At 35.6% G+C, this 144,179-nt stretch overlaps 7 long non-coding RNA genes and 3 pseudogenes across 14 annotated transcripts in view; 3 read left to right on the top strand and 7 right to left on the bottom strand.

Moving 5' to 3' along the window:
- Nucleotides 1-2,802: 2,802 nt before the first annotated feature.
- LOC117923677 lies at nt 2,803-5,640 on the bottom strand. Of its 2 annotated transcripts, none has more exons than XR_004652661.1 (4): nt 5,014-5,640; nt 4,731-4,940; nt 3,580-3,689; nt 2,803-2,907 (listed from the first exon to the last, which is right to left on the bottom strand). It is a non-coding gene; the product is annotated as an uncharacterized LOC117923677 (long non-coding RNA). The 2 variants fall into 2 exon arrangements; XR_004652662.1 differs by having other exon boundaries at nt 4,770-4,940.
- A 3,873-nt stretch (nt 5,641-9,513) lies between these two features.
- Nucleotides 9,514-15,621, bottom strand: LOC117923030 (annotated as a pseudogene).
- A 3,743-nt stretch (nt 15,622-19,364) lies between these two features.
- LOC117923676 lies at nt 19,365-30,083 on the bottom strand. 6 transcript variants are annotated; one of them, XR_004652659.1, is made up of 15 exons: nt 29,958-30,083; nt 29,280-29,343; nt 28,960-29,002; nt 28,608-28,671; nt 27,255-27,318; nt 26,583-26,645; nt 25,906-26,300; nt 25,586-25,628; nt 25,234-25,297; nt 24,913-24,955; nt 24,562-24,625; nt 24,239-24,281; nt 23,214-23,277; nt 22,892-22,934; nt 21,894-21,926 (listed from the first exon to the last, which is right to left on the bottom strand). It is a non-coding gene; the product is annotated as an uncharacterized LOC117923676 (long non-coding RNA). The 6 variants fall into 6 exon arrangements; XR_004652655.1 differs by lacking the exons at nt 21,894-21,926; nt 22,892-22,934; nt 23,214-23,277 and adding exons at nt 19,365-19,553; nt 20,511-20,574; XR_004652657.1 differs by lacking the exons at nt 21,894-21,926; nt 22,892-22,934; nt 23,214-23,277 and adding exons at nt 19,865-19,896; nt 20,511-20,574.
- A 24,733-nt stretch (nt 30,084-54,816) lies between these two features.
- On the top strand, nt 54,817-65,356 carry LOC117922914. 2 transcript variants are annotated; one of them, XR_004652580.1, is made up of 6 exons: nt 54,817-55,018; nt 56,033-56,121; nt 56,266-57,955; nt 58,322-60,508; nt 62,497-62,768; nt 63,437-65,356. It is a non-coding gene; the product is annotated as an uncharacterized LOC117922914 (long non-coding RNA). The 2 variants fall into 2 exon arrangements; XR_004652579.1 differs by having other exon boundaries at nt 56,266-60,508.
- Nucleotides 65,357-92,025: 26,669 nt separating this feature from the next.
- LOC117922852 lies at nt 92,026-113,117 on the top strand (annotated as a pseudogene).
- On the top strand, nt 96,313-97,799 carry LOC117922854. Its single transcript, XR_004652566.1, has 3 exons — nt 96,313-96,995; nt 97,101-97,428; nt 97,519-97,799. It is a non-coding gene; the product is annotated as an uncharacterized LOC117922854 (long non-coding RNA).
- On the bottom strand, nt 103,217-124,392 carry LOC117923029 (annotated as a pseudogene).
- Nucleotides 124,393-136,597: 12,205 nt separating this feature from the next.
- On the bottom strand, nt 136,598-139,895 carry LOC117922855. The gene is made up of 8 exons (XR_004652567.1): nt 139,784-139,895; nt 139,198-139,470; nt 139,074-139,116; nt 138,721-138,785; nt 138,490-138,541; nt 138,366-138,408; nt 138,013-138,076; nt 136,598-137,703 (listed from the first exon to the last, which is right to left on the bottom strand). It is a non-coding gene; the product is annotated as an uncharacterized LOC117922855 (long non-coding RNA).
- Nucleotides 139,896-142,074: 2,179 nt separating this feature from the next.
- LOC117922858 lies at nt 142,075-143,471 on the bottom strand. Its single transcript, XR_004652569.1, has 2 exons — nt 143,317-143,471; nt 142,075-142,675 (listed from the first exon to the last, which is right to left on the bottom strand). It is a non-coding gene; the product is annotated as an uncharacterized LOC117922858 (long non-coding RNA).
- The window catches only part of LOC117922856, a 1,093-nt gene continuing 385 nt past the window's right edge, over nt 143,472-144,179 (bottom strand). Inside the window, exon 3 of the long non-coding RNA XR_004652568.1 lies at nt 143,472-144,065. This is a non-coding gene — a long non-coding RNA (uncharacterized LOC117922856). The remainder of the gene's footprint in view (nt 144,066-144,179) is intronic.

The following is a 144,179-nucleotide window of genomic DNA, read 5'->3' as shown; positions in this document are numbered from 1 at the left end:
TGTTGTTGTCCCTACCAATTTAGTCATACTATAAGCCTGTAATACAAAACTAAGTCCTTAGATGTTACCAAAGTAATCAAAATGGCACTGCAGCTAAACATTTACTTAGTTATTATTTATTACTTGTTACTTAGCATAATCAAGCTTACTAACATAGTAAATGTTAAACGCTAAGTTATGACAAAGTAAATCAGTTACTATTAAATTACTGGTAAACATACTTCATATTTTATACTAAGCTATTAGAGAGCAATATGTAAAAATTAAAAAAATCAATAGACTAAGCATACGCTTGGTAAATCAACTTAATGACTTAAAGTAAATATTAAGAAATAAGTTTTAAGTCAACAAATTCAACAAAATTTAAATTAAAGTCATTTTAAGTCAATAAGTTTTAATTTTACCAAGCACCATGTAAATTGAATCAAATCCTAAAACAAACAAATAAGGAATAAAAATAAAAATAGAGACAATAAAATAATTAAATAATGTATTTCAATATATACATTAACAAAATGGAGAAAAAAAAATCAACTATAATCTTACAACCTCAAACTCTAATGTATTTCAAGTCCTTCATCTAACACAATGTGTTTTTTTACCGCTAATGTGGCTATCTAGAGTCATAATTAGCTAATAATTAGTGTTTGAGTTGCATTTAGAATTTGAGAAGTTTTGTTATTGGAAATTTCTCCTTAAAAGAAGTTTCTACATTTTTAAACTTTCTAATTTCTTAAACATTTTTTTCTGAAGTTTCTATTTGAGTTTACTTAAAAATCTAGAAGTCTTCTTTATTAGAAACTCTTATTACAAGAAGTTTTTATAAAGTTAAGTTTCTAATTTTAGACAAAAAGTTACTATTTTATTTTAATCTTATTATTTAGAGGTTTAGGTGTTTTAGGAAATAAATAAGAGTCATAACAAGTTGCTATATTGGTTAGGTTTCTTTTTTCATAGTTTTATTCAGGTTTTAAGGTTTTCTAAAGCTTACAAATAAGGGTAATCAATGTAAAACTGAATTAATGAATGACCAATGATTTATAATTCTTGCATACCCTACAAATTTTAATGGTGAGACTCCATTATTTTTCTTCTAAGACACTAATGTTTCCATCTTTTATCCTTTATTTTACTTTTCCTATCTTTTATTTTACTTTTCCCCATTACCATAATTTTTATTATTCATTTTCCTTCTTAAATCCTAAAAGATTGAAATCCTAGTCCACCTATTTGATTGTGTACAACCATCCTACGATTGTCCTACATCACAATTATACAATTACTTGATTGGAGTTGACATAGAGTATTTTCAACCAACTTTACTAAGGGGTTGGATTTAGTTATACAACAACTTGATCGGTAGTCAAGTTAGGGTGTCCAACTCAATTATACACTACTAGTCTACCACATTATTTTAGCATGTCAAGTTTGCTAGAAGCTTATTTTCAACTCGAAACTAAGAGCCATTAAGAATTACTTCTTGTTTTTAGCTTTAGCTAGAAGTTTAAGTGAAATCGAAGTTATTATTTTGAAGAAGCAAAATTGATATTATAAAAACTTCCATTAAATATGAAAAAGCTCCTACATTAGTAAGAAATTGGCTTCTATAAAATACAACATTTTCCTCGATTTCATACTGAGCTATTTTTTAAGTCAAAAAACTCTTTAATAAAACTACCCAAATATGCTTGAAAGCTCATATTATTCAGCTTAAAAAGGAAATCTTGACTTCTCAAAAGCCAATCCAATGGGGAACTATGTAATACAAGATGCTACTTTGCACTAACTAACTAAGCCTTCGAGAAGTAGGAGCTCAAATTCGAAAATATTCCCATAATTTCCAAACTTACAAATTATCCTTATGCTAGAATAGCTAATAGAGTTCCCAAGTATGTCCCACTTTTGTTCCATGCCAAATTAAGTTTGATTTTCATTTCTTTAGCCTTATAAGGGTTGAGATTTGTTCATTTGGTGAATGACTAATTGATGCTAAACTTAGTAAAACAATGGAGATCAACAAAAATATCTACATCTTCCATCTTTTCCACTTTTTGTTTAGGTTATAAAGATTGTATCTAACCAATAAAATTTGACACAAAATACCCAAGCTATTCTTCTGATGGTTGCTAGAATTTTGATGGTACGTGATTTATTCATTAATCATAAATTTAAAAGAACTCAAGTTAAATATGAAATGACTGGTGTAAATCAATAAATTAAATAAAATAAAACACAGGAAAAGAAACTTGTCAGTTGACAGACCTTGTTTTAGGTTAATATAAAAGGTGAATTTCTTAGATATGAAGTATTCTCTGGGCAGGAAGCCTAAGTGCACAACATTTAAGCCTCACTTTTAGAGTTGTGAATCTGAAAGGAAATATTTTAACAGATGATTCTTAAGCCTTTTTCCTTAGGCCCTTCTGTGAGTTGAACTATATGCAGTTTGCCTGTAAGCCCCAAAAGGCTAAAATAATGGCTGTTCTAATTTAGTCAGCAGGGGAATTAATTTTCTGTATTCATCAGGACACTACCTCTATGATTGACAAGCAAATAGAGAAGGATCCAAATTGTGTGATCTCCTAGTAGTAAATTTACAGAAACCAAAAACTGGCGTACATAATCTAGGCCATAAAAGAATAGAACCAGGCTGTTCAAAATAGTTTTATAGTAAACCAGAAATATGATCAACATTCTGTTGGGAAAAACTATTCAAGGTTCTTACAACAACTAAGAGATCAAAATGCTTTGAAATAGTAGCGTCCTAAGATGTAAATTGATAGGCAAAACAAAGAGAAATACCTTGTAGGTCCAAGGATATGTAGACAAGTCCATTATTCCATTATTTAAACCCTTAATCTTTACACTTGTTAACCCTGCTCCAACCCATTCATAAAATGGTCCAGCATTCTACAAACAACACAAAAATAAAAATAAAAACAAAAAATAAAAAATCAGTTAGTGATAAAGAGCATATGAAAGGAACTTCAAACCAGTTCAAGTCATGTTGTAGTCCACAATACATTCCCATAAGCAAGTAGGTTTGTAATTAATAAAATGCATATTCATTCTGACTTGCATATCCTAGGTGCAAAAGTTCAACAACAGCAACAATAAAAAAAACAACAGCTAGTCTCATAAAAGGCAAGAAGTTCTTTTGCATATGCCCTACATCCAACTTATGAATGTAAATGAGAGACATAAAGCAATCAATTGACTAATGCAATAACTATAAAAATGGTGTTTGACATTTTAAAAACCCCCGGTATATCTCATGACGAGTAAATGTCATCATCCAGGAAATGAAAATTAGCCCTGAAATAATAAAAAAGTACAAAAAGATGTCAAACAAAGCAATTGCAAACTAGCTAGTTGCAATGAACATTTTATCCGAAGGACTTGTGAAGGTTAAAACACCACATAGGAGAAGGCAATGTATGTCTGCACTGTGTTTCTTTTCCAATAGAAGCATATAGCCCATTGCACCATAAAAAGTTAGTGTGAGGCAATCAAAACAAACAACCAGATCCTTCCAGCAAGTGTCAAGCACTTAAGTAAATAAAATAAAGGAGGGCAACTTACTTGTAGGCCAACAGTCATGCTCAAAAGAGCAATCTCATTTTGTCCTGACTTGAGAGAAATGGGAGACTCAAATTTGAAGGGTGAACGTGATCCATTTCCAGATGCACTACCTGAATATTAGAAAATATAATAGATAACCAATGATAAATTATTTAGATGATTGAAATATATTTTGGAACTTAATAAATCATTGACATAATATTCATATGAAAGTTAAAAATGAAGAGATATCAATAAAGGTACCAATTGATATCTATATGGGACACAGCATGAAAAATTTGAATAAATATTAGGGTAATATATAATGACACTAATCTATATGGGAGATATTGACAGATATTGAAGGCTAAGATAGCATGCACTCAGAATAATGCACTACTATGTACCAAAATTTCTTCACTTTAATATGAAAGAGAAAAATATCAATGGAACGGCATTTTCTTATTGAGTAAAGAATACCTAATAAATAACCAGTTATTAGGATTTAGGGCAGAGATCAATAATAAAGCTGGATGGTAATAATATGTTCTATTCCTAAACAAAATTCAATTTAACTAACCACTAAGAGATCAGGTCTCTTTATAGGAAAATCATAAATATATTGACATTAAGAGGCATTGATTAATTAATCATCAAGCAACTTTACTTCAAAGTAGTTTGAAATTAATATTATATGTTTTCATTTTACAACAGAAATACTGCAAGCATGAAGTAAGAAATAAGGGTTTAAGAATAGGAGTGAGATAAATAAGGGCTTTGAAGAATTCAAATGATCAAAATGCAAACAAATCAAATCCAAGCAATTCAATTCTCAATTGCAACACCCACAACAGCAAGATTCTCTAACATAAATCAAGATGAATCAAGTCAAACACGAAGAATTCAATCCCAATTGCAACAGCCAAAACAGATCAAGATTAATATGCATAAACCTCAATTCTTTATCGGAACACTCATCAGATCAATATTAATCCACACAAATCCAGAACAGTCAAATCAAATCCAAGCAATTCGATTCCCAATTGCAACACCCACAACAACAAGATTCTCTAACATAATTGAAGAAGAATCAAATCGAACACAAAGAATTCAATCCAATTGCAACAGCTAAAACAGAAAGACTCGGTAAAATAAATCACCAACAATTATACCTCACGCAAACATTCTCTATTCTCAAAGCAAAAACTCACAAGAGCAAGCCCAGGCCTCCGAACGCCGATCCTCATTTCTGACCGCAACTGATCGAGTCAGTCCCGCTCTCCAAACCTCCTTAACAAACTTTCCTACCCGAACTTCAACGATGTCCCAGACTTAATTCCGTCAAGAAACGACCACTCCTGCTCTATCACGCCGATTTTGTTCTGCATGATCATCAGAACAACTATAAACAAAGCATAAAAAATTTAAAAAAAAAAAACACGTCAAGAATCTCACATAGAGCGCCTCGGTGAGCTCGGGCCCCCAGAATCCCCTGCGGCCGGGCATTGCGTTGATGGCCGGGACGAACGCGAGGGTTTGTCCTGACGGGCAAAGGGCCGCCGTTGGGTAGGATCCCTAGATCAGGAGGGTCGTCAGCCGGAGGAAACATCTCTTATCACAGCTTGAGTTTGGAAACGATACGGTGGTAGGGCTTTTTCTTGGAAATGACGTGAGATTTTCTCGGTAAAATGCGAGAAACAGATACGAAACAAAGCAGTAACAATAAAAGAACACGTCAAGAATCCCACGTAGAGCGCCTCGGTGAGCTCGGACCCCCCGAATCCCCTGCGGCCGGGCATTGCGTCGATGGCCAGAACGAACGCGAGGGTTAGGTTTAGAGTTAGGGTTTCTCCTGACGGGCAGAGGGCCGCGGTTGGGTGGGATCCCTAGATCGGGAGGGTCGTCAGCCGGAGGAAACATCTCTTATCACAGCTTGAGGTTGGAAACCATACGGTGGTAGGGCTTTTTCTTGGAAATGACGTGAGATTTTCTCGGGAAAATGCGAGAAACTGATAGGAAAGCATGGAGTGAGGCTGTCTCTCAAATCTCCTTTATATGCGATTCGTTTTCCAGTTTTCTTGAGCGTTTCTTGGAGGTTGTGCAGAACAGCGCCTACTACTAATCGTCCGCATGAGAGCTAAGCTAACTTCACTTCTGAGTTCTGACAATAAATTTACATTTTTACCCTTGGACAATTACCATAAAGGCACAATGGCCAAAAAGTTCCTAAATTTGCATTAAAATCATACACATTTGTGAGCCAAAATTATCCAAGGTTTTAAAAAAATCATATACCATAAACAGGTGAGAAGACTATCATTTTAATACACGTGATCAAATACATTTCTTTTATTTATTATTATTTATATTATAGCTAATAACTATGACAAAATTGTTATCTTTTATTTTTATTATTAGTTAGTACTATGAAATTTTAGTATAATTTTTATTTTTTTGGTTTTTTTATACAATTGTGATAAATTTTCAAAACTTGAAGAAAGAAAAAAAATGAAATTAACAAATAAATAAGATAAAAAATGATATTTGATGAAATTTTAAATTAATTGTGGTTAAGGACATTTAACTCAACCTCAAGAGAGGTGAGTGAAATTCAATTTATAAAATAAATTTACTTTTTAGTTTTATTTAAAATTTATAACATTATTTTTATCTAAATTTTTTGTGGTATTTGAAATGCAATTATTTTTTATGTTGTAAAAATTAAATTTACATTTATAGGAATTCAGTTTGATTTTAAAAAATCTATAAGATTTTATTTTTATGTTTTTGAAATTTGATGATATAATACATAAGATGTTTTTATGGGAAATTTGAGTGGGACATTACTAGATCTACCTTACCCTATCTAACTATATATAATTTGGCTTTTTATTTTTTTATTTTTTGGAATTTGATGGGATAATACATAAGCATCCTAGGTATGTTTGTTTTGAAAATCTTTTCAAAATTATTGACTAAATTACTTGGGTTTTAGGTATAAAAAGGATTTGAAAATCTTATATAGGTGTGTTAAATATAAAATTATAAGAAAATCTATACATGTCATTGTTTCCTCTTGTTCAAAAACTTTAAAAATTATGATCAAGTTTGAAAAATCTTGAACGTTTATTTAGAAAGAAAAAACAAATATTAATAAGTAACTAAGTTATCAAACCTCCACATGGTTTTAAGGTGATTTATTAAGGAGCATAGAGAAGTGTTGCATCGTGGATATGATAAATACATATAGGTGTTGGTCATTATAAAAATTGCAAGAAGAATTCAAGTAAAAAAAAATTAAGTATTATTATTTTAAGGTTGAAAGTGTTTTTTAATAACATCGTTAAACTAACTTTAAATCTCAATAATCAACCAAAATAAAATAATAATTAACTCAAATATAATAAGACCAAAAGTTTTAAATTTAAGATATTCCAATTAGGTATAGAAAACATGAACTCTACGTATTCGCAGTTCCTCGATCAAAAATATAGGTGATATATTAACATATTAAGTTATCATTTGCTAACCTCCATTATCACCCCGATTAAGGATTCTCCATATAAAATGGAATTTGTAGAAGAATTTTAAAATTAAACTCAATTTTGATTTATATGACTAATTCTTTAGATTGAAGAGATTGTTTTGTATTCTTACCAATTTGTAGTTTGTTTGCATTAGATATGAGGAGTTTTATAAGAAAACATGCAATATTAAAGCATCAAAAGGCTAGAACTTGAAACTAGCTTAAGATGCTATAGCAAAAAAATCGATGATATTGGTAGAATTATTGGTTCAAATATCACATATGGGGAAAATGAAAAAATGGATGGGAAGTTGGTACACCTAGTTTTTTGATTGAAAATATGGGAGAAAAAAAATCAAATCTTTTGTTTAAAAAAAAAAAAAAGGAAAATTTAGGGATCACAAAAGATCTAACTACCAATATAACATATCACCAAATATTTATCATTTATTAGTGATTTTTTGAAGAAAAAAAAAACCAACATTATCCTTTATTTTAAATTTTTAAGATAAAGTTATTGACAAATAACTAAAATATACAAAAAAAAAATTATAAAAGATCAGTTTTAATATTTTTATAAAATATAAGTTTTACATAAAAATTAATTTAATAAGATAAATTATAAATACAATTTTCAATAATTTTAATAATTTAAATAAAGTTACAAAAAAAAATTGTCGGTAGACTTTTAAAATGAACTTTCAAATAAAATTATATAACATCCTATTTAAAATTTTGAATGATTTAATTTTGTCTTCAAAATATAATAAAAAATTTTCAATAAAATTAATAATTTTGTTGAGATATTTTAATTTTTTAAATAAATGAATATAAATATATTGAATTTTGTGTGTAGCTTATTTTGGCTTCTAAGCTAAATAATGTATTGCACGATGAGGCTAGATTTCTAGTTAAAAATTGACAGCTCCACTCTCCATCATCTCCCTGTCATTAGATTGAAGTAAATCCCCATCTCCAGCCACCCCCTCCTCTCTCCCTTGTACTTGTCCACATCTACTCCACATTCTGATTATGAGTCTTTCAAATAAACAGTTTTGACAACATCTCTAACCCATCCTCATTCCCCATTTAACCTTCATCGGACTAAATTTAAGGCTGTAAGAAAGAGGAGTGCAACCTTGAACACAACATAAGTAGCATAAGTGGTATTTGGGGACAACATAAGTTTTGTTCTTCATGATATGGTGTGGTTTGGAATAGGATGGTTTTTATCAAAGATTCAATAATATTATAGTTGGGTTTCAATGATGTGTAATAAAGTGGAAATGGATCATTTAATATGAGGTGAAAATTAGTTTTAAGTGTATGAAAGAAATATTTTTACTAAAAGCTTGAAATATTCACTACTTTAAAAGAATAATTTTCATGAATTTAAATTTAAATATAACCTCTAATGAACTAAACCACTCCTTATCATAAATTTTAATGAAAGGTATTTTTATCAAAAAAAGAAAAATATAGCATTTTTTTTTTTTTAAAAGGTCAAGGTTATTTTTTGCAAAATGGGATCATATTTTGACCTTTTTATCCCTCCATGAGATGTGGTAATTGTATTTACTAAAAATGGTTTTTAAATTAAGTGGAGCTAAGTTTTGGGGAAAAAAAATAGGGGAAAGAAAAGGATTAACTTCAATTATTCAATAAGTAATAGTGATTAAGTAATTACAATAATTTAAGTTAAATTAAATAAATACATGAAAAGTTTGCCACAAAAATTAAAGGTTTATTTTTATTTTTTCAAGTATACAACATATAATAATTTGGTAGGTGACTGCAATCAAAATAGGGGAACACAAGTAATAATTTATAGGTAAATGGACTCAAATTGCTGGGAAAAAAAAATTTCTTTATTATAGGAGAAAAATGTTGTTTATGATAGGAAAAAACATACTTATATGGTCATTTTGATTCAAAATATATGCATATGGGCAATTACAACAGGCAACAATAGTAGAAAATGGACAATTTTAATACTAAAACCTAAGTATTCAACAGTACTAATAATAGCTTAAAAGTAACATATACAACTCATTTGGAATTATTAAATTGTCCAATTCACACGCTTCAAAGAGATATAGCCATGTTAATGATGCCCTATGACAGAACAATGGTTGCATCTTCTTGCAACTTTTCCTCCTCCAAGAATCCAGAAATTCAATCAAGTGAAACCTTTGTCTGAGCCATCATCGAGACCAAGTCGCTGTGAGCTTACCACACCTAACAAGATTGAAGAACCAAAGGTGATGGCAGTAACAAAAATTGGGCAAGCTCATAAAATGAATGTAACAAAAACCAGCGAGCAGAGAGCTTTTCGGAGCCACTGGAGCTTATTCTGAAGGTTTGCTCTTAAGAGTTAAGCAACTCATGGCCCATCCAAGTAAGCTAGCATTTCTTGGCATTGATGAGGTTTACAACCCCATGGATTCCTCCAACTTCTAGATTTGGTTCAAGCAAGAAGATCCAAGTTAACATGACATATGGAGCAATCCTAACACAATGGACAGGAAATCCGATGTGGAATTTTAAAGGTCCTCCATATTTCAATGTTTTCATGGCACGATCCAAAGAACTGGTGTACGAATACTTCCCATTGGCATCAGGTTGCATCCTATGTATTTGAGTTTTAACATAATCAAAGGGTAAACTAAATGCTGAAGCAAAAAACCCGAAACAACATTGGGTCCCATTGCAGTACTAGTTTCACCCAAACCAAGGAAATCCTTGAAAAACTCAACACTTTGATCATAGGATGCAAGCATCTCCATGTTCAATGCCATTGCTCGCACTACAATAAGACCTGTGCCTTGCCAAAGTGCTAGAATCCATTTATCCGCAACAATATAGTCCATGGAAAGCATTTTTGTAATTCTGGCATCGAGCAGCAGGTAAAGTGGCATCAGCTTGCATAGGAATGAGTGATGAATCTGGAGGACTACCAACAATTGCTCCACTAGCTCCAGCAGTCACGCCATAAAAAGCTTTCTGATACGGAGGTAATGGTTTTCCATCATTAGCAGCAACAACTTTATTAGTCAGGACCTTGAACGATCCAAGTCTTGTAGTTGTATATTTAGCTTGCCTAAGCAACCCAGCAGACAGTCCCTTGTGGTAAGCTTTATTATTCACCTTGTTTCAGTTCACTTCTTTGGAAGTAGCTGCTTCTACACTGGCATCTATGTCACTTTACATTCTACATAATTCACTCATGTACAACCAAACTTGTATTCACACAGAAGCAAAACAATATAGTCGATATTACCTACATGATTACTAAAGGGGTGTTTGATAAAAGAACTCATCACTAAAAAGTGAAAAAATAGATACATTATACTTTTTAAGTCCTTTCAATAACACAAATTAAACCAATTAATATTAAAAAAAAAACCACCAAATAACTATTTAATTTGTCTATTAAAAATACCTGACAAATCTCTTAAAGCAAAACACCATAAGCGAATTCTAAAAGATTATCTTTATTATTCTACTTTTTTCCTTTTCTATAAAGTAAAGATTTTTATCATCTAACTACAATTTATCCTTTTTTGAATTAAAACATTTTTATTATTAATTTTTTGATATAGTAAAATTCACATTCTGAATTAGAAATGTACTCTCTCAAGAAAACTTGGTCAACAACCCTTTTTCCACTACCAAGTTCTTTTGCTTAATGTTCCCCCTGAACTTAAACTCTACTGGTTTTCAGATCCAACCTTGTGGATCAACTTTTCAAATGCCCAAGTGTTTTTGCTTTGGCGCACCCTCTAAACTTGATACACTGCTAAACATCAAAGTTGAATAATAAAATATAATAAACACAAATAAATTTCTTGAAAGAATGCATTAGATAAAAATCTAAGGGTGTCTCCAATTGATAATATATGGAACAAGCATATCCTAACCACCGAAGCCTAATAAGACCTACCTAACTGCATGATAGGAAGTGTAGCTTCCAAAGTTACGTGTTGAAAGTTTCACGTATAAACATGTGGCTCGTTAAGAAGATTTAATTGTTGGAATAATAATAATAAAAAAAGTCTCAAATAAACAAACAAAATAAAAGATTATAAAATATAATGAGTGGGGCCTTAAGGCCTCACTCAAATGGTTGGGATGAGAATAGGAAGTTCAAGGTTTTATTAAAAGAGGGGAAATTGTTTTTCTATAGAAAAAAGAAAAAAAAAAACAGAAAAACAAAAACAAAATGGCATCTTTAACCAGATTTTGAGAAATGAAGTTACACTTGAGCTTGTTTGTTCAACTTTGTTTCCATGCTTACAAGCTTAACTTAAAAGATGATTTGATGGGATTTTACTTAAGAAATATGAGTTTGTTATGCATTTCCTATTGTTATCACCAATAAGGTTGTCATTTTTCCGCTAATGCAGTGGCCAGGTACTCAACTTCAAAACATAAATTTCGGAGTTCATTCCAAGTCCTACTAATTAAAATCATATTAACAATCTTCTATAAAATGAACTAACATTTTAGAGAGTACTGATCATTTTTTTAATCTTCTCAAAATCTGAATCAATATTTCCTAGGAACATCTAAAAAAAGTTGTGCTTGTCCAAGACTCATATTTTTCATTAATTTAAATTCCATAAGAAGAATTGTCATGCTCTTCTATGCTTAACTTAATCATGGCAATCAATAATACTGAAGGGCCTCAAACATGAGCTGAATCTATTTAAAAGGTACAAGTTACACTCCAAAAGGAAGAGCAACTGGTAATAGGACGTTAATCCAAGATGCATCCTTCCTCTAAAAAATTGAATATTACAAGATTTAGCACCAACCTATCTGACAAGAATTGATTGTACTCACTCGAACATATTCACTGCTTCAGTGCTTCAGGCTTTTGCTATAAACTCACAGTAATCACATTTAGCATAAACTAATTATTAGTTGATAATGTAAAAAACACAAAATTCAGCTATTGAATCCATTAAAAAGTGAATTTCAAGCATAATTAATCTACAAAATGATGAAATAATCAAGAAACAACAGTGCTATTTTGTTATTGCATTCTAATGAGCTAATGCATGAAAACACATTCAACTCCAAACATTAGCTATGCCACAAACATATTTTATGATATATCTTCAATTATTTGCTCAATAATCACCACACCAAAAAATGAAGACTGTTCATTGATGAAAAATTAATAGAATGCACTGGTTAGAACATAATTTAATCAATCAACATTGTCCACTATATGCATACATAAACAAGTAAAATTGGGTATAAAAACTCCTCCCAAAACCAAATGAGAACTCTAATATTCATCATTAAGCATACTCACTGGTGAACTCCTCTAATGAGCCCACATTTTACCATAGAAAAAATTGTTCTTGAAGATAAGTCTTGAGTGTCAAGTTCGTGGACTTCAGTAGTACAGATATTGCTCATACATATAAAGTGGAGGTTCTCCATTTGGCATTACCTATTTCCATGGTAAGTGAAACCCCACTGAACTATCCAAGTCCTTAATAGTTCTTAAATTAAGATTAAAATTGTCCATTTGAAGATATAGGCACATTAATCTATAGCAACCAATGAATCAAAGTTAATTCAAATCTTCCAAATTAGTCAACATAACTCATAAATCATAACCTTCGTGTAAAAAAAATGAAAATTACCACCAAAAGCTACATGCTATCCACAAGGTCAAAATGACAAACTAGAGGAACCAACAATTCAAGTAAATGCACAAATGAAGACTCATTTATATCTTCCATCTCAGAATTGCTTTTAACTCAAACAAACTTTTGAATTTATTTTCAAGATGTCTACAATATCGTACAATCGCTGGAACAATTTTGGAAACATCATAAATAGATCAAATCGAATTTTCTTTTTAGAGATGCAGTAAATTGAACAAGCTAACAATAAAAGGTTTTTGAAAAATGATTTTATGTAGGGGTTTCACCAATTCCTCAATTGATATACACAAATCTAGCCTAGAATTATCCCATTTATTTGGGACAACAAGCTTGGATTCATAATCCTTTCAAAATCAGAATTTTTATTGAAAACTGAGAAAAATGAAAACCTTAAGAAAATGAGATTTCGATTCTAAGGACTTTAAATGGGTTTTTGAAATACATTTTAATGAGGAACATTTTGAGAAAAGGTTTAAGGAAAGGAATTATTTGTAAACAACAATACACAAGGATCAAACATAGGCAACCCAACGGAAAATAGAATTTCAAAGTAAAATTTTTAACAACCAACCAAACCAATATGGTGAGTAGGGGCCAACCTTCATGAGTTTCCAATGGCCTTAGAAAAATCAAATTAAACTAAGGATCATTAAAGCAAGGGGCAAAGTATTTTAGATTAAACAAACTAACAAGATGTTGATTCATGAACTAACCACTAGGATTCTAAAAGCATGTAAACTGAAATAAGGCCAAGAAAGAACTAACATAAGACTAATGAAACACATAAGCATGGGAATATAATTATGTAAATATAGAAACATGAACATACAAAACTTTCTAATTAAACACATGAACTAATTAAGGATTAATTAAAAACTAAAATTAGCAATTCTAGAACATGGGCAAGACAACACAAGAATTAACTAAAATATTGAATAGCATATGAGCTAAACTATGATCAATCAAGAATTAAAACTAACAAGCTTAAACACATGGAAATGGTAACATGAGATCAATTAAAATAAATTAACTAGAATTCTGAAAAACACTCAAACTAAATATGATGAATAAAAAAAACTAAAGTTTAACAAACTTGAAAATATGAAAACAATAATGTGTGATTAACTAAATTGATTAACTAAAATTCCACAAAACTCAAACTAAATATTGATGGATCAAAATTAAAATTAGCGAACTTGAAAGCATCCACAATAACACAAGGTTAACTAAATTAATTAAATATAATTCTAAGCATACAAAATTAATATTGATTCACGAATTAAAAACAATAAACTTGGAACATGAAAATAATAGCATGAAATCAAACAAACTAATACTAAAATTCTAAAAAAAACACGTAAGCTACATAAGATGGATCATCACTAGAATTAACCATTTTCTAAAACAAGAATACCATAATATGGGATCAATCAATAATTAGACAATCAACAAACTGAAAATTATAAACTGAATTATGAAATCCTAAAAAATATTGAATAACTAACAACTAAGAATTATAAAATGAATAGTGAGATCATAAAAGTTTAAGTTGTCACTTCTCATTGGCTTATTAACTTTAGAACTCAAAACATCACATTTATCAACTTTAAAGTACTAACATGCACATGCACATGCACATAACCACACATATCATACTCCTTGGATTTATTAATTTAAAAACCTAAAACACTAACATTCACTTTACCAGGCCACACATCATATTGCTTTGATTTATTAATTTTAAAAGCCTAAAACACTAGTATTCACATGCACATGGCACACACATCATATTCTTTCATCTATTAATTTAGAAACCTAATCACTAATATTTACATGCACATGACACACATCATATTGCTTTGATTTTTTACATTAAAAAAAAACCTAAATACTTACATGAAATATTGAATTTTAGTAACTAAAAAAAACAAAACTAAAACATGAGAGAAAGTAGGTCAATGGAAAAACTAAAAAGGTAGATCAATGGAAAAACTAACCTATGTGGGCTGTTGCTATATCAAAGTGGTAGCCTTGATTTACTGCAATGGTGCGCTGCTTGTGTGGAGACCTCTTGTGTTGTGAGTGGGCTCCAAATTTTTATTGTCGTGATGGATGCCTTCTTCCACCTGCGTGCCCTCAAACGGTGTCAATCCCCACACCAAAAATCTGTTGAATCCTCATTTGAAAGTCCCTAGAATGCCCCATTCAAAATCACCAGCTTGTGCATCCTCTAAAGGCTCCCCCACCCTGAAAACATGTTCTCCATGTCCCTAAATATCCACTGAATGTGGTTCAAAAATACACCCCAAATTCCCCTGGAACCGTATGCAGAATCTCCTTGAGACGTGGCTTGAATATTATCTTTCCAAAAAACATATTATCCATGTCCTAAAATATGAACTGTATGTAGTTCAAAAACCAGACCAAATTCACTAGAACCGCACTCAGAATCTCCCCTCGACTAGCTTTCCAAAATCCTTCAATCTTCCTTGGCCAAATATCTCATTCCTAAATGAACTAAAAGTTCCAATGGGAGATTCTATGAAGATGTTTTGTGACAATCAAGTTGCCATAAGTATCGTTAAGAACCAAGTTTATCATGATCGACCAAAGCATGTGGAAATAAATCATTTCATTAAGGAGAAGATAGAAGAAGGGACGATTTCATTGCTTTACACTCCAACAATTCTCCAAACAGCAGACATTCTTACCAATGCGCTTTTTAGAACCAACTTTGAGGACTTGAGATCCAAGGTAGGAATGATCAACATTTACAATCCAGCTTGAGGGGAAGTGTGGAAATCCGGAAGGTATAGCTGTGCATACAACTGTACTGTATACATATACTGCCATTTGTATGGCTAGTTATTATGGCTGCTATACCGCATATAGTCGTTTCCTATTCTAATTTTATTTCCTAATTTTATGAAAGACTTTCTCCTAAAGTCAAGGATTAGATTTCTTTTTTAAGGCAAGATGACCTCAACTATTCATGTATAAATATTGATGCAATAATCAATCTGAATAGAGAGAAAAAAATAAAAAGAATTTTTTAAAAATAAAAAATAAAAAGATTTTTTTTTTTTTTTTTTAAATTCTCTCAAATTTGTTCATATATAATCAATCAATATCAATCAAGAATGACAAATAGAATCAATAATCACATATATTGGGCCCCCCTAAGGCCCATATTTATTTGCATGAATTAATTCCAAAAAATCCGTTTTTCTAATAATCATGGAGGACGGATCATAGAAATATGGATGAATTCCATTATTTTCAAAATAGGAGAATGTATTTTTATGAAAATAGAGAAAGACAAAGAAATTATTTAAAAACCAAGATAAATAAGAAAATGCATGTCAGAAGAAAATTTGACAGCAAATAAATTTATTACAAACAGATTTTATTAATTTGAAGATGTTTAAGGATGAAATTTAAAATCTAGGAATATTTCAGTTGAAAATGGATTTGAAATTTTAATTCAAAATTATACATTCCCAAAGAAAGAAGCATCTGGAAGAGAAGAGTTTGCATGTGGGACCTCTCAACACAAGTGGCATGTGTGGGGCAAACGGATTTGGAGAGTTGTCTTTTGTCACCATTTTCTTGTAGCTATCTTGCTGAGAAATCACTCTCAGAGATGTGGTACTGGAGTGGAACCCACAAGCCAATATCTAGTGTAGTCAATAACCAGCTTGAAAAAATTTAGAGTCACTTCCCACTTCATCTCCAGTAGAGCCAACATGTAGGAAGTGATGGACATCCCAACAAAATGTGATAAGAACATGAATACCTTGGTCAAATTATATCTTATTGCTGAACCTGAATTGTGATGACCAGAGAACGATTGTTGTCTAGAACTTGGAGAGTTTCTCATCTGATGGAGCCAAACTGAAGACATCCTCCTCTATACATCCTTCTTCAGCCTTAAAGGTACCCCTCAATTTGCCATTGATCTGAACCAGCTGGACGATGATGAGGTCTTTTGCGTGAGCAGGATACGCCTTAGGAAAAGTCTCGTAGGTGAAGGAGCTTTTGTGTCCAAGGAAAAACCAAAACTCCACAACCGTGAGGGGTGCATTGGATAAGTTGCATTAGAGTATGGACATCTTGTCTGTTTCAACATCTCAAGGGCCATAACCTATGCTATCCCAGTCTTCGCTTCTCCAGCACCAAGGAACAAAAATTTATGATCAGCCAAAGTACCACCAGATAGCTTCAGTGCGGCAAGAAGCCCTGCAAGAACCACATATGTTGTTCCTATCACCATTGCAGACAAAATGAGTTGTGTCGTATCTTGCAAGCAACTCAAAAGCATTACGGTTTGCAGAATCTTCAAACTGTATAACTTTTTCTCCATAGTTCTGCTTGACAGCGGACATGAACTTATGCAGAAATTCAGAGTATTCCTTCCCAGGAAGAATGTCCAGCAGTAAACAATTAAGAAACAACCAGCTTCATGTTGAATAACCCTATTATGATACTTCAGACTGAAAGTATGTCTAACTTTATCAAAAACCAAGCTGCATGTTTCTTTCTATAGAACCAAGAGTTGTATCCATCTTGTTAGAACCTGAAACTGAAATGTCCAGATTTTATGCCAAAGTAGATTCCAAGGTGCGCTAGGCTTTTCTGGTTTCTACGGAGTAACTCTGGTGCGGTTCATCAGAGCTCAAATTATCATTCTCAAGCTGATGGCCAGCTTTTTTATTTTCGGGAACTACTTCTGTGCTTGACAAAGCTGCTTGATCTTCTTGAACTTGATCACTTGTAGTGTTGCTTGAGAAACAAGCTTGATCTTCTAGGACTTTTGCATTTGGTACATTGCCTGAGATAGAAACTTCCATCTCTCCATTAGTTTTAGTCTCCTGCTTCGCTAGATATTCAACAACCAGACTAGAGGTGGCCGCATTAGTTTGTTCAGAAGACATATTTACTGATGTGGCAGAAGGGGATGGAGTAAACTGCACACTCGGTGCTACAGGTTTTGCAGAACTAGTTCGTGACATACCTGGTACAACAACTAGATAGGTGGAAAATGATGTAGTTGGCAGGCCAGCACACTTGTAGTGTACATTAGGATGAGCTCCCCACAAAATCCTTGTTTTGCATCTTCTTTTCAGCGATCCCCATCAGGATTTTCAAATGTGAGTAGAGGATGCTTTTGCAATATAATCTTTTACTTAATTTTCTGCCATAAACCAAGAAAAGTGTATTTTCACTGCTACTGCTTGCACTGCTGCCACTGCTGAGAGAGACAACTTCTATACACCTCCCACATCAACTCCACAAGATTCTTACCCACATAACTGAAGTTTCTGAAAGTTCATGCTTGCTCAAATGAATTCGTTGGAAGGGAACTTTGAGTATATGTCCAGATGAATAACCACCCTACATTCTTTGGAACCCCTTGGAAAACATTGCTCAAAGGATGGAATAGATTCAAAGTCAATAGCCACAGGATCATCTGTGTGCTTCCTTTTTAACCTGTACAAGATGGGTGTCTCTAGCAGTGGCCTTCACTTCAAAATACATCAAAATGGGTGTTTTTTGAACCTTGCTGCTCAATAATTTGAATATTCCAGTCCTTAACTGATTGAGAATCAAAAAGTAAATTTGAGTTTGCTTCTGAAGCATGATTATCTGTAGGTAATCCAACATCTGAATTATCACTGCAAAAGGCCTCATAATCATAAAGATCACTGCCAGCATAACCATTGCTTTCACTCAGTTTGCCACTGAGTGCACATTCAAGATCATCTTCAGTGTCATGATCAACTTCATTTTCTGCGTCATGGTAACCATTGTCTCTCATGTCTATATTTTCATCATCTATTGAATCTTCACTCCCATTGTTTTCAATCCAAGAATCTATTGGAATAGAGCACCTGTGTAGATTGTCATCATAAAAAATGTTCCCATACTCCTCCAAAAGAGTAGTAATGATGGCTTGAGTATTATTAGAGTAGCAAGAAGTTGAGCAGAGATCACTATTCATGTCAAAGTCATCCTCCAACTATGCTTTGTCAAGCACCAACTCTCAAAAGATTCCAATGCCCTGAACCTCCAACAGAAGTCTTTCATTTAAGGACATGCTTTTGTACTGAAATTCTGAACAAGCAATGCTAAGCATTAAATCCTTCTGAAAATGAGCCACTTGAGCTACCATCATCCACCTCTGCATGCGATATACTCGTCAAGGAGGATTCTAATAGGTCTCCCATAATCAATTCAAAGCTTAAGAAGGCAAGCAATTGCAGTGCCAGTGGTCGTTCTTCCTCTCTGTTGTCCTTTGAGGGATCATCTTCATTACTAAGGCTTATTTCCAATCAAAATTAAAGTACAACGAGAAATTTGAGAGAATAGGGAATACGGAGGAAACTTAACCCAAACCTATTTCCAATCAAACTTCTCTTGCCCCCGATACAACTTGAAATTCCACTCTTACGCCTACAGAAGTTATAGAAAAGAGCAGAGATGAAATGTAACAACGAGAATCAGAAAATTACAACTTAAGACACAATTTCATTAAAAGCAAATCATATTATTCTGATACGAAACCAAAGAAACGAGCATTACAAAACGCAACATGAAGCTCAGAAACCAACAAATAAATCAAAGGATTGAAAATTAAATCTCTAATACATATTTGCAGTCAACAAAACAACACCCAAAGACAAAACAGAAGAATGAAGAACAGTGCGAAATGGAGGATCATAGGAAGACGAAATAAACATACTACAGAGGTATCTCCGACGAATTTTCTCTTGAACCCGGGAAACCTGAAAAATTCCACCCTTTCGTTTATAGATGGTAATGAAAGGAGTAGAGATAAAATGTAAAAAAACAAGAAGAAAATTACCTCTTAATGAACAATGTCGTTCAATGGAATTAAAATAGAAAACGGAACATCAACATTAGAAAAAAGCAAAGAAATCAATATATTGAAAATTAATTTTCCTACTACACACATATATTCGACATATAACACCCAAACATAAAAGAGAAAATTAAAGTACAGCGAGAAATTTGAGAGAATAGGGAATATGGAGGAAACTTACCCAAGACCTATTTCCAATCAAACTTCTCTATCCCCCGATACACCTTGAAATTCCACTCTTACGCCTACAGAAGGTATAGAAAAGAGCAGAGATGAAATGTAACAACGAGAATCAGAAAATTACAACTTAAGACACAATTTCATTAAAAGCAAATCATATTATTCTGATACGAAACGAAACAAACGAGCATTACAAAACGTAACATGAAGCTCGGAAACCAACATATAAATCAAAGGATTAAAAATTAAATCTCTAATACATATTTGCAGTCAACAAACAATACCCAAAGATAAAACAAAAGAATGAAGAACTATGCGAAATGGAGCATAATAGGGAATAAGAAATAAACATACTAAAGAGGTATCTCCGACGAATTTACTCTTGAACCCGGGAAACCTGAAAAATTCCACCCTTTCGTTTATAGATAGTAATGAAAGGAGTAGAGATCAAATGTAAAAAAACAAGAAGAAGAAAATTACCTCTTAATGAACAAAGTCGTTCAATGGAATTAAAATAGAAAACGGAACACCAACATTAGAAAAAAGCAAATAAATCAATATATTGAAAATTAATTTTCCTACTACACACATACATTCGACATATAACACCCAAACATAAAAGAGAAAATTAACGTACAGCGAGAAATTTGAGAGAATAGGGAATACGGAGGAAACTTACCCAAGACCTATTTCCAATCAAACTTCTCTTGTCCCCGATACACCTTGAAATTCCACTCTTACGCCTACAGAAGGTATAGAAAAGAGCAGAGATGAAATGTAACAACGAGAATCGGAAAATTACAACTTAAGACACAATTTCATTAAAAGCAAATCATATTATTCTGATATGAAACGAAAGAAACCAGCATTACAAAACGCAGCATGAATCTCAGAAACCAACAAATAAATCAAAGGATTGAAAATTAAATCTCTAATACATATTTGCAGTCAACAAACAATACCCAAAGATAAAACAAAAGAACGAAGAACTATGCGAAATGGACGATAATAGGGAATAAGAAATAAACATACTAAAGAGGTATCTCCGATGAATTTACACTTGAACCCGGGAAACCTGAAAAATTCCACCCTTTCGTTTATAGAGGGTAATGAAAGGAGTAGAGATCAAATGTAAAAAAACAAGAAGAAGAAAATTACCTCTTAATGAACAATGTCGTTCAATGGAATTAAAATAGAAAACGGAACATCAACATTAGAAAAAAGCAAAGAAATCAATATATTGAAAATTAATTTTCCTACTACACACATATATTCGACATATAACACCCAAACATAAAAGAGAAAATTAAAGTACAGCGAGAAATTTGAGAGAATAGGGAATACGGAGGAAACTTACCCAAGACCTATTTCCAATACAACTTCACTTGTTCCTGATACACCTTGAAATTCCACTCTTACGCCTACAGAAGGTATAGAAAAGAGCAAAGATGAAACGTAACAACGAGAATCAGAAAATTACAATTTATGGCACAATCTCATTAAAAGGAAATAATATTATTCAGATACGAAACGAAAGAAACGAGCATTACAAAACGCAACATAAAGCTAAGAAACCCCAAATTAAATCAAAGGATTGAAAATTAATTCTCTAATACATATTTGCAGTCAACAAACAACACCCAAAGATAAAACAGAAGAATGAAGAACAATGTGAAATGGAGGATAATAGGGAATACGAAATAAACATATTACAGAGGGATCTCCGACGAATTTTCTCTTGAACCCGGGAAACCTGAAAAATTCCACCCTTTCGTTTATAGATGCTAATGAAAGGAGTAGAGATCAAATGTAAAAAACAAGAAGAAGAAAATTACCTCTTAATGAACAATGTCGTTCAATGGAATTAAAATAGAAAACGGAACATCAACATTAGAAAAAAGCAAAGAAATCAATATATTGAAAATTAATTTTCCTACTACACATATATTCGACATATAACACCCAAACATAAAAGAGAAAATTAAAGTACAGCGAGAAATTTGAGAGAATAGGGAATACGGAGGAAACTTACCCAAGACCTATTTCCAATCAAACTTCTCTCTCCCCGATACACCTTGAAATTCCACTCTTACGCCTACAGAAGGTATAGAAAAGAGCAGAGATGAAATGTAACAACGAGAATCAGAAAATTACAACTTAAGACACAATTTCATTAAAAGCAAATCATATTATTCTGATACGAAACGAAAGAAACCAACATTACAAAACGCAGCATGAATCTCAGAAACCAACAAATAAATCAAAGGATTGAAAATTAAATCTCTAATACATATTTGCAGTCAACAAACAATACCCAAAGATAAAACAAAAGAACGAAGAACTATGCGAAATGGAGGATAATAGGGAATAAGAAATAAACATACTAAAGAGGTATCTCTGACGAATTTACACTTGAACCCGGGAAACCTGAAAAATTCCACCCTTTCGTTTATAGATGGTAAAGAAAGGAGTAGAGATCAAATGTAAAAAACAAGAAGAAGAAAATTACCTCTTAATGAACAATGTCGTTCAATGGAATTCAAATAGAAAACGGAACATCAACATTAGAAAAAAGCAAAGAAATCAATATATTGAAAATTAATTTTCCTACTACACACATATATTCGACATATAACACCCAAACATAAAAGAGAAAATTAAAGTACAGCGAGAAATTTGAGAGAATAGGGAATACGGAGGAAACTTACCCAAGACCTATTTCCAATCAAACTTCTCTTGTTCCTGATACACCTTGAAATTCCACTCTTACGCCTACAGAAGGTATAGAAAAGAGCAAAGATGAAACGTAACAACGAGAATCAGAAAATTACAACTTAAGACACAATTTCATTAAATGCAAATCACATTATTCTGATACGAAACGAAAGAAACGAGCATTACAAAACGCAACATGAAGCTCAGAAACCAACAAATAAATCAAAGGATTGAAAATTAAATCTCTAATACATATTTGCAGTCAACAAACGACACCCAAAGGCAAAACAGAAGAATGAAGAACAGTGCGAAATGGAGGATCATAGGAAGACGAAATAAACATACTACAGAGGTATCTCCGACGAATTTTCTCTTGAACCCGGGAAACCTGAAAAATTCCACCCTTTCGTTTATAGATGCTAATGAAAGGAGTAGAGATCAAATGTAAAAAAACAAGAAGAAAATTACCTCTTAATGAACAATGTCGTTCAATGGAATTAAAATAGAAAACGGAACATCAACATTAGAAAAAAGCAAAGAAATCAATATATTGAAAATTCACTGTCCTACAAAACACATACATTCGACATATAACACCCAAACACAAAAGAGAAAATTAAAGTACAGCGAGAAATTTGAGAGAATAGGGAATACGGAGGAAACTTACCCAAGACCTATTTCCAATCAAACTTCTCTTGTCCCTGATACACCTTGAAATTCCACTCTTACGCCTACATAAGGTATAGAAAGGAGCAAAGATGAAACGTAACAACAAGAATCAGAAAATTACAACTTAAGACACAATTTCATTAAATGCAAATCACATTATTCTGATACGAAACGAAAGAAACGAGCATTACAAAACGCAACATGAAGCTCAGAAACCAACAAATAAATCAAAGGATTGAAAATTAAATCTCTAATACATATTTGCAGTCAACAAACAACACCCAAAGGCAAAACAGAAGAATGAAGAACAGTGCGAAATGGAGGATCATAGGAAGATGAAATAAACATACTACAGAGGTATCTCCGACGAATTTTCTCTTGAACCCGGGAAACCTGAAAAATTCCACTCTTTCGTTTATAGATGGTAATGAAAGGAGTAGAGATCAAATGTAAAAAACAAGAAGAAAATTACCTCTTAATGAACAATGTCGTTCAATGGAATTAAAATAGAAAACGAACATCAACATTAGAAATAAGCAAAGAAATCAATATATTGAAAATTCATTGTCCTACAAAACACATACATTCGACATATAACACCCAAACACAAAGGAGAAAATTAAAGTACAGCGAAAATTTTGAGACAATAGGGCATACGGAGGAAACTTACCCAAGACCTATTTCCAATCAAACTTCCCTTGTCCCCGCTACACCTTGAAATTCCACTTTTACGCCTACAGAAGTTATAGAAAAGAGCAGAGATGAAACGTAACAACGAGAATCAGAAAATTACAACTTAAGACACAATTTCATTAAAAGCAAATCATATTATTCTGATACGAAACCAAAGAAACGAGCATTACAAAACGCAACATGAAGCTCAGAAACCAACAAATAAATCAAAGGATTAAAAATTAAATCTCTAATACATATTTGCAGTCAACAAACAATACCCAAAGATAAAACAAAAGAATGAAGAACTATGCGAAATGGAGGATAATAGGGAATAAGAAATAAACATACTACAGAGGTATCTCCGACGAATCTTCTCTTGAACCCGGGAAACCTGAAAAATTCCACCCTTTCGTTTATAGATGGTAATGAAAGGAGTAGAGATCAAATGTAAAAAACAAGAAGAAGAAAATTACCTCTTAATGAACAATGTCGTTCAATGGAATTAAATAGAAAACGGAACATCAACATTAGAAAAAAGCAAAGAAATCAATATATTGAAAATTAATTTTCCTACTACACACATACATTCGACATATAACACCCAAACATAAAAGAGAAAATTAAAGTACAGCGAGAAATTTGAGAGAATAGGGAATACGGAGGAAACTTACCCAAGACCTATTTCCAATCAAACTTCTCTCTTCCCCGATACACCTTGAAATTCCACTCTTACGCCTACAGAAGGTATAGAAAAGAGCAGAGATGAACGTAACAACGAGAATCAGAAAATTACAACTTAAGACACAATTTCATTAAAAGCAAATCATATTATTCTGATACGAAACGAAAGAAACGAGCATTACAAAATGCAACATGAAGCTCAGAAACCAACAAATAAATCAAAGGATTGAAAATTAAATCTCTAATACATATTTGCAGTCAACAAACAACACCCAAAGACAAAACAGAAGAATGAAGAACAGTGCGAAATGGAGGATCATAGGAAAACGAAATAAACATACTACAGAGGTATCTCCGACGAATCTTCTCTTGAACCCGGGAAACCTGAAAAATTCCACCCTTTCGTTTATAGATGGTAGTGAAAGGAGTAGAGATCAAATGTAAAAAACAAGAAGAAGAAAATTACCTCTTAATGAACAATGTCGTTCAATGGAATTAAAATAGAAAACGGAACATCAACATTAGAAAAAAGCAAAGAAATCAATATATTGAAAATTAATTTTCCTACAACACATACATTCGACATATAACACCCAAACACAAAGAGAAAATTAAAGTACAGCGAAAAATTTGAGAGAATAGGGAATACGGAGGAAACTTACCCAAGACCTATTTCCAATCAAACTTCTCTTGTCCCCGATACACCTTGAAATTCCACTCTTACGCCTACAGAAGGTATAGAAAAGAGCAGAGATGAAATGTAACAACGAGAATCAGAAAATTACAACTTAAGACACAATTTCATTAAAAGCAAATCATATTATTCTGATACGAAACGAAAGAAACGAGCATTACAAAACGCAACATGAAGCTCAGAAACCAACAAATAAATCAAAGGATTGAAAATTAAATCTCTAATACATATTTGCAGTCAACAAACAACACCCAAAGACAAAACAGAAGAATGAAGAACAGTGCGAAATGGAGGATCATAGGAAGACGAAATAAACATACTACAGAGGTATCTCCGACGAATCTTCTCTTGAACCCGGGAAACCTGAAAAATTCCACCCTTTCGTTTATAGATGTAATGAAAGGAGTAGAGATCAAATGTAAAAAACAAGAAGAAAATTACCTCTTAATGAACAATGTCGTTCAATGGAATTAAAATAGAAAACGGAACATCAACATTAGAAAAAAGCAAAGAAATCAATATATTGAAAATTAATTTTCCTACAACACACATACATTCGACATATAACACCCAAACACAAAAGAGAAAATTAAAGTACAGCGAGAAATTTGAGAGAATAGGGAATACGGAGGAAACTTACCCAAGACCTATTTCCAATCAAACTTCTCTTGTCCCCGATACACCTTGAAATTCCACTCTTACGCCTACAGAAGGTATAGAAAAGAGCAGAGATCAAATGTAACAACGAGAATCAGAAAATTACAACTTAAGACACAATTTCATTAAAAGCAAATCATATTATTCTGATACGAAACGAAAGAAACGAGCATTACAAAACGCAACATGAAGCTCAGAAACCAACAAATAAATCAAAGGATTGAAAATTAAATCTCTAATACATATTTGCAGTCAACAAACAACACCCAAAGACAAAACAGAAGAATGAAGAACAGTGCGAAATGGAGGATCATAGGAAGACGAAATAAACATACTACAGAGGTATCTCCGACGAATCTTCTCTTGAACCCGGGAAACCTGAAAAATTCCACCCTTTCGTTTATAGATGGTAGTGAAAGGAGTAGAGATCAAATGTAAAAAAACAAGAAGAAGAAAATTACCTCTTAATGAACAATGTCGTTCAATGGAATTAAAATAGAAAACGGAACATCAACATTAGAAAAAAGCAAAGAAATCAATATATTGAAAATTAATTTTCCTACTACACACATATATTCGACATATAACACCCAAACATAAAAGAGAAAATTAAAGTACAGCGAGAAATTTGAGAGAATAGGGAATACGGAGGAAACTTACCCAAGACCTATTTCCAATCAAACTTCTCTGTCCCCGATACACCTTGAAATTCCACTCTTACGCCTACAGAAGGTATAGAAAAGAGCAGAGATGAAACGTAACAACGAGAATCAGAAAATTACAACTTAAGACACAATTTCATTAAAGGCAAATCGCATTATTCTGATACGAAACGAAAGAAACGAGCATTACAAAACGCAACATGAATCTCAGAAACCAACAAATAAATCAAAGGATTGAAAATTAAATCTCTGATACATATTTGCAGTCAACAATAACACCCAAAGACAAAACAGAAGAATGAAGAACAGTGCGAAATGGAGTATCTTAGGAAGACGAAATAAACATACTACAGAGGTATCTCCGACGAATTTTCTCTTGAACCCGGGAAACCTAAAAAATTCCACCCTTTTGTTTATAGATGCTAATGAAAGGAGTAGAGATCAAATGTAAAAAAACAAGAAGAAAATTACCTCTTAATGAACAATGTCGTTCAATGGAATTAAAATAGAAAACCGAACACCAACATTAGAAAAAAGCAAAAAAATCAATATATTGAAAATTCACTGTCCTACAAAACACATACATTCGACATATAACACCCAAACACAAAGGAGAAAATTAAAGTACAGGGAAAAATTTGAGACAATAGGGCATACGGAGGAAACTTACCCAAGACCTATTTCCAATCAAACTTCTCTTGTCCCCGATACACCTTGAAATTCCACTCTTACGCCTACAGAAGGTATAGAAAAGAGCAGAGATGAAATGTAACAACGAGAATCAAAAATTACAACTTAAGACACAATTTAATTAAAAGCAAATCATATTATTCTGATACGAAACCAAAGAAACGAGCATTACAAAACGCAACATGAAGCTCAGAAACCAACAAATAAATCAAAGGATTGAAAATTAAATCTCTAATACATATTTGCAGTCAACAAACAATACCCAAAGATAAAACAAAAGAATGAAGAACTATGCGAAATGGAGGATAATAGGAATAAGAAATAAACATACTACAGAGGTATCTCCGACGAATTTACTCTTGAACCCGGGAAACCGGAAAAATTCCACACTTTCGTTTATAGATGGTAGTGAAAGGAGTAGAGATCAAATGTAAAAAAACAAGAAGAAGAAAATTACCTCTTAATAAACAATGTCGTTCAATGGAATTATAATAGAAAACGGAACAGCAACATTAGAAAAAAGCAAAGAAATCAATATATTGAAAATTAATTTCCCTACTACACACATATATTCGACATATAACACCTAAACATAAAAGAGAAAATTAAAGTACAGCGAGAAATTTGAGAGAATAGGGAATACGGAGAAAACATACCCAAGACCTATTTGCAATCAAACTTCTCTATCCCCCGATAAACCTTGAAATTCCACTCTTACGCCTACAGAACGTATAGAAAAGAGCAGAGATGAAATGTAACAACGAGAATCAGAAAATTACAACTTAAGATACAATTTCATTAAAAGCAAATCATATTATTCTTATACGAAACCAAAGAAACGAGCATTACAAAACGCAATATGAAGCTCAGAAACCAACAAATAAATCAAAGGATTGAAAATTAAATCTCTAATACATATTTGCAGTCAACAAATAATACCCAAAGATAAAACAAAAGAATGAAGAACTATGCGAAATGGAGGATAATAGGGAATAAGAAATAAACATACTACAGAGGTATCTCCGACGAATCTTCTCTTGTCCCCAGGAAACCTGAAAAATTCCACCCTTACGTATAAAGATGGTAGTGAAAGGAGTAGAGATCAAATGTAAAAATCAAGAAGAAGAAAATTACCTCTTGATGAACAATGTCGTTCAATGGAATTAAAATAGAAAACAGAACATCAACATTAGAAAAAAGCAAAGAAATCAATATATTAAAAATTAATTTTCCAACTACACACATATATTCGACATATGACACCCAAACATAAAAGAGAAAATTAAAGTACAGCGAGAAATTTGAGAGAATAGGGAATACGGAGGAAACTTACCCAAGACCTATTTCCAATCAAACTTCTCTTGTCCCCGATACACCTTGAAATTCCACTCTTACGCCTACAGAAGGTATAGAAAAGAGCAGAGATGAAACGTAAAACCGAGAATCAGAAAACTACAACTTAAGACACAATTTCATTAAAAGCAAATCATATTATTCTGATACGAAACGAAAGAAACGAGCATTACAAAACGCAACATGAAGCTCAGAAACCAACAAATAAATCAAAGGATTGAAAATTAAATCTCTAATACATATTTGCAATCAACAAACAACACCCAAAGACAAAACAGAAGAATGAAGAACAGTGCGAAATGGAGGATCATAGGAAGACGAAATAAACATACTACAGAGGTATCTCCGACGAATCTTCTCTTGAACCCGGGAAACCTGAAAAATTCACCCTTACGTTTATAGATGGTAGTGAAAGGAGTAGAGATCAAATAAAAAACGAGACGAAGAAAATTACCTCTTAATGAACAATGTCGTTCAATGAATTAAAATAGACAACGGAACATCAACATTAGAAGAAAACAAAGAAATCAATATATTGAAAATTAATTTTCCTACTACACACATACATTCGACATATAACACCCAAACACAAAAGAGAAAATTAACGTACAGCGAGAAATTTGAGAGAATAGGGAATACGGAGGAAACTTACCCAAGACCTATTTCCAATCAAACTTCTCTTGTCCCCGATACACCTTGAAATTCCACTCTTACGCCTACAGAAGGTATAGAAAAGAGCAGAGATGAAATGTAACAACGAGAATCAGAAAATTACAACTTAAGACACAATTTCATTAAAAGCAAATCATATTATTCTGATACGAAACCAAAGAAACGAGCATTACAAAACGCAACATGAAGCTCAGAAACCAACAAATAAATCAAAGGATTCAAAATTAAATCTCTAATACATATTTGCAGTCAACAAACAATACCCAAAGATAAAACAAAAGAATGAAGAACTATGCGAAATGGAGGATAATAGGGAATAAGAAATAAACATACTACAGAGGTATCTCCGACGAATTTACTCTTGAACCCGGGAAACCGGAAAAATTCCACACTTTCGTTTATAGATGGTCATGAAAGGAGTAGAGATCAAATGTAAAAAAACAAGAAGAAGAAAATTACCTCTTAATAAACAATGTCGTTCAATGGAATTATAATAGAAAACGGAGCAGCAACATTAGAAAAAAGCAAAGAAATCAATATATTGAAAATTAATTTCCCTACTACACACATATATTCGACATATAACACCTAAACATAAAAGAGAAAATTAAAGTACAGCGAGAAATTTGAGAGAATAGGGAATACGGAGGAAACTTACCCAAGACCTATTTCCAATCAAACTTCTCTTGTCCCCGATACACCTTGAAATTCCACTCTTACGCCTACAGAAGGTATAGAAAAGAGCAGAGATGAAACGTAACAACGAGAATCAGAAAATTACAACTTAAGATACAATTTCATTAAAAGCAAATCATATTATTCTGATACGAAACCAAAGAAACGAGCATTACAAAACGCAACATGAAGCTTAGAAACCAACAAATAAATCAAAGGATTAAAAATTAAATGTCTAATACATATTTGCAGTCAACAACCAATACCCAAAGATAAAACAGAAGAATGAAGAACAATGCGAAATGGAGGATAATAGGGAATAAGAAATAAACATACTATAGATGTATCTCCGACGAATCTTCTCATGTCCCTGGGAAACCTGAAAAATTCCATCCTTACGTTTATAAGTGGTAGCGAAAGGAGTAGAGATCAAATGTAAAAACGAGAAGAAGAAAATTACCTCTTAAGGAACAATGTCGTTAAATGGAATTAAAATTATTTTCACATGAAACTAAAGAAATTTCTAATAGACAACAGAACATCAACATTAGAAGAACACAAAGAAATCAATATATTGAAAATTAATTTTCCTAGTACACACATACATTCGACATATAACACCCAAACATACAAGACAAAATTAAAGTACAACGAGAAATTTGAGAGAATAATAAGGAGAAAGAGAACAACTTACCAACCAACCAAAGTGAAAGAAGAGAACAACTTCATCCCACAGGGCAATAATTGAAACACTAATCACTAAGTATCTACTTGGAAATCACATTTTCTCGTCTGCCAAACAGCACGAGTGCTCAAGAGGTCCCCACCAAGTGGAAGCTAGGAGAGCAACTCACTGAGTGTGACGACCATTGCTCCCATGATCATTGTTGCCTCTCGTCATGCACATTGTCTAAACGGGTAGGCAACAATCCTTGTAGCACAACCTTGGCAGCAGACTTTTATACAGAATGGGCTGCTCCTTTGGTGTCTAGGTGGCAAATAGGTAGACATCCTAAGTACTGATAGTGGAACAATCACATGCAAACCCCTTTAATTTTTCCAAATAGACTTTCCTAGAAAAGGAATCATAGAAATCACAACAAAATTTGAGATGAGATTTCTTGCAACCTAGATGCCCACATGTGGAACAATGAAGAACTTTCTTCCATCGTGACCTCTTATCCAAACAAGGTATAGAATGGTACATAGGTTTAATAGCACCATTAAACAATATAGTTGGCCCATGGCATTTTCCATATGACCTATCCAGAATCTCACCTTCATCTTTCTTAAATCACTTGATATCACATACTACAGCTCGTGCTAGTTTACCATTGATAGATTCTCTCTCTAATTTTCATTTTCTCCAAATTTCAGGTCAGGCAAGCCACTAAATGTGAACTCTAATACTAAATGATGGTGAATTTAACCAAATTAAGGGACAAGTTAGAGTTTCCCCATACATGGTGAAGTCTATGAACAGGAAAAAACTCATTTTCGGATGGAGAGTCTAGGGACAAACACAAGGGTCAGAAGGTAGTGTAGTTGAAGATGGCCATGCATGGCCAATTATTTTTGCGTTTATTTTACGTGCAACATTAAATTCAATGTCTAGTGATCCTCCTTGCATTTACAATTCTTGTCAATGGTCTTCGGGCATCCAATCACCAAAGCCTCCTAGAGTTTTCTAGCAAGAAGGCAAGCAATTGTGCTTGACTCAACTCCAACAATGACAACAAACCCCATCCAAACCTATGTTCTCTAATTGGCTTTTGACCTTATTTCCAAATTACTCCGTTGACCATCAAAGACCTTCTTTCAAGACCCACCAGTCCAATTGGATTGTTCTCTTCCATATTTGGGTTCTCTTAAAGGAATTTCAAAGCATCTAATGTATTTAGGTGATCCAAAGGCCAAACAATGACACTTATATCTTAACCATCAAGAACTACAAGTCGATCATGTGATAGACAGGACCAATAAAAATCTTTGAATTCATCAACTAAGTTCTCGACAACATTCGGGGATTAGACTTTGGGGCAAAACCCAATAACAATATCCCTAAAACTGATCACAAATTTTAGCTTCTAAAAGTTATTCCCTTTTTCAGACACCCCTTTGTAACACAAGAATGCTATGCTGATAGTATCTAGGAACAGTCATGAATGATTGGCCATAATACTAAAGAGTTCGAATGATTTCCATGCATCTCCATTCATTGCAGCCTCGGATATGATTGCATTCCATCTTGAACGCGTTTCCTTTTTCATAAACATCAAACAGATTCTTCACTGGACTTATGAATCTATAACCACACACTAAAGCACAACCCTCTTCTCTCAATCACAATAGAGTACAAACTAGACAATCAAAGTAAACCCCAAAGGCATGACCAAAAATAAGGACACAGATGAAGATACCAAATATGGAGATGAATAATCTCAAAACAGAGTATGACCAAGAGAACAGATAAACAAAAGACTCATTAAATGGAAACCCATTTCATGCTTAAATCAATGGGTTCTGGGACCAGTGGCACATGAAAGATTCAACGCAAATATTGAAACAAGATCAATATTAAATTCTCATTTGCAAGAGCAAACAACATTTTAGACCCAAACCAAAAAAAAAAAAAAAAAAAGAGAATAACAAAACGGTATCATAGGTTCACCATCAATCAACAGAATACTCAGAATTGTGCAAGAAAGCAAAGCACAGTCATATGAAAATAAGAAAGGTACAAGTTTTCAATGGTGACCATACCTAGAAGAACCTCCCTTCAAGCAATAATCTCCTTAGCTTCTAGTACTCTTCCTTCTCTAAGCCCGGCCTCATCCCCCTTAGCTTTTCCTCTCTCTATGAAAGGTAAGCTTCTCTTTTTTATTCTCAATTCCAAAAAAAAAAAAACAAACAAACAAACCTCTAGACTATTGACCTTATTTTCTCTTAAAAAGTTTTGACCTTGATTCTCCTTTCCAAAACATGCAGCCTATTTCCTCATGCAAAATAGAAGAGAATAAATATAAGTTAGAAATCACATAATTGAGAAACAATAAAATAAATAATAATAATAATAAAACATAAGATAATAAAATAAAATTAATAAACAAACAAACAAATAAGTAAAACATACAAAAATAGAAATGTCATGTATGTAACAGAAAGAGACAAGATATTCAACGAATGAAATAGCAGTGACACACAGTAGATATACCCAGTAGTCACACATAGTAGTCACAGTCGCAGAGCAATTTGGACAGAAACAAAAAAATGGGTAGATAAAGAATTACATAAATAGCAGTGACAATCTTAAAATTCATCAGCAAGCTTTAGAAAACCTTAAAACCTGAATAAAACTATGAAAAAAGAAACCTAACCAATATAGTAACTTGTTATGACTCTTATTTATTTCCTAAACCTCTAAATAATAAGATTAAAATAAAATAATAACTTTTTGTCTAAAATTTGAAACTTAACTTTATAAAAACTTCTTGTAATAAGAGTTTCTAATGAAGAAGACTTCTAGATTTTTAAGTAAACTCAAATAGAAACTTCAGAAAAAAAAAATGTTTTAGAAAATAGAAAGTTTAGAAATGTAGAAACTTCTTTTCCAATAACAAAACTACTCAAATTCTAAATGCAACTCAAACACTAATTATTAACTAATTATGACTCTAGATAGTCGCATTAGCGGTAAAAAATCACATTTTGATGGAGGAAGGACTTGAAATACATAATAGTTTGAGGTTGTAAGCAAGATTAATATACATAAATCTTAATTCTTTATTGCAACACTCATCAAACCAAGATTAATCCACACAAATCTAGAACAGTCAAATCAAATCCAAGCAATTCGATTCCCAATTGCAACACCCACAACAACAAGATTCTCTAACATAATTCAAGAAGAATCAAATCAAACACAAAGAATATACAAATAATATGCAGTAAAGAAATTTATTGCTCACTTACTCCAGCCTTTTGAAGAGCACATCAAGACCAGACCACAAGACAATCACCGGCATAGAAATGACAGCTTCAATTCTAACCTCATCAGCTTCATCCTGGAGACCCAAATCCAACACTTCAAGAATGCTTTCAGTTTTTAAGCTAGGACCAATTTTGGACTGAACTTGGACCGAGAGACATTTTGTTCTCCAGGGAGGATTAGATTCAGTGAGCATAAAAGAATGGGTAAATGGAAGCTTTAGCAATATATTCACAAAATCTGCACCATCCCCATTATTTCTTAAAAGAGTATTCTCTGTGGATAGAGGACCTAAATCATAAAATATAATAATAAGATATAGCTGATGCAAGTCATAAGTGATGGCATGGCAGTAGATACAGGAAAGTGAAAAACTTCCAAAAGACGAAAATCTACAATCTAATTGCTAGGCAGATTACAAGCTAAATTCATGTTCACTAAGTTATAACCTGAAATGTTATGACTATTGTGTGTGTCCCTCTCAAAGAATATTCAATTAGTTGAACAAGGCAACACCTTGAAGAATTAAAAATATTTGTTGAATGCATAATGCATCAGCAATAAGTAAAGAAACAGTATATGGCTATTGCATGCATCTCTAATCAGTTATGCTCCCTTCATCATGATAAAAATTGAAATAATGATTAGAATGGTACTATTGCTATTAGATAAGGCATATACCTATGATCATAATGTTGGTATAATATACTAATATTTTTGCATAACAAGAAATGAAAAGGCCTGATTGATTGGCATATGTACCAATTTAGCATTGCTCTTATACGCTGCTTTCCTATTAGCATAATATGGGATGAATAGCCTTGCAAAATTATCTTATTTCTCACAATGCAGCATCCAAAAAAAATAAAGGAAGTCATTTTTATATTATTATTTAGAGAACTATAGAGATTATTGTCAACAAAGTATCAATCTTCTTAACAGGAGTCCTCAAAGCTGTTCCCCAAATTTACATCTCCTTAAACCCAAAGGAAGGCTTCATGAATATTTTGAAGAAGATTAGGTCCATTGCCTTACTTTGCAAAAGCAATACACAAAATGCAATATTCACCTTAAGACTTCCTCTAAAATGTAGGCAATACAATAATCCTATATATGCATTTTAGAAAAATCAAATCAGCAAACACTTAATTACAATTGGTAGCTCTACAAAATTAACAGGAAACAAACAATTAGGCATTGTTATGACTACCATTTTGAAAATAATTTTCTCATATTAGGAAGCAAATATTGTTATTCCAAAATGTATCACATAAATTAAGAGACAAACAAATACCACCAGGTTTGGTTACCGAGAAAATGGATGAATTCCCATTGAAATATCCAAAATGAGCATTATTAAAAATCAAAGAAACAAAAAGAGCATAGTTAAAAAATCAAAGAAACAGAGAAAAACAAACCATTAAGCATTGCTACCATTGCTGTCATTCCAAAATACGTCTCAAGAATCTCACATAGAGTGCCTCGGTGAGCTCGGACCCCCCGAATCCCCTGCGGCCAGGCATTGTGTCGACGGCCAGAACGAACGCGAGGGTTAGGTTTAGAGTTAGGGTTTCTCCTTACGGGCAGAGGGCCGCGGTTGGGTGGGATCCCTAGATCGGGAGGATCGTCAGCCGGAGGAAACATCTCTTATCACAGCTTGAGGTTCGAAACGATACGGTGGTAGGGCTTTTTCTTGGAAATGACGTGAGATTTTCTGGGTAAAATGCGAGAAACAGATGCGAAAGAAAGCAGGAAAAATAAAAGAACACGTCAAGAATCTCCCATAGAGCGCCTCGGTGAGCTCGGACCCCCCGAATCCCCTGCGGCCGGGCATTGCGTCGATGGCTGGAACGAACGCGAGGGTTAGGTTTAGAGTTAGGGTTTCTCCTGATGGGCAGAGGGCCGCGGTTGGGTGGGATCCCTAGATCGGGAGGGTCGTCAGCCGGAGAAAACATCTCTTATCATAGCTTGATGTTCGAAACGATACGGTGGTAGGGCTTTTTCTAGGAAATGACGTGAGATTTTCTCGGGAAAATGCGAGAAACTGATACGAAAGCATGAGTAGAATGAAAGTAGAGAGTAAGGTTGTCTCTGAAATCTCCTTTATATGTGATTCGTTTTCCAGTTTTAGTGAGCGTTTCTTGGACGTTGTGCTGAATAGAGCCTACTACTAACGTCCGCATGAGTGCCAACTTCACTTCCGACAATAAATTTACATTTTTACCCTGGATAATTACCATAAAGGCACGGTGGGAGGTGATAATGACCAAAAAAAATTCCTAAATTTGCATTAAAATCAGACACATTTGTGAGCCAAATTTATCCAAGGTTTTAAAAAAATATATATCATAAACAGGTGAGAAGACTATCATTTTAATACATAGGTAATCAAATACATTTCTTTTATTTATTATTATTTATATTATAGCTAATAATTATGATAAAATTGTTCTCTTTTATTTTTATTATTAGTTAGTACTATGAAATTTTAGTATAATTTTTATTTTTTTGTTTTTTTTTTACAATTGCGATAAATTTTCAAAACCTGAAGAAAGAAAAAAAAATGAAATTAACAAATAAATAGGCTAAGAAATGATATTTGATGAAATTTTAAATTAATTCTGGTTAAAGAAATTTAACTCAACCTCAAGAGAGGTGAGTGAAATTCACTTTATAAAGTAAATTTACTTTTTAGTTTTATTTAAAATTTATAACATTATTTTTATCTAATTTTTTGTGGTATTTGAAATGCAATTATTTTTTATGTTTTAAAAATTAAATTTACATTTATAGGAATTCGGTTTAATTTTAAAAAATCTATTACTATATATAAGATTTTATTTTTATTTTTTTGAAATTTGATGATATAATACATAAGATGTTTTAATGGGAAATTTGAGTGGGGATATTACTAGATCTACCATGCCCTGTCTAATTATATATAATTTGGCTTTTTATTTTTTTATTTTTTTTTGGAATTTGATGGGATAATACATAAGCATCCTAGGTATGTTTGTTTTGAAAATCTTTTCAAAATTATTGACTAAATTACTTTGGTTTTAGGTATAAAAAGGATTTGAAAATCTTATATAGGTGTGTTAAATAGAAAATTATAAGAAAATCTATACATGTCATTGTTTCCTCTTGTTCAAGTTTGAAAAATCTTGAACATTTATTTAGAAAGAAAAAACAAATATCAAGAAGTAACTGAGTTATCAAACCTCCATATGGTTTTAAGGTGGTTTATTAAGGAGTATAGGGAAGTGTTGCATCGTGGATATGATAAATACATATAGGTGTTGGTCATTATAAAAATTGCAAGAAGAATTCAAGTAAAAAAAAATTAAGTACTATTATTTTAAGGTTGAAAGTGTTTTTTAAAAACATGGTTAAACTAACTCTAAATCTCAATAATCAACCAAAATAATAATTGACTCAAATATAATAAGATCAAAAGTTTTAAATTTAAGATATTCCAATTAGGTATAGAAAACATGACAACTACCTATTCGCAGTTCCTCGATCAAGAATATAGGTGATATATTAACATGTTAAGTTATCATTTGCTAACCTCCATTATCACCCCAATTAAGAGTTCTCCATATAAAATGGAATTCGTAGAAGAATTTTAAAATTAAACTCAATTTTGACTTATATGACTAATTCTTTGGATTGAAGAGATTGTTTCATATTCTTACCAATTTATAGTTTGTTTGCATTAGATAGGGGGAGTTTTATTAGAAAATATGCAATGTTAAAGCATCAAAATGCTAGAACTTGAAACTAGCCTAAGATAGTATAGCAAAAAAATCAATGATATTGGTAGAATTATTGGTTCAAATATCACATATGGGGAAAATGAAAAAATGGATGAGAAGTCGGTACACCTAGTTTTTTGGCTGAAAATATGGAAGAAAAAAAAAATCAAGTCTTATGTTTAAAAAAAAAAAAGAAGGAAAATTTAGGGATCACAAAAGATCTAACTACCAATGTAACATATTACCAAATATTAATCATTTATTAGTGATTTTTTGAAAAAAAAAAAAAACCCCAACGTTATCCTTTATTTTAATTGTTTAAGATAAAGTTATTGACAAATGACTAAAATATAAAAAAAATTTTATAAAAGATCAGTTTTTAATATTTTTATAAAATATAAGTTTTACATAAAAAATAATTTGATAAGATAAATTATAAATACAATTTTCAATAATTTTAATAATTTAAATAAAGTTACAAAAAAAAAATTGTCGGGAGACTTTTAAAATGGACTTTCAAATAAAATTATATAACATCCTATTTAAAATTTTGAATGATTTAATTTTTGTCTTCAAAATATAATAAAAAATATTCAATAAAATTAATAATTTTGTTGAGATATTTTAATTTTTTAAATAAATGAATATAAATATATTGATTTTTTTAATAGTTTTAGTAAAACAAAATTTTGAATCATTTTAATTAGCTATATATATATATATATATATATATATATGTGTGTGTGTGTGTGTGTGTGTGTAGCTTATTTTGGCTTCTAAGCTAAATAATGTATTGCACAATCAAGCTTGACAGCTCCACCTCTCCATCATCTCCCTGTCATTAGATTGAAGTAAATCCTCATCTCCAGCCACCCCCTCCTCTCTCCTTTGTGCTTGTCCATGTCTACTCTACATTATGATTATGAGTCTTTCAAGTAAACAATTTTGACAACATCTCTTAACCATCCCCATTCCCCATTTGATCTTCATCGGAGCAAATTTAAGATTGTAAGAAAGAGGGGTGCAACCTTGAACACAACATAGTAGCATAAGTGGTATTTGGGGACAACATAAGTTTTTTTCTTCATGATATGGTGTGGTTTGGAATGGGATGGTTTTTATCAAAGATTCAATAATATTATAGTTGAGTTTGAATGATGTGTAATAAAGTGGAAATGGATCATTTAATATGAGGTGAAAATTAGTTTTAAGTGTATGAAAGAAATATTTTTACTAAAAGCTTGAAATATTCACTACTTTAAAAGAATAATTTTTATGGATTTGAATTTAAATATAACCTCTAATGAACTAAACCACTCCTTATCATAAATTTTAATGAAATGTATTTTTATCGAAAAAGAAAAATATAACATTTTTTTTTTATAAAAAAAGGTGAAGGTTATTTTTTGCAAAATGGGATCATATTTTGACCTTTTTATCCCTACATGAGATGTGGTAATTGTATTTTACTAAAAATGGTTTTTTAATTAAGTGGAGCTAAGTTTTGGGGAAAAAAATAGGGGAAAGAAAAGGATTAACTTCAATTATTCAATAAGTAGTAGTGATTAAGTAGTTACAATAATTTAAATATAACCTCTAATGAACTAAACCACTCCTCATCAGAAATTTTAATGAAATGTATTTTTATCGAAAAATAAAAATATAACATTTTTTTTTTCTAAAAAAGGTGAAGGTTATTTTTTGCAAAATGGGATCATATTTTGACCTTTTTATCCCTACATGAGATGTGGTAATTGTATTTTACTAAAAATGGTTTTTTAATTAAGTGGAGCTAAGTTTTGGGGAAAAAAATAGGGGAAAGAAAAGGATTAACTTCAATTATTCAATAAGTAGTAGTGATTAAGTAATTACAATAATTTAAGTTAAATTAAATAAATACATGAAAAGTTTGGCACAAAAATTAAGGTGATTGTAGTCAAAATAAGGGAACACAAGTAATAATTTATAGGTAAATGGACTCAAATTGCTGGAAAAAAAAATGCTCTTTATTATAGAAGAAAAGTGTTGTTTATGATAGGAAAAAACATACTTATATGGTCATTTTGATTCAAATATATATGGGCAATTACAATAGGCAACAATAGTAGAAAATGGACAATTTTAATACTAAAACCTAAGTATTCAACAGTACTAATAATAGCTCAAAAGTAACATATACAACTCATTCGGAATTATTAAACTGTTCAATTCACACGCTTCAAATAAGCTTAAATTGATGCCAAGTTTGATGCAAAGAGATATAGCCATGTTAATGATGCCTCGTGACAAAAGAATGGTTGCATCTTCTTGCAACTTTTCCTCCTCCAAGAATGCATAAATTCAATCAGGTGAAACCTTTGTCTGAACAGAGAAGAGGTAGATGCAAATTGAATAGTCAAACAAAGCCACATCTCATTATTTTTTCAATGGGCTTGGAGGCTAGTGGATAAACTAGAAGCAGATTCAAAACAAAAATACAGTCGATATCTCCAGATAGTGGAATGTCAAACAGAGCCTTACTGAATTCAAACAATGCTAAAAAGAATAGTTAATAAAGCAACAACAATAAGCATATAAACAAACTAGAAATCAATAAAACTCACATGTGGCCTCTGTTATCCACAACCAAGCAAACAAACAATGCCCAAGCAACAAGAGAAGGTGAAGAATAGTGATAGTAAAGATGAACAGGAAATCCATAACACCCATACATGGGAAAGCTCCTCTCCAAAAAAATATGTTGGGGCTTCTAGCTCCTCTCATTTTCTAGAAAACCTTCAAAATCCATGAGCTCACCTCTGGTTTTCTATCATTTCTCTAGTTTTCTTTCTCCTCAAGATTTTTCTCACCACTGTTTTTGTCTTTGCCCCTATAAAAAGAACTCCTCAATAGGAGAGTACTCTCTCGCTCTAGACAACCACTCTATTTCTTTACCACCCAAAAAAAAATGCTCTATGGCCCTCCTATCTCCCTCATAAAAAGGTCTCTCCATGCGGCAAAAAAACTAGAAAAAAAAAACCCACCCAAAACGTCCCCAAAAAGGAGCCCCACTACCCACTACAAGAGGCTATTTAGAGGCCAAAATAGCCTCTTAAAGAGAAATGGAAGGCTACCTTCCAAGCAGCCAAGGAGTCAAAAAAACCCTAAAGAGCCAAAGCTAGAAAAAAAAAAAACAAATAAACAAACTAAGCCTAATGAGCCTCCAATAATCAAGCTAGGATCCGAAATAACTCCATAAATGGTTTCTAAAATATGGCTCAAAAATCAGTAATGATTCGAGCAAACATGGACCAACAAGGGACGATGAATGATCAAGCAAGAAGAATCTTAAACGCGCAATAAAAATGAGTATAGGGTGAGAGGAAAATAGAAATGCAACAATATATGTTAAGGGACGAAACAGAGGATCTACATAATAATAATAATAATAATAATAATAATAATAATAATTATTATTATTATTATTATTATTATTATTATTATTATTATTATTATATAACAATATATAGAACTCTAAAAATTTAATTATGTCGTGCATTCTCATCCCTTAGCCCATCAACAGTCTTATGTGTGGCAGTGATTAAGTGAACAGTGGTCAGAAAGACCTTCAACAATGCTGGATTTGTCATTAATAACCTTGGCCAAAGGAACAAGACAATTGTTAGGGGCAGAGATGATCGCCTTCTCTGCACCAACCTTCAAGTGGGCAGCTAGCTGCCTTGTCCTTGTATATCCTTATAACCTGATATATCCATGGATTGAACTCTTAATGCACTTCATCAAGTATTGGGCCTTGCATCACAGTCAAGGGAACCTGACCTTCACATTTTATTGGGAATGTACGATTTGGACGGAAAACATATGCTCTAGATGCCTGAAAATCTTTATCAGTTCTATCATTTCTAGAACAATAACTATATGATTGTTCCGCAAGTGCTATAACCAAACTTCTGCTATTAATATAATAAGCAAGTTTTCCTTCATCTGTGGAATAAATTAACTTCAAACTTCATTGCCCAAATTCTATAGTACCATTTGTATTTCCTTCTGATGTCCGCACCTTTTAGATGGTTGAACTAGCACTTATCTCTTTTGCACTTGTCTTTGAGAAAATGTAGGAGCTGAAAGCAAGAGGTGACACAGATGTGAAAATGCAAGCCAATACTTAAGTGTGCCACTAAGGGATTTACCCAAATAAGCTTTGACATAGAAGTTTCTGGTGTGCCACAAGGGGACTTACCCAAATAAGCTTTGACATGAAAGTTTCTGGTGTTAAATGAGGCATTGACTAGAGCTGGAACTTGAGATTCAATTTCTTTTCCACTAGAATCATGAACAATAAGCCTTTAAGTGGAAACAGGTATTCGGACTACTTCCTTTCTCTTCCATGCAAGGGGATTGTATATGACAACAACCAAGCTTTTCCCATTAGAGAAAACAAATTTCGATGAAAGAAAGTAACTTATGTTAAGAAGAGGACACTACTAAAACTTTGTGATTGGGTTTGCTAGTCCAGTACTTAATCTCGATTCTGCCAAGAAAGCAAGTGAAGATGAAACCAACTCCTCAGCCTCAACATGGCTTATTGACAGTCTTTTAGCATAATCAACAGCCACATGTCGTCTTTGGGTACCACTAACTGCATCATGATGTTGAGTAATTGCCAAAGCATCAACCAATGCATCTGTATTGGGCCCTTAAGGAATTGAATTTACCCAAGATTAGACCTCACGAAAGCCTTTTTGTAGCATCCAAGCTTTGGTGGCTTTTCCGATCCAAATTCTTCAAATCTTTTTGTCTCAAAATCCATAAACAAGATAGAAATAGCAAAATTCCACCAAGAAGTGTGGAAGCAACAATAAGTGCTATAAGGATTCTCTTGTTCACATCTTAATGGTGCAATATTCTAACTTCTGGCATTCCCTCCTCTACTTCGTAGACAACCCATGATGGTGTGACAACAATGAGTGATCAACCCATGTGCACAGTCTTACTCCCACTGCAAAATTTGTAACATTATGATAGCAATCCAAGTGAGCACCAACCTTGCAATTTGAACAAACTGAAATTGGATCCAAAATTATCTCAGAGTGTCTACAAATGTCACATGATCTACCATGCTCTATAGAAAAATCTAAGTTAGATTGGCAAAGTTAGAAATTTTTTCTGATGAAACCCTTGAGGCAGCGACCCTTGAAAGTGTCTCATTTGCTCGTGGCATTAGCTAAGAGGAAAGCCTAGCTCCTCCACTAGAAGTGTTCACCTTCAACAGATTCTCCTGGTGAGAAGGTTCATCAATGGCATCTTTCCTAAACGATGAAATCCTAGAAGAAGCAATAGCAGCAAGTACAGTTGGTGCTTCTTTGTGCCTCATTTCTTTCCTTTCCTACTCCTTTGCATCTTTAAGCTCACAAAGATGTTGCTTAACAAGCACAAAGTCCTGCTTATGCTTCCTTGCCACTTCAATCTCCTGAAGTAGACTTTTCACAACTTTACGAATTAAATCATCACTAAGGTTCTTTCTTGCAATGACATTGCCAAGAAGCTTATTATGAAAATAAACAAGATCCCTACAACTTCGTCTTCTGGAGAAAGTTCTAAAGACCTTGTATTCCTAGTCTTAACCAATTGCTCTAAATTTTCTCCATTAGATTTACAAATCATTTCAGTGCATGTTGAATGTTGACTTTGGTGATTGTAAGGAACTCTAACATAAGAAGATGTTTTCATAGGAGAAATTTTTGGCCCCCTTGAACCTTCAACCTTACAAATCATGTTCTTTTAAAAAAAACCCACTCTCTGTTTCCCTCAGTTTCTGGTAGATAAGTGGGTGAATGCAAGAACCAAATACTGTTTCTTTGTTTATCATATTAGGAGCAACTAGATCCACAACTGAACTTACAAGATTTTCCTTGTTCAATTTCACTAATTATTATCATCAACACCATCCTACTCAATTCGACCACTTTTAGAAGGACTGTAGTTTGAAGGTTCACTACTTTCAAATTTAGGTGAATTCATTTCCAGAGAATCTTGAAACCCAACGGTCTTGGTAAAAAAGGCTTTTCAGTGGCATTAGGAAAAGATCATTTACTTGAATTTTCAAGTCCTTCACCAAAAAGTTGATGTGTGTTTACCTCATCCATTACTGTTCCATTGTCATTAAATGTTACTTCAGATGAGCATATTATTTTGTTATCCTTCAAAATCCTAATGTTGCTTTTGGTTCTTCTCCATGGGGGAACTGACTTCATAGAAATTGGTTCTGGAATATCAATCTCAAAGACAAGCACAACATCAGAGCCATCAATTTCTCAAATTTCATTATTTGATGAAATTGCAGATTCTATTTTGACTTTCAAATTTTTTTGGAAGGTACCCATGTAAGCATGATCCTTAATTCGTTTCACTATTTTGCATTACAAGTTAGAGACCAAGTGATCATCAGCAAGTGTTGCGGGCAATGAATTAGGTCAAACTCTAATATTCAGTGCTACATCTTTCACACTAACTTTTCCTTGGTCAATTAACTTCTTTGGGATCAGTGCAAGATTTATGGAGTTAGATGGGTTAACACCTTCACTATTAATTAGCTCTAGCATACGCATACCAATGAGTTTCTGTGCATCAGTACAACCTGATACAAACTCAGCATTTGATTTGGTATTTGGCAATCTTGTTCCTTGAAATTCACCATCACTCTATTGGAATTGTTATCAGGTGTTTCCACATGAACAACAATTTTATCTCTATTTCTGATAGCAATCTTCAACTTGTGTGGTTTGTTAATTGATGTCATTGGTGGGTGACATGAAATGTTGCTACCAACAGCTGCAAAAAAATTCTTCTCCTAACTGTTGGGTGCTGCTAACATCCTATACTTTTGAGTGCTTTAAACAAAAGGCTCGTAGCTCAAGATTATCACAACCAAATTTTCCCCAAATCTCCATCTCGTGTCTTGCTTCCCTCGCACACATGGGATGGAAAGAAGTTCTGCATGTTCCATTACTACATCGAACACAAGCACCGTATTTCGCCTTATACACATTGCATACTAACATTTTCTAAGTTTCCTTTATCAACATTCATAAGAGACTCCATCTTCCTTGTGTCCTCCGCATAAACCTCAAGCATCCACTAGGTACAAAACATATTTGAAAACTTTTCATATACTCCTTGTCTTAAAATTGTGAGCTTGTACCAATGGACCCCTAGCAAGACTACGTTGAGTTTCACAATAGGATATGCAATGCATTTCCTTCTCTTGAGAACTCTAGTAGTAGCTAAAATCTGTTGTCCATGGCAAATGGATGAAACTGGCTTTCCTACCTCTGCTCCAAACGACTAACCCTCTAGGTTAAGTCTCCCAGCTGAAGCTTTGCTGACTGCTGCAATTTGGCCTAGAAAACATTCAACTGGAGTTCAATTTTTTCACGCGAGAGCTTGTCTATTTTTTTTTCATCAAATGTTGCTCTTACTCAGATCTTGCCTGCTCTGCCTCATTTGTTTCACCACCTTCTGTTTTTGTTTCTCTAGTTTCCGACTTCAAGTCTCCATCTACAGAATTTTGTGCCCTTATCTCCGGATTTTGTTTTGTGTATATCTTAGGCTTCTCTTCAGGCTTAGTCCTATCTTCAGAACTCTTCAAAAGTAGATAAACAAGTTTTTTTTTAATGTTATAGACAAAATAAATGATGAGGAAACACAAATAAATTATTTACAAAAATTAAAAAATTTAATTCTCACGAAAAAATCTAATAAAACTCAAGAAATCAGACTTGCACAATACTCAATGGATGAACTTTTTAATAAATTGAAAAAAATTCAAAAGTCTATAACTATTGAAGATTTGAAAGAAGAAATAAAAAAAAAAAGCAAATAGAGCAATTAAAACAAGAAAATGAACAAATGAAACAACAAAATGAACAAATAAGGAATATAATACAATACAAACAAGAAAATTTTGTTGAAACATAATCAAGATCCAGGAATATTAATACCTGATAAACAAATTCCTATAAAATCATTTATAAATACAGTATCAAAAATAGATTTTCAAAGATGGTATACAAATGTAAAAGTCATAATTGAACATTTTGAAGTAGAAATGATAACATTAATAAACTCAGGAGTTGATATGAATTGTATTCAATAAGGATTAATTCCTACTCAATATTATGAAAAAACAGGACAAGAACTTTTTGTTGCAAATAAAGAAAAATTAGACATAGGATACAAACTTCAAAATGTTCATATATGTCAAGATAATTATTGTTTTAGAACTCAATTTTTGTTAGTACAAAACATGACTGGATCTTTAATCTTAGGAACTCCTTTTATTACATTGTTTTACCCATTTCAAGTAACTAATGAAGGTGTCAAAACTACAATATTAGGAAACACCATATTTTTCCCTTTTATATATCCATTAACCAAAAAGGAATACATCAAGTCCAAAGTGATTCAATAAATAAAATGATAAATTTAATTCAAAGAAAAAAAGCTCATATAAATTTTCTATCAAAAGAAATTCAATCTAAGAAAGTAGAAGAACAACTTCTAGAAGATAAAGTTCAAAAGAGAATAAAAGAAATTCAAGATCTCTTTAAAAGAAAAATTGTTTTGACCTTCCAAATGTTTTTTGGTCCAGAAAGAAACATGAAATAAGTTTACCTTGTATTCAAAATTTCGACAAGTCTAAAATTCCCACTAAAGCTAGACCTATTCAAATGAATGAAAAACTTTTAGAATACTGTAAACAAGAAATTGATTCATTATTAAAAATGAAATTAATCAGACTCTCAAAATCTCCTTGGAGTTGTGCCGCTTTTTATGTTCAAAATGTTGTTGAACTAGAAAGAGGTGCACCCAGATTAGTCATTAATTATAAACCTTTAAATAAAGTATTACAATGGATAAGATAACATGTTCCTAATAAGAAAATCTACTCAAAAGACTTCATAGTATTGTAATTTATTCAAAATTCGATATGAAATCAAGATTTTGGCAAGTTCAAATTAAAGAAGAAGATAAATACAAAACCGCTTTTAGTCTCTTTTGCTCATTATGAATAGAATGTCATGCCTTTCAGTCTAAAAAATGCCTCTTCTGAATTTCAAAATATTATGAATGATATTTTTAATTCTCATTTTCAATTCATTATTGTGTATATTAATGATGTTCTAGTATTTTCTAATTCATTAGAAAAACATTTTGTTCATTTTAAAAAAAGTTTTTCAAAGTAATTAAAGCAATGAAATGACATGTTCCTTTCCAAAAATGAAATTATTTCAAACCAAGATAAGATTTTTGAGGACATGAAATTTATCAAGGTAAAACAAAATCGATTCAAAGGTCAATAGAATTTGCTAACAAGTTTTCTAATGAATAACAAATAAAAAACAATTGCAAATATTTCTAGGTTGTTTAAATTATGTTTCTGATTATTTCTAAGACTTGAGAATGATTTGTGAACTTTTATATAAAAGACTTAGAAAAAATGCACCTGCATGGACTGAGAATCATACTAATTTAATCAAAGAAATTAAACAAAGAGTCAAACATTTACCATGCATTAACATCCCTCGTCTTAATGCATTGCTCATTGTAGAATCAGATGCATCTAATTTAGGCTATGAAGATATATTAAAACAAGAATATAACAATGAAGTGCATATAGTTAGATATCATTTCGAGATCTGGTTGGGCGCTTAAATAAACTATTCAACTATCAAAAAAGAAGTTTTATCAATAGTTTCATATATTTCAAAATTTCAAAGTGATTTGATAAAGAAAAAATTTCTTTTAAAAATTGATTGCAAAGTTGCAAAAGACATTTTATAAAAAAATGTTAAAAATCTAATCTCAAAACAAATTTTTACAAGATGACCAACTTTACTATCAAATTTTGATTTTCAAATTGAATTTATCAAAAGAGAGTTGAATTCCCTTCCTAACTTCCCTTCTAGAATTAATCCTAAGTAAGGAATTAATTTTGAATCATTTATTCATCTAGTTTTGAATTATTAAATTTTATGTGATTACTATATGATGATGCAGCTAATGAATTTGCATATTTGTTTAACTCATATGAAGAACTAGTTAAATTATATGCAAAATTATCTTATGAAGGTGCAAAACTATCATGGGGCCTAAGAGATTTAGAAAAACTAGATCCACTTAATCTCTTTATAATATTAGTCATTATCACATAAAATAATCATAATCTTGTCCTTAATCAATTCAAATAATTTCCTAAATAGGGACCACCACAAGCAAATCAACATGAGACTTGTGCTCCTTCTGCCCTTAAACACTGCTATCTAGGCTCACCAAGCTGTTCACATGAAATTTAATATGAACTAAGTCAGGACTAAATTAGTGATTAAAGACTATTCCAACTCGTAATATCACTGAGTTCTTAAGCAAAACGTGGCTCTAATACCATTCTCACCCAGGACATATAACAGTTCACACAAACAAGAGATTAATTATGTCTATAAACTCCAAACATAAAAACAGAAATAGTTAAAGTCTAGTTTTGTCTAATTTATTGCAAAAAATTATACATAAGAACAGGTAAATTGATCTCAAAATAAAACTTTCGTAAAGAAAAATTATACTTTGATTACAGAGTTGAACTTTAGTACAAGGTTGTTGACAACAGAGAGATTAATACAAATGAATAGATTTTTTAAATGAGAGAAATTACAAAAGCTAAGAGATTATTTTAGGGAACACTCTTGAAGGCTCTGATCTCTGCTTTGCTTGGTCTACCTTGTGATGAAAGTTGCATCTCTATTTATAGATGAAGTAGGCGGAAGTGAAATTGGTTGAAATCCGTGTGCTTGTAAGGTTTTGAAATCCGCAATCAAAACTTGGACAGTTGGATGTCTTCTTGAAGTTTGCCAAAAGAGGTAAATTTCTTTTCTTTTCAGAGGTCTTTGAAAGAAGCATAAAGGAATAAACTCTATTTCTCTACATTTCTCTTTGAAAAGCACATTGGTAGACAAAATCTACCATTGAAATAGTTTTTCACTATTCAAAACTATTTAGATAGTTTTTTTTTTTTGTGTTTTTTACACATTCTTCTTTCTTTCTTTTACGATTTTTTTACTGGATAAATACAAGGAAGCAAATGTACAAAGATACAGATGTACAAAAGATTCTTGATATTTTTTTAACTGAGCATTTCCAAGAGATATTTCTCAAAAACCTGTTGAGCTTCTTTTTCAATGACATAATCCTTTTTGTATTTATCAACAAGATAGGAAAATTGGGTTTGGAATGGAAGAGGGACTTCTGAAAAGACATTTGTAGAGATAGTTTTTTTAATATTGTCCTCAGTGATGAGATTATAGTTAGAAGAACTATAAATCTCATAATCAAGGTCTCTTGCAATCATTCTTGACTTCCAATGTCAAATTTGTTTTTTGAGGCTGACTTTAGTACAAGGCCAAGGGTCTTTTGTACCAAACAATTATTGTTTCCTATGATTAGATTTGAGAAGGATTAGATGTTGGGCTGGATAAACCCTTCCATCATTTGACCATTCAGGAGGCTTACTTTCAATAATGAGTTCAACTTATTTGAATTCTTTGATGAAGGCATTTAATACACAAACTACTAATTTCCTTCCAAATCCATCGGTTTTATCGGGATTGGAGAAAATTAGTTGATAAAGTAATTCATAATCAATGAAGAGAGTAGGGGTTAGTTCTGTTGACTCATTACTGAATTTGATGACTACGAGCCTATATTTGTCTAAGCCAATATTGGCCTTGAAAATACTATATGTGAGAGCACACTTACAATTATGCCTTTTTAATGGAATTTTTCTACACAAAGGATCAAAATTTGGACATTCAAAATTGGTGTTGCCATAATGAGTATGCCAAATGAAACTCATTCTTTGAATAGTTACTCCAAAAGTGCTACAATCGGTAAGAAATTACATTATATGTTCTTGCTTAGCTTCTCTTATAGCTTGAGCCTTTTGACTTATTTTCTGTCTAAGGTTTTAGGGGAGATTTAAATTATTTTGTTTGAAAAATGAAGATCTGGATTTTTGAAATTCTAGATTTTCATCAGAAAGTTTTGGAGATTCACTTTGAAAATACAACTTTGGACTCTTCATAAATTTTCCTACAATTGAAACATTTAAGATCTGCAACCATTGGGATGCAATGCATATAAGAACTTGAAGGGTTAGGAAAACTATCTAAGTTATCATTTAATTGTTTAAAGTGAAAAGACACAACATTTAAAATTTCCAACTTTTGGATATTACTTTTTGCATTCTAAAGGTTATCTAAAATGCATTTTTGTGATATGTCTAAACCTTCTATATCTTTATGAATCTGAAATGACAAATTACTTTTAAGGAACACTAGAAGAATGAATTTCCCAAACTTAATCTGTTCTTGCTCCATCTATAAAGAAAATTCAAAATTTAGTACACTTTTTGAAGCATGAATAAGATATCTAAAGAGTTTATCTTTAATATACCAAAATTGAAAATATATTGAATTTATGAGGGGTACATAATTGTGAATAAAAATATTTAAAGGGGGTTTGAATCTTTTGAAATCAAATTTATCGACTTATAAGAACATGCACAAATACCTTCACAATCTTTTTGATCATCTAATCCATCTTCATCTTGGTTTGACTCTTCACTAGATATTTCTTGAGTTATTAATATTTGATTATCTTCTTTTGATGCATAATCTTTACTTGAATCTTTATTTTCTTTATTAATCATTAACTGTTTAAGTTTATCACTGATTTCTAGAAAATTGATTTTGCTTTCTAGTTTATAATCTTTGGAATAATGACCTACTTTGCTACATTTATAACAAGTTGGAGTTTTCCTTTTTAAAGTTGTTTTATTAGAAGTTTTTGATTTATTGGGATTAAATTTTACAAATTTCTTTTGAAATTTTGACTCAATTAATGGTTTTTTACCTTTTGTATTATTTTGTTTATTTTTTCTTTTTGATGGGGCTATTATTGTATCATACCCGTAATAAGAACAAAATTTTCCTAATTCTTTCTTACTATCTTGTTTTTCTTTTTTCATTTGACTTTTAAATTTAAGATATGTGCAAAGAGCTAAACCTTCATTATTAATAAAAGTAATTAGTTCTCCATATGTTAATTACTCATAAGGAATCCTGCCATTATAGATATTTCTTATTCTTTGTCTAACATTTTCAACAAATAAAGTTGGTAAACTAGATATAAATTTTTTTTTTCCAATAATGACTTCCACAATCAGGTCTTGACATAACTTTAACTAAAACATATCCCTATACCACTTAAAATCTTGAAGTTTTGGATATCTGATATTATTAAGGATTTCAGAAGTTCTTTCTTGAAAATAGACTGAATCTCCTATAAAATGTTTTGTTATTGCAAATATTAAAGTATTGCCAACATCTTCTTCATAAGTTTGGACTGATGTTTTTTCTTCTTTGATTGTTGTCTTTTTTTACATTTAATATGTATTCTCTATCATTTTGACTCAAATAATGATCCCACCAACCTTTAAGCAAACTAGTGAACCCTATGACTAAGGCACTAGCAACATAAAAATCAAAATTACTAGTCTTGATTCTATAAGAATTAGCAGCCACCATTATTTCATGAAGTAAATTAATTATTTGATGTTCACTCATTTCATCTTCCATTCATAAAAACTACTACCATCATAACTAGTATCTAATTGATAATTTCTTTCTTCTAATTGAACTTCAGGAAAATAGGGTTTTGAATAATAATTTTTTCTACTTACAAAATTATTAGAAATTGCATTAATTGTTGAGGGGGCTTAACTATTGAATCTAGAGACATTTTGAATTGTTCTTCTATTTTATTGACTTTTGATTGATTGTTTTGTTATGGTTTGAATTTGATTCTTATTTTGATTAATACCATTAATACTAAGTTTATTAAATCTAAGTTGTATTTCTTTTTACATTGTTTCTGTTGGTGTAACAAATTGTATGTTTGATTTTGTAGCATTTAGGAATAATAAAAGGTTGATCTAAAGACTTAGCATAATATGATGATGATGATGATAAAGTTGAATAAAATTTTAAAAAAAAATTGATTTTGATGTTACTCCTATCTTCCCTCCTAAAGCGGAAAAAAAGAAAATAAAAATTGAGAAAGTTTTGTTGTTTGTTGAGTTGAACTTGTCTAATATCTTTGTAAATTATGAGACTTTGTTTATCTTTGGTTCTTGGAATTTTGAAGGGTGAAACAGAAATTGAATTATTATCAAAATTAAATTGATGATTATTTAGGGGTGGTTGAGAACCTAATTCTAAGGTTATTGTTGATATTCTTTTTTGAACATTTTTTGAGTGTTTTATTGCTAATTGATGTCCTTCTTCATTTCTTAAAGTTATGAGTTGTTTTCTTTATTTTCCACGTTTGAAAAACTAATAGAAAAAAAGGAAAATCATTTTTTTTATTCATGTGTTTTTCGTATTGTTTTCTTAATGCATTTCTAGCTTAAGGAGGAAGTGTTTGAAAATAAGCTCTTTTACGATTATTGTAGAGGAAAAATAATCTAATTTTATCCATTCTACATTAGGAGTAAAATGAGTCTTTTTATATTTTTTTTCTTATAAATAATATTAACTTGATTAGGATATGTGTCAGAATGAGTAGGTGACACAGGAGGAGATTCTTGTTGTTGATAGACAGGAATAGGATTCTTTGGAGTAAAATCAACACTATTTAAATTCGTATTTGAAGTAAAAGATCTTGTAGAAATAAAATCTTGAATTAAATGAATATTTTGAAGTTGGACCAAATTCTATTTGAACAATACCATCTATATGTTATATAGTTTTTAAAGGAGTTGTTAAAGGTTTAATTGGTTTTGGATTTGTTAAATCTTTTAATTCCCATTGACTCCCTCGAGTAATTTCATTCCATTTTAGTTTTTTAGGAACAAAGGCTTGAGTATTGTTAGGATTATATTGTAATAATAATGTTTCATCTTTGACCGATTGACACACAACTCTAGAATTTAATTGAGTAGTCATGACTTTATAATATATCCTATAAATTATTGCTATAGTTTGGGTTTCTTCTACAAAATTCATATTTTTTTTTGTTTTAATGTTTAAAGTTAAACTTGAGAGAATACTTTGATCATTTATGTTCATGGAGAAGTTGGGAAAACAAATAAAATAAACGGAACCATTTGCGAGGTTTAAATAAATCATGTTAAGTACAGAATCAGTAAATTTTGTTGACCTAGCGTCTCTTAGGCAAACAAACTCAAGGATATCTAAACCTAAGTGAAATACAGGTTTTATCGCAACTTGAACTAATTCTATATGAAGATAATTAAATCTCTTTCTATGATTATTAATAGTGTTTTGACTTAATAATTGAAGACTTTCTAAATTATGATTAAGAGAAATAGTTTTTTCTTCAGTTTTAATTGAATAATTTTGACTAAATTTGAAATTTCCTTGTTGATGTATTGTATTAATTTTCATGTGTGGAATTGACCAATTATATAATTAATTTTCTATTTATGCAATATTTATTTATTGACTATTAACAATATTTTGAGTAAGTGATGTGTGTGCAGAATTTTAAGATGAAGATGCAAAACTATCATTGGACCTAAGAGATCTGGTAGAATTATATTTACTTAATTTCCTTATAATATTACTCATTGTTATAGAAAATAATCACAATCTTGTCCTTAATCAATTCAAATAATTTCCTGAATTGGGATCGCCACAAGCGGATCAACACGGGACTTACGCTTCTTCTGCCCTTAAACACCACTATCTAGGCTCACTAAGCCATTCACAGAAAATTCAATTTGAATTAAGTCAAGACTAAATTGGTGATTAAAGATTGTTTTAATTCATAATACCACTCAGTTTTTAAGCATAACGTGACTTTGATACCACTTGCACCTAGGACATACAACAATTCATGCAAACAAAAGATTAATTATGTCTATCAACTCCAATCATAAAAATTACTTACCCTTATTAATTTCAACTACTATGTCATATGGGAACTAAAGGTTGAATAGGCTGAAGGTGGACTCAAACTTATGCTAAATTGCCCATTAACTATCTTATGGGTCCATTTATAACATTGATTTTCTAATCATGTAAATTTGAAGTTAATAAATTATCTTTATATGTTACTTTAAATCTATTTTAATTTGTTTATATAAAAATTAAAGAATTTTAAAATGTATAATTTTTAATTATTTAAAAAAAATTATAATATTTTTTTTTCTCTTTTCCTCAACCAAACATAATCCTAGGTTTCCCTCAACTTTAGAACTTGTTCAAGTGTAGATTTCTCTCTTCTATCAAAATCTTTTTACGACAAGCTATATTTGGTTTCCAAAAAATATAAGAGATAAAAAATAGAGAAGAAAAATTTAAAATAGATTTAAAGTTAATAAATTATTTTTATATATTAATTCATTTCCTTTATTTTAACTCTTTTATATAAAGATTAAATGATTTAAAAATATATACATTTTTAATTAATTTTAGTTATATTTGATTTTTATTCATATTTTTCATAGTAAAATCAAATGCAAAAAAATTATTTTCTTTAATATTTGTTCCTTTCCTTTGCATTTTTTTTTTAGGAATTTAACTAATTTGAACTATTTTAATTTTTTTCCTTTTTATAATAAAATAAGAAATAAGATAATTATTTTTTTAATATTATTTTATTTTCTTAGTATTTTCTTGCAATAAAACATAATATAAAAATTTGATTTATAATGTAACACAAAAAATTAAAGATAATTAAACATTTTAAATAATTTAATATTTATATAGATGAGGAAAAATAAATGAAATGAGTTTAAAGAGATGTAGAAAAATAATTAATTAACTTTAAATATTTTTATTTTTTACTTTTATTTTCTCTAATTTCTTTTTATTTTTGGAAAACAAAACACGGCCTTACTGTTTAAAAAAAAATGTAAAAATAAGCCAATAAGGGTAGAAAAGGTAAGGGGAAAAACCTCAACCATTTGCATGAATATCATATTGAATGCAAGAGATAATCGTGGGATTAACGGCATCAGAACTCGTTCAAGAAGGCAGCTCTCACGTGACGTCTTCAAAAGTGGGAGCATGCTCTTGCTCAAGAAGACCGTTGGCTTCAAAAGTGGGGAGTAAGCTGAGCTGCCAACATCAATCTGTAAAACCCATTCAAGAATCGCAGTACTCAGCTCTCATTCTCAAGGATCTCGACGTCTTTCTCTCTCTAAAAGTTTCCCCACAGGTAAGTTGAAAACCTAGTTCTTAAGTTTTATTTTCACCCATTTTTCTTGTAAATGTACTCTGTTTTCTCAATGAATGAATTCTCGTTGAAAAAACCGATTATGAGTTCTTGAAAAACCTTTTTTTTTATTGGTGCCTGGGATAAACCGATTATGACCATCAACAGAAAAACCCTTCAACTGAACTGGGTTTTTTTTTTCTCGGGTTATGCTCCGTTGCTGTTCAGATGATCTAATGTTGATTTAATTTAGTTTAGTTAGTTTGGATGCCGAGAAAGGGTGAATCCCATCTCTGGACTGGTCCTAATGCAACCTTTTGGCCCTGTAAAATTTTATTTTCATTTTCTCTTCTTTTTCTTTGGTTTCTTGGAACCCAAACGGACCTTTTGGCCTCATTGGACAGGGGTTTTTGCAGAAATGGTTGGTACTTTTTTTCTTGATGTTGGTTTATCTTCTTGAGTTAACTACTAAAACGTGTTGGGCTAGGATGCACAGTGAAAAGGAAATTGACCATGAATTTTAATTTCTGGGGTTTTTTCTTTCGAGTTGATTTCTTCTCTTTGCATATGCATAAATTTCATTGTCTTTTCAATTGTAGAACCAATTGGTGTTTTTTTTTGCTGTCCTTTGGCTGGCGGCTTCTTCATTTCTGCGAGGGGGAAATTTTGATTAGTGTGAAAAAGTATTGGATGTATATATTGTGTTTGCATATGTTTTCTACTCTGATAGTGATTGATGATGCAAGTTAGAAAATCTCTGTGTGGTGTTCTTCGTTTCTTTTTGGATGAGCTGATTGTGTGTTGTTCTTCATTTTGTTTAGGATGAACTGATTTCAAAACTGTGTTTTACAGTGTTTCTCAATTTCCATACCCTATATTTGGCTCTTGGAAAATTTGAGGGAAAATGCAATGAAAAGAAAATATTTAAATAATAAAGAAAAAGAAAAATATATAAAGTTTATAAATTATTTTTACATCCTTCTTCAAACTCATTACACTTATTTTTCTTCTTTACAGAGATTAAACTATATGAATGAGGCCTACATAACTTCTTGGGCAGCCATAGTGGATCCACCAAAAATGGATGAAAGCCCAAAAGCGATCAGGTTCTATATTGTATCAAAAATAAAAATGACTGATTAATGGCCTGATAATCAGAACAAAGCTAGTTTAAGTAATTAAGTGGGGCCATTGGATCCTGACTATAGATTAAGATTTCAAAATAATTCCCTCCTTTTTACTTTCTACAGTAGCAGCTTTTCAAGACTTGTATGAGGAACTGAATCACCCACCACAGTTGGAGAAGTAGAGATCAGCTGTTGGGGATCCATGTGATGAATCATGGAAGGGAGTCTCATGTTTTAGGTGAATTATCATTTTCATGTAATGCAACATAGGTCCTCTTTAACTATGTGCACAATTTGGATGATACGTGATGGACATCTTGGAGGCCAGCTCCATAATCTCTATAATTTGAAGCAACTATATGAGTTATGTCGATTTAGATTTAGGTTTATGTAAAATTATGTGAGTTTTATTCACTAATTGTTTTTTCAATTTATACTTTCTATTAGGGATGTAAGCTCCAATGACAGTCAGGGTGAAATTCCTTACAGGTTACCCCTAGTGTCACTGATATATGAGATGCTTGATTATTTGTTTCTATTAGTATTCTTAATGATTTATTTAATTTTATCTGTGGTTTCATTTTCTATAAATGCAGAAATTTGGCATGCTAGAAATTGAGTCAAAATACTTCTTAGTCTCATACTTAAATGAAAAATCTTCAATTGTTTGTCCTGGTATTGCCTATTTGACTGGTTACTATAGTTGGTTTAGTTTAATGATTCATAAATGACAATTTCATTCTTCCAGGGATTTGAGCCTCAATTCATTATCTGAACTCATTGGCAACGTGTTTGCGGGCTTACAAAAACTAAAAGAAATGTATAATTACCAGCCTGTATGACCTGAAAGGAAGCAAGACAGTTATACTATTGGTATTACATGGTGGTAGTGGTTTTTTTTTTTTTTTTTGAAGCTTATGACACAATGATAAGCCCTCTTTGTATTGATGTTGTGTGTGTTAATGTTCTATCATTGGAGTGGAAACTAGTTGGTAGTTGCATGAATTATTTTATACTCATTTAGAAATCATAATGTTTATATATTATCTAGCCTCTTCTGTTGGTATCTTCTATCAGCCAAATTTCTAAGCCTTGAAAATCATATTTGGATCTGTTGTCACAGGGATCTATCATCAAGCTACTTTACTGAGTCTATATATGATCTTCTCGTTTGATCTCCCACTTGTAGGTTCCTTCATAGCAGTCTTTCTCATAACCCGTTTTATGTGTTTTTCTGATTATAAGACACGTTTTTTTCTTGCCAAGAACATCCAAAGCAACCATTTTAGTGGCATTATCCCTAGTTGGAACCACCTGTGGGACACGTGGCAGTAGACCCTCCATTCTGTTGGTAGATTTCAGAGAAAGACAGAGAAAACCAAGAGAGCAGGAGGCTCCTTTGGCAGTGTGGGAGTTGGTTAGAGCAGAGAGAGCAGGTTGGGGGAACTGTTAGAGAGAGAGTGTGTGGGAATGTTGGAGAGGAGGAGAGAAACTAGCAGAGGGATTTTTGTGATCATGACGGAAAAACCAACAGAGGAAAACCGGAGCAAATAAAAAGAAGCTGTGGGGGGTGGGTGTGTTTCTAAGGTTTTTGAGAGAGAACAGGGGAGAGGCTTGGAAAAATGTTTTGAGAGCTGAAGCTGTGAGCAGGAGAGGGTGAAGTCTTGGTGGAGTTTTTCTAAGTGGTCTGAGAGAGGGAATTTTAAAGAGAGAGTGATAGGGGTATCCATTTCAGAGGGGAAGCTACGGTTTTGTTGGTCCTAGAGGAAGAGAGAGCGTTGGAAGCTGAGCAAGCTTTGCTTGAGAGGCCCAGGTATGCCCATTATGGATTTCATTCTCTTCATCATCTGTTTTTGCTGATTTTGAGCATTGTTTGCTGATTGGGTGTGAATATTGGATGTACGGACATTGCTTATTGCTTTCTAAGTTGTTGATAGACTAGATCTTTCCGTATTCATATACTGCATCTTTGGTTTTCTTTGAGATTTATCTTCAATATGATTCAGCTTCACTGTGTATGGTATGAGAATCATGCTTCTGCCCCCTGTCTCTTTCACCTGCTTTTGGCCCTTTGATTAAAACATGAAAAGGGACCTCATTCAGTAGTTTGCTTGCTTGCTTGGCTCCTCTTGGGTCTCACCTGTTTTCTGTTTGTGTTTTTCTCTCTCTGTTAATGGAGGCCATGGGGTCAGAATTTAAAATCCATTGGGTTTGGGGAGATTGCGAGAGAAGGGTGGGGTGAGTTTCATTCACCACCTGATGCTTTCAAAGTAGATTGTGAAGGCAGTGAAGGTCCGGGTTCAGACTGAGACTACCTTTGCTAGAGATCTGTCAGATGGATATCCCAAGTTTGTTAAAGCTGAAGGAGCTTTGGGATTGTACAAATGTCTTGTTCCTTTTTGGGGATGTCAGATTCCATATGCATTGATCAAATTTGCTTCTTTTGGGATCATTATTGAGTACAAGGATGCCATTCCTACTCTGAAGGATCAGTGCAATAGAAGTCTGCAGCTTGGTGTAAGCTTTGCTGATAGATATGGCTGGTGTTTTCTGCTCTATTGTTTCTCATTCAGCTGATAATCTTGTGTCCTTCCTCAACAATCCTAAGGGAGTTGTGTCATCCCTTCAGCTTTGACTGTGCTAGTGCTATGACTGAGCAACTCCAGACAGCAAGGTGGGTACAAAGAAGGTTAAAAAATGCTGTGGAAACTGTTCAGAGGATTAAGAGAATGGAGCTAAGCAAAATACTTCCTTAAGGGGAAATTCAGACTTCTTAAACCAATGAACGTGCCTATTTGGACTGCCAATCCATTTATTATTATTTTTTTATTCTCTCCACTCCCTACATCTTCTCTGAAACCTTATAAACCCTAACTCTCTCAACCAAAGGGGTTTTCAGAGCTCAATCTTCTCCATTAATGGATGAACTGGAACAACTAGAAACTCACTCTTGTCACAAGGAAGCCATGCTTTGGCCTCCCAGCAACTTGCCCTTCTTGCTTGCCCGTTTACATCTACCTCAGATTCGCCCAAGTTCCCTTTGATCTGAGTTTCAATTTCATTCATCCTGATTCTGATCAGATTCCTTGCATTGAGTCTGGTGCTTATGCGGCCTATAACAATAAGAAGAGTGGCAGACTTCTGAAGGGTATTCTGCATATTTATCTAAGTGGCCTGTGGATCAGAAGTTGCATTCAGATTCAGCATATGGTCTCTCAAGTAAGTTTGACATACAGGAAGCCGATTGTGTGGATTTACTGAATTCTTTGGAGCCTGGACATGCATATCCTGATGGGCAGAAAGGTCATCCTTTGCGAAATGGATTTCAAATACAGCTTTTAAATTTGGAACATGGATTCTATCAGAAATCAGATGCAGAAAGAATATCCTTGATAGGACCTAGTTCAGGACACTCCCTCCAATCACTCGGCTGTGACATGTGAATGATAAATGCCCTGAAGACACCATACCCATCAGAAGAACAAAGCAGGATAATATTTGTAGTGTATGTTCAGTGAAAAGATATGGAAGGAAGAGGCACGAGATCATTTCCTGCCAAGGTCTGCAGATCCAGACCTCAATCAATGAGAGTGGCCATCAGCATGGAGTTGTTTATGTTGAAGGAGATAAAAACTATGGAGTTAAAGCCACCATTAATGTTTGGGAACCCAAAATACAACAGCCAAATGAGTTCAGTCTGTCTAAATTCATTATTCATTTACCGGACATTTCTCATGGGGTGCTCCATTTATCTTGCTCCAAGAAAATATTATGCAGGAATCAACGAAGCGGGAGCGGTGGGATTCAAACAGGTTGTTGAATGAGATCAACCAGCTGGAGAGTTGTTCTTGCCTAGCGGCCTTCAGCTCTACATCGATGATAACTATAACTTAGAGTTTTTATTAGAGAGCTTCAAGTCACTTGAACTCATATGCAATCTTAAATCCTGGGAACAACAGATATCCTACACTTGATTCTAAGGGAAATTTGATTGGAATTGACGCAGCAATATTTACTCATACAGGTAGAGGCTGATCACTCACAAATTCATATTTTTATTTTTTTGGTTGTTGGTTATAGAGAGTGAGGAAGTCCTTCTGCAGTATGGGGGGCAGAGAGAGAGAGAGAGAGAGCTGTGAGGGGGGATTCTTCTTTTTTATTCAGGGGGCTGCAGAAGGAGCTGGTTGGAGGAGGAGAGGTTTGTTTGAGGGTAGGGGATTCTGATTTGTTTTAGGAGCCTTGGAGAGGAAAAAAAAAAGAAAAAAGAAACCAGCAGAAGAGGAGCCGGAAGGAGTAAGGAGGGATGGCCGGTCTTTGAAGAAGATTGAGGAGGAAGCAATCTTTACTTTGGAGGAAGACTACTCAGGTAAGTTCACTATAGACTCTTAGTTCTCCTTCATATCAGTGTTCTTCTTCCTTCTTGGTTGCCTTTGGGTATCAATTGTTGCATATACCGGTGTAGTAGAGACCGCATGCTGAATCATGTTGATATCTAGGTTGCTTGTGAACTTGATGCTGATTATATGTCTCTTGTTTCCTTGGTTTAGTGTGGGAAAAATTTAATTTAATTTCAACCGCACTACACCTTGGGACATCATATTTCTATTCTCATTTTCAAGTATGGTCTTGGTTTCTTTCCTCACCATTATTAAGCACATTGATAACTCATGAAATGGTGCTTTGGTTTGATGGGCTTATATGTTTTGTTTTTGTTAACGGTACCTTTGTTCCCCTCCCTGTTTCTGGGAGATTAGTTTGGGTTTGGGGTGAAGGGGAAAGCTGGTTGTATGGATACCGGTGCAACTCATTTAGATGCTCACGTAGCTAAGTTGTAAATTGGGATGGGTCTACTGTCAATGGGTGCCACACTAAATTAAATTGAGCTCAGTTAAGCCCTGTAAATCCTATATCAAAGGAAGCTTGATTACTAGAAAGGCCACCATCCTCTGTTTGACACTGTATTATGAAGTTGCTAAAGGGGATGAAATGCTAGTATTTCTCAGAGCAAGGGAAAGAGATATTGTGTCACCTGCTGTTTTTCATGATGAAACAAGCAATTCTTTATGTTGCATGTCAACGCTGGGTAAAAGTGATTTCTCTTGCTGTGATATTGAAGTTGATGTCCATAAATCTCAATGCTCCACTGGTGAAGGAGATGGTTCAGTGAGCTTAATTGCTGGGGACTACTAATGATGCTGACAAGAAATTCATTTGTGATGGAAATTCTGACATAATGCTCAACGATTGCCCAGATTGTGATTTTGGTAGAGAATGACTGTTTCAAAAGATGGCATGGAAATTGCCACAGATACAATGAATGTAAATTCTGAAACTTCTTCGGCTGGAAATGCACGAAAGCTTATTTTGAGATGCATGTGAGGAAGAATAAGCATGGTTCCACCAGAGATGCATGAAACTGTGCTGTAAGTTAGCTTTTTTGTCGAGAAACAAAATGCAGGGGCATGGTTCCACCTGTTTTGTTGAAAACGATTGCTTGGTGAGGAAGAATTTACACATTGGGAGTCCTTAATGTTGCAGAAAACACTAGAGTCGATGTCTGATGTAACCTATCGCCTGAGATGTGAAACAAACTGCATAGAGGATGAAAACCAATGGTACTGCTAAAGCTAACAGTACTCCTGCAGCTAAAGACTGTATTTAGACAACTCATATGGACAAATATACCGACTCAGTGACATCCATCTGGTGTTGAATCCCACAATGTTCCTTCCAGTTTGCTTCCTTCCACACAGTCATCTAAGAGGAATATGGAAACTCCTTTGTTGGCCCCACAAGAGTTAAATGATCAAAATTCCCAAAAGGGGGCTCGGGGGGGGAGACCCTCTATTTCATCTTCTTAGCACATGTTTTATTAAGTGTTCATACAGTACTTTATGTAAATTCCCTAGTGACCCATTGCTACTCATATTGCCTATCTTCTTCGAGCCATCTTGGAGACTTTGATTCAGGGATTTATCGGGCCCCTCATTGTGTCCTTGGCAGCCCCCCGAGTTTAGTTTAGGTTTTCTTCACTTAGGTGCACTTTAGGTTAGATTCCACTTAGTTCGCTCTAAGTCACTTAGGCACTTTTAGACTCACTTTGTGCATGGTTCGCATAGTTGCATGACCTGCATAGTTTGTATAGTTGACATGTGCTTGATCTATTTACTTATTTATTAACAGTTTCACTTATTTTTTTTTTTTGTTTTTTTTTAATATATATATATATAGAAAATAGCATGGAATTGACTGTTTTTCCTTATTTATTTATTTTGTTTTATTTTATTTTATTTTATTCATATATTGCAAGATCTCTACCTCTTATTTTTATTTTGGTATTCATTGTTTCACAAGGAAATTTGGGCTGCCTATTGACTCTCACTAAGACACGTGCACTCAAAGAAGGCAAGCAAAATATTTTTGGAGGGAAAATGAGATCAACTTGGCTGCATAAGAATTAGACAGAGAATAAACTTTCCAAAATGGAAAACACACAAAAAGATAGAAAGGGTGCAGGAGAATTTTTTTGGAGGGTCTTCGTGAAAAGAAAAAGAACTCGTGTTCACTGGTCTTTTGAAGGTTTTGAAGATAGTTTAAAGCCGAGCAATTGGAGTGCAGATTGCCAGGTATGTTCCCTGAGATTTTGTTATTGTTGTTTACATTTTACTGCTCTTCATTCTCTGGTTGTTTCTGAGAATTTATTCTTGCTGTTTGGAGTGGACGCTAAGGGCCACAGTTTGTTTTGTTAAGACTGGTTGCTTGCATATTTACACTATTTTAGTTTTCTTTTCTTTTTTCCTTTTTTTGTCTTTGGCTCATTCTGAAAGTAATTTGAATATGGGTCCATCTTTGAACTTGATGCTAGAAGCCATGCCCCTGTTTTTGTTCAAATCTTATTTTGAATCACTCCCCTATTCTAAGCTCATGGATTGAAGCATAAAATTGTGGCTTTTGTTGGTTTGTTTTTCTTCCACTTTTTGTTTTCCTCTATTTCTGGTCCACATCCCAACAAGTTCCACTCCCGGTCTTCAAAATTTGCTCTTTGTTTTGAAATTGAAAACTGAAGATTGTGTGAAGGGAAACTTTCCTTTTCTGCACGAGAAGAATGTATTGGGAACTCTTATAGAAGATGTGTCAGAATCATCAGATGACACAGATGCCATCACAAGAAGGCTATCAATTCCCATTTGAGTTCCTGACCAGTGTTTCTTGAAATATGTTTGACTTCATTGAAAAGCTTAAAATATTTCTGAAGGGTATTGACATGACTGAGAAACATAGTTTTTTTTTTCAGAAAGTTTGGTGTGGAAAAGTTTGATCCAGCAAGTGAGCAATTTGATCTTCTTAGACATAATGTGGTATTCCAAATACCAGATCTTTCTAAGCCTTTTGATACTGTTGATGTGGTTCTAAAGACTGCGAACCAGATGCAGCCTGGATCATTTAACTTCAGTAATGGTTCTAAACAGTTCTACAGAGGGATACATGAATCAGAAAGCAAGGAAAATGACTTGACAGCCTATGTAAACAGCGAGTTTCGAGAGATGGCAATATTGGGAGCATTGAAAAGAAGTTCCTTTGCAGTTGAGGATTCTCCTTCTTCAACAGATATAACAGGGTTGTTGTCTTTTGCATGAACATCATCAACTCCAGGTATGAGGTGGAGGGAAAATTTAAAAAGGTGTAGGAGAGTGACTTGGATGATGGAAGGAAAAGCATAGTAGAAGGGAGAGAAGAAAAGCTAGAGAGGAAAGAGGGCTGACCAGGCATTCTAGAGCAAGGAAGAAAATCAGAGAGCAAGAGAGAAGAAGAGTAGAACAGAAGAGATGGTTCATAGGGTTTTTGGCTAGTCTTGGGAGTAGGAGCAGCAAGCCTGAAGCCCAGCACACCTTGCTGCAGAGGAGACTTTCAGGTATGGCTGTTATGGGTTTCCCGCTTATGTCATCTTTCATGCTTCTCCCACCTCTTTCCCAAATGATTTTTACATTGCTTGTTGGGTTGTTATGGATTGGTTATTGTTGCGTTAATCTTTCTTTTCTCTGGTTCCATTAAGGAAATATTTGACTATGCTTCGGTTTACTGTTTCATACTTGAAGAGCTTGCTGCATTTTGTGCTTTTCTTTTAAGACATTTGCCATGGATTAGCCCACTGATTATTAAACCCATGGATAAAATAATGAAATGGGTTCAGCATATTTGGTGAATGTTTTATGCCCTGCTCCTTTTCCTTGTCTTTTGCTCTTTCCCTGTATTCCTCTGTTTCCAGTTCCTTTGAGAAAGTTTGAGATGTCATTATTGGGAGGCTTGCTCTTGGCAAGTATTGAGGTTGATCCTGTTATGGATATCTGCATAAAGCCACTAGAAGGATGGAAGACCAGTGTAGTTACATAGTATATGCTCTAGATTGTGGGATTTGAAATCTGTGCTGCTGCATTGCTGGGGATATTGACACAGGGCATAATACCTTTGAGAACGGAAATCTAAAAGTTTCAGACTTTGAATGAGCGCTTTTGCGGAACCTAAACGCCAAGATGATTGGTTTCACACAACTAAAAGGCACACACCAGGAGCTTCAAGTTCAGAATCTTGACTATGCCATTTCCCATGACCCCTTCCTCCATTCCTTACCTTTCTTCATTCAAGCGCTAGCTTCTGGAAGATACCCAAGTCATAATATGTTCCCTTCTGTGCTAAAATCATGCACTTTGATGAAAAACTTGAGTTTCAGTGGTGCATAGAAATTTTGTGATTCCGAGATGATCAGTGGAATTCTTGAACAAAGGAGATGTTGTGGGAGATGGTAACATATGTTTTCCAGCTTGGTTATAGACTGTTAAATGTGAAGCACAGTTAAAATCTGATCCTGGATGACCGGTAGTAGCGGGATGGCAAAGCTGGTGGCAATCCAACATTGACTCTTTCCACAGACACAAATATCTTTCACCAACAAAGACCTCCCCATGTGCATATGATCCATGCATGCATGACCACCCAAAGCCTTCTGATGAAATCCTTCTTCATCAAATCCAAATCCTAAGCATCCAACCCCTTTTCAACGAAACAATAGCTAAACTTGAAGTTGAATTGAGCCGCCCTGGAAAGCTAATTGTTGCTGATGTTGAAGGAAAGTTATGCATGATCATGGAAATCCCTCAAGTCTTTGATCAGACCAATAAAGAGCCTCTTGATGATGTGTACCTGGTGTTGGAAGTATCTTCGAAAACAGAGTTCCTGACATTCCCCAGAGGTAAATGAGCAGTGATCAAAATTTCTCTGAAGATCAAAATCTTGGATAGTCACTATGGAAGCATTCTAAATGCATTCAACCACGATGTGGTTATTATCTGAGTTGGCATTGACAGCCACGGAGCTGCTCTGCGTGCAGTGTAGAAAGGTGTATTGATTGGCACCAGGGATCCTTACAAAAGAGCGGCACACAATCCACCAGAAAAGGAAGTCATGATCATAACAGTGGAAAAGACCAACCATGTTTCTTAAATGAAGAAGATTTGCACCTCAGCTATCAGCTTCTGTTTGTGGAAAACTGAGGATAAACTCCAAGCAGCCTGAATATTAAGAAAAACATAAGCACTTCGAAATTTTACAGTGGGGATATTGAAATAAGGTCTTTGCTAGAACCTGAAATGGTGGGAGTCATGACACTGCTACCGTTATTGGTTTTGGGAGGAACATTAGTGGGTTGCTGAAGCATGCAATTTGGAACTCCCATGCTCATGCTGATTCCATGAAGAAACAACTTGGTTTCGTATGGCATTAGCAATACAACCTACAGAAAAGAATATTTGAACTGAGATTCCAAGCTTCAATGACTATGCTCCGATCTCTACATGTGAAGAAGTATCTCTCGAAGTCGGTTGACTCTATTATCTCGAGATAATTGTTTGAAAGGTTGCACCTTTTTGTTGGAACATACACACAAGTACAACATCTGGGATAGGTTTCAATCCAAGGTTGATTCAATTGATGGATTGTCTTCAAGTAGCCAAGGCTTGGAGAAGGAAAGTATTTTGGTGGGTATGACAGATCAATCCTATTTGGCTGGTGTAGAGAAACTTATGACAGAGCTGTCATTCTTATTAATGAGCCAACTCTAGCGTTTATGAAGGTACGGATTCTGATTACAAGGGCCGTTTATTGTTTGGGTATACTCCAGTTCACTCAGATTCCATTGTTGGAGAGTCAGGATTATCTGAGACAAGCTTTACCTGATATCCATTTGATGGTGGACATGCCAATGGGTATTTGATGTTCATCTTCTCCGTCATTGCATGACATATGCAATGGCCATGGTGAGTCCAGTTTGGGCAACCTCACAGTAGCATGATCACGTATAGTTGCATGAAATTGGAGTTTGTCACCGGCTCTAACAAGAATTGGGGTGAAATTGCTGAATCTTATAGACAGGCATCAGGGTTATACACTAAATATGGTAGATCACAACCTGCACCAAATGTTCTGGCAAAGGATGCTCGTGTTCTAGAAGGCGTTGATTTGGGCAAAGCCATACAACTCTACAAAGATGCTTGTGTTATGCCAGGGTCTGTGCTTCTCAAGAGCAACTCAATTCTGTTGAATCCGTCACCCCTCACTATACCCTTGATTAATGAAAGTGGCACACCCAGGGTACAGAATGATGCTCCTATTTCCACCAAGGCAGTGAAAGCAAGCACCCTTAAGCAGAAACAGGTTTCTCCTCCAAAAATTTGATGGCATGAGCTTGGGTCATCCAACTCCTTGACAATCCTGAAAAGTGGCTTTTCAGTGAGCTTTAGCAGTGAAGACAATACCGATGCTGGTTATAATATAAGTATGTCTAGTGAAGAAGAGTGTAACTTCTTCCAGAGCAGGTGGCTGTGTCCATGAATTACACACCAAGGGTTTCATTTGTTTCATCGAAACTCCTGAGGGGAGTGGGCAAATCTCTATTTACAAGCTGAAGTCATGAAACCCTATAATTCAGAAGTGCAATAGACTGGAGAGAAAAGTAGTGTTGTTTCTCATATTGACCATGAAGGACAGAGCATCATAACTGAAATGGAACAGGAAGTTCAAATCTCACAGGTTACTGAAGTCAAGCCTGAAAGAATGCCCAAAACTGAGAAACTCCAGGATGAAATTAAGCTGATTTCTCGTGCTAAACTTGAGTCCAGGAGAGCAATTTTCAAATTTTCTTCTCATTCACCAGTCTCGCCCTGTTTCAGAGGTTTTAGAGAGAGTTAGCAGTCAGATCACTGTGTGGAAAGAGAAGTGACACAAATGAAAGGAGCGCCGCAGTGGAGAAATTGATTGCGTCTCATGAACAAAAATTAATAAAGATTTAATGGCAGTGTCTGAGATTAGACTACAACTCAGAGATAGGTTCAGCAAAAAAGTTCAGCTTCAGATCAGGTGGACTTTGCCTCACCAATGACAGAACAGATGGATACCACCCTATCATCAACTGGTCAGATGGATCTCAGATAGCCAGCATTAGTTAAAGCAGATTCCTTTCCTGCAACAACAGACAAGAAAACTCCAAAATTGTTGAATTAAAAAGAGCAGTCCATGTTTATCAGACTTTGGTGATCAGAATTGTTCCTCTGCTTCAACTTCATGCTACACTGCCTCTGGAAAACAGTGAATCAAAATGACAATTAGCCAAATTGCTGTAGCAAAAGTTGGTCCTGGATGTGCAACTTCAGAATACCTAGTCACAGGTCACATGCTTGCCTATACCCGACCTCACTCCTATTCGGCTTGCATAATCACCTATCCTCCTGATGCTTTTCTTTCCCTTATGAATTTACACATTTTAAATCTGGATTTCAAAATTTTTTTTGTCCAAATAATTCCGGTTTTCCAAAAATTTTGTCCTTAGGAGTTTCTTGGTTAATAAAATCCAGATTTTAATAAACCTGCTGCCATTTTCTTTTTCGGCATGCATCTTCTTATTTTCTCTTATTTTTTTACTTTAATTTTCTTGATTTTCTCGTTTTTTAAATAAGCATGAATAAACTTCATGATTCCCAATGGAATTCATAGAATTAAATCATGCAAAAGTAAATTGGGCCTTGGTGGGGGCCCAACATCCATGATACTCCTTTTACATTGATTCTAATAAGATAATTGTTTGATGATTAATTGATTTTGATTCCTCTCTATGATATACATGAGTTTGTTTTATACTTATTGTTGAGCTAACTTGTATTCCATAAAGGCATTGATGCTTGCTAATCAGGTACGCTCTCTCTAACCTCCAATTTCGAAATTCCATGAATGTGTATGTTATTGAGGACTATAACCATGTTTGATAGTATCTTTGGATTCCTTGATGTTTGTTTAATTTGCTCTAATAAAAATATATGCTGTGTGCTTTATTTCTGAGCTAACTTTGATGTCTTATGATAGCGCTTGACAAGCAGTCTAGGTACACACCCTAACTCTCCTTTATGATTGTGATTTGTTTCTTATTTTGCATGCTAGTTTCGAAATCACCTTAGCCTACTTAGGTATTCATAATCAACTGATTAATTGCTACATTTCCCTCAAGTTAGCTAGTAGAGACCTTTTTAGGGCTTAGAGGAGTGCTACCTCTTTGAGGCACTTTCCCGATAGGTAACCTAATCCCTAGACCTAACCTCGGGTTATTTGAAGACATGCTATTCCAAAATTATGGAGTCACTTCTTTAGGGTTTTCTTTCTTGTTTTATTTCCCATTTTAAAAAATAAATAAAAAATGGCGACTCTGACTTTTTCAAAACTAAATTTTTCACCAATAAAAATGAGTCTCACCAACGAGTGGGGATGCACATGAAAAATGCGGGTCCCCACACTGGTTATAGTGATGTGGCCAACCCAAAGCAAGAAGGGCACACTAACTCCTAGGTTAAAAAATTCAAAAGATACTTGTTAAGTTATCATTGACCAAAGATACTCAACTGAGCATGTGGAGAATGAGTTAGATTCAGATTCCTAATCCCTAGATGTTAGAAATGAAGCTCTTCTGCTCCTTTCCTGTAGGCTTAGATCATAGAAACGATTACATTTATCCAGGGTTTGGACTATTAGTCACTATTGGACTTGAAGCTACATCCTGATAAAGATAAACCCACCTAGACACTGTTGAGTTTGTTTCATGTTCACAGAATGCTCATTTGCTTCTATATGAAATTGAATACACAGACAAGGACTTAATTCTTGCCTTCCCTGCTGGTGAAGTTCTTGATTTCTCATCTGTGAGGTTCTATGGCTCTGCTTCTACGGATCCTACCAATGAATTACCAGTGAACAATGAAGACCTTATAGAGAATGCTAACTTAAATGTTGCTGCTTTTGGAGAGGTACATTCAGCAAGGTTTGGTCCTAAAATTCCCGAGAGTGAGAGTTCAAAAGGCAAAAAAAGAAAATTTTCTACAGGATTAGTTCTCTCTCAAAAGGGTGAAAAATCTTCCACAACTAGTAACCAAAATGAAACTAGGAAGATCATCCTAGTCAAAGCCACTACTGACCTCAACATTAACTCAATATTCTTTCAAGGTTGAGAATTCATATAGTATAGAAGCTTGGTGAATCATGACTATTGAATAGCTAATATCATGATTCATTGTAGGTCTTATCCAATATGTAACCCTATACACTAGTACACTCACCATAGGAAACCATCTCGATGACCAAAATAAGTCATTCCTTTAATTAGGAGGTAGTGTACTACAGTCTTCATAAATTGCCTAAATCTATGAATTAAGGAAGGAGATAGGATGTGGTCGCAATGACCAAAACTACTTAAAACTAGAGGAAAAGGACAAGACGTAGTCGCAATTACCAAAATCGCCTAAAACTGAGGTAGAGATGGGACGCAATTGTAATGACCGAAATCACCTATATGTGAAGGAATGACGAGATGCGGTTGCAATGACCAAAATTACATAAAACCAAGTAACAAGACAGGACGCGGTCGTAATGAATGAAATCACCTAAAACTAAAGAAAAGACGAGAAGGGATCATAATGACCAAACTCAGTTAAAACTAAGGAACAAGATGGGGCATAGTCGTAATGATCGAAATCGCCTAAAACAGAAGTAATAATGGAACACGGTTGTCCTGACCCAAATCTCCTAAAATTGAGAAAAAGATGAGACATAGTCGCAATTACCAAAATCACCTAAAACTGAAGGAAAATGATGGGATGTAAATGCGATTACTGAAATTGCCTAAAATTGAGGTAGGAGACGGGACACAATTGCAATGACCAAAATCACCTTTAAGTGAAGGAAAGACGAGACGTGATTGCAGATCAAAATCACCTAAGAAATAAGGGACGCGGTTACAATGACCGAAATCACCTAAAATTGAGGAAGGAAAAAGGACTTGGTCGCAATGACCGAAACCATTTAAAACTGGAGAAGAAGTCGAGATGTGGCCATAATGACTGAAATTACCTAAAACTGAGAAAGGGGACGGGACGTGGTCTCAATGATAGAAATCACCTAAAACTGAGGAAGGAGACGGAATGCGGTCACAATGACCGAAATCACCTATAACTCAAGGAAGGATAAGACGCGGTCGCAATTACCGAAATCACCTAAGAAATAACGGATGTGGTCACAATGACTGAAATCACCTAAAATTTAAGAAGAAGAGGTGACTAAGTCCTAATGACCAAAATCATCTAAAACCGGAGAAAAAAAAGGGATGCACTCTCTTATTTATTTATTCACACATTTACTTATCCTCTTTTGGAAATTTTGCATGGGATTATCTTATTTTAATTATTATTTATTAGTTTTATTTTATTTGTTTATTATTTATTTATTTATCTATCCACCATTCTTATTATTTCTAATTTTATGTTTTCATTATTTTTGTTTTTGGAGAGTTGAAGGAGAAAAGAAAGTGGCAGAGATTTTTTTTTATATGGAAAAGGAAAGTAGTAGATGGATTGAGGGGTTGGAATTCTTTCTTTATGGAAGAAAAAGGTGGCAGAATTTTGGGGGGAAAAGGAAAGTAGCAGATCTTTTTATATAAAGGCACAAGGGACGGTGGGGAGCAGAGAGGATTCTTTTGGGATCGTTTTTGGAGAACGAGGTGGTTCACTGGTTTTTAAGGATTTTGGAGAGGAACCATTACTGGAAGTCAAGGGATTGGAGTCGAAACTGCCAGGTACGTTTTTTGTTATTTTCTGTATTCTTACTTACATTCAATTCTCCATTATTCTCTGGCCATTTATGGGCATTCAACCTTTGCTGTTTGGTTAAGGGCCACAATTTGTTCTGTTAAGATTGGTTGCTTGTTTATTTGCTCTGTTTTGGACTTTCATTCTTTTTAATGCCATTGATTTCATCTGCAAATGATTTGGATTTGGGTCTGTCCTTGAATCTGATGATAGGAATCCTGCCCTGTTTAGGTCAAAATCTGATTTGAATCGTTCCCCTGTTTTAGCCCATGGATTAACACTTGAAATGAGGCTATTCATGTTCACTTTCTACTTGTTCCCCCTGGATTTTTTTTTAAATGTTTTTGTCTATGCTTTCTATTCCTTCTCTCACATGGTGTTGGAGTCCTTGTCTATGTGTTTGAGCATGTATTGGAGAATGACAGAGGTTTTGATATGAGAGATAAGCCTGTCTAGTTCTGGAAGGTTTTGTGTTAGTGGACTAATGCTCGAATATTGGATGGTTAACTCTGAGATATTATAGCGGGTTGATGAGGAAGGTTGGTTGTTTCTTAAAACGCTTTTCTCTCAGTCAAAGATTTTCTGTTTGGGCGGTGAGCCATTTTCGGTTAAAGATGTGGCCCCTTGAAACACCTTGGTTTACTACACTCAAAATGGTCCAGCATTTGTTAATGCTGACAAAGGAATATAAATATAAGAAAATTTTCTTAATTGCTAATGTGGGTGAAAATTTTATTGGACCTGACTTTACAAGGGAGCAGATTTGCCAAGGCTTAATGAGAATATGAACCTTTTGATCCCTAAAGGCAACAATAAATCGGGAACCTGCATGCTAGGCAGTGGTCAAGACATGATTTGATGTTCAGGAGGATTGTGAAGAACAGAAACTTCCGCCTGGCCAGAATCAGATGTGCTCGTGCCTTTCTCTCAGAACTTGCAGACTGCACAACAGGATTCACCTTCTTGCATTCAATGTTCAATCTGATGGTGTCTATGATGAGCGGTAGTGCAACAGTTTCTCTGTTTAAAGAACTGGAGAAGTGCATAAATTTTAGCAAAAATGATGCATGTAGAAGATTACAGGATTTTGGGTTTAGTTGGAGCAAATGGTAGTTAAATGATCATTGGTGGAAGTTCAGGGTACAGTGACAATCATGTTTGCAAAAGAGGCTCGCTGGGGTTTTGTTGAAAGAGGCTTGGGTCTGTTACTCATATTTCTGCAGATTCCACAGGATCCCAAAACTCTCAGGCTCTGACTGTCGTGATCGAAATTGTCCTTAATGACTTTACTTGCTATTTCCGTCTTGTATGAATCAGGCCTTCCTGATGTTTTGAAGTTCTAATTTTGCCTAATTTTCCGAAGTAATGTCTGTTGCTAGACATAATACCCTGGTCTACAAAAGGCTTTACTTAGCATCACCCAGCCCCACTGGTCATTAGTGCTCTATAGAACCAAACATACTCCACTTACAACCAATCTGTGGCAGAAGTAGAGTAAGAGGAAGGGAGATGTTGGCTTGTTTCCTGGACTGTTAGCTTGACATACTTTGGCAAATATCGAACTTCTTGAGTGGCTTAGACCATTTCAGAATTTCTACGAATAAAGAGAGAGAGACATATTGCAGGTTGAAACTTCAGGACCGCACGATTAGCTTCTCAAGACATTCAAAAGGCAATAGAATTTTGCTTTAGCAAAAGAAAATCAAGAGCTGGGAAACAACCAAATCAAATATTGTGGAATGTATTAGTTTCATTGGTCTTGGAGTAATGGGGTTCAGGATGGCAAAGAAGACTTCACACCTGTGGAGGTTGAAACTGATCGAGCTGCCTATGACATCAAGGGAATAAATTGGAATCACATACAGGCTTTGTCCTTTTGTCCAACCAAGAGACCAACCGCTTCAGAATTTTGTAACTGTTAGGGGATCCATGGAGCTATTGATGGGGAAATGGATCCTCTACCCATTCCTTTTAAGGGAGCTTCTGAAAAAGCACAGCGAATATTGAAAAGCAGAGGAGAAAATCATAGGAGAAGTTCAACTGTCAGTAAACAATCAGAAACTAAGTGGCAAAGCTGATAATCATGGGTTTTAGAGCATGAACACTTTGAAATCCCAGGTTGGAGATATTGGAATAAGGTCTTTGCTAGAATCTAAAAAAGGTTGGAGTCAAGGCACTTCTATTGTTTTTAGTTTTGGGAGGAACATTAATGGACTGTTGAAACATGCGATTTCGAACTCCCATGCTCACACTAATTCCAGAGAGGAACTTGCTGTCATGATATTTCTATCCTTCTGAAACGCCTAAGACCAAAACTAAGCAGACTGATTCAAAATCTGGGAAGAAAGCTCCCAAAACCTCTGCCACTCCTCAAGTGCAAAGCGCCAGAACCAAGACATTGTTGTCGACAATATGAGAGAATGTCAAGTGCATTTCACCCTAAATCATAAGAGCCTGAAGAATGAGAAATACAAATGAGAACCTAGCTCAGTTTGAAGTGGTTAATGATGCTCAAAAGAAAGTGACAGTACAGCTGAACCCAAGAATTGATCTGCAGATAATGGCACCGCTGATGCAGAAATTGAGATCCCTGTTAAAGCCTCCTTTAAGGAATTACACCTTGGACTCCTTACCACCCGCGTTTCAAGACATGAAAGACTATGTCATTGATGAGAAAGAGTCACTTACAGATATATGAAGTGGGTAGGGAATTCCAACATCACTGTTACATTCCAAGCATTTATGTTGAGAGCCATTATGCAGAGACTGGTTGAACTGGGTTCAGTAGCATCTAATGCTACTGGAGGTGAGAGTGATGATGATGCAGGGTTTCCCCTCAAAGAGGTCCTACTGTGTACCGCATTACTGGAATGTTCCACCATCTTCTTCATAGGTTTCTTCCATATTCCAGAAATTTCAAGAAGGAAAAAGAAATTAATGGTGAATAGATGTATAAACTAGCAACCCGGGCTAGCCAATTTTTGGTGGCGGTTTGTGTTTGCTCTACAGAAGTAAGGAGAAGGGCTTCATCGGCAATAATGTGCAACTCAGAAAAACGAGGTTGGATGGTCGGGAGAAGACTTTGAAACTAGTTCAGAATCTCAATTTGATGAATTTGATTTCTCCAGTTTCAATCCAGATGAGCTTCTGCAGTTAATTGGTGATGTATCAGTTATGAGAAAGGTTCTTCATCAACTAGCACTTCACCCTCATAAGAATCCATCATGATTCCCGGAACTTGCTGTTGTCTATTTTCTGACATGTATCTAGCGGAGACTGGTCTGAAGAAAGACAGAGGAATAATTCTGTTTTAGTCATGAAGGACGTGGGCAGCAACAGAAATCAGTTGTACCAAAAAAAAAATAAAATAAAGCCATCTAATTGGAATTCCTAATTCTTCTTCGACCAGTGGAAATGCCTTGGCTATCATTAAAGGAGATTATCATATGGCTGACAAAAAGGGTGTGTTCAAAAGAGACTGAAGACACGATGAAAAATCAGGTTGGGACTGCAGCATATAGAAAATGTTTCATAGGCTGGAAAAGGGGAATTATGGAGGAATAAGGAAGCTCCCCAAAGAATTGGTACTCCTGCTTCACAAAACAAACAACACACAGATATGAAGTGAATCATCTACCACTGCAAAGATCACACTCTCAAAGACTGAAGATGCTGCCTCAGACTCTGTTTCTCCACACACTGAAAGTTCTGAATCGCATTTTGCATTCTCAAAGCTCTCAACAAGGCCGCTCTTGTGAATCTTGCTCAGCATGCTCAAGGGAAACTTTGGTGAATCATTGTGCTATGCCAGCAACCAGAATACAGATTTCTAATGCTCTTGAAGAGAGAAGGATATGGTTCTATGAAGCACAAAAAATGATTTCTGTGTGCTATTTATTCTTTGAGGAGAAGTTACATCCAAAGAAGATAGAAAAACTACAAATGAAGTAGAACTTCCAGGTTGCAGAATGGTTTTCAAACTCTGGGATTCTACAGTAGCAGAAGCCTTTGGGCAGTCTCCTCAACCCTTTCTTCAACTTCGATTACAACAACTTTCTCAGGCACAGAAACTTGTTAGACTAAAATGCTTAGAAGGAGACTTGAAACTTTTGATTTGGGTACGAAAGATGGCAGAATGCAGTCAAAGATCCAGTACAGTCACAGTGCCCACCCCGGACCTCATTCCAGCATTGACTACCTCAGTGCACACTTTCCTTCTCCCGTGGTCTTTCTTTTCTTTTCTTTGTGATCTCACTAGTTTTGATTCAAGTCTTCAAAATCTTTTTCACCAGAATAATTTTCAATTTTCAAATTTCATCCTCAAATATCTAGGCACAAAATCCAGAGTTCAATAACCTTTTGCTGCCATTTTCCTTCTGGTATGCATTTTCACTGTTTTCAACTAATTTTCTTGATTTTTTTCGATTTTCAACAAGCATGAACAAACTTCATGGTTCTAAATAATCGAATTCATTGAACCAATTTATGCAAAAGTAATTTGGAACTTGGTGGGGGGTCCAACATTCTAGACATCGTCTTTGATATTGATTCAAGTGAGATGATTGTTTGGTGATTGATTGATTTTGATTCCTTTGGATGATATACATGAATTTGCCTTATATTTATTGTTGAGCTAACCTTGTTTTCCATAAAGGCGCTAATGCTTGCTAACCAGGTACTCTCTCTCTGTCCTCCAATTCCAAAATTCTATGAATATGCATGTTATCATGAGTTATATCCATGTTTGAATGTTGTCCTTGATTGCCTTGACACTTGTTTGTTTATCTCTAATGAAATGCATGTTGAGTGATATACTATTCAAACTAACTTTGATGTCTTATGATAGCACTTGAGAAGCAGTCTGGGTACACATTCCAACTCTTCTTTTATGATTGTGATTTGATTTCTTATTTGGCATGCTAGTGTTGATAGGATCTTGAAATCACCTTAGTCTATTTAGGTACCTTCAATTAATTGATTAATTGCCACATTTCCTTCGACCTAGCCAGTAGAGACCCCTTTAGGGCTTAGAGGGGTGCTACCTATTTGAGGTACCTTCCTTACAGGTAACTTGATCCTCAGACCTAGACTCGGGCTTTTCGAAAACATGTTTTTCCAATACTTTGGAGTCACTTCTTTAGGGTTTTATTTCTTGTTTTATTTATTTTAAAAAAATCATAAAAAAAGTGGCGACTCCGACTTTTCCAAAACTAATTTTTCACCAATTAAAAAGCGAGTCTTGTCGATGAGTGGGGATGCATATGAAAAATGTGGGTCCACAACATGGTTGAGTTTCGAAAATCTAGGGGAGATACTCTAGAATTTCACAAAGTATGTAAATACTATCTCAATTGAATTGTCATATTAAATGAGAATGGTTGTTGAATTTTTATCTGGGGCATATTGATGTCCAATATTTGGTTTGATACTATACCCATGCCCTTCCTTCTTATATGTAAAAGCATGTGCTATAATATTGTAGTGATGTTGAAACTTAACTAAGAACCCGCTGTAGGGACCAGTCTGAGCAGATCGATAAGCAATAGATAGAAAATATGCAATCATTTTAGAGATCCCTTGGAATCAAAAGCTTCTTGACTTCCGATTTTGCTTCTCTTTGAAAAAATGTTGCTTCTTTTCTCGAGTCTCTCTCCATTAGACCAGGAGGAACATTGGTGCAAAATTGTGGGGATAGTGAAATTGGGGAAGTTGTTATTCAATTGGCCTAAGAGCGTTAGCTATAGACAATAAGCATGATTGAGGAAGGATACTTCACCATAGTAAACAATCTAGTAATAAAATGTAGTGATGTTTGTGCTAAAATAAGCTTTTACTAGCTGTCACTAATTTATTCCAAAAGTAATTAGATCCCTATATGAGAGTCTCCTAGATATAAGGACCTTAAATTTAGTGTAAGACCAGTTTTAAATTGGTTTCCTAGGGAACAATATTTTTTTTCCATGTTAGGAAAGTAGTGCCTTTTTCTCTAAATATTATAAATTCAATCATTCACTGAATTTGTCTTATGTGCAGTAGTTCTTACCTCTCAACTCTGTTGAAAGATATTGTTTGGAAATCAGGAGATGAAACAAAAGAGGAAGTGAATAATGATTAGTGTGCATTATAATAAGGATTAAGTTCACATCTTGCTTGAAATTAAATTATTGTTCCTTTAATGGCTTTTAAATGGTTGTTAATACTTGAATTGATAAATCTAGCCATGCAATTGCATAGGTAGAAAAATAAATCACATGCCAAACTTGAAAATCTTATAATTTGTATGGTTTATGAGAAATTGAAACAAAAGAAAATAAAAATGAAAAATTTTGTCTTTTACTTGATGTTTTAGTTTCCAAGAAAATGAAAAAGTTTCCTTGATGAAATTTTGTGCAAAAAATTGTTTAGTCCTTTATCTTAGGGTTTGTTTCTTGCAAAGTAATACTTAAGTTGTTTGGCAACGACATGGATCTTCTTTGTTCCCCTATATAAGGTTCATCAGTGTCTTGAGGGAACTTCATTCTTCAGTAACATGCGATAAGTGTTTGTGAAAGTTAGCTACTGTAGGCATAGAATCAATATGAAAGTTTAGCATCAATGGTTTGCAAGAAATGTATTTTGGATAGTACCATGGATCTATTATTTTTCATTATGTTGATTTCTTTTTTTCTTGTGATCTTGTTGTTTCGTTGTCTATCACTCATTTATTTAGTTTCGTATGAAAATACTTTGATTTCCGTTCAACAACATTGTGCCTTAAGAGGTAATTTTCTTATTCTCGTTTTTACATTTGATCTCTACTCGTTTCCCTACCTTCCATAAGCGCAAGGGTGGAATTTTTCAGGTTTCCAAGGGAGAAGAGAAGTTTAGTTGGAAATACTTCTCTGGTAAGTTTCCTTTGTATACCCTATTCTCCTCCATTTCGCACTGTTCTTCATTCTTCTCTTTTATCTTTGGGTGTTATTTCTCTATCGCGTGTATGTATTATAGAATTAGTTTTCAATCCTTTGATTTATTTGTTTGTTTCAAAGTTTGATGTTACGTTTTCTATTACTGATTTCTTTAGTTTCGTATCAGAATAATTTATTTCCTTTTAATGACACTGTGCCTTAAGAGGCAATTTTCTTATTCTCGTTTTTACATTTGATCTCTGCTCCTTTCCCTACATTCTATAAGCGTAAGGGTGGAATTTTCAGGTTTGCGGGGGACAAGAGAAGTTTCTTTGGAAATAGTTGTTGGGTAAGTTTCTTCCGTATTCCTTATTCTTCTCAAATTTCTGACTGTTCTTCATTTTTCTCTTGTATGTTTGGGTGTTATGCGTTAAATGTATGTGTGTACTAGCAAAATTAATTTTCATTCTGTTGATTTCTTTGTTTTCTTGTGATCTTTTTGTTACATTGTCTATTACTCATTTATTTAGTTTCACACGGAAATACTTTGATTTCCATTCAATAACATTGTGCGTTAAGAGGTAATTTTCTTATTCTCGTTTTTACATTTGATCTCTACTCGTTTCCCTACCTTCTATAAGCGTAAGGGTGGAATTTTTCAGGTTTCCAAGGGAGAAGAGAAGTTTAGTCAGAAATACTTCTCTAGTAAGTTTCCTTCGTATCCCCTATTCTCTTCCATTTCGCACCGTTCTTCATTCTTCTCTTTTATCTTTGGGTGTTGTTTGTCTACTATGTATTAGAGAATTAATTTTCAATCCTTTGATTTATTTGTTTGTGTTAGAGCTTGATGCTGTGTTTTATATTACTCATTTATTTGGTTTCGTATTAGAATAATTTGAATTCATTTCAACCACATTGTGCCTCAGGAGGTAATTTTGTTATTCTGGTATTACATCTGATGTCTACTCCTTTCCCTATCTTCTATAAGCATAAGGTTGGAATTTTCAGGTTTCCCGTGGACAAGAGAAGTTTGTGTGGAAATATTTCTTGGGTAAGTTTCCTCCGTATTCCCTATTCTCTCAAATTTCGCAATGTGCTTCAATTTTCTTTTTATATGTTTGGAACTTATATGTCGACAATATGTGTACTGGAAAATTAATTTCAATTTGTTGATTTCTTTGATTGTGTGTAAGTTTTATGTTGCGTTTTCCATTGCTCATTTCTTTAGTTTCGTATCAGAATAATTTATTTCCTTTTAATGACACTGTGCCTTAAGAAGCAATTTTCTTATTCTCTTTTTTACATTTGATCTCTGCTCCTTTCCCTACCTTCTATAAGCGTAAGGGTGGAATTTTCAGGTTTACCAGGGATAAGAGAAGTTTATTTGGAAATAGTTGTTGGGTAAGTTTCTTCCGTATTCCCTATTCTCTCAAATTTTTCACTGGTCTTCATTTTTCTCTTGTGTGTTTGGGTGTTATGTGGTAAATGTATGTGTACACTAGCGAAATTAATTTTCATTTTGTTGATTTCTTTGTTTTCTTGTGATCTTGTTGTTCGGTTGTATATTACTCATTTATTTAGTTTCGTATGAAAATACTTTGATTTCCATTCAACAACATTGTGCCTTAAGAGGTAATTTTCTTATTCTCGTTTTTACATTTGATCTCTACTCGTTTCCCTACCTTCCATAAGCGCAAGGGTGGAATTTTTCAGGTTTCCAAGGGAGAAGAGAAGTTTTGTCGGAAATACTTCTCTGGTAAGTTTCCTTTGTATACCGTATTCTCCTCCATTTCGCATTGTTCTTCATTCTTCTCTTTTATCTTTGAGTGTTATTTCTCTACCGCGTGTATGTATTATAGAATTAATTTTCAATCCTTTGATTTATTTGTTTGTTTCAAAGTTTGATGTTACGTTTTCTATTACTGATTTCTTTAGTTTCGTATCAGAATAATTTATTTCCTTTTAATGACACTGTGCCTTAAAAGGCAATTTTCTTATTCTCGCTTTTACATTTGATCTCTGCTCCTTTCCCTACCTTTTATAAGCGTAAGGGTGGAATTTTTGGGTTTGCCGAGAATAAGAGAAGTTTATTTGGAAATAGTTATTGGGTAAGTTTCTTCCGTATTGCCTATTCTCTCAAATTTCTCGTTGTTCTTCATTTTTCTCTTGTATGTTTTGGTGTTATGTGGTAAATGTATGCGTGTACTAGGAAAATTAATTTTCATTATGTTGATTTCTTTGTTTTCTTGCGATCTTGATGTTCCGTTGTCTATTACTCATTTATTTAGTTTCGTATGAAAATACTTTGATTTCCATTCAACAACATTGTGCCTTCAGAGATAATTTTCTTATTCTCGTTTTTACATTTGATCTCTACTCGTTTCCCTACGTTCTATAAGCGCAAGGGTGGAATTTTTCAGGTTTCCAAGGGAGAAGAGAAGTTTAGTCGGAAATACTTCTGTGGTAAGTTTCCTTTGTATACCCTATTCTCCTCCATTTCGCACTGTTTTTCATTCTTCTCTTTTATCTTTGGGTGTTATTTCTCTACTGCATGTATGTATTATAGAAATAATTTTCAATCATTTGATTTATTTGTTTGTTTGAGAGCTTGCTGTTGCGTTTTCTATTACTCATTTCTTTAGTTTCATATCAAAAAAGAGCAAGAATGTTCACAAGAACTCAGAAACACTTTTTTTAATGGCAGTTTGCACAGTAGTAGAAAGAAGTTCCTGTTGCCTAATGACACCACTACTCCATTTCATTCTGAATGTGTAAGCTGGTCTCTCTTGATGCCAAGAAAAGCTCGTTGTTGGTGGAGTCTTCAATGCACATATCAATGCTTTGGTTAGGATTTTCTTCAAGGATGATGCAGGATAGCAATTGCTGTGAAGAATTCTCCTGTGCAAATATCACAGTCCAAGTATGTAAAGATCTGAGGGGGGGGTGGGGAGTGGTTAATCTATCTTCTGCACTTGAGTTTTGAAAAGAGTTGTCGAAGCTTCCAGGTATGGAGTTGTTGCTTGAGTGTTTCTTTGCTAGCAGTGAAACTAATGAAATGGGATGAAGATATTTTTGGTCTTGAGTATGGCCTGGCTCCGTTCAATATTGTGGCGGTTCCAGATTTTGAGTATGGCATGACTTTAGAAGCTAAGACAGCTTTTGGGATTGTCACTCGACATTCTTGGCAATATCTGAAGGGACTCGAAACCATTACAAACAGTCCCTTCGATTTTCGTAGTGGGCTCAATGGCTAGTGATGACGGATTGGATGAGAATGAGGAACTCTCAGCAGAATTTGTTCCATTACCCCTTAGGTCATCATTTGGAAGAACCAGCACTATCGATACATCAGCAAAGTTCACTCTTTCTAAGACGCTCAGTAAAGCAAAGCTATTCGATCAGAATCCTCTATTTCTATTCATTCTGATGAAGAGGCACACCAAATTCCTATAAGTCTTCTTTCAGATTCAATCCGCCTTTGTCCTTGTCTCATGCTTGGTTGCTGACAAAAGTGTGTTTTTTGTCGTCTTATTACCACAAAAGTTATTTCTTGATTCAGAATATGGAAATTGAGGAATTTATTAACCCCCCTACACCCAGTGATTCTGCTTGTGGATGTGAGAGCAATGAATTTCATAATTCCAATTCGAAGCCTATTGAAGCAAATTCCAGTTCTAGAAATTCTGAGATTAAAGAAGACAAACTGACAATATGGGTACCACTCTCTAGCTTCCACACTAACAACTCCTTTCCATCCACTCCTAGGCAATGCTGATCAAGTTCGAGTTGGAAAGGCCTTAAAGCAACTGCCAAGGGAAAAAGCTCAAGTAGCTGCGAAGTTCGGTTATGAAAGAATGCAACTTATGTTAGTAAAAAGGTACTCCAGAATGTGTGCGCATCTGCTGTGAGGCTAGCCTGAAGGGTCTTGATGTTGAATATGTTGATTTGTATTATCAGCATGTGTTACATTAGTACCTATGGAGGTTCAAGCGGGGTCTATCAGGAATTGCCCAGGTCACAAGCACCAGTTGAGGGATGAACAACAAGCAACTTGGAGAACACAAATCACTGTGCTGGGTTTTTTTATTTTTTATTTTTTTATACTGGCAATGTTATTGCCTGGTAGTCATACGCATACTTCACAGTAAATCATCTTTCTGAATTAGTCCCTAAGACCTGCATGAGGAAAAGGTAGAGAGTATAAAGCTGTATTCCACGATTTTTTTTTTAGGGGCCTCCAAATTCATTATTCATTTACCGGACATTTCTCATGGGGTGCTCCATTTATCTTGCTCCAAGAAAAGATTATGGAGGAATCAATGAAGCGGGAGTGGTGGGATTCAAACAGGTTGTTGAATGAGATCAACCAACTGGAGAGTTGTTCTTGCCTAGCAGCCTTGAGCTCTACATTGATGATAACTATAACTTAGTTTTTATTAGAGAGCTTCAAGTTACTTGAACTCATATGTGATCTTAAATCCTGGGAACAACAGATGTCCTACACTTGATTCTAAATTTGATTGGAATTGATGCAGCAATATTTACTCATACAGGTAGAGGCCGATCACTCGCAAATTCATACTAGTGAAGGAGTTTTTGGAAAATATGTCTTGTTAGAGCTGGTCCTGATGGGAAACACAGCCGTGGAAGCAGTCACAATAGTTCTCGATCTACCTCCATCACTACCTGGTTCAACGCCAAGAGTTACATTGATTCATAGGGTATCAGCATCTGATCCAAAGTCAGCTTTAGCATTACAGAGATCAATCCAGGCAGATGTTGGTTTCTTGGAGAAAATGCCAATTATGCTGTTTCTAAATATGCTTGGGAGTCTGCGACTCCTCCCGGAACTGCATTGATGATGTTAGATGTAGATAAAATGGTCGCTGCTACAGGTTCTCGTGACCCTACTTTCGCTAGTGCGAATTTCAGCATGATGGATTATCTCAGTGGTGTGGTCCGCAAGTCTCAATCTGAAGGACTCTCGAAATATCAGGAGCCTGCCCAACCAAAAGAACCCGTCAAGCGAAAGCACAAAGCCAAACCAAATAGAGCTCGCTTCAAAAGCAAGGCACACAAGAAGAAATTCCCCGGAAACAAGGTAGGCACTAATCGAGTTGAAGATGTAAGTAGCATGGGGGTTGATATGGATAATCAAGTGGGGATTATGCCTTGATTGGCAAACTGATTGGCAGCTGTTATTTTCAATTCCCGAGCTGACAAAAATCCCTTGCCAGAATTGGACTTCCTTTCTTACTTACCATGCTGGAATCCCTAGTAAGACTTGGTGAGTCTGAAGAAACTGAGAAAGTGCCAAATGAATCAAAATCATTTGGAAACTATTATGATCTTCGGGTACCAAACATTGGTCTGCACTTGTCTCAGACGTTTGCTTAGACGGTCCAGCTGTAAACTGGTCAAGCATACAGAACACAGTGACATAAGAATGCTGGTTATGGAGGTGTTCAGCAGCAGTTAATTTTAGGATATATCTTCCTATTATATCAGTATAGCTGTCTTGGGAAGACCATTCCGGTTTGGTGACCCTAGAAGGAGTTGCAATGCTTGTCAGAATAAATTCAGAATAAAGCAGCACCATCAGTAATGCAGTCTCAACCACACTCCTAGGCCCCACTCCAGCATGGTCACCTTGGTGCACACCATTGTCCTCTTAGTGCTTGTCTTTTATTTTCCTTATGATCTTATATATTTTGAATTAGGTTTTCAAACTTTTTTTTTCCATTCAAATAATCTTGGTTTTTAAATTTCATCTTTAGAAAATAAAAATTTGATTTGAATAAACTTTTAGCACTGGTACAATAAGCCAGTTGTTTGAGTTTGGTCAAAGTGAATATTCTGTTACCATGCTATGGACTTTGTGGTTGCAGCATTCAGTCTGACACTCTGGTCTAGCTTCTTCATGTGGCTTGTATCTTGATTTGTATTTTGCTTTTTTTCTCACTTAGATACTGGACATATTTAGAAGAATGGAAATACAAAGGTGGATGGGAGTAGTCCTAGGCAGTGTTCGTTGAGGCTGTCTGGGTGTTATGGAGGTGGAATGAATCAAGGCATTTCAAATACAACCAGTGAGGTGGTTCAGTTTCCACAGCTGTCATGTAATTCAAGTATCATTTCGGTGTCAAGTGGTTCTAATGCTAAGCAGGACTCGAGAAACATAGACCTTATGTCATGGATTAATTTCAACAGGGAAAACATGCCACGTCCTGCAAATTATGATTCGGGGAAGACTGGTTTATTGTTGTTTCCTTGCAGCAATGAGATGGTGGGAAGTGCTTCTCCAATGAAAATCCCGTCTCCTAGAGATAGGGCGCTGGGGGGTGATCTTCAGAATGGCATCCGCAAGCATTGGTTTGGCTTGTGTGATACCAGAAATCATCGGATGTGTTTATATCACATGCTGAACCATCAGAGTAATCTCTCTGAGATGTAGCAATCGAAATTTGAGGTTGGACGGAAGGTCTTGGTCAGGGCGATGCTGTCTTGGGCTCAAACCAAACCCAAACATAATAAAATAGGGGTACTCTATGAGATCATACCATCCAAATTATTTGAAGCCATGGTCTTGCACATACACCCATACACTTCAAGGATTGATTAGAATGATGGACTCTAGCTTAAATAGTCACTTTTGCTCCCATGATCTCCAATATACCAATGAGAACATAAGAGACCAGGGTATCCTTGCGTCCAAATATGGAAGCCCAAATATTAAGGAACGTAAATTTGCCTACCATGGTGCATATGCTGGCATGGGCAACTTACCCCTCTTGTTTCGTAATGCTGTTGAGAACCCACTGAGGGACGGTTTCTTAACTGATTCTGGTAGTGGGATACATGAAGTCCCTTATCAGAACCCTTACCAGAATTGTCACAGAGTGCTTACAAATTGCGAATCTGGTTGTTATCATTCAAGGCAACCATTCTCATTGAGCCCTCTGAAAGTAGACAGTATTTCTGCCCTTCCGAATTATCCAGGTTATAGCAAAGGAACAGTAAGCTGTCAGATAGGGAAGCAGGTATTGAGTCATTAAGCACTCATTGTGATGGTGCCCATACTTTACAAGGTGGAGTTGCATCTCCATTTGATCTTTCATTGTTATCATCCAAAAAAGTGGAACCTTTTGCACTTTCTTCTCATGTTGACATTGAAGTTTCTGAAGCCCTACTAGAGTCTCAATCAAGGCATTTAGATCTCATAGATGGACACTCAAACCTAGAAGCTTACAAATGGAATGGAATGGGATCTGGTTCTCTCACTAGGAATGCAACCAAGTTAGGAAATGATCATGTGCCTAAAGAAGAAATCCAACTAGACCTTCCATCTGATTTAAGCATTGATGAAAAAGTTTGCATTAAAGAAAGCCATAAAGGCTCTAAGCTAATTGGTGGAGTATCTAGTGACCTGGCTGCATTTTACTATCTTCTAGCCACTAGAGTGCTGCAGACTATAAAAATTCTGACCTGGAAATACATAAAAGAACTTGGTTCGGGTACTTATGGAACTGTATCTAATGGAAAAAGTAAGGTGGTCGTTACTACATTCCCCATGCTGGCGGTACTAAGGGGAATTTTGGGGATCCTCACACAGCCATATAATAGTGGGCTGCCATATAAATAAAGAGAGAAGAACAGGGGATTTTCTCAGAGGGGAACTCTCTCGGTCGTTTTTGAGAATTTTAGAGAAATAGAAAAATGAGGTTTTTCAAGAGGGAGTGGCAGATTGATTCCAAGAAAAATGTGGCAATTGCAGGATGGGCATGGCAGATTGACATGGCCGACATCTAAAAGAAGAGGGAGTTTTGATTCATTAAGGCTCACCATCACACAGCCATAGAAGGGGGCCACAAGGGATTCCGGACATCAATACGGCTGCAGATTTTGAGGGAAAAATGGGGATTTTCAGCACGCATGGGGGAGGGAGAAGGAAGCAGAACAGAGAAAGAGAGGTCTGAAGGAAGCGGAGGAGAGCAGGGGAGGACCTCACTGGTTCTGGGATTCTTGAGAGGATATTCGCCAGCCTGCGTCTTCCTAAGATAAGTTCTTCAATTTAAAAATCCATGTTCCTCTCTATTTTTATTCCATTTGCAATTATTGATATTCGTTTGGATGATTAGAGTGGCCAATCAAAGACCACATGTTGCTGTTGATTCTGGGTGCTTCATGGATTTCTTTATAGTTCCCAATTTGTCGCTTCTCTGTTGGTGTTTAAAAGCAGATTTAATCTCTTAGTGATTTTCATTCTTTCTATTCTGTTTTATCCTATTTTATTTATTTATTTATTTTTATTTACCCACTTTTAAACCCACTGATTGAGACATGAAGTGTGGCTGTGATAATACTGTGAAGGTGTGGAAGCTATATAATGGGATGGGAAAGATAGACTGTTCCTCTTGCAGGGTTCAAGTGAAAAGCTCTTGTATGATTCTGAGCAGAATGAAGAACATTGAATCCTTCTTATTAGAAGGACTGAGTGATAAATGTTGTCCCAGTCTGTCCACCAGATACTCTTTCAATCATCTATAAACCATGAGCTTGCCACAAGTATCATCAATGGAGATTGTTGAGGAAGTTACAAAATCGATTGAAAAAGGTTTCGGGAAGGATCAGTATTCTAACACAGTTGAGTTTATCTTCATGGTTTGTGAGGTTGATACTGATATGGATTTTTCAGAGCCTACCAAAGTTGTTTATAATAGAATTCAGAAGCTAGAACCCGAAAATGTCTCTAAAATTATCGGTTATCTTCTCTTGCAAGACCATGGTGAGCATAAGATGATCCGGCTGGCCTTCAGTCCTGATAATGTGATACAGTATTTGATCAATGAGGCCAAGACCGAGCTCGGGCTATCATTAAAGCCTGCTGTTTCCAGTCCAATTTCACCTCCTCAGGTGAACCTTTCACCTGTTTCGGATCTTCCCTTACAATTCACACCATTCTCGCCTGCTTCAGCTCGGCCATTTCCATCACCTCCGCCTGGGAATTCCTACTTGGATCCCCAAGTCAACGGTGATCAGCAGCAAGTTCATAAGTTGGGGGATTTTGTCCCTCAAAGGTACTCATATTCTGTTCCGGATGATTTTCGCCTCCAGAGCCAAATCCACTTCTTGGCTATGGAGGACCAGTTAGAGAATTCAGTTGGTTCAGAATTCTCGGGGAGTTACTACTACGCTGAACAAGCATTGAATACTAGAATCAGATGAAGGTCTCCCCGCTTGCCTGAATTTCCCCTCAAGGTCTGCCATTACTTCAATAAGGGGTTCTGCAAGCATGGGAACAGCTGTAGGTATTTCCATGGCCACCCCATGCTCGAAAGCTTCTCTCAGATTTTCAGCCCGGGTGCCAATGAGCTCCCCCTAATGATGATTATGTCTTTCCACCGGGCTCTCTTGAAAAGCTAGAATTGGAGCTCACTGAGCTTCTGAAATCCATGAGGAATTGGAGCGACTTTAAATCCATGCACGGAATAAACACCTGCTATCTGTCCAAGCTGAGATGACTCCCCAGAATCTGCAGAATTTGCACTCTCAATTGCAAGAGGGATAGAAAGCTCTATCTTTGGATCTGGAATGGGTCTCCAAAAATTGAAACAGGTGGGTGAATCTACCTTCTGCACCTGATGTTAGCAACTACTTAATGTCTGAAAGAAGCAGTCACATGGAACGAGAAAATGAGAAAATGTCAAATCAAGCTGTCATTTGTCACCGAGGGAATCACCAGCTCATTCTTGATGCGTAAATTAGAATCACACGTAAATCTTGTTCTCTTGTCCAGCCTAGAGACCAATTGCTTCAGAATTCTGAAACTGTTATGGGATCCGTAGAGCTTTTGATGGGAAAATGGACCCTCTTCCCACTTCTTTTACTAAGGGAGCTTTTGCCAAAGAGGATAATTCTAACTCATCATGGGGCCTCCTTCAGCACAGAGAATCTCGAAAAGCAGAAGAGAAAATTGTAGGAAAAGTTCAATTATCAGCACAAAAACAGAGACTAAGTAGCATAGTCACTGGTTCCAGAGCACGAGCACCTAGAAATTTCATATTGGAGATATTGAGTTATGAGCATCAGGTCAGGGAATGGACAAGTGATCATGGGCTTGGAGAATATTGACTTCATAATGTATATGCTTTCGAGTTCCTCAGCTGCTTCAAATAATTTTCAGATCCCCCATGTCTTCTTATCATCCTCATGCTGGAAATTTAGCATTTTTTCTATATTGAAGCTGAATCACCCAATTTCTGTTTTGATTTAAAGATTTTCTAAATCCTAATTCTGTTGACAACCATAGTGAAGTTTGCAGAAATGGCAGCTCGCATCAAGAACAGATGACAGCATGCTTGCCCTCTATGGTGGAGCTTTCACCAGCTATTGCAGCTATAGAGTACATGTCATCAAAGCATTCACCTGGGAAAAGCTATTAGATTCTAGAATTCCTCCAGATCGTTCTCTCTTCAGCCGACTTCAGCCAGAACCATATGCAATCTGGTTATCTTTCCCGGAGCCACCGTGAGGAAACTGGCTTCAGAGCTGCTGGAACTCTTCATCCCTCACCAGAAATCATCAAAACTTTGAATAACAGGGAGCCCTAGAAAGTGCCAAAGGAAAGCAGAATGTATTTAGGGATTCACCGCCGGCAATGCAGTCATAGTCACATCTCCAGGCTCCACCCATATAGTGGCCACCTTGGTGCTCACCATCCTCATCTTGTTACTTATTTCTTTCTTGTGAACTTACACATTTTTAATTTGGATTTCAAAATCTTTTCCATAAAATAACTCTTGTTTTCTTTAAAATCCCATCCTTAGGAGTTCATAGACATTAAAATCCATATTTCAATAAATCTTTTGCTGTCACCTTCCTTCGGGCATGCATCTTCACTATTTTCGACTAATTTTCTTGATTTTCTCGATTTTCAACAAGCATGAACGAGCTTCATGATTCCAAACAATGGAATTCATTGAACCAATTCATGCAAAAGCAATTAGGATCTTGGTGGGGGATCCAACATTCCGGACATCATCTTTGATATTGATTTAAATGGGGTTTTGTTTGATTGATTGTGCTTTCTCTTTGTGGAACATGAGATTATTTGGAATCTGTTATTGGGCTAACCTTGTTTTCCATAACGGCGTTTAGCTTGCTACCCAGGTACGCTCTCTCTCTCACTCACTTTCAAAAATTCTATGGACATCTATGCTATTGAAGATCATATCTATGTTCGATATAATCCTTGGGTGCTTTAATATATATGCTTCATTGTGCCTGTTGTGTTTCTTTCTCCACTTTCTATAAGCATATAGGGGTATTTTTCAGGTTTATTAGGAGCAAGAGAAGTGTATTGGGAAATACTTCTTAGGTTAGTTTACTGTAAATTCCCTATTCTCTCCCAATTCACACTATTCATCATTCTTCTCTGTTATGTTTGGGTGTTATTGGTGGATTGGATGTATGTACTAGAGATTTCATTTTGAATCAGATTGATTTCTTTTTTTGTTTGTTGGATTGATGTTGGGTTGTCTATTTCTCATTTCTTTGGTTTGGTGTGAGAATAATTTGATTTCCTTTCAACTGTAATGTGCCTTAGGATGTTATTTTCCTATTCACATTTTTTAAATCCATTCTGGGTTTCTTTTTTCACCATCTATAAGCATATAGGGGGATTTTTCTGGTTTCTCGGGAGCAAGAGAAGTATATTGGGAAATACTTCCCAGGGAAGTTTACTCCGTATTCCATATTCTCTTTCATTTCGCATTGTTCATCATTCTTCTCTGTTATGTTTGGATGTTATTTGTTGATTGGATGTATGTACTAGAGAATTCATTTTGAATCCAGTTGATTTCTATATTTGTTTGTGAGCTTGATGTTGAGTTGTCTATTTCTCATTTCTTTGGTTTTGTATGAGAATAATCTGATTTCCTTTCAACTACATTCTACCTTGGAAGGTTATTTTCCTATTCTCGGTTTCTCTCCCCAATATCTATAGGCATATTGGGGGATTTTTCTGGTTTCCCGAGAGCAAAAGAAGTGTATTAGGAAATACTTCTCAGGAAAGTTTACTCCGTATTCTCTGCTCTTTCCTATTTCGCACTATTCATCATTCTTCTCTATTATGTTTGGGTGTTATTTGTTGACTGGATGTATCTACTAAAGTATTCCTTTTGAATCTGGTTAATTTCTATGTTTGTTTGTGAGCTTGATGTTGGAATGTCCATTTCTCATTTCTTTTGTTTGGTTTGAGAATAATGTGCTTTTCAGTTCTGCAGAATCCATGGAGACAACACCACCTGTATCCTTTTCAGTTTGCGAAGCGGTTCTTACCACAGGCCTGACAGTCTTGGTAAAGAAGATTCAATGGAAAGTAGAGAGAATGAAGACTGCGTCAGAATTCATAACCCGAATGGGCAATGCAAGACATGAGAATCTGATTAGATTGTTGGGTTTCTTCTGTAACAGGCATGTGACATATCTTATCATCACTTGCCTGATGGAAATCTAGTTGAGAAGATCAGAAAGAAAAGGGATTGGGCAGCCAAGTACAAAGTTGTGATTTAAACTGGAAGAGGACTTTACTATCTTCACCATGACCGTTACCCCGTGAATGACCCATGGTGATTTGGAGTTGAATGACATATTGTTTGATGAAAGCATGGAATCTCATCTGGGGGAATTTGGATTCAAATTTCTGGCAGAATTGAACGAAGTTTCACTCCCATCGAGAATTCCTAGAACAGAAACAGGAGGTGGCATACAAAGCAAGCCAAGGATGGGATCATCTTTGAGCCACTTGGGGGTGCACATGCAGCTCCTTCTTGGACCTCTTTTTAATGTATTGAAGCAATGTCTGTTTTAGATAATTTTCTGAAACTGAAACTTAAAGACTGTAAAAAACTGCAAAGCCAAGAATCCTCAAGTCACCAAGCCTACTCTTGGATGGCTTCACATGACTGATTTGTTGGATGCACAGACCAGAGCTAATGTAGGTAGAGGCAGCAAGCTGCAAAGGTCATTAAGTGGCATTGCAATGGAGGTTCATCGTGATTCCAGAGAATCCAAAATCGAGACCACAAGATTGAAAGGAGAGGGACACGGAAGTAGAATTATTGAATATCTGATTGATATAAACAACAAGAATCTTCCAGAAACCGCAAGAGATTGGAGCGAGACTACCCTTTTTTCTTATTATACACTGTTTAAGCTATGTTCAGCTTTGCTGTTGCCCTTACTGGTTTCTATTGAGAAATGTACTCTCAGGATATTCAGCATCCCAAGTTATCTACTGCTGCCATTGGCCATGGCTTGGAGGAGTTTGGTTGGCAGAAGCTTGAACACAAGGCTGACCTTTCTATATAGAGAAGACATTTAGGGTAAGTAAGGATTCAGCATGGTGGATTTTGGGAGCTAAGGATTCATTCCACGTTTTGAGAGAGAGGATCTGGACAGAGGTGGCAGAGAAAAAGGAAAGAGTGGGGATTCTGATTTTTCAGCGGGGAAATTTTGGATTCTAGGGGGCTGGTTTTTAGATGGAGGAGAAAACCGTTCAGAAAGGAGGATACAGAGAAAAAGAGAGGAATTTTTCATTGATTTCAAGGGGAGAAGGAGAACTCAGGTTCACTGGTTTTCTGGTGGGTTTTGGAGAGGGAGAACACAACTCACTTGAAGCGGAGCAATACTTCTTGAGGGGAGGTTCTTCCTAGTATGTTCACATGAAATTCGTTTCTCATCTCTATATGATTCTACATCTTTTTTTTTTGGCAAATTCCAGTGTTATCTTGTTGATTGTTGTGGACATTTAGGGCTGATTGTTTCTCTTGCTGAATGTGTTTAAATATGTGCATGATGAACTTGAAGATTTTGCCATGGGTAGGACTCGGAATAATGGTTATGGCCATGCAGAGGGTCTTTATGGTGATGAATTTGAGACAAACTTGGTTGCTGCTGCATCTGCTGCTGCTATGAAGGAGGCCATGGATAGAGCTGAAGCTAAGTTTAGGCATGCAAAGGGAATAAGGGAGAGAGAAAGTGCAAAAGCTTCTAGAAGTAAAGAAGCTGGTCAGTTGGGTAGAGATGTGAAAGCAATGCAAGATGCTCAGGAGAGAGCAATCAGAGGAAAACGGGAGAGATTAGAACGCGAGCGGCAAGAGAGAGAAAGAGAAGAGGAAGAGAGGGAACAAAGGAGACTTGAGAGAGCAAGGGAAATTGTAAGGGAAAGGGAGGAGAAAGAAAGAGAACAGAGGAGACTTGAGAAGGAGAGGGAGCGATCAAGGGAGATTGAGAGGGAAGGGGAAAAGGCCAGACAAGCTGTGGAAAGGGCTACTAAGGAAGCATGTGAAAGAGCGGCTGCTGAAGCTCGCCTAAAGGCTGAAAGGGCTGCTGTTGAGAAGGTAAATGCTGAAGCTCGAGAGCGTGCAGAAAGAGCTGCAGTTCACAGAGCACAAGTTGAAGCTCGTGAAAGGGCAACAGCAGAGGCAAAGGAAAGAGCAGAAAAGGCTGCTGCAGAAGCCAGGGAAGGGGCAAATACTGAAGCAAGAGAGAAGGAAGCATGTGAGAGAGCTGCTGTTGCAAGGGCAGAAGCTGAAATGCGGCTTAGAACAGAACGAGCTGCTGTTGAAAGGCTGCAGCAGATTCTCGAGAAAGGGCTGCTGCTGCTGCTAGAGTGAACCAACAAAAGAATGAAAATGATCTTGAGTCTTTCTTTAGCATGGGTTCTCGACCAAGCAGTGCGCCAAGGCCTAGAGCTAACTCTTCAGTGAGAACCTGGGATTGTAGATCTGCATTTCGTGTTTTGCTTGTCTCAATGTTGTCTGATTGATTTTCTGACTGTCTATTTCAGGACCCCATGTTTGATACCCAATTTCAGAATAGGCGTGGGCCTGAAGTGGCAAGAACATCTGCAAGTGCATCATCGACTATGAGAAAAGCATCATCAACAACAAATATTGTTGATGATCTTTCTTCAATTTTTGGAGGTAGCTTTCTTTCCAAAGTGAAATCTTCTTGTGTAACATTTAATCATTTGTGATCCTCTCTCTTGTAAGAATTATAATTGGCTTAACTATTTTTTATTGCAAAAGCTGCTCCATCAAATTAAACTGTGTTCAGATCTGCATGCATTCTATTAGCCTAAAAAAAAATATACTTTTCAATGGTTTAAACTTATTGATGTTATGAACTGTAATAATGCTCAGTACTAAAACTAGTTTTGTCAAACACTGTCTAAGAACCTGAACTTTAAGCAATATCTTTAGTAAAACTTTGTATTGGTTTATTTCTTTTCATTTCAAGACATTTACTAGAATATAGATATTATAGTCATTTATTAAATTCTATTGGAAGATCACATAAAGTGTTGTGGTGACTGTTAGATTCCATGAATTCTAAATTGAGAAAACTCTATCTGATCTATTGAGGTGAATCTGTGCCTTTTTTATATTTTCGATCTCTTTGATAACCTTTTAGAGAATTCACATCCCAATTCTTCATTCTATATGTCTGTAAACCCTAATCCTTACTGTCTCAACTTCAAACTACCCCTTTATTTATCCAAGGGCACCTTAATTTGACTGCATCATCATCAAGAAGGCTTTAGAGAAAAGAAAAAAAATGCTATGCATGCAATCATTTTACCACCTCTTTTACTACCTCCAGATTTGGCAATGATGGTTGGATGTAGAAAAAGGTGATAAAAAAGGAAAACACGAACAAAATTTTTCTTGGATTCTGTCCCACTTGCTCCGTTAGTGGGTAATAAAAAAATAAAGGCGGCGATAAGGGTGGCATAAATTGCAAAAAGGGTGAAGTGATGGAATTGTTATCTCTGGAATTCCTTATTTTCAATTCTAAGAACTTGGGATTTTAAGGAGTAAACATTAAGGATCAAATAAGCTAATAACTTTAGGTTCCATTATTAACTCTACTAAGTATTGTGCAATACATCATACTCTATCGCAATGTTTTTAAAGGCGTTTGTGGGGCGCGCCTCAAGGCGAGGCGCAGCGAAAACGTGTTGAGGTGTTAAAAATAAAACGAAACAGTTGAAAGGCGTACGCTTTTCCGGTGAGGCGTGATTGAGGCGCGCTTTGATCGCGCCTTTCACGCTCCAAGAAGAAGGCGTACGCTTCGTCGGATCTGATGTGGCAATGAACAGAGATTTAAAAAAAAACCCTAAGTAATCCCTAAAACCCCAGTCCCGACTGAAAACAAACCCAAAACGAAACCCTACCTCCAACGACTCAAGCGGTGACGGAGTGCTCACCCTCGGCGGCGACCAATCGCGGTGCATCTTCTCCGGCGGCAACCCTCTCGTTCATCTCCAGGTATGTTGCGAACTCCCTCTTCCATGGTTTCTCCCTCTTCGTTTCTCTCTCTGCAATCCACACGGGCGTCGGCTCTTCATCCAATTTTTTTTTTTATCAAATCAAATGTGCTGTATATCTATTTAAATTTTAAACCCTTTTTTCTCTCTCTCACATCAGATCTATTTATGCTCTCTCTCGGCAGTCTACAGCCCACACTTCCAGTCCACACTTTTCTCTCTTTCCCAGTAGGCTTTTCAGTTTTTTTTTTTTTTTTTTTAATTATCAAATCAGATGTGCCTTTTGTTAATAAGATTTTTTTTTGAAGTTTTTTATATGTTTGCTTATAGTATCAACAAACAAATATAATTAAAATTATTTAAAAGATAATTATTTGTGAATTTTGAATTTTTTATTTCTGGTTTAATTTTAATTCTCACCTCAGTTTTCTTTATTTCATTATTAAATTCCAATTAAAATTTATGTGTATAATTTTTAAACTCCTTTAAAAAAAATTGGTTTTTTTTTTTAATTTAAACCAATTAAATTTTGTATTTCATTTTTAAATTTCTTTCAATTGTGCTTTGGTATTATTTTTTAGTCAATTATATTGTTATATGGAAATTTGTATATTATTATTGGTGATTTTTTTTAGAATGAGTTCCTCCGATTCGAAAAATTCAAGAAAGGATTTTGTGTGGAAGTATGTGATTGAAGTTTCTGGAGAGCAATATTTAAGATGTAAATTTTGCAATCAAAGATGTACGGGAGGGGTGAATAGACTAAAGCATCACTTAGCCGGAACTCATCATGGTATGAAACCATGCAACAAAGTTAGTGAAGATGCTAGATTGGAATGTAAAGAGGCATTGGCTAATTTTAAGGATCAAAAAACGAAGAGAAATGAATTGCTCCAAGAAATTGGTATGGGTCCAACTTCAATGCATGAAAGTGCCTTGTCTAAAACAATAGGGACATTAGGGAGTGGGAGTGGGAGTGTAAGTGGGAGTGGGGAACTTATTCCTAGGGGACCCATGGATAAATTTACCACTTCACAACCTAGACAAAGTACTTTGAATTCAAAGTGGAAGCAAGAAGAAAGGAAGGAAGTGTGTAGAAAAATTGGTAGGTTTATGTATTCAAAAGGTCTCCCATTCAACACTGTGAATGATCCTTATTAGTTTCCTATGATAGATGTTGTTGCAAACTTTGGGCCCGGGTTTAAGCCTCCATCTATGCACGAATTGAGGACATGGATTCTTAAAGAAGAGGTAAATGACCTAAGTATCATTATGGAAGATTACAAAAAAGCTTGGAAACAATATGGATGTTCAATTATGTCAGATGGTTGGACAGATGGAAAAAGTAGGTGTCTTATCAATTTTTTGGTGAATAGTCCTGCTGGCACTTGGTTTATGAAATCAATTGATGCTTCTGATACAATAAAAAATGGGGAATTGATGTTCAAATATCTTGATGAGGTGGTTGAAGAAATTGGAGAGGAGAATGTTGTGCAAATCATCACTGATAATGCCTCTAATTATGTGAATGCTGGAATGAGGCTTATGGAAAAAAGGACTAGATTGTGGTGGACTCCTTGTGCTGCTCATTGCATTGATTTGATGTTGGAGGATATTGGAAAGCTAAATGTTCATGCTACTACACTTTCTCGAGCTAGGCAAGTTGTGAAGTTTATATATAAGCATACTTGGGTTCTTAGCTTGATGAGAACATTTACAAAAAATCATGAACTTATTCATCCAGCAATCACACAGTTTGCTACTGCATTTCTTACTCTCCAAAGTCTTTATAAGCAAAATCAAGCTCTTATAGCAATGTTCTCCTCAGAAAAATGGTGTTCAAGCACATGGGCTAAAAAGGTAGAAGGTGTGAAAACTCGAAGTACAGTGTTGTTTGATCCAAATTTTTGGCCTCATGTTGCTTTTTGCATAAAGACCATTGTTCCATTAGTTAGTGTCTTGAGAGAGGTTGATTAAGAGGAAAGACCAGCCATGGGTTATATTTATGAGTTGATGGATTCAGCTAAGGAGAAGATTGCATTTAATTGTGGAGGCATGGAGAGAAAATATGGCCCAATTTGGAGAAAAATTGATGCAAGATGGACTTCGCAACTTCATCGACCTTTACATGCAGCAGGCTATTATCTTAATCCTCAATTGCGGTATGGAGATAAGTTCTCTAATGTTGATGAGGTGAGGAAGGGATTATTTGAATGCATGGATAGGATGTTGGATTATCAAGAACGTTTAAAATCTGACATTCAGTTGGACTCATATGACCAAGCAATGGGTGAATTTGGGAGTCGTATTGCAATTGATTCTTGAACATTAAGAAGTCCTACAAGTTGGTGGAAACGTTTTGGGGGTTCAACACCGGAGTTGCAAAAGTTTGCTATTCGAGTCCTTAGCCTTACTTGTAGTGCTTCGGGATGTGAAAGAAATTGGAGCACATTTGAATCGGTAATACTTCTATTTTTGTAAATTTTTATACATATATTTCTATTTCAATGTTAGAGAACTTTATTTCATTTTAACACATAAAATTGTTTCTTTTATTATTTGTAGATCCATACAAAAAAAAGAAATAGACTTGAACATCAAAGGTTGAATGCTCTAGTGTATGTAAGGTACAACACTAGATTGAGAGAGCGAAGTCTACAAAGGAAACAAAATGTTGATCCAATCTTGGTAGAGGAGATTGATTCCGATGATGAATGGATTGCGGAGAAAGAAGATCCCCTCCTCCCCCTTGATCTTTGTTGGCTTCAAGATAATGAATTATTCAATGTTGATGCCATTAGAGTTGTGTCATCCAACTCCCAAGAGACGCAAGCATCATCGGATCATATGGTTTCTTCACATTCCTACAAAAGGAAACATAATGAAGTACCAAGTAAGTACTCAAAAATTGAAATCATAAATTTGATTAAAATTTAATAAAAAAAACTTTTAATATTTACAAATAATTAATACTTTATGCTAGGTACAAGTGGAGGCAAAGGCAAATAGAAGGAATTGAATTTGACACCAATTGATGAAGATGAAGATTTAAATGAAATGGGGATACATGATAGTGGACATTTTCCTACTATTGATACATTGGATGAGGATGATGATGACCTTGGAGAGGAGGATTTAAGTTGAAACAATTTACTCTAGTTGTTATTTCATGACTTAGTTATGGATTTTTTGTAAAAGTTTAGAACTATTATTATGGTTGACTCTATTTTCTATTTCATGACTTAGTTATGGCTTTTTGTTAAAGTTTGAAACTATTAGTATAGTTGAATCTATAATCTATTTTATGAATTTGTAATGGGTTTTTGTGAAAGTAGGGAACTAGTATGTTTTTTTTATGATTCTAATGAATTGTTTTCATGTTTTTATTTATGCTATTTTATTTTATATATTTTAAAATATTAATTAATTATATAAAGTGAGGCTCAAAAAGCTTACGCCTCAACGCCTCGAGGCTTACGCCTCGCCTCACAAACACAAAAACGGCTCGCCTTACGCTTTCGCCTTTAAAAACTTTGCTCTATCGTCATACTCTATCACAGAGATTTGAGCTTGCTTATTGGGAAAATGGTTGTGGAGAGGCTTTTAGAGGAAAGTGGTGGTAGGAGAATCTTAGGAAGAGGGAGGTTGATACAAGATGGGGTTTTAGGGATCACATGGAAAGGGTTGGGAGGAGTTTTCAAGGTTGCACCTTGTTCAGATGGGGAATAGGCAAAAGATCCAATTTAATATGATGGTTGGGGTGGTTACTCTATGTTGATGGGAAGATTTCCTAATCTCTTCAAACTTGCAGTTGATGGCAAGGTCAATAAGTAGGTTTCCTCTTCTTTTGAAACTTACTGCTGATCTCTTTATGATTGGGAGCTAGATGGGGTGGAGACTTTCTTTAGGATATTGCAAACATTGACAATTAGTAAGGTGTAGAGGATAAATGGTTTGGCTGAACTGGAAGTGTGACAAATTCTCTATTAAATCTCTCTCTTCCTATTTATTTGATGGAAGAATCGAGGTGTTCCCTTTTGGGATTGTTTGGACCCCTTCATTCTGTTGAAGGTAAGCTTTTTTGCTTGGGACAATGGTGGCGTCTAATTTTGGCTTGATATGTTCACCTAGGAATTTGAGTTGGGTCCATGACAAACAAGATTGGTGACCAGTGGAATTCATTTTTGGTTGTTTGGCTCTACACAATCCTTAACCTCCTGAAATTTGAAAGAAAACTAGGTAATTCGATTGAGCTCATTATGTGGAGTGATATAATGGAGGTGCAAGGAGGTAGAAGCTGGTTTGTGATTGAAAAATCTATTGAAATTTTGATTGAGCTTTTGAAAGGCAAGCATTGTTGATAATCACTGAGAGGGGTCATGACTTGTCAAAGTGGATTAGATTTAGAGAAAAGGGTTGTCCATTCTCTTGGAAAGGATGGATGTCTACTACTAGACTGAGAACTTGAAGGATTTCAACAAGGTGTGGTTAGAGGGAGGGCGAAGCTAGAAGTTACAACTTCTTAGCTATGAGGATGATATATTTCCTATGTGTTCAGTTCTATGTGCAGAAGCAAAAAGGTTTGCCTTGGTTTTTCCTGAAGGAAAGGGTCAGCAAAGAAGGAAGGTGGGAGGAGGTTGCTGATTTGGAGAGAATTTATCTGCATATTTACTTCATAGATCGTACAATGTTTATGAACAAGAAGATAAAACTATACAAGGATTAAAACAAGCTATACAAGGAAGAATCTAAAACAAATCCCTATAAACTATTCTTATCTAGTAGCAATAATAATAATCAAATTCCTATAATCAAGGAACTAAATATGACAACTACAAATATGCTCCTTGCAAATGCAAATTAAAATAATTAATCCCTAAAATAAATGGTCAATTACAAATATGAAATTTGGAAATCTTTGAATATACTTGTCAACAGTCGACACTCCTCCGCAAGTTGGAGTATAGATGTCTCGAATGGCCAACTTGTTGAGTATCAAATTATTGAAGAGGCTAGTCCAAGTTTACAGCCAAGGATAAGAAGACCCGAATGGTATTTTATCTTTGCCATTGGTGCAAATTTTTCTTGATAAACTACACATTTGTGTATAACCTTTATCCACCAATCTTGCTTTAAACCTCTCCACAAAACCCTTTGCCTCATGTTTCACTGTGAATACCCACTTGCAACCATCTTCTTTCCCTCCAGTAGCTCAACTAGTTCCAAGTAACATTTCTTTTGTAATGCATCCATTTCTTCAATCATGATTGAAGGGAATTAAAGATCACATTGTTCCCATGCCTTAAATCTCATTAGGTGCATGCAACTATTCCTAGGGTTACTAGATCCTATGCACAATGGAAAACAATAACATTTAAAACTTTGTTGGATCTAGAGGCCCTGAAGGGGGTATATTGGTCTTTTGGAATAATCAGGTCTTGAGTTTATTGGAATGAAAATGGATGCCTTTCCATTTTCTGTGGTTTTAAAAACTGTGACAAAAAATTTGTGTGGATGTTCTCAGGGGGTTATGGCCTAGTCCAAAATGAGGGGGGAGAGGAGTTCTGGATGAAGTTATGTGATATTAGAGGCCTTTAGAGAGGGGATTTTAATGTTATGAGATTCCTGGGGAAAGGAGGAACCATCAAGGAAGATTGGCAACAATGAGACACCTCTTGGAATTTATAGAGGAGCTAGAGCTGAAAAATCACCCTCTGGCTGGTGGCTTCTTTACATGGAGTGGTGGTTTAAATGATCAGTTTGCCTCTAGGTTGGTGGACTGTTTTCTAGTTATTGAAGGATGGGAGAATCATTCCAGTGGTTTGACTTAGAGCATTCTGCCAAGACTTGTTTCTGATCATGTTCTTATTTTCTTAGATGGAGGAGGGATAAGGAGATGAGAAATGCCTTCAAGATTTTTCAGTTTATTCTTATTATTCCATCACTTGTGGTTTATTCCTGACCATGGCATAGTTTGAAGTTCTATTTTTGTCTTCTTTTTTTAAAATAAATAAATAAATTCTCAGCCTAAATTCTGATTATTTCTTTGGACGTCAAGTATTTATTATCATTGTTTTGGGTGTCAAGTATTAAAAACCTCAAGGGTATTAATCAATGATTGTTTAAAACTTGCTATTGTTTCAAGCACTTGTCGTCTTTAACTGATTACTTATGAAGATATTTTGTTATCTGGTGAATGGGTTCTCAATCTGTTTTTTTTTTTTTTTTTTTTGTTGTGGTAAACTTGTAATGGTTGTAACAATTGGATCTTCTTGTTTTTGAATGATGATCAGGTACTATGGCCTGAATGTGGTTGGCAGCCTGTTTCTTTGACTGATTTGATTACTGCTGCTTCAGTTAAAAAAGTTTATAGAAAGGCCACTTTGTGCATCCACCCTGATAAGGTGCAGCAGAAAGGTGCTAATCTTTAACAAAAGTACATTGCTGAGAAGGTTTTTAACCTCCTTAAGGTACTTCTATCAGATATCTAACTTGTCCAAATTATTCTAACCTTCTAGTCAAGAATTTATGCTATGATTAGTAAAATTATCATTGGATATCAGTCACTACGCTGTTGGTTGTGCTTAAAGGAATTATATCGTTACCTGTTCCAACATATGAAGCATATTAAACACTTAAATAACTTTTTGATGCTTTTTGATGTTTGATAACTTCCACTGGCATATCACCTAGAATTTATATGCTTCAATTTTTTAGTAATCACATCTACTAGTATATCACTTGAAATTTACGTGCCTCCATTTTTTTTAGAGACGATGGATTGCAAGTGTTCAGTTGATTTACTGTTTATGTTCTATGTTTTGGATTTCACTATATATTTGAATTTTTTATAATTGTTCTATAATAATTACCTATCAAAATAATTGTTCTATAATAATTCTGTCTGATAATCATTTCATTTGATATGTTGTTATATTGCTAATGCAATTTTCTATTTTGATGTGTCAAATTACTCATATGTTCAGTTGAATTTCTATTGTTATTTAATATATTAGACTACTTGTCTCATTGATTCATTTATTGGACCTTGCTTTAATTTTAGTTTGATATAATGATATATAGGAAGCCTAGAACAAGTTTAACTCAGAGGAGCTATTTTGAATTCCTTGGATGATTTTTCCATAAGCATATCACTTAAATTGACTATTTGTTGGGAGGGGAAAAGCATGTTGTTCCTGAAGAAATACTACTCTTCTACCCAAAGAGACCATGTGACCTTGAGAAGGTAAATTCTGGTTGAAGCTCACTTGTCAACATTTAGTACGATTGTGATCGTGATTATGATATGAATTACAATATCTTTGGAAGCATTGGGAAATGCTACATCAAATTCTGTGTTTCAAACGTTCCCTTAATTTTGCGGAATCTCAATGGATTCGATGAGAGCACGATTAACCAAACATGTACACATTCCAACGAAAATTCATAGAAAGGGGACACTTGATTGTACTGGTGTTGGGAGGGAGAATCAAGACTCCCCAACTATATAACAATATATTGCAGCATCTCTTTCTCTGTAAAAACTGTCCTTTTCCGGGTTCTTTTTCCTGAGATCTTTATTGAACCGACCACTGTCGTCCCCATTGAATACCCTGAATGGTGCTTGGTGGTTCAAGCCTCTGTAAAACGCTTTCACACATACATGCATGTGCTGACGATGAAAGCGAAGCCTTCCAAAATAAACTTACTAGTTTGGCAACCCAACACTGCACCAAGACTGGTTGGTGATGAGTGCACCTCTCGATTATCCTTTTGGCATCATCAATGGAACGATTTAAAGGTGTCATTATAAGGACTAACTGGCAGTTGAAAATGAAGCCGATTGAAAAATTATTGATATTTTTCTAGTAAGATATATTACTATAAGAGAGTTTTCGATTATTATAAAGTAATAAACATTTTATTGTGAGATATTCTTTTTAAAAAAATGACATTTTTGATAATTACACAATATGTTACTATGAAATATATATACATATAGGAAGAGATTTTGATTGTGTGTGAGAGAGGGAGGGTATCTTTTCTTTGGGTGTGATTGGGATTTTAGGATTTGGGGGCTTTAAGATTGTAGTATCTTTTGATGATAGTGGAAGTTCTTATTCGTCATTTCTCATTGTGTCAACTTGAACCCAAACAACTTTGTGTGTGTGTGTTTTTTTTCCTTCTTTCATTTTCTTCTCTCTATTATTATTTTTGTTCTTTATCGTAGTTTTTCACAACCATTTTTATGCCCGAGTAGGAATTAGGAATTGAGTGTAAACGCTTAGTGTATCTTCCTACTTATAGTTTTGTGGAGTAAAAGTAGACACCCAAAACAAAAAGGTTGTTGTTGATGTGATTTTGAGGACATAGTTACAAGCTTACTCAAGAGGATGTTGTTGACCTCTCTTTCTTTACTTGTTGATGGATGCAATATTGGTTAGCCTGTTCATGTTCATGTTGTGGCTACCTATATAAGTTTATTCCTGTAAATGCAAATCCCATTTCGTCCTACCATATGAAGCAACTGAATGTATGCTGAGATTGTCCTTGGTGGCCAAATTCCTTGGAGCAAATGATCAACTCCATTACATACGGTCTGCTAATAATTAGCCGAGAGACTTGAGCCCGGTATCCCTACGGACCAAAGCTTTTGATATCATATTGAATAAGGTTTCAACACCCACAATTCATTGAGATTTTGGAACAAATTTAGCAGAAATTAATAATATGCTTATTACACAAAGGAACTAAGATTTCCCTTTAGATTAGAACTGAGAGGTGAGAAGAGCTGGAGGCTCATGCTTTGAATTCCACATGCCGAATTACATACAGAGTCCTGCCTCTCGTTGACACATTAAACAGGCGACTGGTGAAGTAAAAAAAAGCGGAGGGAACATAAAAGACTACAAAGAAACCACACCCAAACCATTGTAGGGGTTTGTCATGGACATTGAACTGGAATATAAACATTTCGCCTTTTCTCTCATTTGTTTTTGTTGATCAATCGATGAAAAGACATGGGCTAATTTTTTATTAATTAGTAGCTGGTTTTGAATGGGTGGTAAACCTTGAGATAGAGCACTACGCCAGCAATGGAGCCAGCAGCAGCTGCAATTGAAATGATTAGACAAGCAACACTCAGCATCTGGAGGCAAATCCATCTGGTACTCCACTTGGGTATCTTCTTCTGTACAATATACAGCTCAACCGGGAAATAGACTGTTAGAGGCCAAAAGCCGAATGCCCCTAGGATTCCCACCACCTCGTTGAAGAAAGGGAGGAGCATGGATATAACAGTGGTTGCAACCACAAAAGCCGATCGCCACACTAATCTGAAGAGGTTTAGGCTATAAGGGCTACAACCCGGGATTGGGATTTTGATTTCCTTGGTGCTGAAGTCACTGTGGGGCCATTTTTGGGCTGCCCATTTCCCAGTGAAGGTGAAAAGTGGCTGGCAGTAGACTTGATATGCTCCAACAAGGTGGACTACTACGGAAACATTTGCAATATCCAGGAGCCAAAAGGGGTTGTAGAAGCCAAATCTGGTTAGAAGGTTTCCAGGTGCAAGGTCCCCAAAAGCTGCATACCCCATGCACCCACAAAGCATGTAGAAAGCTGTTGTGACCGCAATATTTACTGAGGTGGCCTTCTTCATTGTCTTTGATTCTGATGGTGGGGACTTGAGGGTGTCCTGTTAACCACAACATGGATTAGTCACTGCTTCAGGGATTTTTTATTTTTTTTTTGGTTTGGTTTCCATGAGTTTTACAACTGATAATTTTTTTATTTATTTTTACCTGAATTTCGATGAGGATGATGGAATATGAGTATGCAAAAGCTATGTTGCCTAAAGCTTGGAAGCTCCTCCAAATCTTTTGGGTTTGAGTTACAGTTCCAATGCTTATTCCAGTGAGACTACCCTTGAAACCTCCAGCAGCTGCCATAGATATGAAGATCAAAGCTCAATTCATCAGCTCAAACAGATGAAGTCATTCAATTTTCTTGGCACAAATTAAAGCAACATCCATACCTACAACTTTGGCAACTCCAAGTGCAAGACCTATTGAAGAGTAAGTAAAGGACATGACCCCGGCCACAATTGAGAGCCACCATATTTGATCAAAGTCCGGGATTTGAGAAAATGCAATTTCCGCTATACCAAACATGATCATATAAGGGTTGCTTGATATGTGACACGGGTTCTTCCCCCCGCTCTCATGGAAACAATTAGACCTTTTCACCGCCCTGCCCATTGAAATTCAGCAGACCCATTAGTCCAAATTAAGATTGGAAAGCCAAAAGAAGGCAATACAGATTTTCACTCACATCATGCTAATAGAAGCTGCAATAGTGTATCCAATGGCGACACCAAAAATATTCAAGTACTGAATTAGCCCACATACCTTGACCTTAACTCCACCTAAATGAGATAAAAAGATGAACAAAAATGACATTTTAGAACAACTGAAACAACCCCAGATGCTAAAATGACTAGAAAAGCTTGAAAACTGTTAAATTGGTTACTGAGATTGGATCAAACTGCATCCATATAAGTATAGTTTCTCTTGCCGGAGACAGGGTCGCCAGAGCGGTAGCAGTCAGCTAGAAGTGATGAAGTGTAGTAAATTACAAAGGAGAACAAGAACATGACTGCTGGACCAGCAATCCATCCAAGCTGAGCTATAGCCCATGCTAAAGAAAGGACTCCAGAACCAATCACAGCTGTTATTATGTGGGCACTTGCAGTCCAAACAGTTCCTAATTCACATCAAGAAAATCCAACATAAGCTTCATCTCTATTTCAGGACTGAAAATGCAATAACAGGAGAGGCAATTAATATGTACAAAAGTACCAGTTCGCTTGAGGCGGCCATCGCCATTGAAGCATTTGGAGGTGTTTTGATGAGGAAGCACATCTATGGAGATATCAAAGACTTGGTGGTGGTGGTGGTTTTTTGTGGAAGCATTCTCACCAATCTTGTGGCAAAAAACAAAGAAGTTGTATTGAAAAAAGGCACAAAAAAAAAATGCAGGAAATGAAGCTTGTTATGTCAAAAATAGAAGTTGAAATACAGTTGAGAAACAAGTTTAGGAAGGTGGCTTATGTTTTACTTATTAACGACCTATCCCAAATGCCCAAACACACAGGAGGTAGAGAGTGTATGCAGAGAGAAGTTTGGAGGGGGAGAGAGAAATGCATGGAGATATGAAATTGGTTGGGAGAGGAGAATTGACAATTTATAAGGGTGGTGTGAATGTAAAAGGAAGTAGTGATTGATATATAGACTAAACATGACTCATACTTGAGATGGGGATGGGCCACACCCAAACCCCAAGTTGCTCTTTTTCAAACACCTCATCACCCCAATGCATGAACAATTTGAGGTTGGTTCCAAGTCAATGTGCTCTCTTTTAGTCTATTAATCTCCAATGGCATTATAGATTGAGTTATGCTTCTTTGAGTAGATACATTCCTTAAGACTATCTTCAAAGTTGTCAAATAAGGTTGAGTGAGCATCATGTGAACCTTGTAAATACCATAGGTTATCTTTTCCATCTAGAGGCAATAATAGGAGTTCTAGTCCTTTTGCTTTAATACATTCAAATGTTTGGGGCTTATGTCATACCACTAATGTTCAAGGGTTTAAGTACTTTGTTGGTTTTATTGATGATTGTTTTCGAGTCACGTAATTGTTTTAACTAAAAGACAGGTTCAGAGTATCTCATGTATTTAAACTTTTTTTATCAAGAAATAAAAAATCAGTTGGTATTTCGATTGGTATTCTTCAATCTAATGATGCCCTTGACTACTATGATAGTTCCCTATCCTCTTTTTGTGCCGGAAATGGAATTGTCCATCAATTTTTGTGCGTTTGTACGCCCCAACAGAGTAGGTTGCTAAAAGAAAAAATTATCACTTGTTAGATGTTGCTCGTTCTATTATGTTTAATATGAGGGTTTCGAAATCTTATTAGGAGATGTTATTCTAATTGCATGTTATTTAATAAGTCGATTACCCTCCTCTGTATTGCATCAGAAGACTCGTTATATATTATTTCTTGATTGCCCCTAATTTTCTCTTTCTCTTATAAAGCTTTTGGATGTGTTTTCTTTGTTTATAATTTTTCCCTAAATAAAGACAAGTTTGATGCTCGATTTGTCAAATATTTATTTTTGGGATATTCTAGAAATCATAGAGAGTACAAGTGTTTTGATTTTGAATTTTGTAAATTCTTTTATGTAGCAACCCACTCCCTTCTATATAAATATTGTTTGCTTTGGGCCCAAGGGGCCTCACGATTTTAAAATGTGTCTACATAATTAAGAAGAGTCCACCACATATATGTACCAAAAACTTCTTCCCCTATCCAGTGTGAGATATCACACTTTATTAATGTTAATTTAATTGAGACTAATTTATTTTTTTTAAATTATTTATCATGGTTTATAGTTAGAAAATGAGACACTTCAATCTAAGTCTATTCCTCTTTCTGTTGTTATTGATACTTTTGTATCTAAAGACTAACAAACCACTACAAATATATCAACAAAAAAGACTGCCTAGAGATAGTGAAGCAATTCATACTGAATCTCTACCTTTTTTGAGCTCTTCAATGGATGATCCTATACCACCACCTATTTTCATTTCCTTAATTCCCGATGAGGCAAACCTCTCTATTGCACTCAATATCCTCCTACTCATTATGTATCTTTAGATAGCCTTTTCCCCCACCTTTCAGTGTTTTGGTCGTGCCTTGTCTTCTATTTCTATCCTTAATTCTTATCAAGAAACTTTTAATCATACTGCATGGAAGAAGAGATGCATGCTCTCCTAAACAGAGGTAGATGGAGCTTGTGGATTTGCCTCAAGGATAGGATGTTGTAGGCTGCCACTAGGTTTTCACTAATAAATCTCATCCAGGTGAGACTATAGAATAGTTGAAGGCTCAGTTAGTTGCTAAGGGGTATACTTAAACTCATGGTGAGTCTTTTTGAGACTCTCTTATTGCTCATCTTAATTCAATATGTATCATGATTTTCTTAGCTATTAATTTTGGGTGGAGACTACATCAACTAGATATGAAGAATGTATTTGAGTCAAGAAGTTATGAAAGGTCAACCTTTAAATTTTTATTTTCTTACCAAATTTACTTCCTTGATTATAGGTTAATTGATTGACTATATTTAGATAGGTTCCCAATTTATCTTTTTTTTTTTTTTGTTATTTTTTTGAATAGATTTTCTCCTTGATTTTTTATTGTAATTTAGGAACATTATAGTTGTGGGTGCAATTAGCATCCTAAGGTTTGAGTCCCTATGGAGAGTCCTAAGGGCTTAGTCATGGAAGGTTATATATATATATATATATATATATATATTCAAAATTTACACAAAAGTCTATGTGGAGCAACCACTTGGTTTTGCTATTAAGGGGGAGTCAGGAGTTAGAGTTTACAAACTAAATAAAATTATTTATGGATTAAAGCAATCTCCTAAAGCTTGGTTTGATAAATTGAGTCCTATTCTTCTATCATTTAGTTTTAGAAGATGAAATTTTGACAACTCAGTATTTGTTCTCAAGAGGAACACTGGCATGGTAGTACCGGTTATATACATGGATGATATTATTGTCTTTGGTGATGTTACAAGTATTGAAGAAGTGAAAGGTTACTTGAAAAAAATCTTTCAGACAAAGGATCTTAGGCTATTGCATTACTTCCTAGGCCAAGTTCACATGCTGGAGGTGAGATTGTTTTGTCCCAAATGAAGTATGTATTGGACTTGCTTAGTAAAATTGACATTTTAGGAGTAGCCAGTTGACACTCCTATGGAGCAAAACAAGAATCTTAATGGAGATGATAACTTTGTTTTAAGATAAAAGAAGACATCAAAGTCTAGTGGGCAAGCTCATTTATTTGACAGTCACCAAACTTGACATTATTTTTCTTATTAGAATAATGAGTCAGTTCATTTGTGGTAATCTGTTTATATGGAGGAGTAAACAACATAATGTAGTGGCTATATTTAGTGGTGAATCAGAATACAGGGCCATGGCACATCCAGTGTGTGAGTTAATGTGGATTTAGAACCTGTTACAGGAGCTTGGATTTTCTCTTAAAAAGCCCATGATTATGTATTGTGATAATCAGATTGCTATTCATAATGCTAGTAATTCAATGTTTCATGGAAGAACCAAACATATGGAAGTAGACTATCATTTTATCAAAGAAATTGTGATGAGAAAGAAAGTGATAACTCCTTACAACAGGTGATGTGTTTATTAAAACTTTAAATGTTAAAAAGTCATTAGTAGTTATTTGGTAAAGGGTGGATTAGTCTATTTTTTTATTTTTATTTTGTTAAAGTCTATAAACATGCTCTATACTCTTTTCTCGTTGGGTAAGGCACATTTTTTTCTCTCACTCAATAGAAAGTGATTAGGATAGATGTGTTTGAGGTAAGGACCAACTTAGTTGTGGGTGATGGAAGGAGTTCAATTTTGCCATGATGTATGGTATAGTGCTTCTTAGCTGATTGTCTCCTTCCCCCTCCTTGGTCGCCATTGCAGTTGTAAGGAAGCTTTGGTAGTTGATAGTTGGGATAATTCTAGTGGTAGGGGCCTTGGAACTTGTCTTGTTTGAGATAGTTTCATGATTGGGAGTTCAATACTTTAGAGCTATTCCTAGAGGATTCAAGAGGTGGTGGTGCATAGCGATGGTGAGGATAAGATGATATGGGCTGTATCAAGAATAGGAAGTTCTGAATCAAATATTTCTGCTGCTCTTTGAAGACTAAGAAGAGAGGTTCTTTTCCTCCCAAGATAGTTTGTGTTTCATGCACTCCTACAAAAGTGAGTTCCTTTTCTCAGGAGGCTAACTGGCAAAAGATGCTACATATAAAACTACATAAAAGGAGAGGACACATGCTAGCAGGTTAGGTTGTTTGTGTGAGAGTGAGGAAGATTTTTTTTTTTTTATGGTTAAAGGACACAGATCATTATTGATGAACCAAGGGAACAAATGCAGATTTGTATCAAATCTTCTAATGTCCTTATCTGGAATGGGACACTCAATAACACCCTTCGTTTTGCGCAATAGCCCAAAATCTGTACTCATGCAAGCAGAGGATATAACCCTCATCTTAAGATCGGTTTCCCCATCTAGGGCAGCTGTCTCCACATAGAAAACACCTTGTGGATCAGAGGTGCCAATTAAAACAAGATCACATGGCACTTCTTCATTCTCACGAAGCCATACTACATTACCAACAAAAATATCCTGTGCTTGAATATGTTTCTTGATGCCCTGCCTTACCAGTCAAACTGCTTTCTCTGAGACTATTATTCATGTGGTCAGAACCGCTTGACAAATTGGAAGGGATAAAGGTGGTGTTAGCCATCCGTGAGATAGGATCATTACCATTTACAGAAGCTCCCTTAAAAGGAGTGGAGGAGAATCTATTTCTCTAAAGAAAAGCCCAGCGTGAATTACTTTCTTCACGTCATATCTTACTGTCCTCAACAATATGTTGGCTGATGATAATGTGATGATTCGAAAGCAAGGGAATATATTAGCTTGACTTTAAACCATTTAACTACGCTTGCAGATAACTCCAGGAGATGCGATTCTGTATGGGCCATTGAGTCCTATAGGGTTAGAAAAGCCAAATCAGATGTCAATGGGATGCTACCTCCAGTCTCCACAGTCCACTACAATACCTCGGAATCAGTTATCCAATATTTGAGTGGGATTTCTGCACACTTCATCCCTCATATCGACGCTTGTAGATAACTCCAGGAGATGCGATTCTGTATGGGCCATTGAGTCCTATAGGGTTAGAAAAGCCAAATCTGATGCCAATGGGATGCTATCTCCAGTCTCCACAGTCCACTACAATGCCTTGGAATCAGTTATCCAATATTTGAGTGGGATTTCTGCACACTTCATTCCTCATATCGACGCTTGCAGATAACTCCAGGAGATGCGATTCTGTATGGGCCATTGAGTCCTATAGGGTTAGAAAAGCCAAATCTGATGCCAATGGGATGCTACCTCCAGTCTCCACAGTCCACTACAATACCTTGGAATCAGTTATCCAATGTTTGAGTGGGATTTCTGCACACTTCATCCCTCATATCGACACTTCCATCATTCCCCAATGTACACCCAAATACAAAGGCAAGGATTTGAACACCGTGTGGGGAAAGGAATATAGAACAAATAAAAAAAAAAACGAAGCAAAACTCGGAGAAGGAAAGAGCAGAAGATATTGATCAGTAAACATAAATAGCCCCCCACTTCAAGTATTAATCCATGGGCTAAGAACAGAGGGAACAATGCAGAATAGGATTTAAACGAAAACAGAGCACGATCACATTCAGGCATGGAGTTATATATTTCTCAAGACATCAATGACACATAAAATAATCAAAATCGAAATAGGGTACAGAAGTAAACGACCAATCTCAGCAGAACAACTTGTAGCCCTTAACGTCCACACCAATCAACAGTTTATTAAATATTCAGAAACAAACACATGGAGAAATCGAACATGAGTAAGAATTCCGAGAATAGCCAGAAATGTACCTGGAAGAACCTTGGCTGCAATCACCTCTTTCCCGCTCTTGTGTGCTTTTCCACCAAGACAATCAAAGAATCTCCCTCTCCAACATCCATTCTCACGTATATATATCAGCCCCCAAAACCTAAATCTGTTCCAAAAAGGAAAATCCCCCCTTTCCTTTCTTCTTTTCTTTTCTTCCTTTCTTCAATTCTTCATTTTTTTTTATGTATTTGTATCAGCCTCCCAAAAATTCAATCTGCTGAAGGAAATCCACTTTCCTTTCTTTTATTTCCCTTCCTTTCCGAAAATTAGAATGCTTCTCTCTTTCTATGTAGGATCTCCTCTTTCCATATGTATACAGCCACATTAATCCTCTTTTCCCTCCAAAAATATTTTTTTTACATTCTTTGAGTGCACGTGCCTTAGTGAGAGTTGATCAACAGCCCCCGTTCTCTTGTCAAACAATAAAAACGAAACTAGAAAGAATAAAACCAAAGAAGAGTTAGCAATGTTGCAACATATAAAAGAATAAAGTAAAATAAAATAAATAAATAAAGTAAAACAAAATAATAAAATAAAATAAAATAAAATGGTCAATCCTATGCGGGTCATGCAAGTCATGCGACTACGTGAGTCATGCAAAAAACGTTAAAAAAAGTCTAATAGGCCAAGTGTGCCTAAAAGGGCTTAAGTGAACCTAGACAAGCCTAAGACAAGACTTGGTGAGCCTAACTAAGTCTAACCTAAAGTGCACCTAAGTAAAGCCTAATCTAAACTTGAAGAGTAGCCAAGTTCATAATGTGGAGCCGGATAAACCCCTCAACTAAAGTCTCCAAGGTGGCTCAGAAAAGGTAAGCTACACGAGTAGTAATGGGCCATCAGTAGACCACTGTGGAATACTGGAAGTGAACTTAAAAACATGTGCTAAAGGGACAAAATGGAGGGTCTACACTATGGCAAGAATTGCATCATTGTCAATGCCTCAAGATGATGTGCAGTGAGGATGCAGCCCTGCTTAAGAGATTTGTGGAGAAAGAGAGAATCTTTGAGTTTCTTGCTAGCCTCAATGTGGAATATGATCATAAACGAAGCCAAGTCTTAGGCAAGGATGATGATTGAATCCCAAGCAGCAGATAGCTCAATAATGGTCTCGAACGGGAATCCGACAATGCTTTCCAATGGTGGATCAAATCAGGTTTCCAACTACGGGAATGGCAAGACAAATTTGTCCAAAGCAGACGACAAAGATATTCATTGGTGTAATTACTGTAAAAAAAACCAGGCCATGAAAAGAACCGAAACAGTAAAGGTGAACAACAAAGTAATCAGGACCAGGCTCATCTTTTTACTACTTAACCAGGTGATGAAAGTTCCCAAGACACTAGAGAGTTTAACAAAGAAGAGATTGAGAAATTGAGAAGCTTGTTGGGAACATTGGAAAAACCCTCGGGTGCTTGCTCATTGGCACTTGCAAGTAAGTCTCTTATCTCTCATGCGTTAAGTGCTTCAAATATTAATTTTCCAAACTCTTGGATCATTGACTCAAAAGCAACAGAACACATGAAAAATTCTTCCCTCAAATTTAGTACCTATAGTCCATGTACTAGTAATAAAAAGATTGCATTGGCAGATGGGTCATTGACCATTGTTGTCGGTCAAGGTGAAATTAAAATACATCCTTCCCTTGTGTTGAAAAATGTTTTACATGTTCCTAAATTGTCTACCAATTTGGTTTCAATCCATAAACTTACATAGGACATGAATTGTAGTGTCATTTTTCACCATACTCATTGTGTTTTTCAGGACTGGGACTCAGGCAAGATGATTGGACGTGCAAGAGAAAAGGATGGGTTGTACTACCTTGAAGCATCAAGCAATCCAAGTAAGACTAAGAATAATTTACCTAGGTCGTTTATTTCTAAAATTGTTTCCAATAAAGCTAAAATTTGGCTACATCATCGTAGTTTAGGTCATCCGTCTTTTAGTGCTTTGAAAATTTTGTTCCCATTATTATTCAAAGGAATTTATGTGGAAAGTCTTCATTGTGATATTTATGAATTTTCCAAACATCATTGTGTACCTTTCGCCATCAGTAATAGTAGAGCTTTTGTTCGATTCTCGTTGATTCATAGTGATATCTAAGGTCCCTCTACTGTTCCCAATGTTTTTGGTGCTCGTTGATTTGTTTCCTTTATTGATGATTGCACTCATGTTACTTAGCTCTATCTTATGAAACAAAAATCTGATGTCAATACTGTGTTCCCAATTTTTCATAGCATGGTAAAAAATCAGTTTGGTGTGGCAATAAAAGGATTTAGGTCTAATAATGCTCATGATTACTTTAATTAGGTCTTATCCACTTACTTTCAAAAAGAGGGAATTGTTCATGAGTCTTCTTGTTTAAGCACTCCATTACAAAATGGGGTCGTTGAATGGAAGAATGGTCATTTGCTAGCGTCAACTTGAGCTTTTTTGTTTCAAAACAATGTGCCAAAGACGTACTGGGGAGAGGTCCTCACAACTACCCACTTTATAAACCGATTACCTTTGAGTGTGTTGGGGTTCAAAAGTCCTATGGAAGTCTTTTCTAAATTCTACCTGAACTTCACTACCTCCAATGACCTTGTTCCTCGAATCTTTGGTTATGTATCATTTGTCCATGTTCATGCTCAAAACTAGGGAAAATTTGATCTAAGAGCTATTAGATGCCTTTATGGGGTATTCCTCTACTAAAAAAGTTTACAAATGTTATCATCCTCCTACGAGGAAATTTCATGTGTTTGTCGATGTCACCTTTTTCGAGAATGAACCGTATTTTCCCACTCCTTATCTTTAGGGGGAGACGTCATTGATGGAAGATAAGGATCGAGATTTGTTTTTTTTGGAGCTTTCTTCTGGGGTCTGTTCAACTTGAGTCTCAATCCGGTCCAACTCAAGAGTCTGAGTCTCCAAATCCACATGTTGTCCCGATCTAAGAACTTGTGTCTCAACATCTGAACGAAAATTCAAAGTATTCAACTAAGGTAAATGAAATCCCTGGTCCTACATGACCTTTGCAGGTGTATTCAAGGAGGAATGCACGCATTCTTGACCTCTTGCAAGCCCACGAGTTCGAACCAGCCCCGGAAAAAAAAAAAAGAAAAAAAAGAAAAAAGAAAAAGGGTGACACCATTTATGACCCTACTTCTAAAAATTCACTTGCACCTCTTGATAGTCTTGACCATGATCTGCCCAAAATTCACCAAGCATCCACTCTACCCATTGTCACATTTTGTGTCATACAAGAACCTGTCACCTTCTCATAAAAGCTTCCTCATAAGACTAAACATATATCCATCCCTAGCACTCTATCCAAAGCTCTAAACAGTGAGGAATGGAAACAAGCTATGTGAGTGTAAATGGAGACACTTGAGAAAAACAAAACTTGGAATTGGTTGACCTGCCTCAAGGAAAGAGCCTTGTGGGATGTAAGTCGGTCTTTATAGTGAAGTATAAGGTAGATGGATGACTTGAGAGGTATAAGGCTCGGTTAGTTTCAAAAGGCTACACTCAAACATATGGGGTAGATTATCAGGAGACCTTTGCACCGTAGCAAAAATGAATATGGTAACGATTTTGTTGTCTCTAGTTGCTAATTATGATTGGGAGTTGCATCAATATGATGTGAAAAATGCATTATTATATGGTGATCTTGAAGAGAAAATTTACATGGAAATCCCACCTAGTTTTGGAGGTAAGTTGAGAGAAAAAAAGGGTGTGTAAATTGAAGAAGGCCTTTTACGAACTTAAACAATCCCCAGGGGTTTGGTTCGGCAGATTCTCTAAAGCTATGACGATAATGGGGTACAACCAAAGTCAAGGTGATCACACTCTCTTTATTAACCAGTCGAAGTTGGGGGGAGTCACGACTTTGTTAGTTTATGTGGATGACATAATTGTGATCAGGAATGATTTAAAGGAAAGAGAAGCTCTAAGATGTCAATTGGCAAATGAATTTGAAATCAAAGACCTTGGCAAGCTTAAATACTTTCTTGGAATTGAAGTGGCTTACTCCAAGAGAGCAATATTTATCTCCCAACACAAATACGTGCTGGATTTGTTGAAAGAGACAGGGAAACTCGCTTGTAAACTTGTTGAAATGTCTATTGAATAGAATCACCTAACTATAGAAGCAAGTGAAGACGAGGCCGTGGACAAGGGGATGCACTAGAGGCACATTGGAAGGCTCATTTATCTCTCCTATACAAGGCCAAATATTGCTTACATAGTGGGGGTCATAAACCAATTCATGCATAGCTTGAAGGAGACTCATCTACAAGCTGTTCATAGGATCTTTCATTATCCAAAGTCTTCTCCAAGGAAGGGTATTCTCTTCAAAAAGGGAACTGAACGAACCCTTGAAGCCTACACAGATGCAGACTATGTAGACTTGGTGGTAAACAAGAGGTCAACATCGGGATATTGCACTTTCGTTGGTGGAAACCTAGTCACTTGGAGGAGCAAGAAGTAAACTGTGGTTACAAGGTCTAGTGCAGAGTCTGAATTTAGAGCAATGGTACATGGTGTATGTGAGTTGTTATGATTGAAGATTATTCTTGATGATTTGAAGATTAGATGGGACGAACCAATGAGGCTTTACTATGACAATAAATCAACTATTAGCATCGCCTATAATCCAGTGCAATATGATCGGATGAAACATATTGAGGTTGACAAATACTTTGTCAAAGAAAAACTAGATAGTGGCTTGATCTGCACACTTTATGTGCCTATAGGGGGTTAACTAGCAGATATTTTAACAAAAAGGCTAGCAAGTACCATATTCCAAGCAATCATGAGCAAGCTGGGAATGGAAAATATCTATTCACCAACTTGAGGGGGAGTGTTAGAAAGACACAATTATGGGATTTATTTTTAGTTTAGAAAAGTACGTAAATATAGAATCCCATGTATAGTCAACTATATTGATAGCAATCCTTGATTTGTAGGGATTTATAGGGTAATTTCTCTTTTCATTTTGTAGCGGAAGTTGTATATATTTGAGCCTAGACCTATACCTTGAATTACTTCTGAATAAATTAATCATTCTTTTTCACGGAAAAGCATGTCTTCGAAAAACCCGAGCCTTGGTTTGGGGATTAGGTTACCTATTAGGAAGGTACTTCAAAGAGGTAGCACCCCTCTAAGCCTTAAAAAGGTCTCTACTAATTAGGTTGAGAGAAATATGACAATTAACGGATTGACTTAGGATACCAAGAAGGGCTAAGGTGATTTTAAAATTCTACTAACACTAACATGTCAATTAAAAATTTAAATCGCAATCATAAAGAAGAGTTAAGGTGTACCTAGACTACTTCTCAAGCGTTATCACAAGACATCATAGTTAGTTCAAAAAATAAAGCACACAACATACATTTTATCAGAGATACTCAAATAAACATCAAGGAATCAAGGACAACATCAAACATGGATATAGCTCACAATGATTTGCATATTCATGGAATTTTGAAAGTGAAAGGTAGAGAGCAAACTTGGGCATTATGTCTAGCACTTCAATGGGAAACTAGGTTAGTTCATTAATAGGTATTGAACAATCTCAGACGTATCACAAAGTGGGTCAATGTCAATCGAACATCAAACTAACATCTCTTGAATTGTTATCGAAGAAAATATCATAGATGTCGGACCCCCACCAAGGCCCAATTCATTTTTGCATGAATTGATGCTATGAATTCCATTATTTTTAGAATCATTAAGATTTTCATGTTAAAAAAAAAAAAAATGAGAAAATTAGTTAAAAAAATCAGAGAAAATAAGAAGATGCATGCTAGAAATTCGGCAGCTAAAAGTTTATTCAAATCAAATTGTTATTTTCTAAAGATGAAAATTTAAAAAGCCGAGATTATTTGAATGGAAAAAAGGAAGTTTGAAAACCTAATTCAAAACATATAAGATCATAAGGAAAAATAAAAGAAAAAGCACTAAAAGGAGAATGGTGTGCACCAAGGTGACCATGCTGGAGTGGGGCCTGGGAGTGCTGCTGAAATTGCATTTATGATGGTGTTGATGGTGCTGCTGTTATTCTGAATTTCTTTTGACAGGCATTGCAACTCCTTCTAGGATTACGAAACCGGAATGGTCTTCCCAAGACAGCTATACTGTTATAACAGAAAGATATCTCCTAAAATTAACTGCTGCTGTAACACCTCCATAACCAGCATTCATATTTCACCGTGTTCTGTATGCTTGACCAGTTTACAGCTGGACCGTCCAAGCAAACATCCGAGACAAGTGCAGACCAATGTTTGGTACCCGAAGATCATAATAGTTGCCAAATGATTCTGATTCATTTGGCACTTTCTTAGTTTCTTCAGGCTTGCCAAGTCTTACCAGGGATTCCAGCATGGTAAGTTAGAAAGGAAGTCCAATTCTGGCAAGGGATTTTTGTCAGCTCAGGAATTGAGATTAACAGCTACCAATCAGTTTGCCAATCAAGGCATAATCCCCACTTGATTATCCATATCAACCCCCATGCTACTTGCATCTTCAACTCGATTAGTGCCTACCTTGTTTCCGGGGAATTTCTTCTTGTGTGCCTTGCTTTTGAAGCGAGCTCTATTTGGTTTGGCTTTGTGCTTTGGCTTGACGGGTTCTTTTGGTTGGGCAGGCTCCTGATATTTTGCGAGTCCTTCAGATTGAGACTTGCGGACGACACCACTGAGATAATCCATCATGCTGAAATATGCACTAGCCAGAGTAGGGTCACGAGAACCTGTAGCAGCGACCATTTTATCTACATCTAACATCATCAATGCAGTTCCGGGAGGAGTCGTAGACTCCCAAGCATATTCAGAAACAGCATAATTGTCATTTTCTCCAAGAAACCATACATCTACCTAGATTGATCTCTGTAATGCTAAAGCTGACTTTGGATCAGATGCTGATACCCTATCAATCAATGTAACTCTTGACGTTGAACCAGGTAGTGATGGAGGTAGATCGAGAACTATTGTGACTGCTTCCATGGCTGTGTTCCCATCAGGACCAGCTCCAACAAGACATATTTTCCAAAAACTCCTTCACCAGTATGAATTTGCGAGTGATTAGCCTCTACCTGTATGAGTAAAGATTGCTGCGTCGATTCCAATCAAATTTCCCTTAGAATCAAGTAGAGGATACCTGTTGTTCCCAGGATTTAAGATCACATCTGAGTTCAAGTAACTAGAAGCTTTCTGATAAAAACTCTTAAGTTATAGTTATCATCGATGTAAAGCTGAAGGCTGCTAGGCAAGAACAACTCTCCAGCTAGTTGATCTCATTCAACAACCTGTTTGAATCCCTCCGCTCCTGCTTCTTTGATTCCTCCATAATCTTTTCTTGGAGCAAGAAAATGGAGCACCCCATGAGAAATGTCCGGTAAATGAATAATGAATCTAGAGGCCCCTAAAAAAACGTCGTGGAATACAGCTTTATACTCTACCTTTTCCTCTTGCAGGTCTTAGGGACTAATTCAGAAAGATCATTTACTGTGAAGTATGCATATGACTACTAGGCAGTAACATTGCCAGTATATATATAAAAACAGCACAGTATTTTTGTTCTCCAAGTTGCTTCTTGTTCATCCCTCAACTGGTGCTTGTGACCTGGGCAATTCCTGATAGACCACACTTGAACCTCCATAGGTCAGATGTATCTACACGATGCTGATAATACAAATCAACATATTCAACATCAAGACCCTTCAGGCTAGCCTCACAGCAGATGCACACACATTCTGGAGTACCTTTTTACTAACATAAGTTGCATTCTTTCATAACCGAACTTTGCAGCTACTTGAGCTTCTTCCCTTGGCAGTTGCTTTAAGGCCTTTCCAACTCGAACTTGATCAACATTGCCTAGGAGTGGATGGAAATGTGTTGTTAGTGTGGAAGCTAGAGAGTGGTACCCATATTGTCAGTTTGTCTTCTTTAATCTCAGAATTTCTAGAACTGGAATTTGCTTCAATAGGCTCCGAATTGGAATTATGAAATTCATTGCTCTCACATCCACAAGCAGAATCACTGGGCATATATATGGGGATTAATAAATTCATCAACTTCCATATTCTAAATCAAGAAATAACTTTTGTGGTAATAAGACCACAAAAAGCACACTTTTGTCAGCAACCAAGCATGAGACAAGGACGAAGGCGGATTGAATCTGAAAGAAGACTTGTAGGAATTTGGTGTGCCTCTTCATCAGAATTAATAGAAATAGAGAATTCTGATCGAATAGCTTTGCTTTACCGAGCGTCTTAGAAAGAGTGAACTTTGTTGATGTATCTACAATGCTGGTTCTTCCAAATGATGACCTAAGGGCCAATGGAACAAATTCTGCTGAGAGTTCCTCATTCTCATCCAATCCGTCATCACTAGCCATTGAGCCCACTACGAAAATCGAAGGGACTGTTTGTAATGGTTTCGAGTCCCTTCAGATATTGCCAAGAATGTCGAGTGACAGTCCCAAAAGCTGTCTCAGCTTCTAAAGTCATGCCATCCGATGACTAAAGTCATAAGACTCAAAGAACCAAATCATCAAGCAAGTAAATCACTCTGGACATCATAATGGCTTCTGTAGACCTGGACATAACCCTCCATTAAGAAGTGATGCAAATAAAAAAGGAGAATCCCGCGTCTTAGACGTGATAAAGCTCCATCTTGATCGCCAAACCACCGTGAATCGTCGAACAGGGCAGAAGCCTTTACTGCTATCACCATTGAGTGCGATTGGTTTTTAACCCTTTCTCAGTCAAATATTTGACAACTGCAAAACTGGCTTTGATGCATTGGGCAAAACCCTGAGAATGATTAGATCAATATTTCATGCAGTCCATATCTGCAAAGAACTCTGCATTTCACTTGAGAAGATTCTCAAGAGACCTCCAGGCCATTTCTTCATTTTCTCCAGTACCACTTCTCGCCAGCCGATGAAGCATGTGCAGCACAGTCCTCCAGTAGAAGGCATAGGATTTCTATTTCAGTCTCTGACAACTTTTGGTATGGTTTAATATGGAGCAGAGACTAAAACTGGGCACCAGCATCCTACAAAAATTGATTGAAGCCTTGAAATATCAGCAATTCCCTTTACTGCACAGATTCTCAAGTTACATGAAAATTCCTGATTATGGAAAACTATAAGACCTTCCTATACACTGAGCTGGAACTAGTCCAGTTCTGGGATTACTCAGGATCAATAATCCCCAAAATTGCTGTATAATCTGCAACTGCAGCACTTTGTGGAGATGCCAAGACAAGCTTGGGATTGAAAATATTCAAACTTTTTTTTTCCACGGGTTCCATGACAAAATCTGGAACAACCACAATATTGAACGGAGCCAGGCCATACTCAAGACCGAAAATATCTTCATCCCATTTCATTAGTTTCACTACTAGCAAAGAAACACTCAAGCAACCCTGGAAGCTTAGACAACTCTTTTCAAAATTCAAGTGCAGAAGATAGATTAACCCCCCTTCAGATCTTTACATACTTGGACTGTGATATTTGCAAAGAAGAATTCTTCACAGCAATTGCTATCCTGCATCATCCCTGAAGAAAATCCTAACCAAAGCATTGATATGTGCATTGAAGACTCCACCAACAACGAGCTTTTATTGGCATCAAGAGAGACCAGCTTATGCATTCAGAATGAAATGGAGTAGTGGTGTTATTAGGCAACGGGAACTTCTTTCTGCTATTGTGCAAACTACCATTAAAAAAAGTGTTTTTGAGTTCTTGTGAATATTCTTGCTCTTTTCTAATACGAAACTAAAGAAATGAGTAATAGAAAATGCAACATCAAGCTCTCAAACAAACAAATAAATCAAATGATTGAAAATTAATTATCTAATACATACATGCAGTCAACAAATAAAACGCAAATATAAAAGAGAAAAATGAAGCACAGTGCGAAATAGAGGAGAATAGGGAATACAGAGGAAACTTACCTGAGAAGTATTTCGGAATAAACTTCTCTTGTCCACGGGAAACCTGAAAATTCCACATTAACGCATATAAAAGGTAGGGAAAGGAGTAGAGATCAAATGTAAAAACGAGAATAAGAAAATTAACTCTTAAGGCACAATGTCGTTGGAAGGAAATAAAATTATTCTGATACGAAACTAAAGAAATGAGGAATAGGCAACGCAACATCAAGATAAAAAACAAACAAAGAAATCAACGGATTGAAAAATAATTTTCTAGTACACACATACAGTTGACATATAACACCCAAACATACAAGAGAAAAATGAAGAACATTACCAAATTTTAGAGAAGAAGGAAGACGGAGGAAACTTACCCAAGAACTATTTCCAAATAAACTTCTCTCCTCCCCGGGAAACCTGAGAATTCCACCCTTATGCTTATGGAAGGTAGGGAAAGGAATCGACATTAGATGAAAAAACCAAAATAAAAAAATTACCTCATAAGGCATAATGTTGTTGAAAGGAAATCAAATTATTCTGATATGAAACTAAAGAAATGAGTAATAGAAAATGCAACATCGAGCTCCCAAACAAACAAAGAAATCAATGGATTGAAAATGAATTATCTAGTTCATACATGCAGTCAACAAATAACACCCCAACATAAAAGAGAAAAATGATAAACAGTGCGAAATGGAGAGAATAGGGAATACGGAGTAAACTTACCCGAGAAGTATTTCCCAATACACTTCTCTTGCTCCTGAGAAACCTGAAAATTCTCTCCTTATGCTTATTGAAGGTGGGGAAAGGAGTAGAGATCAGATGTAAAAACCAGAATGGAAAATTACCTCATAAGACACAATGTACTTTAACGGAAATAAAATTATTCTGAGATGAAATTAAAGAAACGAGTAATAGATAACGCAACATCAAGATCACAAACAAACAAAGAAGTCAACGGATTGGAAATGTATTTTCTAGTACATACATGCAATGAAGAAAAAACACCCAAACATAAAAGAGAAGAATAAAGAATAGTGCGAAATGGGATGAAATAGGGAATACGGAGGAAACTTACCTAAAAAGTATTTACATGAATTAATTGTGCAAAATTTCAGTCTTCCTAATGATAATGGATGGAAGATCATAGAAATCTAGATGAATTCCATTACTTTTGGAATTTAGAGAATTTATTTATGTTTATTTAAAATTGAGAAGATCGAGAAAATCATTAAAAGAAAATAAGAAAAAGTGCATGCCATAGTGAAATATGGCGGCAAGCCTTTATTTAAACTGAATTTTATTTAAACTAGAGAGGCTGCTCATAAATGCTTATTTTCGGAATTGATAAACTCCATAAGCTCCATTGTTTTCCAAGTTGCCATTTCCACCTGAATAAAAAGTTCCATGTCCATGTCTTTTACTATCTCCACCATCATATTTTAAACCATCTGAACCATCTACTGCCAATTTTAACATCTGCAAATGAGATCGTTTCTTGAGCTTCAACTATTGATGCAGGTCCTTTCTTGTCCAACCTAAAGGAGGAGCAATTTTGAAATGCATCCACATTGTTGCCACCAAACTTTTCAAACCACCAAGGCTTTCACTTAAGATTAGATCTTCATTATGGTATCTAGAGGAAGACATATCCAAATCTTAGGGCCCTAAATAGTCAGGCCAATATATATTTGCAAGCCCACTGAGGTCCCTGGCAGTACCATCAAGCATGTAAGGATCAAATGGATCTTTATGAACAGGATTATCCAAAAGGCACTCCACATCGGGCAACCCCTCAATCAAGCAACCAGAGCCCACTGAATTAATTCTAGCAATCTGTTCACTAGCCCCCAGAGAAGGAACTCAGAACCTCCTGATGAAAAACAAGATTCTTTTGGAAAGAGAAGGCATCGCATGTTTCTTCAGTATCCCACATGGAAGGGGCATGGGATACCAAGGCTGGTTGAAAGTTGGTCTGATCTTGATGTTTGGATATATGAGCAGCATCCCAGAATCCCGAACTGGATCAAGATTTTTCATATACTTAAACTCATCCTTTGAAAAGGGAATAGAACCCCAAGGCCAATGAATCCAAATAGTGAAGAGGGTGGCTATGCATGTAGGGAGCACAAGCACGTGGTGAAGCCGCCAAAGGAGATAGAGGATTTGCCTGAAACTGCAATGCTGGATACTGGACAGTGAGGGCTCATCAGCTTTACTGGAGTGGGAAAAAAGTCCAGCAATGAAGCGAATTCGCCAACTGCCATGACATTTTTCCATAATGATCAGTTTATAAAAAGCAACCGACATTTCATCTTTCTCAAGCAGTGCTTCAATTGAGTTGTTGAACTCATCAACATTTAACGCGAGCTTCAGAATTAGGCTCCCTAGTCTCTGGCATTAGATCATAATCGTTGGAGGGAGGTTAAGTATCCTCAAAGTCCATGCTTTACATCAGAAATTTCTGGCTTATTTTCTGTGACATGCGATCATCACCGAGCTGCTCATGCATCGATTTCCTCATTCCAGTTTTGCTGCAGTACCTGCCCACCTATAAATGAGAATTATCCTATCAAATGTAAATTCTTGGACGGTGATCAAGCGAGTCTAAACTACTCTCTAGAGAAGAAGCAACAATCCCACCAGTGCTTGGGCCATGGATGGTTGAACTAGATGAAACTGGGAATCCTGACCTCATTTGAATAATAAATGCCTAGTTGTTGTCTCCTAGAATTTCACCAAGTAAGCCATCCTTGGGAATGTTTTCTCTTAAGAGGATCTTTTGTGCCTTGCTGGATGCTTGTCTGTGAAGATTCTCCAACTTTATAACCCGACATGGTTGTTGATCTATACTACCCCATGCATTTTTGTCAGCAGCATCATGAGATTCTGCTTTAAATTTTGTCAAGTGACTACCAACTACTCCAACAGTTTCTAGGTAAGGATCACTGTCATTTACTTTGTTAAAACCTCCAAGCCAAGGAATTTCATTAAACCCATTTTCAATGCCACGATGTTGAAATCTTTGTAGGTGGGGTTTCATGATTTCATGGCATTGATATAATCTTTCCATATGATCTGATGCAAAACCAGACTGTTGATGAGATGATCTTATTTCTTCACTCGGACCCCAGACCGGAAACTAGGAGACTTGCTTCTTAGGCCAGTGAGAACATTTAATACTTGGACAGTTAATCCCTTTGGAGCTTGCCTGTGCAGCTATCACCTATACTTGAAGCCACAACACCCAATGCTTCAAAGACCATATTGCCATCCATAAAAGCATGACCATCATGAATTGCATCCATAGAACCAAGATTTGCATCCATCTTGTTAGAATTTGAAACTGAAATGCCCAGATTTGATCCTAAAACAGATTCCAAGGTGCACCAGGCTTTTCTCGTTCTAGGACTCGGACCTCAAATTCATCTACGGAGTAAATCCGGTGTGGTTTATCAGGGCTCAAATTATCATTCTCAAGCTGATGGCTAGCTTTTTCATTTTTGAGAACTACTTCTGTGTTTTACAAAGCTGTTTGATCTTCCTGAACTTGCTCACTTGCAATGTTGCTTGAGATAGAAGCTTGATCTTCTAGAACTTTTGCATTTGGTACATTGCCTGAGATAGAAACTTTCATCTCTTCATTAGTTTTAGTCTCTTGCTTTGCTGGATATTCAACAACAATACTAGAGGTGGCCGCATTAGTTTGTTCAGAACACATATTCACTGATGTGGCAGAAGGGGATGGAGTAAACTGCATACTCGATGCTACAGGTTTTGCAGAACCAATTCGTGACATACTTGGTACAACAATTGGATAAGTGGAAAATGATGTAGTTGGCGGGCCAGCGCACTTATAGTGTACATTAGAATGAGCTCCCACAAAATCCCTGTTATGCATCTTCTTTTCAGCAATCCCCATCGAGTTTGGAATTTAATCTTTTACTTGGTTTTCTGCCATAAACCAAGAAAAACTGTATCTCGACTACTACTGCCGCCACTGCTTAAAATCAAATATTCTAAAACCACATGTATTGAGCTGTCTCATGCGGTAAATGAGTTGTGTGTATCTGCCTGCCCATAAACAACAATTATCCTATCAAATGTAGGTTCTTGAATGGCGATCTTGGCCACCAGATTGCCAACAGTGGCTTCCATACTTTCAAAACAGTTTCCTTCCTCAGGTTTCCCTCCGTTTTGGCTCCTAATCTGGTGAGTGATTCCTTCAAAGCCAAAATTTCTGCTGCAGCTAAAAATGGTCACAACCAGATAACATTTGTTTTTTCGGAGCTGAATTTACCGAAGTCTGCGCCTTTTCTCTAGTGGGAGTCACACTGGAACTAGAAATTGAGGCATCACTTGGACTAAACCTAGGCTGGGGATCGTCTTCCTCTAAATTCTTTTCTAATAGTTTTGCCTGTCGAAGTTCCTCATGAGCTTCTGCCAATTTTCCTTCTCTCTTCAGAGAAACTGCCTTCCTTTTATGAGCCAAGATTTCTTGTTGAAGGAAACTTTTGTTCTTCTGAGAAGTAAATGCCTGACCTGAATTTGCTTCACTTACAAGCAACTTCCTATCTGCATAAACCATCTCTCTTCTTCTGAGGTGCAGCATCAACTTTGCTCCTCAAATCTTCATTGGCACTCTTCAGGGATTTCACCAGAAGAGGGGGATTAGTAAAAGAGGAAATTCCAGAACTTAAATTCCATTCTCCTTCTTGTTTTTCAGGAGGTACATGAGAACCATTCCACTCATCCCTAGAAAAACTGACCCCACTTGTAATGCTAGTGACAACAACCGAATTAGAGACACTTCCAAACTCGGCATTTCCTGTGCAAGAAGCATTCTGCTGGTGACAAATGGTAAGTTTGTTTCCTTGGCAACTCCTGCAGCTATCTTTACATCAAACCCTTTCTTTGTGTTGAATCCACTCCCTACAGAAGTGCCACCTTGTACATAAAATCATCATTTGCAGAAACTGGGAACTTTCTTGGTTCTGCTCCAAAAGAAAAGCTAGAAAACTATGTACTTCATTCAGTCCCTTTGGGGAAGAGTGGGGCAGGACTGAATTTATTAAATTTAATGCCTCCATGGCTCTGGAGCCTTTTAGCCGGACGAAGTATGAACTTTGGTGTCTCAGCAATAACAATTTTTGGAGAAAATATACCTGTTTCTCAAGAGCTATGATATCCTTCATCAATGGGTGAAATTTCTTTAAAGCAATCAGGATCTCTTTCTTTAGATGATGATGATGATTTAGGCAAAGTCCTGAAACAATGAATTGCTCCCAAAGTAGATATTCTCTCGGCTACAGTAGGACTACAAACACCCTGTTCCATGCCATTGCTGAATCTCATGCTTGTACTTTTTGGCTCTTTGTATCCCATTGGTATAGCATCATGATGAGATTTCAAGGATTCTAAAAATGACTGTAACTCAGAAGGTTCTGCTCTATCTTGATCTGGAGGTGAAAATAGACTTGCAGAGAGATTATTAAAGGAAATTCCTCGTGGTGTGACAGGAGGTCTGGGTGCTTGATGTAGAAACGTGTCAACCTCCACAAGTATACCACCAGTGCCCTCCAAATGAATTTGAAATATAGTAACTAAGGCAGCATCTACATGACTATACTTTCTCAACCTCCACTTTCTCATATGTACCCCTGCTCACACTATCACACTTAATCTAGATGACTGTACTTGTCTTGTAGACTCCCAAGGATTTGAGACAAGCAAGAAGGAATAGAGATGGATTTGAAGGACTCCAATCTCTTAGAATGATCTGTGAAACAGAGGTGAGTGGATTCAGGCGTGAGAGTAGTGAGGCTGCCATCTTCTAAACTTGAAGTATATCTCAGAGTCTTGAAATCACATGCAGGAGCCAGTGTAGTTGGAGCATAAACTTGCATGTATACCAGTTCAAGTATTCTCCCATCAATATCTGCTTGTCACGGTCAGTAAATATTTTCATGAGCTTTCCACGTAGCTGTGATGATGCCAATGACCTCAAAACCACATATTTGCAAACCGTTCTGTAGCCTCCTCCAAACAGCATGTCTTTTTCCAGTTGGAGGATCAATGCTATAAAAAAAACAACTCACCCTAGGAGCTTGCCCAAACCACTTTTTCCTTGGAAAACACCGCTTAGAAACCAAATTACCATCTTCCATGCTAGGTTGACCTAGGAATGCAACATATTGATTGCTTGGAAATGAACTACTGCCAGATGGATTTTGCTGCATTGCTGACCTATCCACTTGCATATGAGAATATTGGCTCGAAGTGCCTCTTATGTTAGAAACAGGAACCCCATACAAAGACTGATCAGCATGTTGAGGAGCCAAACCCATCAAGCAGAGTGCCTGCCATAAAAACAGTAAATGATACAATATCTCTGTCCCTCGCTTTGAGAAATACTAGCATTTCATCCCCTTTATCGATTTCATAATACAGTGTCAGACAGAGGATGGTGGCCTTTCCAGTAATCAAGCTTCCTTTGATATGGGATCTACAAGGCTTAACTGAGCTCAGTTTAATTTGGTGTGGCACCCATTGACAACAGACCCATCCCAATTTGCAACTCGGATTTGATCACTAAGGGTTTCTCTTCTTCTACCTTCATTGTCGGTCACAACTAATGCATATTCATTAGAAAGAGCACTTGGAGCAGAGGACAGAGTATTGAATGCTGAGCTCTCCACCGCAACAGCATTAGAGGTCAGAGAAAATTGCTTGCTTGCCCCTCGTAACAATGTGGGCATTGAGGATTCAAGATCAGTTTTTGGTTGTTGTAAAGAGATTTCTGAATTGATCTTAGTATTCCCTGGCAGATGAAATGAACTAGTTTCACCAGACGACCTTAAAAGTTTGGGTGATTCAACCTTTTCAGTGGCAGCTGAGCTAAGTGTAGGTAGAACATCTGCTACAACTGAATTCACACATGATGCCTGAAATGACAAAGCTCCTCAATGAAAGAGCCACCTGCTGAAGGATCAGTACCATATTCTTTGCCATCCTCACCTGGGAAGCTCAGAAACCAATTACTAATAACTTTCAGTCTAAATTTGGAGACAGATTCAGGCAGCCCTGGCAGGAGCCAACCACTTTCAGGCAGACTGACGGTATCCTCTGGGGTCATCCTTTTGAGTACACTGGAATACATGTGCATGGCGGCTGAAATGTCGTTCATCTTCCTGCTATAAGTGGCTCCAGTCACAAGAACTAAAGGAACAACCAACAAGGTAATTAGTGAAACTTCCCAGAAGCATGGAGAAGTTCAATTGTTCCATAAGCATTCTCCACAGAAATATCATCAGCAATACCTAGTAGCACCACTTGGAGATTGACCCAATGGTCTAAAAACACCAGCACTGCCCAGAACATTGCAAGGGCCTGTAACTCTATAAACTGCATCTAACAAAGAGGCACTAGGTAGCTCAAGATCACCAACCAGGTCAGGAATGGAGATTCTATCAGAAATGATTTCCAAGGAAGAAATTCCCTCCATGATGACATCTACATCTTCCTCCACCGGGCGAGTCCTTTCGAGAGCTTTCTGTATCACATGCACTGGTCTCAAAATATAGGCATCCTTGAAATTATCAATGACCCATTTCCCAGATTCAACTCTCTGTGCCCTTATGAATGCCGGACTACCTCGAATGGAGTTGGAATCTCTCCTTAAGCTTCCCAATGTCTTTAATGATCTACTGGACTTGCTCTTTCTTGGTGCCTTTGATGACGTTATTGGCACGAGAGCCTTAGTTGGCAGCAATGAGTTCAGGGTCATAGGTTCCAGGGAGTGGGACTGTAGCTTTCATGTCGTTTGTAAACAAGCCTTCCTTGTGGTTTTTATTCATAATGCTGGAGACCTAGGCTTCTTTACATGGATCTTATTCTTGTATAGAACACATCTTCAGCTGGTGGTTGAGAGAACTTTTGCCCTATCTGAAATATTCCACCTTGTATAAGTGCAAGAAAGAGCCCACATATAATTACACTGACTGCCTTTGTAACACCCATGCCACCCACCAATGAAAGTGTGGCTCCAGTCCCAAAAGCTGCCACCATGTTGGGCTGAATATCCTCCTCCCGCTGGTTCTGATTTTTACTTTCTCAAATAAATGAGCGGAGGCATGACAAGACTGGATCCACTTGTTGGAGTATTGAGCTTCTGGCCTGCTTTAAGAAGTTCTGTTTCCTTTATGCTCGTGAAGTGCCATCACAACCTGCAATTTCAGCTTGAACTCTCGGATGACGTTAAACAGTTCCCTATAACCAGACCGTGTATACTTATGTAGGCTCCATCCTTCAACAATACCCCAAAGCCTGATACTCCAGCATGAGATGATCCCCTCTGTGGTCTAAGGCCTGTCCTTTATCTTCTTCTTGTCAGTGCAAATGTCAACATTGAAAACCAAAGCGTTGTTGTCTTCAATCTTTCTCAACCCCTCCTAGAGTTCCTCTTTAGCTTCTCCAGGATACGAATACTGAAAGATGTAGCAATTACCACTGTACAATTTTGACTGGTCAGAAGATGAAAGGAGAGTCTTCTCTTGGCCATCTACACGCCGAACCTACAGATTTCCCTCACAATCAACCTACGATCGAGGTTCTTCTTTTCCAGGAGCTGCTTTCAAGAGACCCTTAGCATTAACCCCTTGGCATTTTAGAAGTGCACCAGAAGGAGAAGAAAGTAGGGAATGGGCCATCTGATTTATCTTCATGTAGGTCAGGTAATAACCTATTGGTGTACTCCTGAAGTGGGCAATACTACCTTGACCCTCCAATCTGAAACTTGCAGCCTGGATGTGGAACTAGCAGTAGAAGAAGGCGACACCTTGATTGCTTTATTGTGATTCAACTCAACAACAATTTTGGCTTTGCTGAATGTACTGTCCAGAAGTGCCTCTTTCCTTACAATTTGTTGCATTCTGTGGTCCAAGATGTCTTCCTTTCTAGTTTTATCAACAAATGATTTACTCTGCTCATTTCTTACAAAACTTTCAGCAGGGCCTACCCTTAGATTTTCCATTTTCTCCTCTAAGGAATATAAATGCATCACAAACTACTAATCTCTTGGGACTACTTGAAAGGAATTGCGACTGTTCAAACTCTAATTTCTGATTATTGATCTTGACAAAGTCAACTGGATATCCCTTTTCCTTTGTTCATGAATTCATTGACTCATTCACAAGTTCAATAGATCCCTCCTCAAGGGCAGCCCATGAGTCTTCCGCCTTTGCATTTGAGTAAGCATAATTTTTTTACGTATGAAGTAAGTGACCTCTAAAAACATTTAGCACCAGCATAACTCTGCATCATCCTGATAACGGATGCACCCTCTCTGCAACTTATTGCATAAGATATTTCATCAATCTCACTAGCATGACTTAACTCCACCTCCTACTGAACTTGAGTTCAGGTTGTCATAATTCTGCCAAAGTGAAAATTCTTCAGCAGTATTTCCCAAACCAAGAGCATCTTACCCATTCTCTGATTCATGCACAAATGAAGTATGCTTTACAGGCACCTCCAATGCAATTGTAGCTTCACAGGCGACTTGCTGCATCGTCATCCCAGTGAGATCCCCCAAAGGCAACAACTTACCAGCCTACATTGAGAACTTTTTTATTCCAGTTGATGACAAATGCTGTGACACTATCATAATATCAGCAGCCAATTCTGCAGGTAATACAACTGGAATAGAAGCCTTGCATAATCAAGCTCCATCATTCTTTGCATTTTTGAAAACTGAAGAGTGAAAAGAATGCAAAAAGCCTCCGTCCTTCATCTGAATGGATGACCCCAAGCCTTCACCCAATGGAGTACATGCCATGACCTTTCCGACTGTCCGTGTATCGAAACCTACAAAAGTTGTTTTTCCTTCCCCATGCTTAACTGAACTGGCCATTTCCCATTTGTAGATTGGCATTCTTTTTATCCATTGGAACCTGGTCTAAAAAATAAACAGATATCCTGTCCTTAATGGAAACCAAACTTTCTGCATTCATGCCTTCATAGCCAACAACGTGGTTCCAAACATAAGTTCCCTAGAATTAGCCTCACAAACCACCAGGTACTGCCTCTCAGGCCTAGTTCATCTCTGGGGGTACCTCAACGTGGTCATAGTTTGCTGGAGGGGGTTTCGCTGACGGACCTTGTGGAGTGGATTCCAAAGCCTGGCTATTTCTTTGCTCGCCTTCAGGATTCAACAACACAACTTGAGCAGAATACTCCTGGATTTTTACCTGTCTCAGGTTCAGGTTTCAGCACTAGAGCCTGCAGCTGAATTATCAGTAAAACAGGACTTGGTTGGGAAATGCTTCTACTAGCTGATGGTCAGTAACCCATCGCTTACTGGCATCATGAGGCTTTCTTTTCATTTGCTGACCAAAGAATCTTCCATTCATATCTGAACTCTGTAAATGGAGCATCCAGAGGCAACACAAATCGTGCAAGAAGAACTGTCACTGTCAACATGAAGAGCAAGGTGATTAGACCGGAGGTTTGTAGCAGAAACAAATAGTTTGATTCCGACAGGAAGACGACATTCATCAAGCGTGGATCTATTGGAAACCACAACAAACACAGAGCCTTCATTTAGCCTGCGATCCGCAATATCTTCAATTAGGTGCGAGTCATTCTCTAAGGAACCTGTTGAATTCTCTGTTCTGAGAAATACTATGGCTGATAAGAGATGGCTTGCTACTGAAAGGCCTTGGAAATCCGACAATTCTTGCCATAACATAGGAATATTTTCCGCCAGCTTCATAGTCAGATCAGGATTTTCCTCCAAGACATTGATAGTAGTAATTGCAGCACCCATGAGAAAGGGGACAAGGAAGCAAAGAAGACACATCCAGAACTGCTCCAATGTAGATGATCAATGACTCCAGTGCTTGCAATGCGGAATCCTCTTTTTGTGACTAATGCTGGTCTCGTGGCAGTAATTATAATATCTATCTTTTAAATTGGGACACCAAAGAACTCGGTGAGACCTCTTCCAGTACTGCTCATCACATAAGATGAAATACTCTCACCCAATAAGACACATAGTGACATTTCTCCTTCAATCTGATGCCCTATTGCTCAGATGTACCTACTTGTCTGTGGTGATCCTCATGTGCAAATAATGCGCAGAAAATTCCTCCGAAGTTACAACTAGATGATTTTCTACTTGGACATCAAATCGTGACTTAGCCGTTGCCTAGCATGCACACCCCCAATTTGACTCTCCCCTGTGACCACCCAGCAAGCCACTTGAAGGAATGCTATGGCATCAGGTGATGATTTCCAGCAATTCCTCTAGTGTTTTGTGCTCACCTCCATATACATGGTCAGACCTCCTTCCATAATGTCATCCTTCTTTAATACCTTCTGTCTTTATACCCAGCACCAAGGAGGCAACTGCAGCTACCATTTTCATCAAAGTTCTGTTTGCTTTCGCAAGCTGAAATGGACATTGGTCAAAAGAGGGTGACATCCTTGGCATCTGCATGCTTGATTATGGCCAAGGTTGTGAACCGAGTTCCTCCAGAAAGAGTAATAGTGCAGATGTTTTCTTCAAGTTCAGGATAGAGGACCTTTAGCACACTGTGGGTTGAAGCTTGTTCTACTCGTCTGCACCATTGTCTTCTCTATAAGAAAGAACCACCCAGAACCAAACAACAAACTTTGGCATGGAGGCCTATACCCCAGTATTGGTTTTTAACCAACTTTGAGAAACTTTTTTTTCCAGAAAACATCAGTCGAAGTATAACCATCTTTCATTAAAAGCTGGATGCGCCGCAGCAAAGAGCACACTTTCAGGAGTTATAATGCTGGGATCTTGAGGAGAGCAGACACAGATTCCCATTTTGGGCCAAGAAGAATGCACCAAAATACATGGTTGGAAATGGAGCCACTATAGACTTGCTCATTTTGCTTATCAGAGCTTGCATATCGAAGGCTTTAAATGCAGGTTTGTGAGCAGTCATTTCACATACACAGCATCCTAGAGACCAGATCTAGGAGCTTCCCCTAGTCTTCCCTGAAGGTTACAGAATTTATAGCTTCCAAGTCCAAATGGGACAAGATCACCTTCATCTGCTATTCTCAGGGAACATAGTACCCATTTCTGTAGTCACTAAGACTTCTAGGAAAAGAGGAGATGTCTCAAATCCTCATTCTCATCTTCACTACCAGTATATATCTTATCAGACCTAGATGGCAAAGCAAATCCGAACACAAAACTCAAATGCAATTCCATGGCCACCATTTTGAACGAATAGATTGAAGCACAAATACAATCACAGAAATCCTCCATTGAGTTCATTTCCCTCCACAACCTCACTTCTCCAGTCCCAACAACTTGGCCATTGATGACATCATCCCACCATCAACAAGAAATAGAGCAATAAACAGAGGAGGAAAAACATAGAAATAGAGTATGAACCTAGCTCTATTTCATGGATTGTCAAAAGAGCTAGTAGCAGGTCGCATCAACAAGAAACAAGAGCATGATTTTTACATATCAAGTTCAGGGATGAAGCCATGCATCAACTACTTGTAGGAGGAGTCCAGGAAATCAAGATAAAATCAAACAGAGCATATATGCACACAAAAACAGATTTAGTAAAACAAACCAGTAATCCTTGATGCCCAAACCAATCAATAAAATCACACCCAGAAATCTGTAGAAAAATGTAGTAGAATAATGTGAAAATTAGGAAATGTGAAGTTTACAAAGACCTTACCTGGAAGTCCCCTCCCCAAGCAAAGCTTTCTCGTCTCCCCACTTTACCTCCTCTACCCCAGCTTTTTCTAGCTCACAACCCTCTCTTCTGCTCTGTCTCACAGTTCACTAAACAACCCCCCAAAATTAAAATTATGTAAAACTATAGACAAATTAAGAAAAAAAAATGGAGTCCTTACTTATGATATGGGATAAGGCTCATGATTTTAATAATTTCCCTTATAAATGAAGCTAAAATTGGAGCTTTTCTTTTTTAGGGGGGGGGGGGGGGAGGAGGAGGAAATTAAAGAAAATCAGGAAGTTCGGCTAATTTCTTATTTTCAGTTTTAAAATTTGGAATAAATCAAGCAACAACATTTATAACAAAATGTATAAAATTAAAAATATACAATTTGGCCCAATTTGTTATAATCATTAAACAATGAATTTTCTCTAAGCAGTTGTGACCACAGGAGGAAAACAGAGCTAGAAAATTCTCTCATCTCCGATGACTATTTCTTAAAAAGAAAATTCAAGAATTCAAAATAATAAAAAATAAATGCAGAATATGAATGATGAGCGTGAGACAAGAGATAACCGGTAACCTTCGGTTGGTTCTGAATTCTCATTTGCCTTAGGGTTGGTGTTAAATCCCCATTATCCAATTATTCTTGTAGTGGTCCTGCTAACTTGCGCTCTAAAAGGAGCCCCTACCGTACATGATCACCACCACCAAAGGTGGAGGTTAGCAGGACGCACCTGTTGAGAACAGAAATAGCAAGGACATCTCTGGAACAGATGCCGAGGTCGAGCAACCCCTGCGCCAAGTTCAGGACGCTGCCAACAACCTAGGTGGTTAGAATCTCTTTATCATCACGACAACATAATTCCAAAAACTAATCAACAAGGAAAAACAAGAATCAGAGACAATTTCATATCATTTTCATAACACACCAACCAAAATAAACAAAGAACCATAACTTCAGAAGTTGTATTGTCTTGAAAAGTGTCAGTAGCAAAGCTGGACAACATGAACGCAATCGGCAAAGAGAAATCAAGAAAACGCTTTACTTCACTCGAAGACTGTTAAACATAGAAATGTCAGAAATTCTGAAACTATTTGTCAATATTTCGATATGGTTCCAAGATGATAAAATATTTTTACCCTAGGATGTACTTTATTCCCAAAACTGAGAAAACTCCTGAGTCTAGATTATCTCATGGTTTTGAATTTGTAACTTTTCCATGAAAAATGATAGATGATACATGATGGAGCAGTTGATTAATCTGTTTAGTGAATGGTCAATCAAGATCGGGGGAAAAAATGGAAAACTTATTTAAAGTGTAGGATTTAAAGTATATGAGAAACTTGTCAAAGGTTTTACTTGGACATGGTATTCTACCAACCCAAATTCATACAAGTGGTAATCAATCTCCATAGGCTTCTCAGTGCTGCCATGAAAGAAGTAATCTTGATCATTAGTGTAATTTTAATTTTGCTCTACACTAATCAAACTTCTTTTATGCTTCATTCGGCTGTTGAGAAGGTCAGAAATAAATGCTACAATAGCATTTTCATTCCCACGAAGATCTAAAAATTCTTTTCTTTTCCTTCATCTTCTCAGGAAATCAAACAAAGGATTAGTTTTTTAATAATGAAATTGTATGTGGCAAAACAACTAATTCATACTGAAACATTTGCAGCATGAACAATGGCAAATATCCATGAGATTGATCCTATTAATGTTGAGTTATTAAACTAGGAGGTTAATGAGAGCTTGTCAAATTTACTGATGATATGTACTTTAAAGCAGATTAAACTTTTGTAAGTTAACAATAACTATTGAGTGATTAAGGTTTGGCATGCTTGAAGCAGCACTTGGGTCATGTAGGAAGTCGTGTCCAATTTCTAATAAAGTTTGTATTGAAGCTAGGGTACATTTGATGAAACATACTAAGGGATAATGGTGAAGAAATAAAGAAAATGAAATTATAATTGGAGAAAGAATTGAGGTTGAAGCAAGATGATGAGGAGAGATTTATTCAAACCATGTGATGACTTGGATTGGGTTATGATATATGCTCAGCAAGAAAGTCCAAGGATACATAGAGAGGAAGGAAAGATCAATAAAGGTTAGGTCATGTTGTCTGGCCTAATATGTTGAGGGAGGAAATTCTGAAGCTCTAAGATGGTCTGGTGGAAGAGGAGGAGAGTGTGGTACTGGGGTATCTTAAATGGACCTTGAGGCTTTAATCCATTACCGCATTCATTGTGATCGTAATCTGAAACGGATTGCTCTGAATGCATCTGCACCTAGGTTGACTATATGAGTACTTGAGCTTCACAGAGTTGGAGTTATGACAACCTGAAATCAGGAGTTCCTTGATATAAACTTAAAAAGCAAACTTAGGGAAACTGTTTTCCTGATTATAACGTGTAATTGGCGTGGAATTGAACCAAAAGCAGTCTTCTATGAAAGTATAATTCTTCCAGTAACAAAGATTTAGTAGCATAATCAAATCAAAATGCAAACAAATCAAATCCAAGCAATTCAATTCTCAATTGCAACACCCACAACAACAAGATTCTCTAACATAAATCAAGATGAATCAAGTCAAACACAAAGAATTCAATCCCAATTGCAACAACCAAAACAGATTAAGATTAATATACATAAACCTCAATTCTTTATTGCAACACTCATCAGATCAAGATTAATCCACATGTATCCAGAACAGTCAAATCAAATCCAAGCAATTCAATTCCCAATTGCAACACCCACAACAAGAAGATTCTCTAACATAATTCAAGAAGAATGAAATCAAACACAAAGAATTCAATTCCAAGCATTTAGTGCCTGCCTACAATTTGATTTCTAAACATATTTTCAACTCCAAACTTTGATTCTTGGTCAGTTAATAACAGTCTTACTTGATACAGCGCAGTTGGGGTGGTTAAAGCCTGCAGGGACAACCTAGTAGGTTGCCTGTACTCCTGAATTTTAAGTCTGGATTCCAGTCTGGCCCTTCCTTTGACTTGGCGTTTTTCTGACCATCAACAGTACTTGAGGTAGGTGTAGAATTTCCCCTATCTTGCATAGATGTATCATAGTTCATCTCAGAAACTTCTTTAGATTTAATTCTAAGAGGAGTTTTAGCAGTAACAGCAGCTCTCTGCATACCACCAATGGCCAAGTGGCACAAGCAGCACTCATCCTTAATAATGAGTGACTGTGTGCCTTTTTAAGTGTTGCTTCAGAGGTAATAGCCCTTCTTTCAAGCTCCTGATTAAGGGAATCCAAGTCATGTCCATCCTCAGCAAATCTTAAGATCTGCTCATTCATGTCTTGATTCATTGTCTCCATTTGGGCCTTCGTGGATGAAATTGCGTACACGCAAGTAGAGTGCTCAATTCTGAGATTCTGCAATTCTCCCAGCATCTGCTTCTGGTTTTCCTCAGGCTCCTGGACAAGGGCTTCACAGTAGCGCTCCATTTGGTCTAAAGGTGACAATCATACCAAGTTTAAGGATGCCTGTTTCAACACAACCAACATGAACAGTGCCAATACCACCAATCTTGTAAACATCTTGGCTTTAGAATACTTTGGTGTTGTTGCATACATCTCATTGCAACAACGTATTATTTCCTTGACACCAAGGGTGAAGGCAAGCAAAGTATGCTCACGAGTCTAACCATTCTGGGGTATACCAGCTTCAAAACAGTTAAGATGCATATGGCGGAGCTTTGGAGCCTGCACCTTTACCTCAACTTTCATCATAGAAATACCATCTTGCCCATTGCTATTTCAATGTCGATTGGAATAAAGCCCGAGCAGAGAAGACTGTAGCATGTTGTGGCCAGACATGCATCACTAGTCCAATAAGTGAACAGCCTTGTATTGTTGTGATCATGTAGATCTGAACTGACCTGCCAACCAGCTTCAATGCTGTTAAGGTATTCACCAAAGGAGTCTCTCAATATCCTAAGCTGAGACAAACTGAACTCATTTGGTTGTTGTATTTTGGGTTACCAAACATCAAATTATTTTCACACAAAACTAAAGAAATGTGTAATAGACAACGGAACATCAACATCAGAAGAAAACAAAGAAATCAACAGATTAAAAATTAATTTTGCTAGTACACGCATACATTCGACATATAACACCCAAACATATAAGAGAATATTGAAGAAAATAAGAAATTTGAGAGAATAGGGAATACGGAGGAAACTTACCCAAAACCTATTTCAAAATAAACTTCTCTTGTCCCCGATAAACCTGAAAATTCCACTCTTACACCTACAGAAGGCAGGGAAAAAAGCAGAGATCAAATGTCAAAACGAGAATAAGAAAATTACCACTAAAGGCACAATGTCATTAAAACCAAATCAAATTATTCTATTACGAAACGAAAGGAACGAGCATTAGACAAGGCAACATGAAGCTTTGAAACAAACAAATAAATCAAAGGATTGAAAATTAATTCTCTGATACATATATGCAGCCAACCAACAACACCCAAAGATAAAAGAAAAGAATGAAGAACAGTGCGAAATGGATGAGAATAGGGAATACGAAACAAACATACGACAGAAGTATCTTCGATGAATCCTCTCTTATCCCCAGGAAACCTGAAAAATTCCACCCTTAATCTTATAGATGGTAGGGAAAGGAGTAGAGATCAAATGTAAAAACGAGAAGTAAAAAATTACCTCTTAAGGCACAATGTTGTTGAATAGAAGTAAACTTATTTTCACACCAAATCTAAAGAAATTTGTAATAGACAACGGAACATCAACATCAGAAGAAAACAAAGAAATCAACAGATTGAAAATTAATTTTCCTAGTACACACATATATTCGACATATAACACCCAAACATACAAGAGAATATTGAAGAAAATGAGAAATTTGAAAGAATAGGGAATACAGAGGAAACTTACCCAAAACCTATTTAAAAAAAAAACTTCTCTTGTCCCCGGTAAACCTAAAAATTCCACTCTTACACCTATAGAAGACGGGGAAAAGAGCAGAGATCAAATGTCAAAACGAGAATAAGAAAATTACCACTAAAGGCACAATATCATTAAAACCAAATAAATTATTCTGTTACAAAACCAAAGAAACGAGCATTAGACAAAGACACATGCAGCTTTGAAACAAACAAATAAATCAAAGGATTGAAAATTAATTCTCTGATACATATATGCAGCCAACCAACAACACCCAAAGATAAAAGAAAAGAATGAAGAACAGTGCGAAATGGATGAGAATAGGGAATACGAAACAAACATACGACAGAAGTATCTTCGATGAATCCTCTCTTATCCCCAGGAAACCTGAAAAATTCCACCCTTAATCTTATAGATGGTAGGGAAAGGAGTAGAGATCAAATGTAAAAACGAGAAGTAGAAAATTACCTCTTAAGGCACAATGTCATTAAAAGCAAATAATATTATTCTGATACGAAACGAAAGAAACGAGCATTACAAAACGCAACATGAAGCTTACAAACAAACAAATAAATCAAACGATTGAAAATTAATTCACTAATACATATTTCCAATCAACAAACAACACCCAAAGATAAAACAGAAGAATAAAGAAAACTGCAAAATAGAGGATAATAGGGAATACGAAATAAACATACAACAGAAAAATCTCTGATGAATCTATTCTTGTCCCCGGGAAACCTGAAAATTTTCACCCTTACATTACTGGATGGTAGCGAAAGGAGTAGAGATCAAATGTAATTACCAGAAGAAGAAAACTACCTCCTAATGCATAATGTCGTTGAATGGAAAAAAATTTATTTGCACACGAAACTAAAGAAATTTCCAATAGATAACGGAACATCAACATTAGAAGAAAACACATATACAAACATATTGAAAATTAATTTTCGTACTATACACACACATTCGACATATAACACCCAAACATACAAGAGAAAATTAAAGAACATCGAGAAATTTTGAGAGAATAGGGAATACGGAGGAAACTTACCTAAGACCTATTTCCAATCAAACTTCTCTTGTCCCCGGTAAACCTGAAAGTTCCACTCTTACGCCTATATAAGGTAGACAAAAGAGTAGAGATCCAAAGTAACAACGAGAATTAGAAAATTACCACTTTAGGCATAATGTCATTAAAAGCAAATAATATTATTCTGGTACAAAAAGAAAGAAACGAGCTTTACAAAACGCAACATCAAGCTTACAAACAAGCAAATCAATCAAACGATTGAAAATTAATTCTCTAATAAATATTTCCGGTCAACACACAACGCCCAAAGATAAAACAGAAGAATGAAGAAAAGTGCGAAATGGAGGATAATAGGGAATACGAAATAAACATACAACAGAAGTATCTCTGACGAATCTATTCTTGTCCCCGGGAAACCTGATAAATTTCACACTTACGTTAATAGATGGTAGAGAAAGGAGTAGAGGTCAAATGTAAAAACGAGAAGAAGAAAACTACCTCTTAATTCACAATGTCGTTGAATGGAAATAAATTTATTTGCACACGAAAACTAAAGAAATTTCTAATAGACAATCAAACTTCAACATTAGAAGAAAACAAAGAAATCAACATATTGAAAATTAATTTTCCTACTAGACACATTCGACATATAACACCCACAATATAAGACAAAAATTAAAGAACAGCGAGAAATTTGAGAGAATAGTGAATACGGAGGAAACTTACCCAAGACCTATTTCCAATCAAACTTCTCTTGTTCCCGGTAAACCTGAAAGTTCCACTCTTACGCCTATATAAGGTAGAGAAAATAGTAGAGATCAAAAGTAACAACGAGAATTAGAAAATTACCACTTTAAGCACAATGTCATTAAAAGCAAATAATATTATTCTGATACGAAACGAAACAAACGAGCTTCACAAAACGCAACATGAAGCTTACAAACAAACAAATCAATCAAACAATTGAAAATTAATTCTCTAATACATATTTCCAGTCAACAAACAACGCCCAAACATAAAACAGAAGAATAAAGAAAACTGCAAAATGGAGGATAATAGGGAATACGAAATAAACATACAAAAGAAGTATCTCCGTCGAATCTATTCTTGTCCCCGGGAAACCTGAAAAATTTCACCTTTACGTTTATAGATGGAAGCGAAAGGAGTACAGATCAAATGTAATAACCAGAAGAAGAAAACTACCTCTTAATTCACAATGTCGTTGAATGGAAATAAATTTATTTGCACACGAAAGTAAAGAAATTTCTAATACACAACGAAACATCAACATTAGAAGAAAAAAAAGAAATCAACATATTGAAAATTAATTTTCCGACTACACACACATTCGACATATAACACTCACACATACAAGAGAAAATTAAAGAACACCGAGAAATTTGAGAGAATAGCGAATACGGAGGAAACTTACCTAAGACCTATTTCTAATCAAACTTCGCTTGTCCCCGGTAAACCTGAAAGTTCCACTCTTACGCCTATATAAGGTAGACAAAAAAGTAGAGATCAAAAGTAACAACGAGAATTAGAAAATTACCACTTTAGGCACAATGTCATTAAAAGCAAATAATATTATTCTGATACGAAACGAAACAAACGAGCTTTACAAAACGCAACATGAAGCTTACAAACAAATAAATCAATCAAACGATTGAAAATTAATTCTCTAATACATATTTCCAGTCAACACACAACGCCCAAAGATAAAACAGAAGAATGAAGAAAAGTGCGAAATGGAGGATAATAGGGAATACGAAATAAACGTACAACAAAAGTATCTCCGACGAATCTATTCTTGTCCTCGGGAAACCTGAAAAATTTGACTCTTACATTAATATATGCTAGCGAAAGGAGTAGAGATCAAATGTAATAATCAGAAGAAGAAAACTACCTCCTAATTCACAATGTCGTTGAATGGAAATAAATTTATTTGCACACGAAACTAAAGAAATTTCTAATACACAATGGAACATCAACATTAGAAGAAAACACATATACAAACATATTCAAAATTAATTTTCGCACTACACACACACATTCGACATATAACACCTTAACATACAAGAGAAAATTAAAGAACATCTAGAAATTTTGAGAGAATAGGGAATACGGAGGAAACCTACCCAAGACCTATTTCCAATCAAACTTCTCTTGTCCCTGGTAAACCTGAAAATTCCACTCCTACGCCTATAGAAGGTAGAGAAAAGAGTAGAGCTCCAAAGTAACAACGAGAATTAGAAAATTACTACTTTAGGCACACTGTCATTAAAAGCAAATAATATTATTCTGATACGAAACGAAAGAAACGAGCATTACAAAACACAACATGAAGCTTACAAACAAACAAAATCAATCAAACGATTGAAAATTAATTCTCTAATACATATTTCCAGTCAACAAACAATGCCCAAAAGATAAAACAGAAGAATAAAGAAAACTGCGAAATGGAGGATAATAGGGAATACGAAATAAATATACAATAGAAGTATCTCCGCCGAATCTATTCTTGTCCCCGGGAAACCTGAAAAATTTCACCCTTACGTTAATAGATGGTAGCGAAAGGAGTAGAGGTCAAATGTAAAAACGAGAAGAAGAAAACTACCTCTTAATTCACAATGTCGTTGAACGAAAATAAATTTATTTGCACACGAAACTAAAGAAATTTCTAATAGACAACGGAAGTTCAACATTAGAAGAAAACAAAGAAATCAACATATTGAAAATTAATTTTCCTACTAAACACACACATTCGACACACAACACCCAAACATACAATAGAAAATTAAAGAGCACCGAGAAATTTGAGAGAATAGGGAATACGGAGGAAACTTACCCAAGACCTATTTCCAATCAAACTTCTTGTCCCCGGTAAACCTGAAAATTCCACTCTTACGCCTATAGAAGGTACATAAAAGAGTAGAGATCCAAAGTAACAACGAGAATTAGAAAATTACCACTTTAGGCACAATGTCATTAAAAGCAAATAATATTATTCTGATACGAAACGAAACAAACGAGTATTACAAAATGCAACATGAAGCTTACAAACAAACAAATAAATCAAACGATTGAAAATTATTCTCTAATACATATTTCCAATCAACAAACAACGCCCAAAGATAAAACAGAAGAATGAAGAAAAGTGCGAAATGGAGGATAATAGCGAACGCAAAATAAATATGCAACATAAGTATCTCCACTGAATCTATTCTTGTCCCCGGGAAACCTGAAAATTTTCACCTTTACGTTTATAGATGGAAGCGAAAGGAGTACAGATCAAATGTAATAACCAGAACAAGAAAACTACCTCTTAATTCACAATGTCGTTGACTGGAAATAAATTTATTTGCACACGAAACTAAAGAAATTTCTTATAGACAACGGAACTTCAAAATTAGAAGAAAACAAAGAAATCAACATATTGAAAATTAATTTGCCTACTACACACATTCGACATAGAACACCCACACACATACAAGAGAAAATTAAAGAATAGCGAGAAATTTGAGAGAATAGACAATACAGAGGAAACTTACCCAAGACCTATTTCCAATCAAACCTCTCTTGTCCCCGGTAAACCTGAAAGTTCCACTCTTACGCCTATAGAAGGTATAGAAAAGAGTAGAGATAAAAACTAACGACGAGAATTAGAAAAATACCACTTTAGGCACAATGACATTAAAAGCAAATAATATTATTCTGATACGAAACGAAAGAAACGAGCATTACAAAACGCAACATGAAGCTTACAAACAAACAAATAAATCAAACGATCGAAAATTAATTCTCTAATACATATTTCCGGTCAACAAACAACGCCCAAAGATAAAAGAGAAGAATGAAGAAAACTGCGAAATGGAGGATAATAGGGAATACGAAATAAACATACAACAGAAGTATCTCCGACAAATCTATTCTTGTCCCCGGGAAACCTGAAAAATTTCACCGTTACGTTCATAGATGATAGTGAAAGGAAAAGAAGAAAACTACCTCTTAATTCACAATGTCGTTAAATGGAAATTAATTTATTTGCACACGAAACTAAAGAAATTTCTGATAGACAACGGAACATCAACATTAGTAGAAAACACAGTTATCAACATATTGAAAATTAATTTTCCAACTAAACACACACATTCGACATATAACACCCAAATATACAAGACAAAATTAAAGAACATCGAGAAATTTGAGAGAATAGGGAATACGGAGGAAACTTACCCAAGACCTATTTCCAATCAAACTTCTCTTGTCCCCGGTAAACCTGAAAGTTCCACTCTTACGCCTATAGAAGGTATAGAAAAGAGTAGAGATAAAAAGTAACGACGAGAATTAGAAAAATACCACTTTAAGCACAATGTCATTAAAAGCAAATAATATTATTCTGATACGAAACGAA

This window comes from Vitis riparia, chromosome 10, assembly GCF_004353265.1.
Source record: "Vitis riparia cultivar Riparia Gloire de Montpellier isolate 1030 chromosome 10, EGFV_Vit.rip_1.0, whole genome shotgun sequence".
NCBI classification, from domain to species: Eukaryota; Viridiplantae; Streptophyta; class Magnoliopsida; order Vitales; family Vitaceae; genus Vitis; species Vitis riparia.
The sequence above is the reverse complement of the archived record's forward strand: the minus strand, read 5'-3'. Positions and strand labels throughout refer to the sequence as shown.